Source organism: Myotis yumanensis, unplaced genomic scaffold (genome assembly GCF_028538775.1).
Source record: "Myotis yumanensis isolate MYYU_CA2020_CCGP unplaced genomic scaffold, mMyoYum1.0.hap1 SCAF_8, whole genome shotgun sequence".
Taxonomy (NCBI): Eukaryota; Metazoa; Chordata; class Mammalia; order Chiroptera; family Vespertilionidae; genus Myotis; species Myotis yumanensis.
Genome location: NW_027223759.1, coordinates 75,226,567 through 75,353,116, shown reverse-complemented (window position 1 = coordinate 75,353,116; position 126,550 = coordinate 75,226,567). Strand labels below are relative to the sequence as shown.

The 126,550-nt window shown below is 44.6% G+C and overlaps 2 protein-coding genes and 1 pseudogene across 2 annotated transcripts; all 3 read right to left on the bottom strand.

Moving 5' to 3' along the window:
* Positions 1-6,357: 6,357 nt before the first annotated feature.
* LCT (lactase) lies at positions 6,358-54,698 on the bottom strand. The gene is made up of 17 exons (XM_070423076.1): positions 54,166-54,698; positions 46,645-46,724; positions 43,985-44,068; positions 40,873-40,975; positions 39,114-39,192; positions 34,803-35,529; positions 30,868-31,513; positions 27,582-29,132; positions 25,572-25,840; positions 21,837-22,127; positions 19,241-19,439; positions 17,895-18,097; positions 15,237-15,346; positions 12,931-13,065; positions 9,795-10,018; positions 8,832-9,059; positions 6,358-7,276 (listed from the first exon to the last, which is right to left on the bottom strand). The coding sequence occupies exons 1-17, from the start codon at positions 54,650-54,652 to the stop codon at positions 7,056-7,058; spliced, it is 5,637 nt and encodes a 1,878-aa protein (XP_070279177.1). The 5' UTR covers positions 54,653-54,698; the 3' UTR covers positions 6,358-7,055.
* A 5,851-nt stretch (positions 54,699-60,549) lies between these two features.
* Positions 60,550-96,019, bottom strand: MCM6 (minichromosome maintenance complex component 6). Its single transcript, XM_070423075.1, has 17 exons — positions 95,880-96,019; positions 91,546-91,692; positions 89,704-89,814; positions 88,818-89,067; positions 86,683-86,848; positions 86,252-86,397; positions 85,073-85,223; positions 83,128-83,269; positions 79,213-79,354; positions 78,180-78,287; positions 75,720-75,875; positions 73,917-74,045; positions 70,423-70,584; positions 67,665-67,800; positions 66,437-66,592; positions 64,316-64,455; positions 60,550-61,050 (listed from the first exon to the last, which is right to left on the bottom strand). The coding sequence occupies exons 1-17, from the start codon at positions 95,984-95,986 to the stop codon at positions 60,934-60,936; spliced, it is 2,466 nt and encodes an 821-aa protein (XP_070279176.1). The 5' UTR covers positions 95,987-96,019; the 3' UTR covers positions 60,550-60,933.
* LOC139015718 (NADH dehydrogenase [ubiquinone] 1 beta subcomplex subunit 5, mitochondrial-like) lies at positions 81,117-82,063 on the bottom strand (annotated as a pseudogene).
* Positions 96,020-126,550: the final 30,531 nt, after the last annotated feature.

The following is a 126,550-nucleotide window of genomic DNA, read 5'->3' as shown; positions in this document are numbered from 1 at the left end:
ATATATATATATTTTTTAAAATAATTTTTATTTCTTAAAGTATTACAAAGAGTATTACATATGTCTCCTTTTCTCCCCCTCTTGACTTTCCCCCGGCCTCCCTCTACCCCCCAGTGTTTTGTGTCCATTGGTTATTCTTATATGCATGAATATAAGTCCTTCGGTTGATCTCTTAACCCCCTCTCCCCGCAAACCCTCCCCAGGCTTCCCACTATAGTTTGACAGTCTGTTCAATGCTGCTCTGTCTCTGCATCTATTTTTGTTCATCAGTTTATATTGGTCTTTATTATCTGTTTCAACCTCACCGGGGCCATCCCTACCTCACCGGGGCCGTCCCGACCTAACCGGGGCTGTCCCTACCTCACTGGGGCCATCCAGACCTCACCAGTGCCTTCTCAACCTCACCGGGGCCGTCCCGACCTCACCTTTATTACCTGAGCTAAGAGAGGAGGGAGGAAGATTATTTGCCTTTGGGGGCCTTGATTTTCCTTGGATATAACTCCAGCTCCTTGCCCTCGAGCACATGACCACGTTGGCCTGGTCTCGAGTGCTGCATGCTAGAGCTGCTCCTCTAGAACACTGCTGATTGTGGCATTCTTTTTCCTTTCATCATATTTCTTCTAAATTTTCTTTGATAGTTTTTTGTTTAAAATCTCTTCCTCCTCAGGAGTTAGCTTTTGGTCCCCTTCTTGTGGACCAGGGGCAGTACATAGTGGGACTCATACCACTGTCCTTCAGTGAGCTGTCAGTGAGCACGATGCAGTTCTTTACTAGGGTCGTGGTGCAGACCAGTTTGTGGTTGGATGCGTTGTAGACAACATCAGTAATCCCTGTTTTGTGTGTACAACACTCTGAGCCCAGGAGAAGTTGCCCATGTTCAGCCTGAAGGTACGGTACTTTTTGTTGCCTCCCTGCACGTGAACTGTGTATGTGGGGTGGGCCAGTCTCAGTGTCGGCAGCAAGGCGTCCCAGCTCATATTGTCGCTTCTTGTGGTGTGGCTTTCTCTTGCCCCCCGGTCTTGTGCTTGTGCCAGTTGTCCTGAGAAATGCCTGTGGCTCAACGCTACTGTAAAGAGCCACATTATGTCTTTTGATTGGAGCATTTAATCCATTTACATTTAAAGTAATTGCTGACTATGTAGTTACTAGAGGCCCGGTGCATGAAATTCATGCAGGGGTAGGGTCCCTAGGCCTGGCCAGCGATCAGGGCCAATCAGGGCCTTCCGGCTGCCAGCCAGGGCCTTCCTTAGTTCCATGCCGCCCCCTGGTGGTCAGCACACGTCATAGTGAGCAATCAAACTCTGAGTCTCCTAGTTGAACTCCCGAGGGGACAATTTGCATATTAGCCTTTTATAGATATAGATTGTCATTTTATTTTTACAATTTCTTTTCTCTGTTTCTTTTTTATTCACTTACTCTCCTCTTATATATTAATAACTTTCTACAATTTTGTGTTCAGATTCCTGTTCCTTTATTTTTTTCTCTTGTAGACTTTTGGTTTGTGGCTACCATGTGCTACATATAATTACCAAGCTATGTTTGTAACAGTATTTTTAAAGACGTTTTTAAAATTTGATTTTTAGGCCGAAACCGGTTTGGCTCAGTGGATAGAGTATCGGCCTGCGGACTGAGGGGTCCCAGGTTCGATTATGGTCAAGGGCATGTACCTGGGTTGCAGGCACATCCCCAGTGGGAGGTGTGCAGGAGGCAGCTGATTGGTGTTTCTCTCTCATCGATGTTTCTAACTATCTCTCTCCCTCTGTAAAAAATCAACAAAATCTATTTTTAAAAATTTTTTTGATTTTTTTAGAGAGAAAAAGAGAGGGAGAATTTAAAGAAACATTCATGTGAGAATGAAACATCAATTGACTGCCTTCTGCACACCCCCTACAACTGGGGCAGGGGCATGACCAGGAATTGAACCAGCAACCTTTTGTTGCATGGGATGATGCCCAGTCAACTGAGCCACACTGGCCATGGCTGTAAGAGTCTATTTTAAGTTGATGATCACATAAGTTCCAACATATCCTAAAATCACTCACCCCTTCCCATTTATGTTTTTGTCATTTTTTCATGTGTGTTTGTATGTATCCCTTAATTTATTATTACACATTATCTTTCTACTTTTGTCTTTTAATCTTTGTACTAACTTTATAATTGGTTCACTGCTTTTATAAAGTGTTGGCCTTTGTCAGGGAGAATTTTTTTCTTTCCTATATCTTATTTATATTTTTTATCTTTTTTTTTTTTTTTTTTTTTTTTTTAGAAAACTTTATTTTTATTGATTTCAGAGAGGAAAGGAGAGGGAGAGAGAGAACCATCAATGATGATAGAGAATCATCGATTGGCTGCCTCCTGCACACCCCCTACTGGAGATCAAGTCCGCAACCCCGGCATGTGCCCTTGACTGGAATCGAACCCTGGACCCTTCAGTCTGCAGGCCGACCCTCTATCCACTGAGCCAGACCAGCTAGGGCTATCTTTTCTTCTTAAAGAAACCCCTTTAACTTTTTTCATAATACTGATTTAGTGGTGATGAACTCTAGTTTTTTCTTGTCTTTATCTTTCTTTTTGATTCTAAATGTTAGCTTTTCTGGGTAGAGTAATCTTGGTTGTAGGTCTTTGATTTTTATCACTTGGAAAATTTTATGCCAATTCCTCTGGCCTGCAAAGTTTCTGTTGAGAGAGAAATCAGCTGACAGTCTTATGGGAGCTTCCTTGTACATAACTAACTACTATTCTCTTGCTGTTCTTAAGATTTTCTCTTTGTCTTTAAACTTTGGTATTTTAACACTACGGTGTCGGGTGAATTTCCCGCCAAAATATAAGATAGCGCGGGCAATTATTTAGGTTTCCCGCGCAAAATCAGGGATTTTTATGATACCTATTACCCCAATGGGTATGAAACGGTTCGCATACGCAGGTAGGTATCTTTGTGAACGGCAAACAAACAAATATTTGGTAATACGCAGTTACAATCGGCCCGAGTTTACACGTTTCCCGCACTCCACCGCAAATCTATATGAACCGAGTTAAGACGGCTCCCGCGGAGTACGCGCAATTCACACGAGCCGACTTAACTCGTTTCCCGCACTCCAAGTGTTAATTATGATCCAGCTTGGTGTGGGCCTCTGGTATCATCTTGTTTTGGATTCTGTGCTTCCTGGACTTACATGTCTATTTCCTTTGCCAGGTTAGGGACATTTTCAGCCGTTATTTTATTTTTTAATATATTTTTATTGATTTCAGAGAGGAAGGGAGAGAGTGAGATAAAAACATCAATGATGAGAGAGAATCATTGATCAGTTGCTTCCTGCATGCCCCACACTGAGTAACGTGCCCGCAACCTGGGCATCTTCCCTGATTGGGAATCAACCATGACGTCCTGGTTCATAGGTCGACACTGAACCACGCTGGCCAAGCCAGTCATTATTCCTTCAAATAAGTTTTCAGTCCCTTGCTCTCTGTTCTCCCTATGGTATGCCTATAATGCAAATGTTGGTATGCTGATGTTGTCCTAGAGGTCTCTTAACCTATCATTTCTTTTTTTCTTTTTTTTTTGTTAATTCTCACCTGAGGGTATATTTCCCATTGATTATTTTTTAACATATATATATATTTTTTATTTCAGAGAGGAAAGGAGAGGGGGGAAATAGAAACATCAATGCTGAGAGCCAATCGTTGATTGGCTGCCTCTTGCATGTCCTGCACTGGGGATCAAGCCCACAACCCCAATATGTGCCCTGACTGGGAATCGCACTGTGATCTCCTGGTTCATAGGTCAACGCTCAGCCACTGACCCATGCCAGCCGGGCTCCCATTAATTTTTAGAGAGAGTGGAAAAGAGTGGGAGAGACACAGAGAGAGAAAAACATCGACACGTGCCCCAAACCCCAATCAGGGCCAGGGATCTAGCCTGCAACCAAGGTTCATGACCTTGACCAGAATCAAACCTGAGACCCTTCTGTTCATGGGCCGATGCTCTATCCACTGAGCCAAACCGGCCAGGGCATAACCAATGTTTTGAACTCTCCATCTGGTAGATTACTTGCCCCCATTTAATTATTTTTTTGTAGTTTCGTCTTGTTTTTTCATTTGGAACATGTTTATCTCCTTATTTTGGCAGCCTCCCTGTATTTGTTTCTGTGTATTAGGTAGAGCTGCTGCATCTCCTGGTCTTAGAAGAGTGGCCTTATGTAGTAGGTGTTCTGTGGGGCCCGATGGTGCCATCTCCCTATTTACCTGAGCCAGTTGTTCCGTGGGTGTCCCTTGTGTGGGTCGTGTATGTCCTCATGTTGTAGTTGAGCCTTGATTAATGTTGGCACATCAGTGGGTGGGGTTGACCTTCAGGCTGTGACTGCAACAGACTTGTGTGGGTGCTGACACCACAGAGCAGGAGTCGCTTTAGCAGGGCTTTGGGGCCAGGCCCTTCGGGAGTGCTGTTTGTGGAGCTCGTGGGTGGTGCTCTGGTGTGGTGTGAAGCTGGCCACCACATGTGTTGGTTCTGAAGCCTCTTGGGAGGGACTCCAGGGTAGGCCAAGGTGAGCTGCCACTTGTACCAGGCTTGGGGCTGCTTAGTTGAAGCTATGGTCTAGGCCCGTGGTCGGCAAACTGCGGCTCGCAAGCCACATGCGGCTCTTTGGCCCCTTGAGTGTGGCTCTTCCTAAGCCTTAGGAGTACCCTAATTAAGTCAATAACAGTGTACCTACCTATATATAGTTTAAGTTTAAAAAATTTGGCTCTCAAAAGAAATTTCAATCGTTGTACTGTTGATATTTGGCTCTGTTGACTAATGAGTTTCTCAGCACTGAGAAAGTCCACAGTGCTGACGGAAGCAGGCCACTTGTGTGGAAAAGCCGCTGGTAGAGACTTGGTCAGCGTGCGTGAGTTGGGTGGGGCGACCGTGTGAGCCTGGTTAATGGAGAGCCCAGAGTTGGTGCTTGTCTGAGCCTGCTGACTGCAGGAGAGGAGCATTTGGCAAAGGAACAAAGAAGCCTCTCTCCTGACCACTTGCCCCTTCAGCCCTTTCTCTGAAGTAAGTCACCTTAGTTCCTCTTATATGTACCTGGCACTTTCTGAGCTGCTGCCCCTGTGCTCGGCCCCATATTGAGTAAGTTTGTGTGCGAGTAAGTCTGTGCGTGCCCCCCACCCCTTTAAGAGGCGCCCCTAAGTCTCCAGCCATCCTCTCTCAGTCGGACAAAATCCTCACTGGTTTTTACAGCCAGATGTTATAGGGATTCCCCTTTTGGTACTGGTGCCCGGGGCTGGGATACCTGTGTAGGGCTGGGACCCCTCACTCCTCAGGGGTATATACACAGCCAAGCTATCCCTAACAATTATTTTTTGTTTGGTTGGTTTTTGTTATTGTTAATCCTCACTTGAGGATATTTTTTCCATTGATTTTTAGACAGAGTAGAAGGGAGAAAGGGAGAGGATTGTGATCAAACCTGCAATCCAGTTACATGCCCTTGACTGGGAATTGAACCCCTGACCCTCTAGTGCAAGGGCTGGCACTCTGACCACTGAGCAGCACTTGCCAGTGCTCCCTCCAGATTCTTAATCACCACAGAATGGGTGTGGGACCTGCCCTTACCACCCCTTTCACTAGTCTCAACATGGCTTCTCTACATCCTTAGTTACAGGACTTCTGTTCAACTAGTCTTCAGATGGTTCTCAGTGCTGGTGGGTCTGTAATTAGTTATAATTGTGATGTGGTCATGGGAAGAGGCGAGCACAGAGGAATTAATAAGAGCACATCTTTCTGTGCTCCCACCACTACTCTGGATCTGTTCTGTGAATAAACACACCAAAGGAGCAGGTGTGCTTTCTATGCCCTGTCTCTTGCTAGAGACAGTGAGAAATGGTCCTTCAGCCTCAAGAAGTTACTAGCAGGGAAATTTACAATTCCAGTAAAATGTGGTCATGGGGTATTTACAGCAAAGTAGAAGGAGTGTCTGCCTGGGGAATTGAGGACAGCTATAAAGAGGAAAAAGTACATATTTGAGCTGAGGCTTGAAGGCATTTTCAGAAGAAAGGGCATCCTAGGCAGAAGGAATAGTATTTGCAAGGACACAAAAGAGTATGGGATAGTCAAGGGCATGCAGTTTAGAACTACAGTGGGGCCTTGACTTACGAGTTTAATTCGTTAAGGAGCTCATTAACTCAAATTACTCTATCAACTCAATGCAAAAAATCGGCCAAGAGACAGCTGGTATCTCAAAAAACTCGTTAGTCGGGACACTCATAAGTCAAGGCCCCACTGTACCACAGATCGAGAGAGGAAAAGGGAAACAGGCTAAGTGAACCCACGTGAGAATGCTTACGCCTTGAAGGCCACGCTTGGGTCCTTACACGCCTGCTTCTACATAGGGAAGGAGGACATAGGTAGTGGCAGTGGTGGGAGTAAAGGATCATTCACAGGACATCTCTTTTTGTATATTAGGGTTTTTCTGCCAGGGAGATATAATGTAAGCAGGAAGCCTTGGTCTGGTGGGAAAGTGTAGATTTCCCAAATGGCCTGTGTGACCTCGTAAGTTCTCTGGAACCTATTTTCTCAAGGAAAATCTCTCATAGGGGATAGGACACAGGTCATGGTACCATTTTTATTTTCTGAGAAACACAAGATATGAGGCTGGAAGGGAGCTTTGAGAGAGGGCAGGAGATGACACAGTTCATTTATGCAATGGAGTTGATTTCTTAGAAAAAGGATTGGTTTTCACTCCTGTTTCTAGCTTTAAAATTCCTTCAATTTGGAACTGCCCAGTTAAGTGGCTCACAGAACCACTGGATGAGTTCAGCATCTGCACATTTGCATAAGAGCCAGCTGCAGGGTCTTCTAATGCCCAAATGAATTTCTGATACTGGGGCAAGATGCAGACATTCCCATTTTAATCAGGGACTGCAGTCCTTGCAGGTGTGTCTCTGACAGCACAGGAGGCCTTTGTGAAGAACTCTGGTATGGGCGGAATGGAAGATCCTCAGGAGTGTTGTGGGTGGTAAAGGTGTACAAAGAAACTAGGCTTGTTTTGCAGAACTGGAGGAAGTGGCACGTGTGGTCAGAACGAAGAAACAGGGCTCAGCTCCTGTTGGCCTGGTTGTGTGTTCCTCTGCTTGGAGCGCTTGCAGTACTTGTAGGACAGAAATGCCACAGTGCAGGCTCCAAGAAGCATGAGAGAAAAGAGCGTGTATAATGCGGTCTGGGCTTCTGTCGCACCCAGGGCTAGGCCCAGGAACTGGACCTCCTCTTCTCTCTTGGGACTGATGGTGGGTCCAGCATCTAGGAGAGGACAACAGAGGGCGGTTCACACTAGCACCGATGTGGTTACTGGACTGTGCTAACCTATTTTAAGCCCAAGCTAGATCCCTGGCACGGGTGCCCCGAGTGAGCGCCTTGCTGAGGGCACATCCCTGTCACTGACGGATGAGCCTCTGAATGAAGTTAAGTAAATTTATTTTTAATCATCTCTATCAGCAATTTAAAGCATAATCTAAATTAGGTAATTGTCTCTTATATTTGTACTAGTGGCCCGGTGCATGAATTTCGTGCACGGGGGCAGGGGGTGTCCCTCACCCCAGCCTGCACCCTCTCCAGCCTGGGACCCCTTGGGAGATGTCTGACTGCCAGTTTAGGCCCAATCCCACAGAGATCAAGCCTAAACCGGCTGTTGTACATCCCTCTCACAATCCGGGACTGCTGGCTCCTAACTGCTCACCTGCCTGCCTGCCTGATTGCCCCTAACCACTCTGCCTGCTGACCTGGTTGCCCCCAACTGCTCCCCCTCCCCCCCGCCAGCCTGATTGCCCCCAACTGACCCCCACTGATGGTCTGCTTGCCCCCAACTGGCCCTCCCTTGCCAGCCTGCTCACCCCCAACTGCCCCCCCGCCCCCCGCTGGCCTGATCACCCACAACTGCCCTCCCCTCTTGGCCCCTAACTGCCTCTACCTCGGCCCCACCACCATGGCTTTGTCCAGAACGTCCGGAAGGTCTCCTGGAAGGTCTCCCAGTCTAATTAGCATATTACCCTTTTATTAGTATAGATAGAGGCCTGGTGCATGGGTGGGGGCTGGTTAGTTTGCCCTGAAGGGTGTCCCGGATCAGGGTGGAGGTTCTCTTGGGGGGGCGGGGCAGCCTGGGCAAGTGGCTTGTGGTGGTTTGCAGGCTGGTCACGCCCCCATTGGGGTAGGGGTCCCCACTGGGGGTTGTGGCCAGCCTGGGTGAGGGGCTGAGGGCTGTTTGCAGGTTGGCCACACCCCCTTCAGGGTGGGGGTCCCCGCTGGGGTGCCTGGCCAGCCTGGGTGAGGGGCTGAGGGCTGTCTGCAGTCCCCTCCCTCGGCAGCCCAGGTGACCCAAGCCTCCCGCCCGCTCCGGCTGGCTCCGTGGCCGCTGCCATCTTTATCCTGCTTAAGTTGCATATTCACTCCTGATTGCCTGTGGGCCATTACAGAGGTATGGTCAATTTACATGTTTGTCTATTATTAGTGTACTGTAGATAGTAATCCATATTTTTTCAGTCATTCACAAATCCTGTCATCTTACACTATGTCAGGCACTGTGTTTGTTTCTGTATCAACCCAGACATTTGCCTCATTTCTGCCTAAGGTTGCACAGCAGGTTAATAGCAGGGCTAGGATGAGACTCTAGACCTGCTATTTATTCCCAGAGCAGGGCCTAGTTTCTAGATGTAACAGTGCCTTGTTCCATCCTAAGAACATTCAAAGACAATAAATACTGGCCGATGATGAAGGGAAAGGAAAGGCCGAGAGGAGAGTAATAAACTAGAAGAAAATAGACTGGAAAAGGCCCCTCTCACCCTTCTCAGCTGCATCTCACCTTCTGGCTGGAGACAAGGGTGTGGGCCTGCGGCTGGGTCAGGGAAGCCATTGCACCGGGTTATAGAGGCGTAGAACTTGGCTGACGCTTTGGGAATCCTTGGCAGAGAAGGGTCAGTGTAGTTCACAAAATGCAGACCAAACCTCTCTGCGAAGCCCGTGGCCCACTCAAAGTTGTCCATCACACTCCAAACAGTGTATCCTCGAAGGTCCACCTTATCCCGCACAGCTGTCCAAAGAGAGGCCCGGCATGAGCTTCCTGCATAAGACACCCTGCTGCCCAGAGCTCTCCCACAGTCCCCATGTGCAGTCCAGGCCAGCTTTTCTTTAGCTCTTTGGGACACTCCGTTCTCTGTGACAGATCTGCCCAGCCACTGCATGCAGTGTTTGTTATCTGCAGAGCCATCAGCATTTTTCTAGAAAGGCTCGGCGACGTCGGGAACATGGGTAGACCTGTGCTCCTCTCTATAGAAAATACTAGTGAGTGGCCCTTGGGAAAGATTTTAGCTGGAATCGGATTTCCTGATCTTTTGTTTTCACAGCTGCATTGCTCATTCTCTTTCACCAGTGTTACTGTTTCTTTGTCATAGTCTCCTCCCAAGTTCTGCTGAGCTGGGGATCTCAAAGTTTTGCTTCAGGAACAAAAGACCCTTCAGACAGTCCCCTAAGCCTGAATGGTTCCTCCTAGCCCTGCCCAAACTGTCCTCAGGAGGGCACTGCTGTCCAGGGGCCTCAGGCATCAATGAGGATACGGAGAGCTCAGGTCTAGCTGATTCAGGCAACTGGTCTGCCTGCTGAGCTTAAGTCTAGGAAGGAAAGAAAGCAGTGCAGCTAACCCAACAGGAGTAAGAAGCCTCATCTTTCTCATTATGGGGTTCATGGGTACAAAGCCACCCTGAATGCAGATGTGAGCAGATGTTTCCGCAGTGCGAGGTGCACGTGAGGAAGGGTGGGCCTGCCATACCTTTGAGTGCCTCGTTGATGTAACTGCGGAGGTAGTAGATCCTTGCAGTGTCATTGAGGCTTGTTTCTCCCCGTTGGGACACTCCGTTCTCTGTGACATAGATCGGAGGGTTGTTGTACTCCTCCTTTAACCAGTTCAGAATCCTCCTGAAGCCAAAGGGTGTCATCTTCAGCCAGAAGGAGCCCGAGTCTGGCCAAGAGCGATCTGTGATGGAGGCAACTCCCCTGCCAGTTCAAACACAAGATTAGGTCTGTCTGATAAATTCCCAGAGGCCCTTTGCACAAAAGACAAAGCAGGATTTATACTAGGAAAAACCTTAGGTTTTGTCTAGTCGTGAGAGTCATAAATGAACCCAGAATAGTTAAATGGCCCCAATTCTCTCTCCATAAGTTCTAGGTTCACTGCTTAGTGCTGGTGTAACCAGACAAGCCACGCTAGTGCTCTGTCCCAGCTCTCCACGTGTGCAGGGGGAGGGTCTCACTCCCGGACCAAACCCTCCACACGCTCAACACCGCACACTGGATGTGAAAGGGCTCTGGGTTTCCCACGTCTCCAGTGGGTGCAGCTGTCATGGGCTTGCCCGAGTCACCTGCGTCTGGTCAGTGCCACAGGCACCAACCCCTTTGTGTGAGGACGGGGATTAGGCTGGGACCTGCTTCAAGTGCCCAAGACCCTGCCCCTCTCTCCAGGGACAGATAAGAGAGGGCAGGTTGTGCCAAAGGAGCGCCTGCTGTGGGAGGCACGTAAACTCAACTGTCTTGAGAGTCAAGCATTTCAAATACAGTTATTTAACGTACATCCAAATTTTTGAAAAAAAATAACCCAACCATTTAGTTCTACAAACGACTGGGTTTATCTTGCTCAGCTGAAAGTGAATGGGGGGCATTCCATAGCTGAGCACGGATCCCTGTGGAGGCGTCCGGAGACCAGTGAGGCAGTGAGAGTCCAGTGGGTGCCTGACGGGACCAGCAGGGGTCCTCTCAGTCCCCCTTGCCAAGCCTGAATGGTGGGTTCAGGACACAGTGGGGTGTACGCATTGTTTTCAAAGAAAGAACCTTGACAAGATTCACACTACTGGGATGGAAGGATGCTTTATAGAAAAAGGAACGAAATAGCCCTGCGTGGTTAGTCAGTTGGTTAGAGCATCGTCTGAATACACCAAGGTTGCCGCTTTGATCTCCAGTCGCCACATACAAGCAGCAACCAGTGAATGTATAAATAAGTGGAGCCCAGCCAATGTGGCTCAGTGGTTGAGTGTCGACCTATGAACCAGGAGGTCACAGTTCGGTTCCTGTTCAGGGCACATGCCCAGGTTGCAGCTTGATCCCCAGTGTGGGGCGTGCAGGAGGCAACCAACTGATGATTGTCTCTCATCATTGATGTTTCTTTCTATCTCTCCCTCTCCCTTCCTCTCTGAAATCAATAAAAATATTTTTTTAAAAATAAGTGGAACAAATCGTTCTCTCTCCCTTCCCTCCCCCTTCCTCTCTCTAAGTTTAATTCCTATATAATAAAGAGCTAATATGCTAATTAGACCGAGCAGCCAAACAACCATCCAGATGACATTCTGGACAACCGTCCGGATGACCTGCTGGATGAAGCCGGGGCTGTGAGGGCTGGCCAGGGCTGCGAGGGCCCGAGCCCCTTGCACAAATTTTGTGCATCAGGCCTCTAGTAATAGTAATAGTAGTAGTAGTAGTAGTAATAGTAATAAAAGAACTTAAAAAATAAAAGGAACAGCCCTGCCAGTGTGGTTCATTGTCCCATACACTGAGAGGTTGCTGGTTCAATTCCTGATCAGGGCACATGCCCAGGTTGCAGGCTTGATCCCTAGAAGGGGGCATGCAGGAGGCAGTTGATCGATGTTTCTCTCCCTGTTCCTTCCTCTCTCTAAAATCAATAAAAACATTTTTTAGAAAGTTGAAATGAAACAAAATAGTATATATACATACACTGAGTGGCCAGATTATTATGACCACCCCATCAGTACTTCATTGACACTTCCAAAAATACTGAATATTGAAAACTTCCTAAGGAAGTCCTCTCAAGGTTTTATTATTATTTGCATAACTAATTCACTTCATTGTATTGATGGGGTGGTCATAATAATTTGGCCGGTCATAATAATCTGGCCACTCAGTGTATAATCTGGCTTTTAAATATATATACATATATATATTTTTTTATTTTAGAGAGGAAGGGAAAGGGAGAAATAGAAACATCAGTGTTGAGAGAGAATCATCGATTAGCTGCCTCCTGTACGCCCCCCTTGTGGACTGGGGATTGAGCCCACAAGCTAGGCATGTGCATTGATCAGGAATTGAACTGTGACCTCCTGGTTCATAGGTCAATGCTCAACAACTGAGCACACTGGCTGGGCTAATCCTGTTGTTTTTTTTGTAACAAATACATGTACAAATATATACTATGTAAACTATGTGTAATGTGAATATACATATACGCTTCTGAAATGACACACAAGAATTTCCTATCCGCCCTAGCAGGTTTGGCTCAATGGATAGAGCTTTGGCTTGAGTTGGGTTCGGTTCCCATCAAGGGCACATATTTCGGTTTGCAGGCTTGATCCCCCGCCCTGGGTAGGGTGAGTGCGGAGGCACCTAATCAGTGTTTCTCTGTCTCTCCCTCTCCCTTTTACTCTCTCTAAAAATCAATAGAAATATATCCTTGGGTGAGGATTAAAACTAAAAAATTTCCTACTCTTGCTTTCTAACCACTGTGAACACATATTATTGGTGTAATACAAAAATAATACTTTGACCTTTACTCCGAAAAGGAAAAAAGTCCTTATTGTTACTTTAGCTGAAATACATCATCTAATACGTAAAACAAATATGACAAAAAAAGGAAAAGGGAAGAAAAAGGTTTTTCTCGAAAACGTTATTTAAGAACTCCAGGCATGCCTATCTCAATGGGAGGCGTCTTGGAAATCCGGTGTATTACTGTCAGGCTGATGGGGTTTGCTTAGGGTCTCAGGAGACAGGACTCATCTCAGAAACCCCAGGACCTACGGCATCAGGAGGCAGTTCTGGCCACGCGGGCCTTCAAGCAAGAGGTGGGCAGAGGGGCCACTGTCTTTTCCAAAGACTGTTCTTGGAGGCCCTGCTGGATGCCTTACCTGTCTGCATCAAAGGAAGAGATCCAAGAGGCATAGTCAAGATTGTAGGCCAGGACAGTGGTGTAGTGATTGAACCCAAAATAGTCGTAGGTGCCATTGATCCTCCTCTTCTCACTCTCCGTGAACTCCGGGAGCCTGGGGGGAAGGAGCAGCCATGCTTTGGGAGGAGAATGTTCTGGGGCAGAGTCGGGGTGCTGTAAACCACAGGTGACAGGGTGGTGACAGTGCAGTGGCCAGGGGCGAGGAGAGGCCCTGCCACTGCTGTGGGAGGTCCCGAGGCTCCGCCTACCGCCCTGTAACCTCACTGCCCCCTGTTACAAATGAAACTAAAAGCTACTCTCTTATAAACCTCCCAGTTGGACACAGATACACATATTTTTTTATTTTCTTCAAAAATTAACATGCAACTTCTGATATTTACCATCTGTGGTAGATTTTGAAATCAAGGACAAGTCTGAGGCATATACCTTAAGACTAACCCTTAAGGTTTTACCTTTTATAATTTGTATTTCCATCATCTGCCCTTTCTGAGGCACTGTTTTTGTTGTGGTTTCTTTAGGTTTGCCTCTTTTCTCCAAAGTCTATCCTTATTAGTAGGGGCAATGTTTTTACAGATTAGATTTTTTGAACTTTGGAGATTGGAACTTTTCTGCTCACATGATCTCGCTACACTTTTGTAAAATAAGCATTTGCTGGAGTATTTTTCATGTTCTCTGAGACTTTCCTATAAAATCGGATTAGCATGTGCTTGCGTACAACACATACAGGTTCCTCTCAGCCCCATCTGCCTGCAGATGCCTCTGGCAGGCAGACTCAGTGCTGCTGGTTTAGGGTTGCCTGGGGATTGCCTTTAGGCGTCTGACACCTTCATCTAGACCTTCTGCTGTCATTAACCTGGGGGAGCAAAAACGATTCCTCCCTGAGGTTCTGAGACTGCTGGGAGAACACTGGAGCCCTGCCCAGGAGCCAGCAGTGGCGCCTCAGGGCCCGTGGCATCAAAGCTGAGCCCCTCTACCTGGCCTCCAGGGCCTTCACCTCCAGGCCCTCCCCAGTCGCCAGGCCAGTACCCCTCCCTCCATTAACTGCACATGTCCCACTCATTCCTACCGCTGGGTTGGTGCTCATGCCGTTCCTCTTGGATGGAATGCCCTCTGTTCTCCCAAATGCTATTCACTGCCAAGGCCCAGCTCAGCTGGTGCCCTGCCTTGTCATGATCTCATCTTCTGAGCCTTTGCTGGATGAACAAACTGGGGAACAGAATTCCCTGGAGTGATGAGGGTGACTGACTTCCCAGCTGGTGTGTCGGCCACGTGAGGAGCCTGACGGAGGCTCCTCTTTACACAGACTCTGACCTGGCACTCAGCAAAGCTATGCTGATGGACAGGAGGGCTCACTTGCTTCTCTGAGACCAGATTGGCTGACCAGACCAGTAGGCACAGCCTACTTAGCAGGACTTGCCCTAACCAGGCCAGGATGTGTTGTAAGGGTGGGGACTGGATTACTTAATCCTTCCAGCTGGGCTCTATGGGGTACTTTGTGGGAAAGACTCAAAGGCCTTTTGAATTATGGTAACAACATGCACTACCTTGGAGCTTGTGGATATGCTTCCATAAGGCCAGGCCATTCCGTCCTCATCCACGTCCCGTATCTTTAATCCCAGCTGGGTGACTCAACCCCAGTGTGGGCCCTGGAATCAGACAGCCCGGTTTCATATCCCAGCTCCATCATTTAATAGCTGGATGATCTTGCTTCAATATTTGTGCCTCATCTTTAAATAGGAATAGAAGTACCAATAGAAGATGAATACATGTTAGCTGTTGATGTTGCCATTACTTTTTTGACAGGAAGTAGGACTGCTTTGTGCACACCATCGCCACCTACTAGCCAAACAACAAACACGCTGGCCATCACCCATTGCTATCCATTCACTTACAGGTGATGGAATGGGGTAGGATGAGCTGGGGAATTTGTCTTTAGAGGGAGGTGGTGGGTTGATAAGAAGTGGGTGCCCTTGAAGATAGATTTCCAGGCTGTTCTGAAGGATAACAACAATAATAGCAACTGCCTTTCGTCAAACACATAGCAGTGCCAGGACCTCGGCTGAGAGCTTCACATACACAATCATGTTTAATCTTCTCAGCAAGCAGGAAGCTCAGAGATACAGTAACTTGCCTCAAACACACCTCTCCGACCCAACAGCCATGCTCTCACCACTGTGCTGTCCACCCAGGAGCTTCAGTTCGGTCCCACAGACCAGACTCCCTCCTGACCCTCTCCTGGCTGAGTGTGTGGGCACCAGGACCTACCGAGACTTGTTGAGGCCTGCGGCCAGGCTCCTGTCATGGATCCGAGTCTTCATCACTTCATTGTAATCTCCATTCTTGAAAATCGGATGTGCAAACCAGCCTCCCATGAACTGCAGGTGGGGGTGGGGGACATCAGCCTCAGCATTAGCAGGTCCGCCCCTGGACACTTCTCCCCACTCCCCACATTCTTTCCATATCCCATTATTTAAAAAAAAAATTTTTTTTATTGAATTCAGAGATGAAGGGAGAGAGAGAAAGAAACATCAATGATGAGAGAGAATCATTGACTAGCTGCCTCCTGACACCCCGCACTGGGGATCAGTCCACAATCCAGGCTTGTTTTCTGACTGGGTACTGAACCGTGACCTGGTTTATGGGTTGACACTGAACCACTGAGCAACACCGGCTGGGCCATCCTTTTTCTTTTCTTTTTAGGTATTTAGTAGTTGCTATTTTTTTATTTTTTAAAAACACACACAACATTTTAGCTTGGCTGGTGTGGTTCAGTGGTTGAGTGTCAACCTATGAACTAGGACAGTGGTCGGCAAACTGCAGGCCCTTGAGTGTGGCTCTTCCACAAAATACCACGTGCGGGCGCGCACATACAGTGCAATTGAAACTTCATGGCCACACTCAAGGGGCCAAAGAGCCGCATGTGGTTGCGAGCCACAGTTTGCCGACCACTGAACTAGGAGGTCACATGTCAGGGCACATGCCTGTATTGTGGGCTCAGTCCCCAATAGGAGTCATGCAGGAGGTAGCCCATGAATGATTCTCTCTCATCGATGTTTTTACCCACCCTCTCCCTTACTCTCTCTGAAATCAATTTCAAAAGAAAAAAATTAAAACTTTTTATTTTTCAGTTACAGTTGATGTACAATGTTTCAGGTGTACAACTCTGTGATTAGACATTTATTTAACTTATGAAGTGATCACTTCGATAAATCTAACACCCATCTGACACCATTCTTCGTTATTAGAATATTATTGGCTATATTCCCTCAGCTGTACTTTTACATCCATGACTATTTTGTAATTACCAATTTGTACTTCTAAATCCCTTCACATTTTCCACCCATTCCCCAAGCCCCCTCCCATCTGGCAGCCACCAAAATATTCTCCATATCTATGAGTCCGCTTCAGTTCTGCTTGTTTGTTCCAAATCCCATTCTTAAACTCTCATCTCTGCGGCTGTTTGCATGTTGCAGTTCAAGTGCCCAAAGCCCTCTTCTCCTCCTCTGGTTTGTCAGCTGCCATCCCGCTTAGGGCAGCTAGAGGGGAGATGCACTGAGCTGGGATGCCCTTGGAAGGTCCGTGGGAGATGGGGAGACTACGCCTCCAGGCTGCGGTCCCCACCACCACAGAGCGGCTCCTTCCCCATCATCGCACCTAAGGCTCACACACAACTTCCTGGGGAGGGCTGAGCTGCAAGGCTGTCCCGGTGCCCAGGCAGAGGATGGCGTCTCATGGGCACTGGATCCACAGTCCTCGAGTGGGAGCCGTCCTGTCTGTTTTCCTGAATGAGGCCTCGAGGCTGGGGTCCCGAGAGGCTTCTGGTCTCCCACATCCTCCCCTCACCTGCAGCTGAGGTGACCTGGGGCCCTTCTTAGAAGCTGATTTTACCAGAGGGCGTGTCCCAGTTCTGGGCTGCAGTTCCACAGTCCGCCAGCAGGCGTCTCAATCTGATGAGACTAACATTTCCTGAGGTTTGGGCTTTTGGATTTCAGAAAACGATGACTGCTCTAATTCAATTTATCTGGAATGAGGGATGCACTAATTCCGTTCTAATACTTTCCCCCAGGTTGGCTAGCAAACAGGAAAATTAAACTGCTATTTTCATTTACTAATTTGACTGCCTTTGTCAAATTTTCTTGTGAAGAGTTTGACAAACAAGGCCCGTGGTGTCCCTGCCCAGGGCTGCAGTCGGAGGCTCCTCCTCAGAGCCAAGATGCTTCCTGAGGCGAAACCTGGGAGAGGGTGCCCTCCAACCCCTTCAGAGACATTACCAGGAGCCAGAGAGAAACTTGGCGACGCGGCCACTCTTTTCTATCTCCTCTTGTCAGGGCTCAGGTGAAACAGGGGTGGGTCACGTTGTTGGCACCTGCCCGCTAGTCCCTCTACTTCCTAGGAGCAAAATTCCACGACCAAGAGATGCATGTCCTTCCTTATGTTAAACTCCTGGAATTGGGGGCACTCATGAGTTTCACAGAGTCTGAAGTTCCCAATTTACGGAAGCCTTAGGCTGAGGAAGTAAGGTTATATGGTGACACCTGGAGGTTGTATGTGGCATTGCAGCCTGGTTCTATTAACTGTAGTGAAACCAGACACTGGAAAGAATTTGTTTCTATTTGTTAGCTTCAAGCCAATGTTATACTCAGCAAGGACTATGTGTACAGATCATTTTTAAGACTTAAAAGATAACCCCAAAGAGCTTTCATCACAGCAAACCTCTGAGGTAGGTAGGTCCTCTCCACTGCACAGATGAGAAAACGAAGGTCCAACAAGGTTAGGTGATATTACCAAGTTCACAAAGTCAGATAATAGCAGAACAAGGCCTGCACCTAATGCTTTGTTCTGCAATCTAATTCTATTCCCATGAGATCATGACAGGAGAGGAGACAGGGAAGAGTAAAAACAATGCCCGGAGGGAAAACAGACCTGGACGTATCTCCTGGCGGCCTCCACATCCTCCTGGTTGGAGGGGTCTCTGGGCTCAGCCCAGTCGCTGCTGATGGTGATGGAGATGAGGCCGCCTTGCCTGGCGCGGTACACGTCGTTGTACAGGTGCCAGGCCTCAGCATGGGCCTTGATTAGGTTGTGGCCGGCAATGTAGGGGGCAGTGCCGGGCCTGAAGGAGATGCCTGGAAACACACATGGGTGTCAGCCAAGAGGGAATGTGGCCAAGAGTGGCACTCTCTGCCTAGAGACGTCCACTACATGTTTGGGGGGAGAATGGAACTTAAATCCTGGCTCCACTTGCTACTAGCGACCGTGTAACTCTGGGCGAGGATTTCAGCCTTCCAGCTTCTTCCTCTGGGAGTCGCTGGGAGAAGGAAGTGGAATAGTGCGTGTGGAGCCCCAGCAGCCCGTGTCTGCACGGACAAGGCGCTGGATGGATGTTGGGTTCTGCCCCTTCCCCCACAGCGTGCTCACATGCCTCAGGCAAAGCGCCCAGAGGATCCCCGAGGGCGGGCGCTGACACCCGGGCACTCTGGGGAGCCCACGGTGGGAGCAGAGGTTGGAGAAGACAGCTGACGGAAGCAGCTGACAGAGTCCTTGGGAGCCGATGGTCTGAGGCCACCTCTCGGGCCGAAGGAGTGGAAAACCAAAGCGCCAACCAAGGACCCACGGGAGCTGCATCTGGTAATGACTCCAGGGTCTCCCTGTGACTTCCCAGCTTTCACATGTGACGACGAAGAACACAGAGATGAGCACAGATTTACTCCTAAGCTCAGAACTAGAGGAAAGGAAGACAGGATGGCTCTGAAGGGGCAGGACAGGCCCACAATCCCCATCAGAGCTTTTGGGGTCAAATGTGTTTTGGAACAAAAAGGTTTTTTGTCTTAGAAAAGGAATCGCCTACATGGGATTTACATATGGCCCTGGCAGGGCCCGGAGCAGCAATCCGCAGGGGGACCGGCCTGCCTGCAGCAGAACTCAGGCAGGAAGGCCTCGAGCAGCCTCATGTTGGGTCAGGGCAGGCTGAGCAGGGCAGCCAAATCAGTTACCCCAAACTGGGGGATCTGGGAGTCGCAGGAAACAGACTGTGGGCCTGTACAGCCTCAGGGGTCGCCCCTTCCTACACCAATTAGTCCACGTCCCGACTCCTGGGAGGCGCTGACGTGAAATTCAGGTTGAGCCATAGTGGTGTCAGAGGGGAAACTGGGTGGGGATTCTGAGGCCCTGACCTGGGCTCTCCTGGCCCCTCCTCCAAAGCTCCCCGATTTCAGGCTCACGGGGGCTAAGAATGCCACATCCAGCTGACAGCTGGGCCGGGCCCCTACCTGGAGCTGCTGTCCCGTAACCATAGCCCTGCAGAGCAATGACGAAGGGCTCGTTCAGCGTGATCCAAAACTTCACCTTGTCGCCCAGCCTCTGGAAGAGCACGTCCGCATAGTCTCTGAAGCGCTGCACGATGGTCTCGTTCTCCCAGCCGCCGACATCCTGGAGGGCCTGGGGCAGGTCCCAGTGGTAAAGGGTCACCTGGGAGAGAGCGAGATCAGCCAGACCATCCACCTGCTTTGCACGGCCGCCACTGGTGCCGGCCATGCCCCAGCACACGTGTGCTGCGGACACTGAGAAGCAATGATCAGGCCAAAGAGGCCCCATGGTTCTTTGGCGGCCAGGGGCGGGCACAGTGCTGAAGTGGAGCGGAGAAGCCTGGGTGTGAGTCGCAGCTGTGCACCCACTGTTCTGGGCTCAGGCGCTAAGACCTCCACTTCATGACGCTATTGTGAGGCCCAGGGCATGAGGCCCACATGTCTTCAGTGTGAGCCGTGGTTGTTCTTGGGTCAGAACCTGCCTGGACCAACTGCTGAGGGTCCCAGGGGGACGGAGCATTTTACTGTAAAGGGACATCACCCACTGTGTCTGGAGCGTCTGCCCATGGAGCGGGGAACCCTTGGCTGGGGAAGGAGCAGCTGGCCATGCTTAGGGGGTGGCCTTTCTCTCAGCCTTCCCCTCGATGCCCCTGACACGCCCCATCTTAGCCAAGCTGTGGTCTCCACTGCCCTCAGCCTGCACTGGGCCATGACCCATTGTCAGCCCAGCCCCTTCCCTCTGCCTCAAATGCCTTTCCCTGCACGCCCACCAGGCCACCCAGCCACCCACTCCTCTTTGACACCCGCACCTCCCTGGAGCTCCTGGCCATGCTGCCCGCCCCCCTCCCCACCCCCCCCCCCCCCCCCCCGCAGGCTCTCAGTGCCCTCGAGGGGGACAGAATCCCGTGGCTCTGAGGTGTGTGCTCTCTGATCTTGTTCTGAATTGCTGTATGTGATGAATCTTGTTGTCGACCCAGATCAGTGGGTCCTGTAGGAGAGCCACTCGGCCACCGTCTCCCCCACCCGCCCTGCACGCACCATAACAAACGCTGCACGGCTGGCTTGTCCCTGCAGTGTTATCAGGGAGGGGAGAGTCCAGATAACAGTGGGTGGGGAGAGGGGCTGTCCTGTGGGACTGTGCTCTGACCGCAGCGCATAATCCCCAACCACGCAACAGAGGAGCCACCGGGCTTCCCAAAATGGGCGCTCTCCTGCGCGTTACCATAAGTGGCCAGGAAAGGGAAGTGTTCTGAGGCCTCAAGTTTGAAAATTTTGGTGATGGCAAAGTCAGCCCACAGATGAGCTCCTGCGTTATTCATAATAACTCATGGCTTATGAATACACACACTTTTGCCCCAGTTCTCCCCCTGGGACCAGATCCTACAGATAAACTACCCATATGGGGGCTGTATGTCTAAGGTTACTCCTTGTAGCATTGGTTATAGTGGCAAAGGAGTGGAAATGCCATATAGGAGAGTGCCCATTAGCAGGGAAGTAATTGGAGAGATAAGATGCAAACAATTCCACATAACAAAAATAAAAGAGGAGCCCTAACCGGTTTGGCTCAGTGGATAGAGTGTTGGCCTGCGGACTGAAGGGTCCCAGGTTTGATTCCGGTCAAGGGCATGTACCTTGGTTGCGGGCACATCCCCAGTTGGGGGCATGCAGGAGGCAACTGATCGATGTTTCTAACTCTCTATCCCTGTCCCTTCCTCTCTGTAAAAAATCAATAAAATATATTAAAAAAATAGGAAACTATGTGTGGATATGAAAATATCTGTAAGAAATATCTCTATATATAAAAGGCTAATATGCAAAGTGTCCCCTCAGGAGTTCGACCAGGAGATTGGTCGCTATGACGTGTGTTGATCACCAGGGGGCGGCGCAGAATGAAGGAAGGCCCCAGCAGGCAGCTGGAAGGCAGGCCCCAGCCAGCAGCTGGAAAGCCCCAATTGGCCCTGATTGCCGGCCAGGCCTAGGGACCGCACCCATGTAAGAATTTTGTGCACTGGGCCTCCAGTTGTTAAATAAAAGCAAGTATCTTGCCTGGCTAGTGTGGCTCAGTGGTGGAACATCATCCCATGCACCAGGTTCAATTCCCAGTCAGGGCACATGCCCAGATTGTGGGCTTGATCCCCAGTAGGGGACATGTAGGAGGCAGCTGATTGATGTTTCTCTCTCATTGATGTTTTCATGTTTTTGTCTCTCTCCCTCTCCCTTCCTCTCTCTGAAATCAATAAAAACATTTTTTTTTTCTAAGAAGCAAGTATCTTACCATTATGAGAAAAGAAGGGAAAAGGAATATACACACACAGACACATCTACTGGCTTCTACCCACAAAAGAACATGAGAACCTAGCAAACTTGGGCCCACAGAAAGAGGAACTGAACGGGAGGAAAATCTACACTGCAGACCCCTTTATGCTTTTGACCTCTTCTCACGTGACTTTGTTAATAATTCAAAAAATTAAATTTGAAAACAGCTTTTGTTTACACGATGAACAAGCTCCCTGGCCCAGCTGGCTCCCCCACGTGGACAGGCCTCCGGGCCCAGCCTCACCTGGGGCTTGATGTTGGCAGCCAGCAGCGCGTCGATGAGCTGCACGTAGTAGCTCAGGCCCGCTTCATTGATGTACTTGGTGGTTCCATCCGGGAGGACACGAGGCCAAGAGATGGAGAAGCGGTAGTGGGACACCCCCAGGTTCCGCAGGGCGGCCACGTCCTCGGCGATCTTGTGGTAACTGTCACAGGCCACGTCTCCCGTGTCGTCGTTGCTAACCTTCAGCGGTGTGTGGGAAAATGTGTCCCAAATACTGAGTCCTTTGCCGTCTGCTCTCCACGCACCTTCGATCTCAAGATGACAAGACACAACCTAATTAAGTCCTGCGGTCACGCCCTCACAGGTTCCTTTGTGTCAGCAGGAAAGTCCCGAGACAGCAGGTAAGTCCTCTGAAGCCTTCAGTGGCCTCCCTCTGATTCCTAAACTCCTGCAGCTTCCCGTACATACTTCCTGTCACTGTCACCTGCATCCCCACAGACTGTACGGCCTGGGCATTGATTCTGTCATCCTTGTGTCCCAGTAGCTACCATAACAGCATCTGTTCACTAACAGTTCGAATGAACAATTCCACATGCCCCAGCCCCAACGATGGCCAAACAAATCCTAGCGATGCCGGGCGTGGGGGTAGGGTTTCTGGTCAGGACGTGTGTCTGCTTCGGTGCTTCCTTTTGGTTCTCCCGCCTATCTTAAGGGGAAACTGACCGCAAGCCCCTAGGCAAACACCTACCTGCAGACTCAGGCAGTCTGACAGGTACGATTTCCGTCACTTACTTAGAACACTTCCGCATATACGATGTGATATCATGTGACTGGGAAGGTAGTGTGGTGTTTAACCAAGGGTATGACCTGCACAGCCCCCGCGAGAGTGGCAGGAACACGCCCTGCGTGGGCTATGCGTGGAGGATGTGGCCTTAGTGGCTGGGAGATCAGTGAATGCAGCGGGACTGAGCAAATAAGTGACTACGTTGAGGATATCAGAACTAGATTCCTCACCACTGGAGAAAGGAGTACTCATACAGAAAATGGGAAAGCTAGCAGTAACCCTGTGGAGGTATCAGTGTGAACTCATGGCCCCGAATAGACATGGAGATATAGGTGGATGCAGAAGCATATACAGCTGTGTGTCTGCGTGCATGTGTGTGTGTGTGTGTGTGTGTGCACATGCACACGGACTTTCCAGCTCTGTCCACTGAGGACCTAAAGGTGATGACACCCGGCAGCAGTGAGCACCCCGAGCACCCACATCTTGGTTTCTAAGTGCCCTTGTCCAATACAAGGAACCAGGGCCCATGAGAGAAATAGTTGATGACAGGGCTGGGCAGGAGAGGTACAAGATGAACCTGGAACACCTTGTGCTGGAAAGAATTCCAGGGAAGTGCTCAGAGAAGGATGGGCCATGTTCCGAAGGTACCATGCCTGGCAAAATGTGGGGCGATCGGAGCATCTAAATACACAATGACAGCAAAAGTGCCACCCACTGAATACAACAGGACTCCGTAAGACCAAACTGATGCCATATATCAAAACACATTTAGGTATGAATAAAATATAAGTAGGAGAAAAGGCAAAGCTCAACACATTATTATGTGTTGAGTGCCACACAATAAAAAATGTAAAGGAATGATGAAATTAGAAAATCACCATTTGTCCACTATCATAGCAATAACTGATTCAGGCAAAAATTACCAACAGCTGCTAAAGCTAGTGGGTGAAACTTAATGAGAAACAGGCTATTTGTATAGTCTCCAGTAGCTCCCCCTAAATCACTTGTAACTACAAAATACTTCTTAATTTTATGGTAGAGAAACCTGGTAGACACCTGCTCATTCAGGTGTAAAGTCTGTTTCACATACATATAAAATGTGCATACACACACACACACACGCACACACACACACAATTATGCACATAGGGAAAATGAAGCAAATGGTAAAATGGTAACAGTTGAGGAGCATGGGAAAGGGTACATGGGAGTCCTCTACTGTTTTTGCAACTTTTCTCTATTTAAACAGATTTCCAAAGGGAAGGTTTTAAGAAAGAGTCTAGTCAGATGGCATCTAATCTACATTGTAGGCACGTCTCATCCATTCTCGATTCACACCCCACATTTTGCTCATTAGAATATTCAACGTCACAAATGGGGAGAGCGTGCCTACTGACTGCTCCCTGACACCAATTTAATCATTCAAGACGTGGTTACCAAAATGTTTCCAAGACTGTCCCGCCCATGCACGGACAGGGTTAAGAACCCAGCGGGCTGCCTGTGTCCCTTCCTGTGCCAGCTGCAAACCCAGGAGCGTGGGTCTCACCCAGCTGCTATGTTGTCCCCGCGGAGACACTGATCAGTGCCTGGGGACAGCGCTGCTTGTTACAACTGGGGGAGAAGTCTACTGGCACCTGTGGGCAGAGCCAGGGACGCTGCCGAACACCCCACAGTGCACACAACAAACCTGTCCATCCAAACCGTCGGCCAGGCCACGCTGGGGGTCCTCCCAGAGGAGTCTGTGCCTGAAAGAAGAGCCACAGAAGCCTGTCGCGGAAGCCTCGGCATTTCCTCAAGTGAACCTTTCATGTGAAGTGTTGGCCAGAGCACCTGACAGGGCCAAGAACGGGGCTTCCTCCGGTCCACACAATAGGCTACATCAGTGGTCGGCAAAGTCATTAATCAACAGAGCCAAATATCAACAGTACTTCTTCAAAATATACTCGCCCAGGCCGAAAACCGACCTCTGCTCACGGGCCACGAAGTTTCAATCGCACTGTATGTGCGCCCACACGTGGTATTTTGTGGAAGAGCCACACTCAAGAGGCCAAAGAGCCGCATGTGGCTCGCGAGCCGCAGTTTGCCGACCACAGGGAACGGTTTCTGTGTGTTTGGCTAACACATGTCTGGGTGTGGCAGAACTTGCCCCGAGACTTCATTCATAACCTGGTGGTGTGGTCATCTGGGGGTTGCTAACACGTGTCTACCTCGAACGTATTTTCAGAGCTATATTCGTCCAGAAAAACCCGAGGGCTGGGCACTCCCAGCCAGGCCAGCTCATACCCCTGACCCTGCCCAGGCCTCACCCTGAGCACACAGAGCCCCTCCTGTCGCAGAGAAAATAAAAAAGATGTAAAGCAGGGACCCACAACTAACGGCCTGAGCAAGTCACTCTTTGCTTGTTACCTTTTATTTCTCTGGGGAAAAGGCAAAACCCTCATATTTTCTGTATGAGGAAGCTTCACCTGGCATGTATAAGGTGATGGTAGGATGTTAGGTCATCAGGAAAGAAACCCGTCTCTAATAACCTCGGGCCGATCGCATGCCCCTCCCACCGCCCCTCTGTGGCAGCGATGACCCATTCTTTGGTGACTCTAGAAAAAAAAACCGTGACCGCCATGTTTCCCGCTTGGAGGAGACCAGGTGAGAAAAGCACCCAGCAGAGAATCTTCATGTTCATGCCTTTGCCTAAGTGTGTCTGCCCAGGCTCCACCTGCTTTCTCATCTGCTAACACCCATCTCAGCACAGCCCTTGTAACTGTGCTGGTCTGCCTGTACTGGGGGGGTAAGGGGGGTGAAGAACCCGGGCTATCTGGGAAGAGGTCCTCCAAGATTCCCTGATGGCCTCCCTCACTTCCCTCCCACAGTCTATGAAAATCCCCTGCTCACCCTGCCCTTCCCAGCCCTGAACCCAGAGCCTGGCGCATAGTAGGTGTGCAGCAGATGTTGCTGAACTGCCCTGCACTCCTCACCTGATACGCAGCGGAAGCCGCGCTCCAGATGAAGCCCTCGGGAAACTGACCGTAGAGAAACTCGTCTTCCCGGGGCAGCGGCATGCCGTTGCTGGTGATGACCTCTGTGTAGTACCTGGCGGAGGCTCTTGCTGTGCGAGGCCTGTTCGCATTGTTGAAATCAACATGGTACAGTCCAAACTTGACTGTGTAACCATTCAGCCACTCAAAGTTGTCCATCAGAGACCACGCGGCATACCCTCGAAGGTCTACGCCATCGAGCCTGTAGGCTGGGAACATCGCAAGGGAAAGAGAAGAGCTTTACCCCAGTCGGGCAGGGACCCCAAGAAGCCCAGCAAGTACTGGCCTCTCAACTCAAGACAGTAGTCCTGAACCATCAACTTGTACACACAGGTAATGTGTCCCCGATAGATCACCTTGTGTGTCTTTGTTCTTTTGCCCGCACTCATGTCCCCAAACAAGTATTAATGATTGATCTTTGTAAAATCAAATTCTTTTGTTGGGGTAAAGGGATGTGCTTCAAATTCAAGAGTCTCAGCCCCCTTTAGACATGAAACACAAATGTGAATGTGAGAATAGTTTCTTGCTCTGGGGTTGCATGGAACCCATCTATACTAATAAAAGGGTAATATGCTAATTAGACCAGACGTCTTCCGACGTCCTTCCAGACAAAGCCACGGTGGCGGGGGCTGAGGCAGAGGCAGTTAGGGGTAATCAGGCTGGCAGGGGAGGGCAGTTAGGAGGCGATCAAGCAGGCAGGTAGAGTGGTTAGGGGCGATCAGGCAGGCAGGCAGAGGGGTTAGGGGTGACCAGGCAGGGAGGCAGAGTGGTTAGGGGTGATCAGGCAGGGAGGCAGGTGAGATGTCTGACTGCCAGTTTAGGTCCAATCCCTGCAGGCAGTCGGACATCCCCCGAGTAGTCCCGGATTGGAGAGGGTGCAGGCCGGGCTGATGGACCCCCTCCCCTCTGTGCACAAATTTCGTGCACCAGGCCTCTAGTCTATATATATATATATATATATATATATATATATATATGGCTAAGCGACCATCTGACCAGTAGCTATGACGCACACTGACCACCAGGGGGAGACGCTTCAATGCAGGAGCTGCCAAGCTGCGGTAACTTGGCAGTAGCAGTTCTCAGGTGATGCACCCCGGAACCAGGAGAGGAGGGAGCCTGATTCCGGGGTACGTTGCCCAAGAACCTCCCTCTCGCAATCTGGGACCCCTCAGGGGATGTTGGAGAGCCAGATTTGGCCCAATCCTTGCAGGCAAGGCTGAGGGACCCCACCTGCCGGAGGCACCCCACAGATGCCCTTTGAGCCACAGTGCTGCCCCAGGTGTGGCCTACCTCTCCCAGTTTTGCCCCACTGGCCACCTTCTAATTAATTTCTTTTCAATGTGCATGAATCCATGCACCGGGCCACTAGTCAGAATATAAGCTCCATGTCATCAGAAAGTTATCTGTTTTGTTCACTATTATTTCCCTATGATTTAAAGCAGTGATGGCGAACCTATGACACATGTGTCAGAGGTGACACGTGAACTCATTTTTTGGTTGATTTTTCTTTGTTAAATGGCATTTATATATGTAAAATAAATATCAAAAATATAAATCTTTGCTTTACTATGGTTGCAAATATCAAAAAATTTCTATATGTGACACAGCACCAGAGTTAAGTTAGGGTTTTTCAAAATGCTGACATGCCGAGCTCAAAAGGTTCGCTATCACTGATTTAGAGTAAAACTTATCCAACAGTAGTTGCTCAATAATAGATGAATGGACCCATAAAAATGTTCTTATGGGGATTGTGTGTGTGTACATCTGGGGAGACGACCATAGCTTTTTTTCAGAGGGAAATGTAACTCCAGACAGGGAAAGAATAATGGAGTTAGCACATAAGACAGAGACTTGCTGATGGTTTGTAATCTACTCTGCCAATCATTTCAGGCACATGACATGTGGATGTTGGGATATTTTGTAAGGGGGGCATGAACCCTCACATACCTTTCAAAGCTTCATTGATGTAGGTTTTGTGGTAGAATATCCGATCGGTATCTTCCACCTTCGGATTTGTCAGCCCCACCCCATTTTCTGTGACGTAAATGGGGATGTCACCATACTCTTCTTTGATCCAGTTGAGCAGTCTCCGCATCCCCCAGGGTGCAGCTCTGTTCAGTGCTGTGGACGGCCATGAAGGGTCCTCCTCCTCAATCGTCTCCTGGTCATCTTGGTAGGAGGGTGGGTTTAACCTCGGTGTTGTGTACCGCACAATTCTGGAGGAGTAGGTGTTGAGGCAGAACACATCGGCCGTAGCCCTGATGTACCTCTTCTCTTCCTCCGTGAAACTGGGCAGGCGGGACGTGGCCAAGTGCTGTAGTTCACTCCTGTTCCCCACTTTCCACTTCATGGCCTCGGGATAGTCCCCATTTCGGAAAATGGGGTGGGCGAACCAGCCCAGTGAGAACTGCAGCATTCGGTCAGCTGCCTCCACATCCCTTGGGACCTCGGGCGACTTGGGCTCTGCCCAGTGTGCACTGAGGCTCAAGGAGATGACCCCCTTCTGCTTTTGCCGGTATTTCTCATCGTAAGTGTGGTAGACTCTGGCATGAGCTTTGATGAGTGCATGGCCAATCCTGTAAGGTCCCCAGCCTGGGTCCTTCACATTTGGGGGAAACTCCCCTGAGCCATAACCCAACCACGCCTGGTAGGTGGGCTCATTAAAGGTCATCCAGAACTTGACCCTGTCACCAAAGGTCTGGAAACAAAAGTCTGCATAGCTGTTAAACAACTCAATCAAGGAAGCATCCTCCCAGCCTCCGATATCTTGCAGGGCCTGGGGCAGGTCCCAGTGGAACAGTGTCACCATCGGAAAGATGTTGCTTTCCACCAAGCCATCAATCAGCCTGTTGTAATAATCAACACCACGGCTATTGATAGAACTGTTCCTCCCAGTTGGGAAAATCCGAGACCAGGAGATAGAGAAGCGATAGGCCTTCACCTTCAAAGCTCGAAGCATGTTCAGATCGGCATCCAGTTGGTTGTAGCTGTCACAGGCTATGTCTCCAGTGGCATTGCCTTTCACGTTGCTGCCTGGTGTGTGGGTAAAGTTATCCCAGATGCTGGGGCCTTTGCCGTCAGCATTCCAAGCTCCTTCGATCTGATAGGCTGATGAGGACACGCCCCACAGAAAGTCATCCCGGAACGTGCCATGGTAAAACAGATCTCGTTCAAACTTGGGTTGGTTGGAGAACTTTTCCCAAACGACTTTAGCCTTGGAGGGCACCTCAGATGGAAAAGTGAAGGCTCTGCTTTTAGGGGGGAACGTTGCTGTACTGGGTGGTGGCAGTCTTTTCACTTCTTTGGTGAGGAAACCATTCTTTTCAATGATGCTGGCGAAAAAATAGGCAGATTTCCTGGGAGTCCTTGGCCTGCTGCTGTCGTTGAAGTTGACGTGGTGCAGCCCAAACCTCTGGCTGTAACCAGAGGGCCCTTCGAAGCCATCGATGAGGGAACGGGCAATGTAAGATCGAACATCCACTGAGTCCTCCTTGACAGCTGCGGGGAAAAACAAAAATACAGCGGTGTTATTTTAAAGTCTCTGTTAGTTTGCTTTTCAAAGGTTTTCCTTTTGACATGAAAGTTTTGGAGGTGATTTGGGTTACTCCAAAAACATGAACCTCTTTTCTCCCTCAGAATGGATAAGGAAGACTCACAAGACCCCACGAAACATCAGGTCACATCCATGGCCATCACTCAGTCCAAAGGAGCACCCTTGTCTTGAAATGAATAACGGAGAGCATGTGCCCCATCTGCTAGCATAGAGACCTAGAGAAGCCGTGTGAAGATGGAGGCAGAGATTGGGGCGACACGGCCACATGCCAAGGAAAGTCTCGAGCCACCGGAAGATGGAAGAGCAAGGAGGGGTGCTCCCCTGGAACCTTTGGAGGCAGAGCATTTCTACTGGCATCTTGATTTCAGACTTCTGGACTCCAGGACTGTGAGAAAATAAAGACGGTAGCTGCAGGTCAACCAACAACCAGAGCCAAAGTAAGGCAATGGCTGTGGGCTCCAACGAGGAGTCAGCAAAGTATTAAGCCTTGTTTCTATCAAATCGCACCTATTGCATATGTGGCAGGAAAAGTTGCTCACTCACTCAGTAATTCAGTAAACACCTGCTTTGTCTCCAGGCTGTGCCAGGCTCTGGGAACATAAAGATGAATAAAAGCCTCATAGGTCAGTGGGTAGAGTGAAGAGCTGAGCCAGAAATAGGCCTCTGGTTCCACTCACAGCATGTTTGGGCACCCCATTTAACACCTCAGAGCACCCGGTTCACAGTTGTCGCAGGAGGAAAGTATCTGTCCATTGACTGCATACAGCTGTGTCAACGATCACTTGAGGCAATGTCTTAAATGGGTCCCAAGATTACGCACATTACAGGATGTAACCTTGATGCCGAGAGGAGTACACGTGAAGAACAGAGAGGGGGTCTGACCTCCCTCCGTGGATGTGGGTCTCCATTCCTCACTGCAATGCCCAGGGCAAGTACCACTTCTCTTTGAATCTAGACAAGGCCTCGAAATCTTCTCACCACAGCCCTCTAGGCAGACAGCTGGCCACTCTCAACTTTGTAGGACTGGTCTGTGAGGTGAAACCTATTTGCCATTTTTTTTTACTTGGAATAAAAAGACATGTGAAACAGTATGTTATGTAAGAGTGAAACTGTAGATATGAATTAACTGGATCAAAGTAAATAATGAGCTGTATATTTTTACAGCCAGTTAAAGGAGATGAAGATCAGTGTGGCTGGAGCACTGAAGGAAGAGGTAATGGGTTGGAGTCCCATCTTAAGGGTCCTCATGCCATCCTGTAATGCCATTATCACCCTATGTTGCAATTTTATGTCTGTGTCCCTCTGTAGACCGTGAATATCCTATGTGAAAAGACAATTTTTGTTTAATATTTTACCTCTACTGTATTGCACAATGTCTGGAACATAATAGTCAGCTAATAAATATTTGTTAAATAAATGCATTAAAAAATGATGAGGCTTGATTAATGGACAGGGTTCAGATGGGCAGAATTTAGAAAGGAATAAGAATATGGGAGCAAAAAGTTGAGGCCTTGACGGGGAGAGTTAGGAGGCTGATGTGAAGGACTCATGCTCTTACTACCAATACTACTTTTTGGCTTCATTTACTTGAGAGACGGTCTTGGTCCCATAACACAAAACTGTGACAACTTGAAGAAGGACCACCCACCTTCCGATCACCAGCATATCCACTGTTCTTACCCTTGAGCACCTCATTGATATATTGATTGAAGTAGTCTACTCTCAAGGAATCATCAAGGAGATTTTCACTTTCCCCGATGGGCATGCCATTCCCAGCCAGGTAGATTGGAACTTTTCCTCTTGTGTATTCCAAGGATATAAACCGCAACAGCCTCCTTATACCCCAGGGCACCACACGAATCCAAGGGGATGAGGTCTGGGGCCAGGCAGGGTCCACGTGCTGTGAGAAGCCTCCAATGGCATCATAGCTGGGGATGCAGGTGTCTTGTTGGGCCTTGCTGATGAGGCGGGAAGTGTAGTGGGACAGACCCAAGAAATCAGCTGAGCCTTTCAGGAGCTGCTTCTCTGCTTCAGTGAATTCAGGGAGCAGGGCCATGGGACTGGGACACTGCTTGTTTATCTGTTGAATCTGGGCCCTCAGGGCAGCTGGGTAGTCTCCATCCACAAAGATAGGGTGTGCAAACCAGCCCAGCATGAAGTGCAAGAAGCGCTCAGAGGCTCTCAGGTCCTCGGGCCTCTCTGGGGAGAGGGGTTCTGCCCAGTCTGAGTTCAGCACAATGCCCACACGGCCCTGCTGCTGCGGGCGATAGTGGCTGTTGTAGAGGTGCCAAGCTCTGGCATGAGCCTTGAGGACCAAGTGAGCCACCTTGTGAAGAGGAAAGAAGGTACAGTGTCAACAACAGCACCAACAAGCCAACAGCAAGTCAACAACGTCAACAACTTAACACCAGTGTCAATAATACCAGCAAGTTAATAACAACAGCAACACTGAAAATGTCCAACATCAATAACATCAACACTAATGCCAACACTGTCATTAAAACATCAACAATGTCAACAAGAAGTTAAGACTGGCCCTAACCGGTTTGGCTCAGTGGATAGAGCGTCGGCCTGCGGACTGAAAGGTCCCAGGTTCGATTCCGGTCAAGGGCATGTACCTTGGTTGCGGGCACATCCCCGGTTGGGGGTGTGCAGGAGGCAGCTGATCGATGTTTCTCTCTCATTGATGTTTCTAACTGTCTATCCCTCTCCCTTCCTCTCTGTAAAAAAATCAATAAAATATATTTAAAAAAAAAAAAAAAAAGTTAAGCCGAAACCGGTTTGGCTCAGTGGATAGAGCGTCGGCCTGCGGACTGAAGGGTCCCAGGTTCGATTCCGGTCAAGGGCATGTACCTGGGTTGCGGGCACATCCCCGGTAGGAGATGTGCAGGAGGCAGCTGATCGATGTTTCTCTCTCATCGATGTTTCTAACTCTCTATCTCTCTCCCTTCCTCTCTGTAAAAAATCAATAAAATATATTAAAAAAAAAAAAAAAGTTAAGACTGATGCTAACAATGTCAACAAGTCAACAAGACAGTGCTGATGGCAACAATATCAATGCCAATGCCCCCAATATCAACGATGTGGACGACAATGTCAACAAGTCAGCACCACCCCTGAGAGGTTAATAGCAACAGCATCGACAACCATATTAATAATTACAATTGCTAACGAATTTGCTCATGTAATCCCCACAATAACCTATATGGCAAGTTATTATTACTGCTATACAGGTGAGGAAAACAAGACCCAGAGGGTAAAATGCAGGCATTCCGACTCCAGGCCTGTATGGTCACCCACAATGTTAGTCTGCCTCCATTCTCAATAAGTAGTAATTGACTTATTAGTCAACAACTAATGGGGAGTGGAGATCATTTTAGTTACCACACAAAGGAGGGGACAATTCTTTCTAGATTACTTGTTCTCCTTTCCACTTAATAAAATCTAGGGAGAAACATCACCACCAAGAATCTCTCTGTAGACTTAACTGATAGTCTTACAAAGATCAACAGCTCTCCTTGGTGGAGCGCTATGAAAAGACGGGCAAAAGCAGGCTATCTGGAGTATAACACGCCTAGATTTAAGTCCTGACTCTGTCACTATCTTGCTCATTAAGCCCGACCAATCTTCTAACTTCAGGTCCCTAGTCCGTTAAGAAGCAGGCACTTACGGATCCACAGAGGAGAATTAAGTGAGACTGTACATATAAAGCACAAGCAGAAACTCGGGAGTGCAGAGGAGAGCTTGCTACCACTCAGCTCCCCTTCCTTTTTATCATCTGAAGATGATGACACTTACTTTTGAAGAATTTCACATCAAAACTAAAGGCCCGGTGCATGGATTCGTGCACCAGTAGGGTCCCTTGGCCTGGCCTGCCAATTTGATTCACAGTCAGGAACATGCCTGGGGTGCGGGTTCAGTCCTCGATCGGGGTGTGTGCAGGAGGCAACTGATCAATGTTTCTCTCTCACATCAATATTTCTCTCTCTCTCCTTTCCCTTCCTCTCTCTAAAATCAATAAAAACATATATACTTCTTAAAGTATGCTTAGAAAAAAAAGAGAAGAAGCCTAAGGAGGAAAGGTTTGGGTGACACGCAGGAGACACGCAGAAAGGTCCAAACCTTCCATCTTCAGAAGCGCAGTTTCTCTTCCTGGTGTACTTGCTGAACAAGAGCAGGATGGAAACCTTGACGAAGTGCTATGGTTTTGGCATTTTATTGAAGCATTTATTCATTTACAGCTTATGCTAATTGCAGACATTTTGAATTGTTTTCCAATTTTCTTATGTGTGTTAACATCATTTCCCCCAAAGGTTTTAAGACCTCACGGACATGGGCTGTGCATCCTCCTTAAGACCTAGCATGGGACACAGTATATACCCCCTTCAGAACAAACCCTGAAGTGTGGCAGGGAAGAGCCCGGCTAACATGTCCCTCCTGGAGAATGCTGCCAGGGAAAGCTGGTGGGTTTTCTGGGAGATTTTGAAGAAAAAGGAAAAGATGGAAGGAAGCCATTTTATATTTTGTCTCTATTATATACATCTCCTTCTTGTTGAACTAATACTCTGTCTGCTCTCTGGAAAGCCAACCTGTGCCACTTCCCAGTTCCCCGCCTCTCAACCACTGTGCTGAGGGGTAGAGCTGGGACCTGGACCCAGCCTGTCAGCACGCCATGTGACTCACACAGAGACCAGAAACACAGGGAGACTTGCTGCGAATGACAGACAAAGGCACGCTTGCTTCCAACTGGTCCTGACAGATGAGAGAGGGCTGCTGCCACCTGGCCACCAGGCAGCCCAGGAATAAAGCCAACAAGGGGGCAAGAGCAGGAGCGAAACTGGGTCCTGGCAGCATTGTCTGTGGTCTGATCACCTAAACCAAGACTTTCCAGTTTCCTGAGCTCATACATCTCCCACCTGCATGATTGAAGTTGGGTTTTCTGTTAATTGAGAGTCCTGGGTGACTCAGAAAACTTGCTTTGGAGTCAGGCAGACTTGGGCTCAAATTTTGGCTTCTAACTAACCCACTAGTGATGTCATCATGACCAAATGGTTTCTCCTCCTGAGCCACGACTTTCTCACCCATCAGGTGTCCTGAGGATGTAGTCACACCCATCAGTGCTGCCCTGAGGATGTAGTCACACCCATTAGTGACGCCCTGAGAATACAGTCACACCCATCAGTGCTGCCCTGAGGATGTAGTCACACCCATCAGTGCTGCCCTGAGGGTACAGTCACACCCATCAGTGCTGTTCTGAGGATGTAGTCACACCCATCAGTGCTGCTCTGAGGATGTAGTCACACCCATCAGTGCCATCCTGAGGATGTAGTCACACCCATCAGTGCTGCCCTGAGGATGTAGTCACACCCATCAGTGCTGCCCTGAGGATGTAGTCACACCCATCAGTGCCACTCTGAGGATGTCATGACTATTTGTAAAGAGCCAGCTCTGTTCTTGGACAAAATAAGGTGATTAACACTTTATGGTTCCTTCCCTTTCTCTGATTTCCTTTAAAAAACAAAAAGTAAACACTTGCTGGTAGGAAGGTAAATGACTTTTCCCCACCAAACGTCCTATCTCTTCTAACGAGTAGGAGCTGCAAAGAAGAGAAGTACCTTAAAGGAGGCCACTCCTGGGTCGGAGATGCCCGGCGGGTGTTGGCCGGTGCCGTAGCCCGCATAGCTCATCACCCACGGCTCGTGGAAGGTCACCCACAGCTTCACACGGTCCCCAAAGGTGGAGAAGCAGAAGGCTGCATAGTCCAGGAAAGCGTCCACCACACTCTCGTTCTGCCACCCGCCTCGGTCCTGCAGGGCCTGCGGCAGGTCCCAGTGGAACAGCGTGGCCATGGGCTGGATGTGCGAGTCCAGCAGGCTGTCGATCAGCTTGTTGTAGTAGGCGACACCCCGGAGGTTGGGGCTGCGCCCGTGCCCCGTGGGGAAGATGCGGGACCAGGAGATGGAGAACTTGTAGACCTGAGCCCGGAGGCCGCGAAGCAGGGAGATGTCGGAGTCCACCTTGTGGTAACTGTCGCTGGCCACGCTTGGAGTTGCCTGGCCTGTGGCGGCCTTCTGGGGTCCGAGTCTGTCCCACACGCTTGCTCCTCTTCCGTCCTCAGCCCAGCCTCCTTCCACATTGAAGGCTCCCGTGGAGACGCCCCAGAGGAAGCCTTCAGGGAAAACATCCCGCAGGAAAGCATCCCTTTCCGCCCTGGGCTGGTGAGCGAACGCTTCCCAGACGTTCCGATAGGCAGAGCTGGGCGGCGAGGAGCCCACGGCTGTCTCCAAGTCCCACTGCCGGGCACCCTGCAGGGTCAGGCTGTCAGCCTGGGGACAAGCCCTGCTACAACAAAGTGACATGGAAGGACATGGTAAGTAATGACTCTGAGTACACATGCCCCCGACTGACGAACTGTGACAAGGTCTGTAATCGGTAAAGACACAGAGACCCTGAGCGGAAAGCCATGTCTACAAAGTCACGGGCAGGAAGTGGCTGGTCGGGGGGGAAATGATCATTATTACCCCTCCTTAGTGGAGTTGTCATTGCTCCTGTGCAAACACAAACACCGTACCAATGCGACTGTTCTCTGTATTAGCTCACCCTGAGGACTGTCTTCAGTTTTCATGCCACACCTTTTTTTTTCTTATAATTTATTGTTTATAAAACATAGGTCATACTCATGCTGACTTCAATGTACTGAGCTTTGATTCTGTGCTGGCCACTGTGATAAAACGTATGCATGTTATGCCATTTGACTTTCATAATGCATTTATGAGCTAGCTAGGGACTCTATTTATTTATCTCCACCCTCAGAGGAGGAAGCTGAGACTTAGAGAAATGAGTAACTGGCACCAGCTATTTGGCAGCTGGCACAGAAGTTTCAATGATCGCACTGCTGTGCGCCTCTGTTGATATGTAGCCGGCAGAGACCAGCCCGGCTGCAGCCTCCTCGCCCCTTCCTGCTGCCTGGACCTTAGGTATCCATGCTGCACCAGGAGGAAGGAGCCTTGTGAAGGCTGACAAAGCAACAAGAGAGGAGCCTGGATTCCTGGCGATTATAACCACTCTAGACTGCCCCTCTCCAGACTTTATGTAAATGAACTCATATCTTGTGGGTTTTTTTAAATGGAAACTTCTCCTTGATCACATAGCTTGCGAATGGTAGAATCTGTATTTTTAAACACATATCACTATGTATGTGTGTAGATGTATAGATATTTATGTCCACATATATTTTGTGTTTTATTTCAGAAATAAATATATCTGGCCCGAGCCAGTTTGGCTCAGTGGATAGAGCGTAGGCCTGTGGACCAAAGGGTCCTGGGTTTGATTCTGGTCAAGGGCATGTACCTCGGCTGCAGGCTCCTCCCCAGACCTGGGCCCTGGTTGCGGCTCTTGCAGGAGGCAACCAGTCAATGTGTTTTTCTCACATCGATGTTTCTGTCTTTCCCTCTCTCTTCCACTCTCCCTAAAAATCAACAGGAAAATATCCTCTGGTGAGGATTAAAAGATAATAATAAATATATCTGAAATAAAACATGAAAATACTCTCATTATAAGCACTGAATTCTGATTCTTTCCTCCCTTCCATTTTTGGGGGGGGGGTACGTTTGTTTTTTAATGTTTCAAATCAAACCTCTAAATTAATTTCCCCATCTATGGGTCATGTCTGGCAGGCTAGAAAGCTGCATGCCAGAGCCTGCATAGTTCCACCAGCAGAGGGCGACCCTGAGGAAGGATGGGTATAGATTCTGGTCTGGAGAAGAGAACACACTTGGGGAAAATGGGGTGGAGTACAGAGGGCCATCATGTGGAGAGGGTTGGCCCTTCTACTGAGCTGGCCCAGAATGAAGAACTGGTGGAAGTGACAGGGGTGCTGTAGAGGGGCCTCCCTCCATTCAGGGGAGCCGGGGCCTTGCCACCCTAACTAAGCACCTCCTGTGTTATGAAGCATCAACTCACCCACATTTGCTGTGAGAGTGGGGAGGGGAAATGATGAGCTATAGCTGTGAATTATCTAGAACTTACGCACGACTCTGGAACACACCAGGGACACAGACGACACCCACTCAGTGCACAGCCTCGGCTGCTCTGACCCTGGCTGTCTAGCTTGGGCGGGAAGAGGTCTTGAAGAAATAAATAAACTGCCCCTGGGTACAACAGAACTTCCCACGTAAACCTTGGAGCTGGGAGTCCTGGGTTTGCCTAACGTGGTTAGATATTTAGTCCACGAAGCCCCTATCTCTGCCCAGCCCCTCCAGCTGTCCCTCCGTCAGCCGGCCCGCCCTCTGCTCCAAGCCACCTCAGAACATCCCAGATCAGACTCTCTCCCCGCTCTGGGGAGCAGTGCTGTGCTTCATGCCTCACTCTTGTGTTAGAGTCATTGATGGGCCTCTTTGTCTCACCCCCAAGGTCTAAAACTCTCAAATGATAAAGCAATGTTAGTCCTCTTACAACCCCCTCCACCTGCCCCTGCACCCAGAGGTTCTCCATCAATATCTCCTAGGTGAGGATCCCCACTGTCAGTTTAACATCAGCCAGTGTAACCTTCACTTCAGGCAAAGATCAAGGGAACCCTGGAACTGGTGTCATGTATCTCATGGTTTTATAATCATTAACCTCTCAAGGTACTCCTTTTATTATGACCTCTTGAGTTTTGCTTTGTTTTTTTTAAATTTAATATATTTTTATTGATTTCAGAAAGGAAGGGAGAGGGAGAGAGAGAGAAATATCAGTGATGAGAGAATCATTGATCCGTCACCACCCGCACGCCCCACACTGGGGATTGAGGCTGCAACCCAGGCATGTGGCTCCTGGTTCCTAGGTCGATGCTCAACTGCTGAGCCACACCAGCGGGCTTGAGTTTTGCTTTCTGAGAAGTCATAGCCCAGCTGACTCCAAGTGTGGTCAGGGAGCAGGTCCAACCTATGTGCCCACTGCACTGCGCAGACTCCAGCACAGAGCCTGACATGTGGCAGCTGCTCGGGGTGTTGATGTGAATTGCTGATTGGAAGTGAGTTGACAGGAATAAACAATAGAAGGAGAATCAGCACAGGACAGCCAAGAGCTGGGAGAGGAAAAGTACAAAGAGGTGGTGGTGACTGAAGCCTACGCCGAGCTTGGACTGAGCCACGCTAGAAACATCTGCGGTGAACACAGGAGAGCTCTCGCCGATGGTCGGGCAGCCAAGTGATGGCTCTGTCCTTCCCTAATGCACGGTGCACGGAGCTGCCCTGGTGACACACCCCATGGAGTTGAGGGTCTGGGGAACTCCCAATGCGGGTTTCCACACCGTCCTTTTCTCGCTCCCTCGAGAAGCACATTGGGATGTGAGTGGGTGAAGTCCTATAATCATGGGGAGAACCTCAAATCTGCTCTATTTTTTAAGATGTCTTTTACAAATTTTGGTAATTTGTTAAATTATTTGCAACCCAAGGATAAATTAAAGTCTCTGTCCTGAGAACACCCCCGAGTTAGGCTTCTACTACACGGTCTCCTCACGGGGACGCTGTCTCACATTTTCCACGAGGAAACGGATGCAGAGGACTCACCTCTTACTCAGACCACACGGCGTCAGTGGGGTGCTCAGATCTATCTCCCCCGCCTGCTCTGCCACAAACTCACAGGATTGTAAACCAGAAGGCAGGGGTACAAATCCCAGCTGTGTGCACTTGTGTGTGCGCGGCAAGGTGGCCCAATGACAGAGAATTCCAGAAACATGTGGGGCCCAGAGTAAGACTCGGTGAGAGATGGGTTCTCCCTGCTTGCCCCTCTGAGCCTTCATCTTCCTCCTCTAAAATGTCCACCATTTACCCACTGGCCTGAGAGGCAGATGCCAACAGTCCCATGAGATGACACGTGTGACAGAATAGCAGAGTAGTCCGCAAATACCAGTTATGGATGGTTTGACAGGAAATCGACATTACCTTTGCTCGAGATCTGGTGAACAGTTCAGGAATGTATTAATGTCAGACCCAATGATGAGCCCTTGGTCTTTATCGAGGGCTGTAAGAGAAGAAGTTTAATTAACTCTATCTGAAGCCCAACAATGCACATGATGCAATCAATGGTTTCCCTCACGTATACAACACACCCAGCCTCTAAGCCAGTGGTTCTCAACCTTCCTAATGTTGCGACCCTTTAATACAGTTCCTCATGTTGTGGTGACCCCCAACCATAAAATTATTTTCGTTGCTACTTCGTAACTGTAATTTTGCTATTGTTATGAACCGTAATATAAATATCTGATATGCAGGATGTATGTTCATTGTTCGCGACCCACAGGTTGAGAACCGCTGCTCTAAGCAATGGTTCCAAGCCCCTGCGGAGAATTCCACGGGCCAAGGATTGAAGGAGGTCAGAAGTGGTCTCTACCTACTTAGGACTTAGGACAGTGGCTCTCAAACTCTGTGTGCACCAGCATCACCTGCAGCGCTTATTAAACACACATGGCTGGGCCCCTCCAAAGTTTCTGGTCAGTTCTGGTCTGCGGTGGGCTGGAGCCTGGGAATGTCCATCAGGTTCCCACGTGAGGCTGAAGCCGCCAGTCTGGCGACCACACATGGAGAACAATTAGTTTAGAAATCAAATATCAGAAAGGGGTGGTTTTTAAAAATATATGGTAAACTGTATGTTAAACATAAAACCGACCATTGAAGCCATTTAGAAAGGGATGGCATTTAAGAACTTGCTGTGCTGTGAGAGGCGAGGGTCAGTACGTGGCATCTACGGACAAGTTTCCTGAGGCCTGTGAAGCCAGCCCAGCACTGGTTACAAGTGGTGGGAAGGACACTACTGACGTGTCCCACGTGCTGACCTTATAGGGTGACTGGACTGACTCTCAGGGCACTAGGAACATGCCCCTTGGCCCCTCCTACAGTGTCTAGTGCAGTGTTTCTCAACCTTCTGGCCCTTTAAATACAGTTCCTCATGTTGTGACCCCCAACCATAAAATTATTTTCATTGCTACTTCATAACTGTAATGTTGCTACTGTTATGAATCGTAATGTAAATATCTGATATGCAGGATGGTCTTAGGCGACCCCTGTGAAAGGGTCGTTCGACCGCCAAAGGGGTCGCGACCCACAGGTTGAGAACCGCTGGTCTAGTGGCTCTCAGCCCCCAATGCCTTAATAGACCCCACCTTTCCCTTGACCTGATTGGAGCAGGAGCAATCTCCTGAACTATGCCAACCAATCAGATTCACTGTTAAGAACCAGAGCTATTGAGGAGGTGGTCCTAGACCTACAGCTCAGGTACCCACCAGGACCAAGTGCAAGTTGAGGTCATGGGGAAATGAACAGGGTAAGCAGAGGGGCTGGCTGGGGGCAGAGAGGCAGCCCTGCCACGGGGTGCAGAGGTGAGAAAACTTAAAGAAAGAGGTAATGGAAGTGGACAGACAGACACAGAGCAGTTCCCATGCTTACACCAGACACCTGGTGCCTGATGGTCTTTATTTGCATAAGACCAAGGTATCCTTGGCATCTTTCTCGGGTCAATGGGAGCTAAGGACCAACAACAGGAAGGCAAGGGGCACTAAACCCATCGGGGATGGGCTCTCACACCAACTCTCCTTGGGTCCTCCTCCTATTGGAACCCCAGACTTTCAAGACTGCTACCCCCGCCCCTCCCCTGAATCAGTGCACCAAATGTCACTCAAAGCCCTTCCAGTGATGGTCCACTCACCTTCGAAGAGGCTGAAGAGCAGCTCAACCCAGTTCTTGCTGGTGGAGGGGCAGTCCTGGAGTTTTAGATTGAAGATGAAAACTTTCACTTTTGGCTCAATAGTCTGCAAAGATAAAGGCCAGCCAGTGAACCGAAACTGTACGTCTTTTGATAGCAGGGACCGATATTTCAAGATGAGAAGCTACAAATACTCAATCTGGTTTTGGAAGTTACCTCTAGCCTTCCCAGTTAATACAGGGAGCTGACTCCAGGCTCTGCGGGAGAGAGAGCTAACTTTTCAGTACCATAGGCCACCCTCCCCACTGACCCCCCTCAAGCAGACAGGCCCATCTGTCTTCATCGCAGGCTTCCGAGGCACCACCTGGAACCAGGCTCTGTGTCAGGCCCAGGAACGAGGCAGTGCGTCCTGGTCAGGGGACTGTGTTCCCACAGGAAGCTGAGTCAGGTGCCTCCTTCACGGTGTTTATGGATGTCTGGGCTTTACTTCAAGACAATCTGGTTTGGGGGAAGGTAAGGTACAGAAGAAACCAGATTAACCACAAGGTGCTAGTTTTGAAACGGGGGTGGCTTCATTGTACTTTGGCTATGTCTGACATCTCCCATAATAAAAAGATAAAAGGAGCCCAGGCCGTGTGGCTCAGTAGTTGAGCACTGACCCCATGAACTAAGAGAACACCAGTTCCATTCCCAGTCGGGGTGCAGGCCGGGCTGTGGGCCCGATCCCCAGTGTGTCACGTGCAGGAGGCAGCTGATTCCTGTGGACGCAAGTCAGCCCCTCTCTCGGGGAGAAACGACTGCCTTCCTGTCCTGCTGTGGTGACTGGGAAATGCTACCAGGCAAGTAATGAACGGCACCAGAGGGGCCACCTCTCCAGCTGGGTTCTCTCCCCACCACTGCGTGACCAGAGTGGTCATCCTGCCCCGTTAGGGCAGCTTCTGAGCTGCTGGTCACATCTGGATGTCATTCCCACCCGAGGAGACAAGAGGAAATAGATCCGCTGCAGGTGCAGTGAGTGGCTGCTCTTTGTCCGGGGAGGTTTACTATTTGGCTGGTGGCTACGAAGTGAGGGGTCACAGCTCTGTCCAGCCACTGCAGGAGCAGGGCCCCTTGAGAATGTTTTCATGTAAAAAGGGAAACTGTACCCCACATCCCCCAGCAGCAGTGGAGCCAGGGCTGTGCGGCGTGTCCAAGTGCTGCACCCGCATAACCCAGGGTTTCCAAACGTCCCCCGCGCCTCAGCCCCGGAGCTGAGCAACAGGCCTTGGTTGAATTGCTTGAGGAAGATGAGAGACAGATTCAGTCACCGCAGGCATCTGCAGGCCTCGGAGACCCCCCAGAGCTGCCTGTGGCCCAGAAACCTGGCAGCAAGCCCACAGTGCAGGCTCCGGGCCCCTATGAGGTGCTTACAAAACAACTAAGATCACAGGTGATTTTCAAAAGGGCCACCCCAATGAGCATGCTCCCAACACCTTGGGCTTATTGTGGTTTTTGAGGGGCAGTGCGGTGTCCTGGGAAAGCCCAGGTCCAACCTCAGCCTGGGCTCCCGACCCAGTGTCTGACGTTGGTTCGGTGGCTTGGTCCTGGGGGTGCTGAGAGGGGAGGTCCTGTGAGAAGAAGTGCCCGCCCGGTGCCCGCGGTGGAGCAGGCTCTGAAACCCGAGCAGCTAGCACTCAAAAGTCTGGTGAAGGCGCCTGCTATTCTGAGGAGACCCTCTTGTCTGTAGACAACAAAAGCAGCAGCACCTACACGGGCCAGCTGGAAACACAGCTATGGGGATGGGACAGATGCTGCTTTGTCCATCTCAGGCCTCCTGCCTCGGGAAGAATGGAGGCCCGCCTAGCTGCAGCACTGAGCCTTAACATTAACGAGTGTGGCCTTTAAATGAGTACCTCCTCTGACAATCCATCTCCGTGGTGGTGGAGGTGCTGGGATCAAAACCAGGAGGCACAGGGCAAGGCGTGGCTTTGTGCCCGAACCTGCACAGGCTGGAACAAGGCCTGCAAGAGGGCAGCTGGCTCTTCAGGGGTAAGGGCAGGAACACTGCCAGGACTCGGCAGGTCCAGAGGGAAACTGCTGGGCATGTAGTCAGTTACACTCTGCCAGGAGGGGGCACAGTCGGATTCCAGGAATTAAGCAAGGAAGCACAGCAGTGACCAAGCGCAGGAGAGGAGCTAATAGTTGGGTAGGAGACACCTGCCATATTCTCTCTAAGGCAAGCATGTTTAAATAAACGAGGCATGCGGCCCGCCTGCCATGAGTTTGACATACTCCCTCTAAGGCAGCAGTTCTCAACTTGGGGGTTGCAATCCCTTTGGGGGTCGAACGACCCTTTCACAGGGGTCGCCTAAGACCATCGGAAAACACATATATAATTACATATTGTTTTTGGGATTAATCACTATGCTTTAATTATGTTCAATTTGTAACAATGAAAATACATCCTGCATATCAGGTATTTACCTTATGATTCATAACAGTAGCAAAATTACAGTTATGAAGTAGCAACAAAAATAATTATATGGTTGGGGTCACCACAACATGAGGAACTGTATCAAAGGGTCGCAGCATTAGGAAGGCTGAGAACCACTGCTCTAAGGAGTCAGAATCGTTAGACTTGGGGAAAACAATACCGGGTCAGAGGTTATAAGAAAGTCCCGAAAGCTGGTATCTGATTTTGCAGACCTGGGTGTCAAATGTCATTTGTTAAAAATTGTGTGGTAAATTACACATAACATAAACGTTGCCGTCTTAACCATGTGTAAGAGCACCGTTCAGAGGCATTAAGCACATCCACACTGTTGTGCAACCGGGAGCCAAACCCAGGAAATGTCGTTGTTAATCTGGAATTTGGATCCTCAGTGGATTTCTACACAGGAAAGCAGGACTTGCAGGTAAACGTTTACCTTAACAGCCAACCCTCACCATCCTTCCCGGGGAAGACCTCGCCTCCCCACACCCTCCAGCGATGCTCTGGGGAAGCTCCCGGACACAGCGCAGCAGGTCTGCCGAGTGTAAGCGGCAGTTCAGTGCACACACCAGCCCACGCGGTAAACGTGGACTGTGCTCCCAGGAGCCGCTGCCACCCAGCATCGGACAGGAATGTCCAACTCACCTGCAGCTCCCTCAGCTCCTGCAGCAGACTCGGGCCTCCTTGGCAATCATAAGACCAATCAAGAGACAGGAAATCGACTGCGTCCTAGAAAGAAGGAAACAGGGTCATCAGAGATAAGCGATTTCTGATGAGGAACTGCTCAGAAATGTTTCGTTTCTCCCCCATCACTGAACTGAAGACTCCAACGTGGGATTTTCCGAGGGAAAAGCAGGCGGAGGAGCAGCTGGGGAAGGAGTGAGAATGTGTGTGTGTTTCTGGTGGGAGGAGCTGTGTGCTGCTGGGATACATCATCTATGTACTCAGCAAGTGCTTGGCACCCAGTAAGCGCTCAATAATTGCCTATGAGTAAACGAATGAGTGAGCGGAGTGCTGTATGCCAGACATGGCGGGCTCGCACCAAGCAGGTGAGCCCTAGGAGGGAGTCGGCGGCCAGGGCTGCCCTGGGCCGCACCTCCGTGTGGCCCCACTTTGCCAGGACGGAGGCAGGGGAGCCTCTGCCACCCACACCCCCCCTCCCCCAGGGATCTCTGCAGAGCCCCCTGCAGTACTGAGCTTTCTTTTCATCGGAGGCTACAGCCACTGGCTACTTCCAGCCACAGTTTAAAGTCCGCCCAGGTGGCCCTCGCCTGGCCCAAGCTATTACCCGAGAACACCGCTCTCTCGGCCGTGGTCTTCCCCATCCCATCCCACCCTGGCCCAGGGAAGGACATGCCCTCCGCCCTGCCTCTGGCCTGCATGAACTCTAAGAACTTCAGATTCACAGTCTAAACACATAACAGACACTGTGATTCCCTCCCCTGCCCTGGTCAGCACGCCATTTCCTGATCCTCCCTGCCCTACCCCCCAGTGGATCATCTGTCCCTAAGAACAAAGACTGGGTACTGGGCCCTGGTGACACCGTGTGTGCGGCGGGCTGGGACAGCTGCCTCCACCGGAGCCCTACGGCTTCCCCGTCACGTTCTCATCGGTGTTTACTAACCGTCCCACACGCCTGGTGGGACACCCAACCTCCCACTCCCGCCCGGGCCGCTCAGCTCCTGCTTTTGTCCAGTCCTCACAACTCATCCTCATGGAGCGTCCACTCTTGAAAGTCACTGCGCTGGGTCCAGTGGGTGGGGAGTCACATTCAAAGAGGCAGACAACTGAGTGCAGAGTGTTAGTAAAGGCGGGATCACACCAGCAAAGGCAGACTCGTAGCAGGGTCATAAGGAAAGTCCACACCAGGTCCTCAGACCTCGGGGGCGGTTAGGTTCACCTGGGCCTGGGAGGCCTCTGCAGGCCCAGGACTGGCCTCAGCCGCTGTGACGAGCCCTCCAGGTCAGCGGTCGCCAGCCTTTCGGACCTCCCGGAGGCGATTCGGATCAACACCAGACGCTGGGAGCTGCTGGCTAAACAGCCGGCTAAGGGCTTCAGGTGGGAGAGGCCACAGCCGGCCCAGCTCGGCCTCCTGATGAAGAGCACCCTCCCACGGACGGACAGACAGACGGACGTTCACAATGGGGAGAGTTTGTTGGGAGGGATTTCTGAGGAAGGCTGGAGGATTAGAAGGGGTGCGGGAGACAGGAAGAAAGTGGGGCACAGGCTGGGAAAATGAGGTGAGGTCAGAGGGAGCGCACAGGCAGGCCCTGCGGGGTCTCCCCTGCTGCAGTGCAGGGGAGTGTAACTCCCAGGAGGGGCCCGGGCAACGCCAAGCTTTTGGAAGGTAATTCAGAAGCACGGCCTGGCACGGATGGTAATTCAGAGCACGGTGCAAAGGCTGCTGCTCCACCCGCACTTTCCTGATGAGCACTTTGGTCTCTGAGTTCACGGCTGATAGCCTTATTGCCCTTCGTAAATCAATTCAGACGGTTCCAGCCACACACTCGGCCTTGGAGCACGTATATCTAGCTTATCGCGTCTGGATTGTAAATTTCGGAGCTCATTAACCCGAAGGCCAGACGCTGAGTGTGGGGCCTCCCTGTGTCGCACATACCAGCCGGTGTCTGGCACGGGCGGCGCCCTGTGGGCCAAAGAACTGCCGAATCGGCCTTTTCCTGATGGCTCTCCACGCTGCCCGCAGCCAGCCTTCCGAGGGCCCGCAGCTTCAGTCTCAGGTGTTTAGCTGTTCTGATTAAAACCACCGTTTAAAGCTGTATTTCGCCTGGCCGGGGCTCCGGTGGTTAGAGCGTCATCCCCACACACCAAGGTTTCCGGTTCCATCCCGTCAGGGCACAGACAGGAGACAACCGCAAACTGATGTTTCTCTCCCTCCCTCCCTCCCTCCCTCCCTCTCTCTCTTAAAAAGAAAAAAGCAATAAATAAGATTTTAAAAATAGAAGTTATATTAGAGGAGGCAGAAACCTGGATGGGGGCTCGAGGAAGCACATACTTACAAGAACGAGCCCTCTGCCTGGTACCTGTTTTGCTATGAACTGACTTCCCTTCTAACACGCTATTTTGACTCTTTTAATAAGAAATCAGAGCGAGCAGCGCAGAAGCTGACACCTGACCAGCAGGAGCGGCGGCTCCAACATGGGGATTTCACCTAAAGTCACTGTGAATCCCGAGAGCAGACCCCAGAGGGCACGTATCAAAAGTCGAGCTAACAGACAGCACCAGCTGGTCGTCTGGAATGAAAATGGCACTTTCCTGGGATGTTGCAGAGGCAGGTCTGTCCTCACCTTGGCCAGGGAGGCTGTGGCGGGTTCTCGCAGGAGCTCTGAGGCGGCTTCCGCTGGCAGGACCACCGAGAGCTTCCCACCTGCAACCAACGGGGAGGAGAGCAGGTGAGCGGGCGGGAGCCCGTGGCCACGGAGGCCGCGTGGGGACTCCCTGCCTATCAACTTTCTACTCCATGGCCACCCATTTAAAAAGAGTATCACTCGCACGGCTTAACCGCAGCTGGAAGATTTTAGGAAACAAGGCGGCTTACAAGCACCCTTTAGAGAATGCTCCTGTGCCCTGGGCCTCTGCAAGAGCCTTTCAAAGGAACGCAGGCCTCCGCTGCTTCCTCAGCTTCTCTCCAGGCGGGAGCTCTGGGGAGCTGCTGTCGCCTGGCCCTGTTCTCTGTACAAACACCAGCTCAGCCGCTCCTGTGTCCCGAGGGGGCGACAAGGAGATAGAAACATATGCGGCTTGTACCCACTTGCTTTGACATTTGATCACCTAACAGTGGGGCTTGAATCTGTGTGCATCAGGAGCACCTGCCAGCAGGAACTGGGGCATTCAGCAAGCTGGGGGCCGGGACCCTCAGTGCATCCAGCAAGCTGGGGGCTGGGACCCTTGGGGCATCCAGCAAGCTGGGGGCTGGGACCCTCGGGGCATCCAGCAAGCTGGGGGCTGGGACCCTCGGGGCATCCAGCAAGCTGGGGGCTGGGGTCCTCGCTGTCTCTATTGCTCTCGAACGCTCAGATGAGCACACATCTTTATCTCCCACTGGAGTGTAGGCTCCTTGACCAGCAAAACTTAAACACGTCTTCAGTCCCTGCAGATATCAAGCTGAGGACTGGAGCATGACAGGTGCTCAGGCCCATGAAGGGAAAACGCCAAATAAACAAGGAACAGAACCACAGTTGGAGGCGACATGCCTTGCCTTCTCTCTTTCATCCGAGTGCTGCCCAGGAGAAAGTTCTTCCAGCCATGGCACCACCACTGGCAGCCGCTGCCAGCTCCCAGGGGCTTCTTTCAATAGCACAATGGGACTTTGAAACCCTCTGCGCAGGGACTGTCACCCAGACAGTCAGTCCTCATTCTGATAAGATAACGCTGTTCCAGGAGTTTACTGCCTGTGCCCACGGCTCCACCTTTCATGCTGCAGTCTGTCTGTCGTCATGTCAGCACACACAGAACATACATTCTCCGCCTGTGCTCCACACTTTAAAATGAACAGTTCAGTACCATCTCTTGACCAATGAAACGAAACAAGGGCACAGCTAATCCCTAAGCACAATGAACCCACAAATCATTTCTGTTTGACTTTGCAAACTGTTTTTGGAATTTAGACTGAACAAATGTGCCCGAAGTTCTGGAAATCCTCATACACAAAATGTCAGCCTTCCCCAGCGTAGCTTATGCTTGCTCCTGTCTCCAGTGCTAGCACAAACCAGGCTTCTTAAAAAAACGTAAAATGCGGATTCCTCAAGACTAGATTCTCACTCTAAGCTTGCAGCTCCTGTTCTCTATGGGACTGAAAGGGGAGGAATTACTGGTGTAAGAGGATGTATCCTGTAGTTTGTGCTGAGTGTGGTTACAGATAGGTTTTTACGCCCACGGGACTCTGAATCAGCATTTGCTGTGGGTTGAGAATTAACCGTGTTGAGCCCGGGTAGAACGTCGCTGCATAGACCTGTGTAATTCCATTCCCGCCCCCCCCCCCCCCACCCCGCCCAGGCATCACCAGACCTCACTGAAGGGTCAGCTCATTTCTGTCTCCGCTGTAAAGAGAAGTTGTTCCTCCAAAACCCACTGCAGTTCTCCACATAAAATAGGCCCTTTCCGGTTGGTCCAAATGCTTCAATAACAGGGACCTGGCAGCATTGAGCTGCCAGTGCTGCCAGCCACGACTGCCAGGAGTGGGTGGGGAGCTGGTGTCACCCTGGATTGGGCCCCAGACGGTGCAGGCGGAGGACGCTGTGTGCACTTCTACGCTTCCTGTGAGGGGCCGTCACTCTCCTCTCTCCCTCCAACCCTGCCGAACCCTGTCTTCGGTGCGCCCCTCTGTGTGGGCACCCTGGACACATCGATGCCAGGTTTGTAAGACATAGAGAAAGGTTAGAAAAGAACTTTTCAAATATCGTGGCAAAATACAAACAACACAAAGCTACCATTAACCATTTTTAAGCGTACAGGTCGGTGGCATCAAGCACATTTCCATTGTGCAGCCATCACCACCATCGTCCCCGGAACTTTCCCACCATCCCACACTAGAACGCTGTGTCCACGGAACAGTAACTTCCCATCTCCCCTCCTCCCAGCTCCTGGTCACCACTACCCTCCCCGCTGCCTTAGTGGACTTGCTCATTCTAGGTCCCTCATCTAGGCGGAATCATATAATATTTATGCTTTGTGTCTGGCTTATTTCATGTAGTATCATGTCTTCAGGGTTCATCCATGGTATGGCATGTGCCAGAATGTCATTTCTTTCCAAGGTAGAATCATACTCCATTGTTTGTATGTCCCATATTTTGTGTGTGTTTATTCATCGATCCACGGCATTTGGGTTTTTCGCACCTTCTGGCTGTTGTGAATAATGCTGCTATGAAAATGAGCATAGGAATATCTGTTCAAGCCCCTGCTTTCAGTTTTGGGGGTATATACCCCCAGTGCTAGGTCATACGGTAATTCCATGTTTAATCTCTTGAGGAACTGTCACCCTGTCTTCCACAGTGGCCACATCATTTCACACTCCTGCCAAAGACGCACAAGGATTACAGTTTCCCTGTAACCTCACCAACACTTGTGACTTTCTTTGTTTTTAATGGTATCCAGCTAATGGGTATGAAGTGGAATCTTGTGTGTTTTTAAATCTTGAGGTTTTGATTTGTATTTCCTAATGATTGTTGATATAGAGCATCTTTCATGTACTTATTGGCCATTCTTTGGAAAAAAAATATCAAGTCAAGTCCTTTGCCCATTTTTATTTTAAATATATATTTTTATTGATTTCAGAGAGGGAGAGGGAGAGAAAGAAACATCAATGATGAGAGAGAATCATTGATTGGCTGCCTCCTGCACACTGCCTACTGGGGATTGAATCCGCAACCCTGGCATGTGCCCTTGACCCAAATCGAACCCGGGACTCTTCAGTCCTCAGGCCAACGCTCTATCCACTGAGCCAAACCAGCTAGGGCCTTTGCCCATTTTTAATACAGTTGTTTGTTTTGTTATTGTTGACTTAGAAGTTTTTAAAATATATTCTGGATATTAATCTCTTAGTAAATATATGATTTGCAAATATTTTTTCCCATTCTTTGGGTTGCTTTTTCTTTCTGTTGATAGTATTCTTGGATGCACAAAATTTTTTAATTTTGATGAAGTCTAATTTATCTATTTTATTTTGTGTTACCTGCACTTTTAGTGTCATAGCTAAAAAACAGCACACGATATTGTCCCAATGTTTTCTTCTAAGAGTTTTATAGTTTTAGTTCTTATGTTTGGGTCTTTGATCTATTTTGAGTTAATTTTTAAGATCAAATACACTCCTGGGTATTCACCTAAGATAAAATAAAAATATATGTCCACATAAAAACTTACACAAGAATAAATGCTTATAGCAACTTTATTCATAATAGATGAAAACTCAACATAGCTCAAAAGCACCTCAACTACGATACATTCATAATACAGAGCGACTAAGAAGAAAAACAGGAGCAAATAATGAATGCAGCAACAGAAATTAATAAATCTCACAAACATTATGCTGAATGCAAGAAGAGAGACAGAGGACAGACACAAACACTGTGTGGTTCCATTGCTATCGAAGCTGATAGAAACCAGGTCAGTGGTTGCTCCTGGGGGAAGGATTGACTAGCAAAGGTTACAATTAATCATGAGGGGAATTTTGTATCTAGAGGGCATTTTCTGAGGTGTTAGTTAAGTCTTATCTTTTTAAAAATATATATACATATATATTTTTTTATTGATTTCAAAGAGGAAGGGAAAGAGAGAGATAGAGACATCAATGATGAGAGAGAATCATTGATTGGCTGCCTCCTGCACATGAGCATGTGTCCTGACCATGACCTGCTGGTTCATAGGTTGACACTCAACCACTGAGCCACGTCGGCCGGGCAGTTAAGCCTTATCTTGGTAAGGGTATGGGTTACATGAATGTGTTTGCCAAAACTAATCAAACTGTAAAATTAAGATCACGCATTTCACTATATGTAAATCATGCTCTGATAAAAAGAATTTTTAGAAAAGTATCAGAACTGCATTTAATACTGTATTTTCTAATCAGTAGTAAATGGAAATTTACTTCTTTAACATATTTTTTCAAAACACTGGGAATGTGCTTTATTTGCTAAACTGCTACCTGCTCTGTAACGAAAATTTTTTTTATTTAAAATGTTTGGCCTTGTACTATCAAGTCATTGTGGACACCAAATGGCGAGGAGCGAGGGGGGCGGGCGGCTATCAAGTAATAAAAGGTAAACAGAACAGTTGCGTAGTGGTGACCTGGCTGAGGAGGGGATGAATAAAAGATGGGACAGGGTCCTGGTGAGGTGGCTCAGCCGCTCGGAGCTCTGTCCTGTGCACCAGAAGTTTGCGGGTTTGATTCCGCCAGTCAGAGCACATATCTAGCTTTCAGATTCAAACCCTGGTCAGACCACGTACGGGAGGCAGCCAGTTGATGTTTCTCTCTCTCAAAAATCAATAAAGACATATCCTCGGGTGAAGATTAAAAAAATAAAATAAAAGATGGAAGGGGGGCATATTCAAGTAGATGTAAGTGTGGTTTGTTTTGCCTTGCTTTATAAACCCTCAACCCTCCCATTTATTTATTTTTACATTTTTAAAGTTAAAATATGTATTCATATAGCAAAAAATTCACCCCTCCTGAAAAGAATATAAAATAATATTTAATGTCAACTTTAATTGAAAAAATTCACCCCTTTAAAGTATACAATTCAGTGGTTTTTAATATAGTCACAAAACTGTGCAGCCATCTGCACTATTCCAAAATATTTTAGTCACCTAAAGGGAAATGCCACGTAGCCAGTAGCAGTCACTTACCATTTCCTTTGAGCCCTAGATATTGCTAATGTACTTTAGTGTCTCTGTAGAGCTGCCTGTTCTGGACATACAGTATATAGGGAATCCTATAATATGCGGTGTTTGCGACTGAAGGTTCATCATGTGTAGCATGTATCTGTACTTCACCTCTTTTAAGGATGAATAACATTCCAGTGTATGTTTGTGTCTCATTTTGTTTATCCATCGGTGATGGACATTAGGGTTATTACAAATAATGCTGCTATAAATAATGCTGCTCTAACCTCGTTGGGTTATTGTAAATAACGCTGCTGTAAAGGTTGGTAACGAGTTTTTGCCTGCACGATTGTTTTCATCGCTCTCCGATATATACCCGGGAGAGGCAGTGTCGGGTCACGGTAACGCTAAAGTTAACCTGAGGAACTGCCAGGCTGTTTTTCAGAACGGCTGCACCGTCAGTCATTCCCACCAGCAATGCACAGGGTTCTAATTTCTCCACATCACCGCCAGCCCTGTTACTGCCTGTGTTAGTAGAGCCATCCTCGCTGATGTGAAGTGTACTGTGTTCTATTTTAATTGTTGGATTGAGTGGTCACTCCATGTGTATTGGTTGTTGTATTTTGCTTTTAACCAACATAAGTTATATAACTTTTTGTGTATATTAAATAATATATTTTAAAAAGAACAACAGGCTACGGTTTGGACTTAAGAGGAAATGGAGAATGAGAAGGAGGGAGGGAGGGAAAAAAGGAGAGAGAGAGAGAGAGAGAGAGAGAGAGAGAGAGAGAGAGAGAGAGAGACCTTTTAAAATAGTAAAGAAATTGAAAAGAGAATTAATTTTGTTTCCCATATTATATTGGGGGCAGATAATCTAGTGATAGTGATGAAACAGAGAGTAAATGGGGAAAATGAGCACAAGAGGAGAAGAAGGAAAATGTAAGTTTAAAAAAGAAACCATCTTTGAAACAAAGAAACAGTCTTTAGGAACCTGATGGAAATTAAAAACGAAATTTGCAAACCATTTAAAGAAACATGCGTATATAACTGCATAATGTAAGGAATCCTATAGAACCTGACCTCAGAGTAAGACAGATGTCCTCTTACTGGAGAGGATGCAAGTTCAGTGCTGCCTTCTTCCAAAGTTCGTTTTACTCAGCGTTTCTTCAGCAGAAAGAATGAAGCCAACAAACACTCGCTCACCCTCCCTAAGGTGCGCTTCCCGAAGGGTCAGCTTCACATCCAGCCTCGCCTCACGCCCCACCCGGGGTCCCGGTTCACTAAACGGACCACCGGCCTTCGCTGCGCTGTTCCCAGGGCCAGGGCCTCGCACTCCTCCGCCGGCGTCCTGTTCCCCAGGTCCCCTCGCCCCCCCCCCCTCCGCCCCCCCCCCCCCCCCCCCCCCCGCTCCCCTGCAGGCTGCACCGAGGTGGCCTGAGGTCTGTCTTCCTATAGAAAACAGCCGCTTCCACACTCACACTCCTTTCATTTTTCACATAGAAAAAACAAGTTTAGCTTCTTATAATCAAATACATGCAAACGGAGACTATAAGGAGAAAATAGTTTTTAGCTGTCAAATTATCAATGATAAAAATAATCGCATCATCGAAAACCGGCTGAGCAGGGTCAGAAAAGCAATTTTATAACTGTTGTATATAAACTATTACAACTCTCCTGGAAGATAGTTTAGCCACATGCTTTAAGGTCTTAAAGAAGGTACCTCTCTTGATCTAGTCATTTCAATTCTAAGAACCGATCAGAAAGAATTCGTCAGAAGGTAGGCAAGCATTTATATAGAGGCATGTTTATAATTTGCAACAGTAGAAATTAAACATATACTAAAATGAGCGCAATCTTTTAAACTTTATGATCCATTCATATTGTGGGAACCCATAAGACCACTGGAAATCATGCTTTTTATAAAAATGAGAAGATACTCAGAAAGTAGAATATACAGGCATGCATACACGGAGTGGCCACATTATTATGACCACCCCATCAGTACTTCATTGACACTTCCAAAAATACTGAATATTGAAAACTTCCTAAGCAAATACTCTCAAGATTTTATTATTATTATTATTTGCGTAACTACTTCACTTCATTGTACTGATGGGGTGGTCAAAATCATCTGGCCACTCAGTGTATATTATATGCTACACGTATATAATAAAAACAAGAAAGCAGACAGAACCCAGAATTGGTTCTCACCACTGGTGTCCTCAGATGCGCCCAGAGAACTTATCCCAGTCACGGATGCCCTGGTCCCGCCCAGACCCGCTGAATCAGAACCTCACGGAGTTACGCAGCAAGCACATGGACACTGGAACCGTGCCCTCCTCGCCACCTGCCAGAACATCACGATTTATCTTTGTACTTGTCTGTCTCTCCCGGAATGCAAGCTTCAACCAGACCGTGTGAGCGGCTTTCCGTAAGAAATGGGGGGGCGGGGTGGAGGGCTGGAAGGGGGCGGCCGGGTGGCGTGGACTCACCTGGAGGGGCGTATTTTTCGTGGAAAACCTCATAGGCTTTTCTGTGGGCGTCGGCGAGGGTCTGCAGGCGGGCGGGTCCTGCCTTCTGGGCGGGCGGCCCCGCGATCGCCTCCTCCAAGTCGCTGAAAGTGAACCAGGTGTCCACCAAGTCCCCGAAGGAGCGGAAGGCGAACGCGGCGTAGTCGGCGAAGCGGTCGGCGGGGGTTTCGCCGCGGGGCCCGGGGCCCGGGAGGCGCCCGCCGTGCAGCACCCCCAGCGGCCGCAGCCCCGCCGCGCGCACGGCCCCCAGGAGCCGCCGGTAGCAGCGCAGCGCCCCCGGGTCCGGCGCCTCGGGGCCGCCCGCGGGGAGCAGCCGGGCCCAGGACAGGAGCACCTTGTAGTGGGTGACGCCGCGGGCGCGGAGGCCGCCCAGGTGCCGCGGCAGGAGGGCGGGCAGCGGCTGGGGGCACGCGTCCCCCGCCGCAGGCAGAGGCCCGGCCACTGCCATGAAGCTGTCGGCAGGCTCCCAGGCGAAGCCGCCGCGCGGAAAACTTAGGAAAACGCAAAGGGCTAAATTCCAGGTCAGCTCCATCTCCGAGGACCTGTTGGGAGGCGGTGGAAGCCTTACTTTATAGCCACAGCAGAGGCTGTAAAAGGCTACGTGAGTATTAACACTTAATAGGTAACTGGTCATCGGTGATAATGCAATCAGTGCATCGTTCATCGATGTAATGTCGAAAAATGTAAAGGCCATAAGCGATAGCAGCACAGAATGTCAAATGTCTCGCACGATTTAAGCCGAGGAACCTGGAAAATGTCGGAAGAAAGACACGTTCTCCACATTTTTTTTTTTTTTGTCTTACAAAGCATTTTAAACTTTGTTTCCATAACGCAACAAAAGCGAGTCCCTTGCAAAACTTTTCCCCCCTTTAAAATATGTAAGTAAGTGATGAAACATTTTGTAAAAGATTCAAATAATATAGAAACATATGAAATATCCCTGTAAGTTCTTTCCCTCCCGCCCGCCTCTTCCTGGTGTAAGCAGTTCGACATCGCTTCCTTCCCGTTTTCCTTCTCCGTGTGGCCGAATGGTAATGCGGGAGTTTGCAAGCCGGTTTAAATCGCACCTGGAGAAAAGCCCTTACTATGCCTGCCTCTTCACCTGTAGAATGAAGTAGCTGGTAGTGAGAATGAAATGAGGTCATTCTTTAGCATGCTTAGAACAATGCAACTCAGTGGTAGCTGTTACCGCATATATTCGATGCAAACATATGTAGGTGTGTGACATTTTAAATGTATAATATAATTTAACATATACAGGATTATGGTTGTTCCTCAGCTTGCTTCTGTTCATCAGAATGTATAGACCCACCTCTTTTTAGCATTCATTCCACAGAAAGGAGGTAACATAAGTTAACCTCTTGGATATTAAACACTGGTTTTGTCTTAATTTTAATTGGTTGCAAATGTATACAGATATACATTTCTATCTATACATTACATATCTTTGTCCACATGTGTGACTATTTCTTTAACATGGATTCTTAAGAATTAAGTTGACTCAATGGCATGCCTGTTTAGAATTCTGATTGAAATATAAATAGTCTTCCAAAACAGGCTTCTTCAAATTTAAATTCTACAGACAGAAGTGTGCTTAAATCTCTCTGCTTTGCTAACACTTGTTATAAAACTTGACATTTTTGACACTTGGAAGAATGAAAATATTATCTTTATTGGTTTCGTATGTTTCTGCTTAAAATGTAGCTGTTCATGTTTTTGGGCTGCTTGTTTTTCTTCTGAGATTTATGTTGATATCCTTTGTATGTTTTTATTATTTTAACTTACTACTGAAATAAAAACTCTTTAATAGAGTTTGGATGTCATATATTAAAGCATGATAGAGCCCTGGCCAGGTGGCTCAGTTGGGTGGAGCATCCCCCTGTACACCCACAGGTGGTGGGCTGAGTTCCCGGTCAGGGCATGTGCCCATCCTGCAGCCCATCACGCTTTTCTCTCATGTATCCTCAGGTGAGGATTAAAAACAAACACACAAACAAAAAAACATGATAAGAAAAAATTTTCCCCGGTCTTTTAATATGGATTATGGTGTTTTTTAAAGTACATTCCTGGTACCATAGTTTAAGTCTCATGTCAAACCTGTATTCCTTTATCCTGTTTTAAATCTTTACATCTTTAGCTCATCTTGAATTTTAACTGTATGTATATTGTGTGGCATGGCTTATCAATTTCTAACATGTTATTGAATAGGCCATCTTCTTCCACTATTTGAAATGCTACCTTACCAGAAACAAAATTTCTATAAAGACATAGATATGTCGGGACTTTCTACTGCTTGATTATCCATTCCTGTGACAATACCACACAATTTAAATTTCTATAGTTGTGTAGTACTTTTTACTTTATGATAGGACATAGCCTCTCCTTTCATTCTTTTTCCTGGACTTTCTTGGTGTGCACACACACATTTACTCTTTTCCTATTTTTTTTAGTAGAAACAATTTTATTTCATTTATTGGAATTTTAAAATGGCCTTGACGTCAAGCTTCAAATCTGGTAACCATCATTCTGTTGTCTCTATCAATGAGTTTGTTTTTTGTTTATTGCTTTTTGTGTATTATCCCACATATGAGTGAAATCATGTGGTTCTTATCCTTTTCCATCTGACTTTTTTCACTTGGCATAATACTCTCAAGATCCATTCATGTGGTCACAAATGGCAATATTTCAATTTTTTAATGGCTGAGTAATATTCCATTGAATGTAGCATATCTGTATCCAACTGTCCATCAAAGGACACTGTTTCCATGTCTCAGCCACTGTGAATAAGGCTGAAATGAACATAGGGGTACATATACTAGTATCTTTACAGGTAAGTGTTTTCACATCAAGATCCTGGCCATTACCAACTCCTTCAAAGAACAATCAGAATCTAGGTTTTGCTGAAATGAAGCTGATTTTTTAATATATATATTTTTTATTGATTTCAGAGAGGAAGGGAGAGGGAGAGATAGAAACATCAATGATGAGAATCACTGAACGGCTGCCTCCTGCATGCCCCCCACTGGGGATCAAGGTTGCAATCTGGGCATGTGCCCTTGACCGGAATCAAACCCAGGACGCTTTAGTTCACAGGCTGACGCTCTATCCACTGAGCCAAACCAGCTACCATCAGTTTGACCTCTGTATCTATAAGTCAGTTTCTATTTTATTTGTTTATTAATTTTGCTCTTTAGATTCCACATATAAGTGAAATCATATGGTATTTTTCTTTCTCTGTGTGACTTATTTCACTTAGCATAATACCCTCTAGGTTCATCCATATTGTCGCAAGTGGTAAAATTTCACTTTTTTTATGGCTAACATTCCATTGCATATATGTACCACAGCTTTCTTACCCATTTGTCTATTCATGGGCACTTGAGTTGCTTCCAAATCTTGGCTATTGTAAATAACACTGCAATGAACATATTCTTTCTAATTAGTGTTTTGGGTTTCCTCGGATATATACCCAGAAGTGAAATTTCTGAGTCAAAGGAGAGCCTTCATTTTGTTAATGTGGAGTATCAGTCACATTGATTTGTGGGCATTGCACATCCTTGAATCCCTGGAATAAATCCCACTTGATCATGGTGTATGACCCTTTTAATGTATTGTTGAATTCAGTTTGCTAATAATTGTTGAGGGTTTTTGCATCTAATATCAGGGATATTGGCCTGTAATTTTCTTTTCTTTTGGCGACCTCCTTTAGTTTTGTTGTCAGGGTAATAATGGCCTACTGAACTGAGTTTGGAAAGGTTCCCTCCTTTTCTACTTTTGAGTTTGAGAAAGATTGGTATCAATTCTTCAAATGTTTGGTAGAATTCACCATTTAAGCCATCGGGTCCTGGACTTTCAGAGGTTTTGTTGTTTGTTTTTTAAAAATATGTTTTTATTGATTTTAGAGAGAAGAGATAGGGAGAGATAGAAACATCAATGAGAGAATCATCATTGATTGGCTGCCTCCTGCATGCCCCCTACTGGAGATGGAGCCAGCAACCCAGGCATGTGCCCTAACTAGGAATCAAACTGGTGACCTCTTGGTCCATGGGTCATCAACACTCAACTACTGAGCCACACCAGCAGGACTGCTGAGAGGTTTTTGATTATTGAGTCAATCTCCTTACTAGTCTGCTCAGATTTTCTGTTCCTTCATGATTAAGTCTCAGTAAGTTGTATGTTTCTAGAAATTTATGAACTCCCCTCTTGTTAATGGATATCTGTTGGGATTTGGTTGAAAATACATTAAATTTATAAATTAGTTGACAATTTCAACTTTCAAGTAGTCCCACTCAGTAACATGTTATATCTACCCACTTACTAAAGATCTTGTATGCTGTTATCCATTTTACCTTCCTGACAAGTAACATGCGGAGGGAGGGGGTTATGTGGAAATGAAAGCTCTCATTCAGACGGACTGTAGCCCCAGCTGGTTTTGCTCAGTGGATAGAGCATCAGCCTGTGGACTGAAGGGTTCCAGGTTCGATTCTGGTCAAGGGCACATGCCCAGGTTGCGGGCTCAATCCCCAGTAGGAGGCACACAGGAGGCAGCCGATCAATGATTCTCTCATCATTGATGTTTCTCTCTCTTTTTCTCTCTGAAATCAATACAAATATATTTAAAAAAACCCTCTGACTGCATTTGTAGTAATCACCTCATTTGCTCTGGAGCCTGCACTCCCATTAATGGTAGAATTGGGAAGGGGATGAGATTCATCAAAACAGAACTCGGGTTTCCTATGCTTCAAATTTTCCTTTGGGCAAATAGTTGATCAAATTAAAGTTCAAACTCCTGCCAGGCTGTTTCTCTTCTTTCAGGACCTCTTAACACTATTTTCGAGTGGGAGTCAGTACAGAGAAGGGCTCTTTCTTGCTGTCTCCTAGCTTTTCTCTAGAATGTTCTTCCTAACACCTGTTACTGAATGTCCTGCCTGACATTTGTCCATTTTTTACACCAGTATCTCAGCCTCGCTAGCAAGTCTGAGATCCCAAGATATCTTCATCCCAACAGCCTCTAATACCCTCATTAATTAGGAACATACCTTCGAAGGAGCTTATAACCCTGCATTTGCTAACTGTGCAGCTTCTCTATTCCCAGTGTCCCCACCCTATCTTTTTCAAGCCAATGGATAGAGAAATTACTATTATTGAACTCACATACCACATATGAACACGCCTTAACTGGCCCTACAGGCCAAGAATGACATCTGATAAAAGCTGCAATAGAAACTGCATCATCAGTATACTGATAACTAAGTTTCAGGAAGTTAGTATCATAAACAGCAATAACTTTTACCTGGAAGAAAGCCATAAAATTTGGAAATGGTTTATAATATATAAAATCACACATTTCCCTTAAAATAAAAGTTAGAGCGCTGATTGGTTTGGCTCGGTGGATAGAGAGTTGGCTTGCAGACTGAAAGGTCCCAGGTTCGTTCCGGTCAAGGGCATGTACCTTGGTTGTGGGCACATCCCCAGTAGGAGGTGTGCAGGAGGCAGCTGATCGATGTTTCTCTCTCATCGATGTTTCTAACTCTCTATTCTCTCCCTTCCTCTCTGTTAAAAAATCAATAAAATATATTTAAAAAAAAAAAGTTAGAAAATAACTTTTAGGGCACAGAAGTTAAACTATTACAAAGTAATGATGCCCTAGCTGGTTTTGCTCAGTGGATAGAGCTTTACCCTGCAGACTGATTCCGGTCAAAGGCACATGCCCGGGTTGGGGGCTCGATCCCCAGTAGGGGGCGTGCAGGGGGCAGGTGATCAATGATTCACTCTCATCATCGATGTTTCTCTCTCTCTCTTCCTCTCTGAAATCAATAAAAATATATTTAAAAATAATAGTAAAAGACTCATAGTTACAAGTAGATGAAAACAATCTCTCTCTATATAAAAGCCTAAGCAACTGAACGACTGGTTGACCAGTCGCTATGATGCGCACTGACCACCAGGGGGCAGATGCTCAATGCAGGAGCTGCCCCCTGGTGGTCAATGTGCTCCCACAGCGGGAACACCGCTCAGTTGACCAATGGGAGCCAGACGCAGGGCTCACAGCTGGCGAGCGCTGCTGTGGTGCAAGCCCGTGGCAGGTGCAGCAGGGCTGGGATGAGCGGGAGCGGCAGGCAGGAGTAGCAGGCGGCATTGGATTGCTGGTTTCGGCCCAATCCCCGCAGGCCACGCCAAAGGACCCCACTGGTGTATGACCAACCCACGGCTGGCCAACCTTCTGTGGCCAGCCAACCTCCTGCAGTCCCTCCCTCCCGATTGCCAGCCAGGCAGAGGGACCCCACCCGTGCATGAACTCGTGCACCAGGCCTCTAGTAAGAGTATAAATAAATTCAAGACAAATGCAAAACAAGTTATTTTATTTTGGTGAAAAACTGCAATAGTTAGCAATTGAAAGTTATTTCCCCAATAAAATACTACATACCATAAAAGTAATGGACCATTTTCCTACAAATGAAAGCAAAGGTCTTAGTTACTGAAACCACACATTATTGGGTTCCAACTTCACTTAGATAAGAAGCACACTAAACAAAGGCCCACGTTGGCATAGAAGTGTATGACAGGAATGCACACAGGACCTTCAACTTGGTTCGTTACTCAGCAATGTATCTTCCCGAAGCCTTGCTCCCAGAAACATTATCTCCCTAGCAGAACTCCATTCAGACCCCAGGCTCCAGGTCAGGAAGCAGTGGGCGGCAGTTTCTTTGGTTAGTTGCTTTCAATATCTCAATCTTCAAGCAAGTAATTAGGGTTCACTACCAAGTAGGGATCCTCTTCATAGCTCTCACTCCCTTCCGTGGAACCTTTCAATCCAGCTTGGGTGAGCTCAATGAGAACATGATCCTGTGAAGCACAAACATTCGTCCTCAGGTCTCCACAGTGTTATAGACATGCCAGGTACACAGCACCCGACCCTTCTCCTGAGTGTTTGCTACTAGCATTTTCTTTCATTTCCCCTCCAGACACTCTTAGAAAAAGGACTATACTTTAAAATCATTATTAAGGATCTGCTAAACCTGTCCCCATTTGGATATAGACCTTTTCACACCATAAACCTCCTTTTAAAAATTAAGAAATATGGACCTGGCTGATGTGTCTCGGGTGGTTGAGCGTCATACCAAGAGGTGGCTGGTTCGACCTCCAATCAGGGCACATGCCCAGTTTTGGGCTCTATCCCAATAGGGGGTTGTGCAGGAGGCAGCCAAGTGATGTGTCTCTGTCTGTCTCTCTGTCTCTCCCCTCCCCTCCCTCTGTCCCTTCTTCTCTAAAACCAGTAAAAATACATTTTTTAAAAAAGAAAAATTAAGGATTATGTAAGTAAGCTCAACAGTCACTGTGATTTTTAATAAGGTTTCCTGGCATACGACATCAAGTACTTGTAAATATAATTTCAAAAGGCAAGATGTATGAATTTTAAGATTTGCAACTGTGTAAAATACTATGTTTATCACTCTGATAAAAGTATTTAGTTTCACATAATATCTTGATAATTTTAATTACTGGTCATTGAACTCTTTCTTTACTACCCATTCATAAATCAGAAGTAGAATCTGAAGATAAATTTCACTCTGATCTATGAGCTAATAATAATTTAAAAAAATTTTAAAAAAGAACATGCCAGGTGGCTTAAAAATATTGCTGACAGATTTCAAGCCTATGATGTATCTATACATCAACCTAAAATATCTACAAATGAGAAGGACTCCTAGCCAAGCCTGTATGGAGGAACTCAGGGAACAGTGATTTGATCCTAAGAAGGTGGCAAAGTCCCACAGAATGAGCACTAATGCCATTAAGAGGGACTGGACACTTTCAAGCACTCTATGTACTAACACACGCTCAGAGGGAGAACACTTGATCAGCACCGTACAAGTTCGCTAGTCTTTTGCGTGAATTAGCTTAGGCAGTGAGTCAAATTAATCAGTGTAGATCAGTTAATTCAAAATGTGGCCCAATGTGGATTTCCACATGGATCATGTTATCTTACACTGATCCCAGGGGGCTCTAGGGAGGGAAGGGCGGGCCTGGTGCAAAAACACTGCCCACTATTCGAAAGACAATTCTGAGCACGCACCACCCCGGTTATGGAGTGATTATTAGCTTTGTTTTCATATATATTATTTATTAAGTTCTGATATGGATAGCTGTTCTCATCAGCTCCTGAAATTATACACTTATTTGCATCTGCTCTCACAGGTAAAGTTTTTCAGATAAGACAACCCTCAGATGTGATACCTATAATATGTTTGTAGTGAGCACTGAAACAAAATGCAGGACAATTGAATCTCTGCCATTTGAACAGAAAAATTCAATTATTCAGGAAATATTGGACCCCTCTATGCGCCAGGCAACACTGTAGAACCTGAGGATACTGTGGTTAAAGTCCCTGCCCTCATGGTGCCTGCCTTCTAACGAGAGAGATAAACCTAACACCTAAGGAATATACTGGCAGGCAATAAGCACTATGAAGAAACACACAGCAGGGCAAGGGGGTGACAGCAAGGAGGCTATTTCAACAGACTGGGCAATAAAAGCCTCTTTCAGGACGGAGGAGGGGATCTGGGCAAGGGCAAAGGGCGAGGTGTGTCAAAGGAACCGTGATAAGGCCAGTGTCCCTGAGGAGGATGAGAAGAGAAAGGGGGCAATAAAATGAAGTGAACAAGACAGACAGAGGCTGGTGGTCTGTGTAGGCTTCTGCAGGCCATGGTATTGGCAACTGAATTTTATTCTAAGTGGAAGGGAAGAACTGGAAGGTAGGCCACTAAAATAATTTGACTTGTTAAAAGATGCCTAGCTACTGGGCAGAAAGCCAATACAAAGAGGGACAGACATAAGGTGGTGAGAAAAGAACAGAAAATATACATACTGAAGATAGGGCTCATAGAAATTGCTGCTAAAAGAGAAGTTGTGAGGGAAAAGTGGAATCAAGAATGATTCTAAGGCATCAGTTCTCAACTTGTGGGTCGAGACCCCTTTGGCGATTGAATAACCCTTTCACAGGGGTCGCCTAAGACCATCCTGCATATCCGATATTTACATTACGATTCATAACAGTAGCAACATTACAGTTATGAAGTAGCAACGAAAATAATTTTATGGTTGGGGGTCACATCATGAGGAACTGTATTTAAAGGGCCAGAGGTTGAGAACCACTGACTTAGATAGTGAATGTAAATAGAAAAGAGGTCTGAGGAATGAGCACAGTACTCCATTTAAAAAGTGACAAGAGGGGGGGAGGTTGGGGGTTAATGGGGAGATGAGGACACATTTGTAATACCTTAACCAATAAAGAAATTTAAAAAAAAAAAAGTGACAAGAGAAAAAGATTCAGAAAAAGAGACTAAAGAGAAATAACCAGTGAGACAGGAGAAGACCCAGGGGAATATGGTGACTCAGAAGCCAAGGGAACAAGTATTTCCAGGAGCAAAGACCAACTGTGACAAATGCTGCTGAAAGGTTGAATACTGAGAAGGGCCAATTAATTTGAGCAGAGAGAAAGTACATATATAATGGTCCTTTAACCGAGTGAACTGACTAGGGGAAAGTAACAGTACCGGCAGGGCTACTGTAAAGTCTATAAGATACAGAATTGTCCACTGGAGACTTGTGGTCATGCATTTAAATAAGAATGGGCACATGGTTGCATGCTTTTCTCTAGATATTTTTAAATGCTTGGATATGAGTATAAAGAAAGAATTAGATTTAACCAAGACTGGGGTCTGGCCAAACAAGTAACACAAAGAGAGAATGAAGTTGAAGGTAAAAGACAAGAGTGATTATTAGAATGTAAACTGGATAATGAAGGTAAGGAAGGTGAAATATAAAAATTAGGTAATAGTGGTTGATGCTTGAAAGTTTGTAATGAGAGAGAAAACAAAGGTTAAAAACCCTCAAATAATAAGACCCTAAATCCACCTTCCCAGATCTGACTTACATTCTGCTTGTTATAATAGAGGAAATAAGTCAATCAAATGCTGTCAATTCTGTTACAATTCATAATTGTGACTAGACCCAATGATTCAAAATAAATGAACATCTAACCAACCTACACAAGAGGCATGAGATCCCTCCCTCATCAAAACCCAAGCAAGCAAAGTTCTGTACGTACATAGTGGGTGAGTCGATAAATTACTTTCTCTATGATCCTCTTTTTATTTATAAGTTCCTCTTCAGAATCTATTTCTGATTCAATTTCCTTCAAGTACCAGTTAACAAGCTCACTCCTCTTTAATGCCGACTCATCCTCTTCTGCAACAAAAAATACATTTTTAAAGGGTTAAATTATCTTTCTAGCAAATTGTACTGTCAATCCTGGGGGCTTGCACACATAGATATGTACAGATTAGATAACCACAAACCAGTCAGAAAGTATATCTGCCGAAGTAAGATTTGCAATGTTCCAGTATAAGCCTGAAATAACCTGTCATATTACTTGTATGCTTGACTTTATCCTGAAGAGAAAAATCAAATTAAATAGAGATGATAAGAAACAAGCCTTAAAGCTACTAATATTTCAGAGTATAAGGTGTTTCCTTCACCTTTTTATGCTTCATCATTTAAGAGAATGTCTGCCAACATCAACTGAAGGCATAAATTAGGAATGAAACAACAGCAAGCAAAACTTCTTACATATAACTTTTCTTCTTTGGAAAAAGACAGACTGGAATTGAGGTCAACTGAGAAGCAAAAACCATGGGAATTGACCAACCGGTGTGGCTCAGTGGTTGAGCGTCAACCCATGAACCAGGAGGCCATGGGTTCGAATCTTGATCAGGGCACATGCCCATGTTGAAGACTCAATCCCCAGTAGGGGGTGTGCAGGAGGCAGCCTATTGATGATTTTCTCTCATCACTGATGTTTCTATCTCTCTTTCTCCTCCCTTCCTCTCCGAAATCAATAAAAACATTAAAAAACAAAACCACAAGATTTTATTCAAAACAAAAAATTAACAACTGATTCCAGCAAGGTCTATTCATACTGACTGAACTGTGTGGTTCTAGGAGTCCAAAGCAGAACTCTAAATTCACAAGAAAAGTTGGAACCTGCATAATATTATAACACAGAAATAAAATATAACCTAAAAAAAGTCTACTTAGTCTTGATTCTAGCAATTGCTAATAAAATGCAAAATAAAAATTGGAAAATTCTAGCTTTACTGATAACTTCCTTTGAAAAGTTTATTATGGCTGTAGAGTAAGTACTCGCTTAACATCGTCAATAGGTTCTGCCATTTGAATTAAAACATCTAATTGGCTGGGTGAACAGTGACTTTTTTTCTTTTTTAAAGAAACGAAGACCTAGTAGAATTTATCAATGGAATGCAGACTATCTGGGTGCTAATCATATCTTTGCCCCATCAATGGTCTGCCATGTTTAAAACTTGTTGTGCGAGAGAGAACTAGAATAATAAAGTGTAACATGAACATAAGAACCTGTGAGCTCCCAAATCTTTTTAAATGAAAAGGGAGCACCTGTCTGTTCTAGTGGCTCCTTTACTATCTTCTCTCCTCCCACCCATTGGCCAGATATCAGGGGAAAGAGAGCAGAGGTTACAGGGCTCACACCTTTAGTAAGCCAAGACAGTCTCTGGTCTTCCTTTACTCCATCTCAGACAGGGTGCTGTGATGACAGCATCTGTCCGAAAGCCGGAATATTGGAACTTATAAGAAATGTCGGATGGCCAACCACCAAATTAAAGTTTTAAGCTTGACTCCTTGATTTCATTATTTTTCCTTCTACCTTGTGGGAAAGCAGTTACGGGTAAGAAATGTACTGCTATCCAGATATCACACTTAAACTATGGAGAAATGAGGGTTTTAAGTTTATTCCTAGTCTGGAACGTTTTTGTGCTGATACAGTCTTTTGAGTTCAATTACTTGCCTATGAAATATAAATAACCTAGGAGTTCATACATTTAAAATAAAGCTATAGTAAGGAATAGTGATTTTTACATCTGTAAAAACATTATAAAGGACTTCTCTATGTATTATAGAATCCCAAATCCTGCTTCTAAGCTATTAAAATTGGCCAACATTAATAAGAATAACCCATAAATCTTGTCTGACAATGAACTCGTGGGGAAAAGTCCAGGCTGGAATATGCTGACTCCCTGCCAAAGTAAGATTGTCTAACAATTTATCATTTCTCCTGACAAAACACAACCTTTAGCAATCAGAAGTGGTTTATGTGCACACAGCTTATGTAAAGGACTGAGCCTGGGGGCCTCACCTTCTTCCATCTTTCTGAGGTGAAGCACAATAAGGTTAGAGATTCGGCAGTATTCGGAGAAGCCCAGCCTTAGGGAGGTTTTCGGAACAGAATCTCGGTCTGTGTCTTCACTGTGGCCGTTGATTCCATTCACAGGAGCAGGGCTGTCAGCGTGACCTGAGGGAAACATCAAGCACCTGAGTCTTCCTTCTGTTCCTCCAAAACTTCCGCATCAAATGTTTATACATACACTAATAGTGCAATACTAACTTCAAAACAAAGATATATTGGGTATTTAGTAATTTTACAAATAAAAATTAAAAGCAGCCCTAGCCAGTTTGGCTCGGTGGCTAGAGCTTCAGCATGCGGACTAAAGGGTCTCAGGTTCGATTCCGGTTAAGGGCACGTACCTCAGTTGCAGGCTCCTTCCCTGGCCTGGGTCGGGGTGCATGTGGGAGGTAACCAATCAATGTCTCTCTCTCACTTCAATGTTTCTCTCTCTCCCTCCTTTCCACTCTCTCTAAAAATCAATGGAAAAATATCCTCGGGTGAGGATTAACAAACAAAAAAAGGGGCAAATTTGTAAGTGCTATTAGTAAAGACAACTAAGTTAGAAGAAATGGGAAGGATGAGAGATAAAGATTTCATGATCTAGTCCTAGCTGGTTTGCCTCAGTGGACAGAGTGTCAGCCTGCGGACTGAAGGGTCCTGGGTTCGACTCTGGTTAAGGGCACATGCCCAGGTTGTGGGCTCAATCCCCAGTAAGGGGTGTACAGGGGGAGCGGATCAATGATTCTCTCTCATCATTGATGTTTCTCTCTCTCTCTCTCACCCCCTCCCTCCCTCTTCCCTCCCTCTCTAAATCAATAAAAGAAATATTTCATGATCTAAAATGCATCTAAAATATTATATGCAAATTTTCATCCTTTTATGTAAAACTTTAAATTCTGGTAATTTTCTGTTTTAATGTATTTGAGAAAATGTTTTTAATTCAAAAGCAAAATAACAATAGGTTGGGGAATTAAGTCCACTATCACCATTTTTGGTGTATTTTGTCTTGTAAGAAGACATTTTTATGTTAATTACTTAATTAAATTTTAACTTATAAACAGTTAATTACAATTCAATATCCACTTTTTCCTTTTGCCACAGAGACTTCAAAACCATCAACAAGTGCACTTTTACCAAGGCATCTCAGAGGGCATTCTGGACTCTAATTCCAGAACAGATTTATAAACAAATGTCTCACCATTGATGCCCTCTGGGCTCTCATCGACTTCCATTTGGACTTCTTCGTCTTGATCTAAATTGACATCAGGTGTTTCTACACGGATGATGGATTTGTTCAGTAACCTGAAAGCTTCCTTCACATGTTTAGGTTGGACCTAAACCAATCAAGATGAGGTAAATCAGTCAGTCAGTCTTCTTGGTTTACCAAACAGATTTTCTCCAGACAAAATCACAGCGGTATTTTGGTTTACTCACACTCTCCCTCCCTCACACAGACATGAAATATGACATAGTACCAGACAGTCACCAGCATGGCTAAAAAGACCAACAATATTGAGTGTTGGAAAAAAATGTAGAACAACTTTCATTCATTGCTGGTGGAAATATAAATTGATAGAAGCACTATGGAAAACCGTTTTTGGCAATCTTTACTAAACTGAACACACGTACAACCTAAGACCCAACAATTCCACTCCTAAATATATATATACCCAACAGAAATGTTTACATATATACATTATATGATCAAAAGATATGTATATCCCATAAGAACCCAAATTGGAAACTAAGTGTTCATTAACAGAATAATTGGTGAGTCACTGTGATATATTCATTGACAGATCATATAGCAATGAAAATGGAACTACCTCATGTATGTGGTCAAATAATCTTGACAAAGGTGTCAAGACCACCCATTGGGGAAAGGACAATCTTTTCAATAAATGGTGCTGAGAAAACTGGGTATCACATACAGAAGAATGAAACTCAAAATAATAAATTAACTCAAAATAAATTAAAGACCTAAAACTATAAAAAACAATCTATAAGAAAACAGGTTTGAAAAGCTTCATGACATTGGATTTAGTAATAGTTTCTGGGATATGACATCAAAAGCACAGGCAACAGCCTGGCCAGCAGGGCTCAGTAGTTGAGTGTTGACCTATGAATCAGGAGGCCACAGTTCAATTCCTGATCAGGACATATGCCCTGGTATGGGCTCAACCCCCAGCATAGGGCATGCAGGAGGCAGCCGATCAATGATTCTCTCTCATCATTAATGTTTCTGTCTCCCTCTCCCTTCCTCTGTGAAATCAATAAAAATAAAGCAAAGGCAACAAAAAATAAAATTGACAAATGAGACTACATCCAATTCAAAAACTTCTAAGTTGAGCAAATTATAGAGTAAAAAAGGCGACCTACAGAATGGGAGAAAATATTTGCAAATGATATATATGATGGGGGTTAATATCTAAAACATAAATAAAGTATACCTATGCCCATTGTACCATTATTCAAAATAGCCAAGAGGTGTGGAAGCAACCCAAATATCCACTGATGGATTTACAAAATGTGCTAAATACATACAATGGAATGTTACATGGAAGGAAATCCTGTCCATGCTATAACATTGATGAACCTTGAGGGCATTATACTAAGTGAAATTAGGTTACACAGGCATGCTCACTGAAAGTTAAATGAGTTGTACACTTACAATTTTTGCACTTTTCTATACGTATGTTCTGCTTCAATAAAAAAGCTTATTTAAAAGAAAAATGACATGTCCATGTTTTTTTTTTTTTTTTTTTTTTTTTTGCGGGGGGGGGGGGGTTGCTTCAAGTACTTTTATAAATAACCTACATTCTCTCTAAATCTCCCTCCCTAACCACTGAGCCCTGTAACAAGATAAACCCAACAGAGCAATTTTTAAAAAAAACAAAAAACTATTAACAAAGACACTAAGTCATTTAAGAACAGTCAATATCAAGACATATCCTAATAAACTTACTGGCCTAGGAAAATAAAAAAGAATACTTTTGAAAAAGAGAAAGAACAAGTTATTCATGGGAGCAAAATTAATCAAGGGCTGGCCTCAGATTTCCCCACAGCAAAAGTTAATGTTAGGATACAGTAGAAAAATTCACAAAAAAGGAAAATATGAGCCAAAGGTTGTATATCAAGCCAGGCTATTATTCAGGTAAAGGCTATAAATAACATAACACTAAGAGAATATCACTCTCATGAATGTGGGTGTTTTTTTCACTGAACTCTTCACAGGTAGATTTCAATCAGCCAAGAAATGGATTAGAAAATCATAACAAAATAATCTCCACTGAGCCTTGCATATATTTAGCTACAAAACTAAGATTAAAACAAATGTGGGAATTAAGAGTGACAGAACACAATGCAAATGATATGCGTCTGAAGATAGAGAAATGATATATAGAAACGGGAAGGGAACAGAAGAGAACAGGGAGACCTGAGAGATAAATGTGCTGATTGCTTCTCATCTGTACCAGTCAAACTATAATAAATCAAGTGATAGATAAGCATATCTGACTGCACAAAGGTAAACGCTAAGGCATTATTTTCTAAAATTAGATGGTTGAGAGGTAGGGGAGTAGGAAATATGAAACATGCTGGTTTTATCACTGTTCAAAGTAGGGAACCAATAGATAACCAAGTTACCACTAAAATAAAATACAAACTTTCTGGATATCAGAACTGCATATATAAGAAGTTTCTTGAATGAATAGCATTAACAGTAACACTCTATAAGTATTACCAAATCTATAATATGACTATCTCATTACTTTTTAACTACACTCAATAAATGCTTGACAGTAACCTTCTTCAAGGGAGAAATCCCAAGGTCACATATCTTACGATCACTCAACAGTTATATAATGCTAGTATGTCCCAAACCAAAGATAAAAACATGCTTAAAGCCAACAAATCAATTTCTCTTCCCATCCATTGTGTTAAAGTGACTCTGATACCTCATCACAGCAGTGCATCCGAGCCATTGCTTCCGAGAGACGGATCATGCTCTCAAGCTGCCGCACTGTAATCCTCCAGGACGACTTGCTGACTCCAGAACCATCCCTCTGGCGGAGACGTTTATACTGTTCCACAATGAAGTCCTCCGACTCTCTGGAAATCTGTTTCAGAATATCACTGACGTCAGAGCGTTTCTACTTGACGGGAGCTGTGTTAACCAGAGGTTTAAGAGCCTTCCAGGTGGAGACATTAGGGGAACTGAGAAAGTCAAAACTTTGAAGCCAATGACAAGGAATTAACACTAAAATGCCTTTCAACAGAAACTAAGAAGGCCAGTGTATTCCATGTACTATTTTATAAACAGGAAGGCAGCAGGGTTAGTATTTAAGGAAAATGACAATTTCTAAAAAAGACTAGTGTCCAGGTGCATGGATTCACACACATTGAAATTAATTAGAAGAAATATTTTAATATTGCTATTCACATCTTGCTAATGAAAAGACAGGATTCTACTGAGTCTCCTATCTACCTACCCCAGGACTTCTGTGAGGATCAAATGAGATGAAGCATGAGAAAAAGCTTCACAAACATTTGGTTAAACTGTAAAATGTTAGCACCTGGCTATAAAACAAGTTGGGTTCCTGGGCTGAAGAAACTCCAAGGATGCTAGTCGCTAGGGAGAGGAAGCTGGATGTTGCCACGTGACGTCATTACCCAGCGTCCACAGCCACCATTTCTGGACTGGGCTGGGCTGTGGGCTGCATTTTGGGCCGTGGGGGGTGGTGGCGGGGCCTGTGTCCCATGTGGGGGAAGCCGAGTGTTGGTGTGTCGGTGCCAGGTCCATGGTGCTGTTTATTTTTAAATGGTCAGTGTGCAACACGGCAGCTCCTGCGTTGAGCATCTGCCCCTGGTGGTCAGTGCGCATGATAGCTACTGGTCAGATGGACGGACACTTAGCCTTTTATATATATAAAAGATATGTAACAAGCTGAAGCAATGGGATAGGATGTAATCTTTTCACCCGAGATGCCAGAGCCCATTAAACAATGCGCAGGCTATTCTTGAGATTCAATTCATTTATGTTGTCTTTAGGAAAAAAAAAAAGGACAATACACATATATATTATGACTTATTGATTTCAAAGAGGAAGGAAGAGGGAGAGAGAGATTGAAACATCAATGATGAGAGTGAATCATTGATCAGCTGCCACCTACATGGCCCCTACTGGGGCTCAAGCCCACAACCTGGGCATGTGCCCTTGACCAGAATCAAACCCAGGACCCTTTAATCCGCAGGCCGACACTCTATCCACTGAGCCAAGCCAGCTAGAGTGAACCCTCAGTTTTTCAGAGCAAGGAACTCAGCATGTTAACAAAGAATGCATGCCAAGATCAGAGAAGGGCCAGTACACAGTCATGGAGTACAAATGCCTCTTCACACAAAAGTGACCCATAATCCTTAGTTTTAAAAGACTCACTAAACTTCTACTGGGACAGTGAGAGTCAATCTCAATATTATAAACTAGAGGCCCAGTGCACGAAATTCATGCATGGGTAGGGTCCCTAGGCATGGCTGGCGATCAGGGCTGATCTGTGGGGCGACTGGCGGGGCAATTGGGGGGCCCCCCCCTGGCACCCTCATTGGCTGGCCTGGCGGTGCCTGCTCGCCCCGCCGCGCTGCTGGTCACCTCCCTCTGTGGGGTGACTGGTAGGGTGATCGGGGCCCCCGCTGTCACCTGCCTTGGCTGCTCCTGCATTGAGCGTCTGCCCCCTGGTGGTCAGTGCACATCATAGTGACCAGTTGTTCCACTGGCCATTCGGTCTATTTGCACACTAGGCTTTTTTTTTATATAGGATAACTAAGTGAAAGTGAAAAATAATGAAAGACTAAGAATAACTTCCAAGCCCTGGCCAGATGGCTCAGTTGGTTGGAGCGGCATCCCGTTAACCAAAAGGTTGCTGGTTCAATTCCCAGTTAGGGTACATTAAAAAAAAAGAATAACTTCTAAACGTCAAGCCAGACAATAATGTGTAAAAACCTAGAATCAACCAGAATCAAGTAAACATTTTTTTCTTTCCATATTCTATTTTAGGAAATGCCAACTGGAGGTTTATTTATTTATTATTATTAATTTAAAAAAATATATATATTTTATTGATATTTTACAGAAAGGAAGGGAGAGAGATAGAGAGTCAGAAACATCGATGAGAGAGAAACATCCATCAGCCGCCTCCTGCACATCTCCTACTGGGGATGTGCCCGCAACCCAGGTACATGCCCTTGACCGGAATCGAACCCGGGACCCTTTAGTCCGCAGGCCGACGCTCTATCCACTGAGCCAAACCGGTTTCGGCTATTATTATTAATTTTTAAATTAATTTTCAGAGAGAAGAAGGGAGAAGGAAAGAGATAAAAACATCAATAAGTGCTCTAACCAGTTTGGCTCAGTGGCTAGAGCGTCAGCCTGCGGACTCAAGGGTCCCAGGTTCGATTCTGGTCAAGGGCATGTACCTTGGTTGCGGGCACACCCCCAGTAGGGAGTGTGCAGGAAGCAGCTGAATTGATGTTTCTCTCTCATCAATGTTTCTAACTCTCTATCCCTCTCCCTTCTTCTCTGTAAAAAATCAGTAAAATATATTTAAAAAACACAACCATCAATAAGCAAGAATTATTGTCTGCCTCCTATATGCTCCCTACCAGGGATCGAGCCCGAAACCTGGGCATGTACCCTGACCAGGAATTGAACTGTGACCTCCTCGTTCAACCACTGAGCCACTCCAGCTGGGCTATTAAATGGAGGTTTATTTTAAAAATAAATGTCTAAATAACTATCCTGGATCCAGTGCAGATTCAATCTAATGAACTACATAACTACTGTAAAATAACAATCATGTTCATTCACAATTATCCAGAGGAATCCAAGTTTTTCCTCAGAGAAAGATATGAGAGCATTCAGTAGATTACTAAACACATACACAGTCTTATGATTCTTAGGAATGGTTAAAATAAAAGAATGTCTGCCCCAGCCAGGTGGCTCAGTTGGGAGTATTGTCCTATGCACCAACAAGGTTGCAGGTTCAATTCCCGGTCAGGGCACATGCCCAGGTTGAGGGTTTGATCCCCAGTAGGGGGTGGGTAGGAGGCAGCCAATCAATGATTCACGCTCATCATTGAAGTTCCTATCTCTCTCTTGCTCTCCCTTCCTCTCTGAAATCAGTAAAAATATATTTTAAAAAACCCAAAACTCTCATCCATAAAAAATTGTTATTAGCACATAACAAGGAAAAGAAATGGAATTATTCAGATGTTTTTAAAATGCCCTTTTCTCAACTCTCTGAAGAAACAAACTTCTAAACAAACAAAACCCCCAAAAATAAAGAAACAAAAAACCCAAAGAAGTGAAGGTTCAGATTTCTCCATGTAATCCTTTTTTCTAAATGCCATTTAAAATATACCCATGATGCTCTATTCTAGTATAAAAAATGCAGGTTACCTTTGGCTTAAACTGCCTTGCAAAGAGAAGATACCTCCTGATATCATCAAGGGAATAAACACGATCAATCGAATCTTCAATCCTTGAATGCAAGTCTACTATACGCCTTGCAATAGCATAATCTGTAACCTAATTAAAAAAAAAAATCACTTTGATCAGTCACATCAATATCCACTCCAGACTATCCTAGGCATTAAGAAATTAGTCATAGCTAAAAATAAGCTCTAATATGCTACTGAAAGATGTATTCATAGGTACAAGATTTCTGAGGCAAGTTTGGTACCAGTTTCATTTAAAACCAAATTAAAATGTTTACCTTTGCCCCACTCCAAGAATATTCCTGAAGGAATTAACTGACTTTAATAACAATAGCAGATTTCTAGGGCCCTTAGTATATGCCAGCCACTATTGCCTAAGTGTGTATAGAAGCATTAACTCATACAAGCTTCACCAAAAGCTTATTATTAGGTAGTTATTACCCCTATTTTACAGATGAATAAATTGAGGCTCAGAGAGGTTAAATCACTAGTCCAATATCACAGCAAGCAATGGAGCCAAGATTCGAACAGTCCAGCTTCAGAGTCCATGGTCTTAGCCACAACTTTATATTACCATTTGTAAATATATAAAGATAATCATCACAGTATTAATATTGAGAAAAAAATCATACAAAAAATAAGCAATTTACTCTTAAATGATACAGAAAAACCATGTAGATGTAAAGAGAACAAATGATACAGCAAACAGGGCAAAATGTTAATACGTGAATAGAATAAAAGGATGTGGGTACCATGTGCACTATTATATTTCTTGGAACATTTCTGTAAGTCTGAAATTATTTCCAACAGTTAAAAAACTAATTTAATGGATTATGTACAAATAGAAATATATGAAATCAGGTAACTCCCAACTATGGGTAGGTGGGTTAAATATTTATATGGATTTGTGAAGGGATAAAAACAAACCAAAACATAAAAAACTAATGGAAGGCAGCTATTATTTAGATAATATTTGAAGTTTTGCAGTAAGCAAGAGTATGGATTGTGCCTAATGCAATACAGGACCCCCATGCTCAGTAATTAACAGTACAGCCTATAATATTAGCTTCTACAGAATGTCACTTTGTAGTCCTGTGCCCATCTGAGCTGTGCAGTATTGTTAAATATTTAAGATTAAGTATAAATAACTCTAATAGTTAACATGTCCAAATCCAAGTTACATTTAATCTTCAAATTATTCTATAATTAAGGGGAAAAAGTGATACACACTCAACTTTATGAGAAAATATAGGAAGACTTATGACTCTTGATTTGGAGGAGAAAAAAAGAAATTTCTTTGGTATTCCAATTTTTTCAAGCTTACTAAAAAGATCCTCAACAAAACAAAAAATTCTTATAAAAATCTTAAAGAGAATGATTGGAAATTAATTATAATGTTTCCTTTTTCTTTTTTTTTGTTAAATTTATTGGGGTGACATTGGTAAACATGAACATACAGGTTTCAGGTGTGGGTTTCTATGTTACAAGATCTGTATATTGCACCATGTCCTTTTTCCTTTGAAAATTAAAAAAACATTAGCAAAAACAAACAACATTATATTCCTCAACACAATTAAGTGGAACCAGCAATTCAAGTGACTTTATTTTGAACTGCTTAATACACCTTTGCCCAATTGGAGAGAAATAAAAGATCAGTGCAAACACCTGTGCCAGCTGTTCAGGAGTATATATTCAAGCCTGACTCATTCAATTACTCATATTGGAAATAACAAAAGAAGTAAGAGTGATAGATAATGTTGGTTACCTCATTACATTCATCCACAAGTATAAAGAAGAGATCAAATCGGGACATGATGGGAGCTGACAAATTTATATTCTGTTTCAAAGACTTTGACCTGTCATAGTGTCCACCGATTGGGTTTGCTGCTGCCAAAATAGATGTTCTTGCATTCAGAGTAGCCTGACCACAAAAGAAAGAATTGTGATAGGTTTAAAAAGACATCTGGAACGGCCAATAAACATATGACAAAATGCTTGATCTCTTTCATTATGAAGTAAATGTTAACCAAAATACTAAGACATCATTTCTCACCTACTACATTATTAAAATTAAAGTCTAATAACACACAGTGCACAGTTACTCCCATATGATGATGGCGAAATGCTGTGCATACCCGTTAAGCCTGAGATTTCTTGTTAGAAATTTATCTTGCAGCTAGGTACAGGAAGATGTGTGTTCAAGGATACCTACAATATTGTTTGTAATCAAAAGGCTGAAAAGGACCCAAATATCACTCGGTAGGTGTCTAATTGGGGTACATACAACTGAAAACCATGCAGTAATAAAAAAACCCAAAGTGGATGTAATATGTGCCAATATAAAGGGTGTCCCAAAATTATCGCAAGAAGTAATTTTGATAGAAAACACAGGTTTTTAATTAAAAATTGTAAATTTTTTATTGATTCATAAAGTATACAGTATAGGGTTATGTATGGAATAGCATATCGGGTAAATGGCCTCCACGGCTTTGCTGGCACATACGCACTCTTTTGTTGAAATTTTCCATGACCGTTTTGCATAAATGTGGCTGAATTTCGATGAGGCTCATTTTCATCTTGATGGCTTGGTTAATCGACAAAATTGTCGCATTTGGAGTTCAGAAAATCCAAGAGTGATTGTTGAGAAACAAATGCATCCACAACGTGTCACTGTTTGGTGCAGATTTTGGGCTGGAGGCATCATCGGACCATTCTTCGAAAATGCAGGCTGCTCAGGCAATAACGAAAGAGTGCGCATGTGCCAGCAAAGCCGTGGAGGCCATTTACCTGATATGCTATTCCATACATAACCCTATACTGTATACTTTATGAATCAATAAAAAATTTACAATTTTTAATTAAAAACCTGTGTTTTCTATCAAAATTACTTCTTGTGATAATTTTGGGACACCCTTTAGAAAGATTGCCAAAATAAAATTATGATGTTGAATGAGTAAGGAACAAAACTATATGTATTATGCTTGTTTCTATATAAAATATTCCTAAAAGGGGCATAAACTCAGCAGGTATTTCTGAGTACTTATTAGTGCTGGGAGTTGCAGGGGAAGATTTCTCTTCCTTGTATTTTAGAGTACTGCTTAAATTTTCCTCACTACTTGAATGTATTACTCAATTTGAAAAGTTTGATTCTCTCGAATGTTAGTCACAATATTGTACAGTCTTGTATCACTTAACGAGGGGGTAGGTTCTGAGAAATGAGTTGTAAGGCAATTCCATGGCTGTTCAAAGATCACAGAGTGCACTTACACAAACCTAGATGGTACAGCCTACTGCATAAAACAACGAGACTCAATCAGGCATGAGAAGATGATGCAATCAAGAGATGTAAACACATCATGTATGAGGTTGCTGCCTTAGTATGGCTTACCGTTTTATAGCTAACTTTTTTTTTATAAGTAGGAAGAGAACACTCTAAAACAATAATACCCAGTATTATGTACTGTACATAATTGTGTGTGCTCTACTTTATACAACTGGCAGGACAGTAAGTCTGTTTGCACCCGCATCACCACAAACATGTGAGTAATGTGATGTGCTAAGATATTACTACGACTAAGATGTCACTAGGTGATAGGAATTTTTCAGCTCATTATAATCTCATGGGACCAACATCACATATGTGGCCCATTCTTGACCAAAATGTTATGTGGCACATGACTGTACCTATTATTTTCATTTAAATAGATTATTTTTGTTATAATTGAAAACCTGCTTTATCAAAAAATATTGAAGCCGAAACCGGTTTGGCTCAGTGGATAGAGCGTCGGCCTGCGGACTGAAAGGTCCCGGGTTCGATTCCGGTCAAGGGCGTGTACCTGGGTTGCGGGCACATCCCCAGTGGGAGATGTGCAGGAGGCAGCTGATCGATGTTTCTCTCTCATCGATGTTTCTAGCTCTCTATCTCTCTCCTTTCCTCTCTGTAAAAAAATCAATAAAATATATATTTAAAAAAAAAAAAAATTGAAGCTTTGTGAAAATTTTGAACTGTGAAATGCTACAATTTTCACCAGTACCCTCTATTTTCTGTCATAGTGACACATTTTCACAGTACCTATAATTTGGATTAATAATCCTCAGGGCTGTGTTTTCCATTTCAACAAATAACATTTTATGTTGAAATAATGCATTTTATCCAGGTGAATGTCTCTAGAGCTACATCAATCTACAAGGCACGATGCAGTGGAACAGAAGTGGACACATGTACCTTCACGCCTGCTTTAGTGATGGAGATAGTCTGCTGTTCCATAGCCTCGTGAATAGCAACTTGATCCCGCACTTCCATCTTATCAAATTCATCAATACAACATACACCCTGTAACCAAACAAATCTAGCATAAGAAACTGCCTTTTAAGTGTCAAATAGCAAGTAAACTCAAAGTTTGCACCTATACTGTAAGATAGGTAAATAATCAATCCTAATTCCCTCTACTAGAGCACAGTAGATCCCAGAGCTAGAAGGAACCATATGCTTTTGACTCATTTTAGACTAAGACTAAGGAGTGTGCAGGAGGCAGCCGATCAATGATTCTCTCATCATTTATGTTTCTCTCTCTCTCCCTCTCCTTTCCTCTGTGAAATCAGTACAGGTATATTAAAAAAAACACACCAAACTGTGTAAATCTCAGGGTCAAAATATTTTGGGTCACTTCAACATTGATTTTCAGCTGCAGAAGTGAGGAGTGAAATTGAAACAATGTTTATAAGCATACTAGTGGCCCAGTGCATGGATTTGTGCACATTGAAAAGAAATTAGAAGGCGGACATGCCCTGGAGCCAACCTCCCATGGTCCCTCCCTGGCCGGCTGCACCTGGGGCAGCACTGCAGCTTGAAGAGTGCCTCTGGCAGGTGGGCCAAAACCTGCTCTCTGACATCCCCTGAAGGGTCCTGGAGTGCAGGAGGGCACTCTGAAAAGTTGCTGTCACTCAGCAGCTCCTGTGTTGAGCGTATGCCCCCTGGTGGTCAGTGTGCATCATACCTACCAGTCGGTTGGATGGTCAGAAGGTCACTTAGCCTTTTATATATATAGATATAGCTACAACTTACATGCCTTTACAGATCTAATTAATCAATGTCAAATAAAGATTATTTACTAAAAATGCTCTTTTTAAAGGACATCTTTTAATTTTTTTATTATTATTTTTTAAGGACATCTTTTTAATAGAAACTTATAGGTCTTTACTGACATGGTAAGGAATATTCTGATTTCTTTATATACAAGAGTATAAAATGTTCTTACATTATCAGCCAGCATCAAAGCTCCAGCTTCAATAACAAATTCATGAGATTCTTCATCTCTCACAACAGCTGCTGTTAAGCCAGCAGCACTGGATGCTTTGCCACTGGTGTAGACAGCTCTGGGGGTGAACTCCTCCACATGCCTGTTCAAGGTTATCATATTCATTAATACATGACTACAAAACATTCTGTGCAGGAATATCACCTAACAGCATTTGTCAATTAAGAATTTAAATTTATTTTTAAAAAACTGAGAAAGGCATTAATCATAAGCAATCCAGAGATACCTATATTAGACTGAATATGAAACCACAGACTGAACATAAAGCCTTTCTCTTTTGGCCTTTTAGATAGATTTAAATCCATTCCTGTCAAATGTAAGATGAAGTTCATACATGACAAAAACATCAACTTCAAAAGTCTTTAGTAATAAAAGTTCAGCAATAATGATTTATTAGAACGCCTTGCACTTAAAAAATAAAATTAGCTGTGAGATTTACTGTAAAAATGCAAGGTTGGTTTAATAGCAAAAAATAATATATCACATTAATAAAGATAAAAACCATCTCAATAGTTTCAGAAAAAAAAACGTGACAAAATCCAACACCCCTTTATGATAAGAACTCAACAAATGAGAAATAGATTTCCCTTCAACCTGATATAGCATCTATAAAAACCCACAGCTAACATCATTCTTGAAGGTTAAAGGCTGAATGCTTTCCCCCCAAGATTAGGAAAATGAGACACAGATGTCAACTCTACCACTTCTATTCAATAATATACTCAAAGGTGTAGCAGGTGCAGTTAGGCAAGGAAAAGCAAAAGGCAGCCAGTTTGAAAGAACTATCACTATTTGCAGATAACATCATTTTACAGAAAATCCTATGGAATCTACAAAAACGTTACAACTAATAAAAGAGTTCTTATAAGGTTGTGAGACAAAAGATCAATTTCATTCATATACACATACAATGAACAACCCCAAAATGAAAAGAAAATAGCATCAAAAAGATTAAAATACTTAGGAATAGGTTTAACAAAAGAAGTGCAAGCTTATACCCTGAAAACTATAAAACATTGTTCAAAGAAATTAAAGAAGGCCTAAATAAATGGAAAGATGTCCCATGTTTATGGATCAGAAGACTTAATATTGTTAAAAAGCCAATATACACCCTGGCAGGGTAGCTCAGTTGGCTGAAGCGTCCTGATACAGCAAGAATGCAGGTTTGATTCCTGGTCACAGCCAATACAAGAAATAACCAATGAATGCATAAATAAGTGGAACAATAAATCTCTCTCTCTCTCTCTCTCTTTGTTCATTGAAAATGTTTATTGTTTTATCCAGTTGGTTCAATATTTGTATAATTTAAAACTCTGAGCTTGCCCCTGAATAATCCAGATGTCTACAACATAGACAAACTACTATATTTCCTGATACTTAACATACTCAGATTTCTCTAACTTCCATTTATCAGATAAGTAAAACAGTAATCTTTCAAAGTTACACCTTTAAGAAGTTCACAAATTCCTATTTCTCCAACTTTAAAATTTTTTTTAAACCCCTTAAAAGAGGAAGCTGAAACTCCCAAATCAAGTCTTAATCTGCCACTCACAATGTACCCACATATCAAATAATCACAATGTACACTTTATGAGACTGACGCGCTGCCTGCTGCGCTAAGAGGGTGCCTCAATGTACACTTTAAATGTTACAATTTTTGTCAGTTATGCCTCACAAAGCTGAAAAAAATTAAAATCATCCACAGAAAAAAACCTTAGTCTGAACCAACAATGGGAAACAGAGCAATGGAAGTATTTTATTCATTATTCTGAGCAAAAGTACAGAATATATTTATTTCATTTTCCCATAAAGAAAATGTACTTTGTATTTAGAGAAATAAAAAATCAGTTGTCGGGACTTGTTTTTAGAGCATGATCAGTAAGTCCCTTATCAATGGTTGGTGCCTGATACCAGGGACCATTGTCTCTTGTACGCATTTATCTTCATATAGGGTGCCCCAAAATTCACGCAAGATTTAAATTTTGCGTGAGCATTAACAACAACAACAACAACAACAAATAAAAGCCTAATTTTACTTGGTTTATTGAATCAGATTCTAATATCTGTTGCCCTTTGATTTCAATCCCTTCAATTTGATAAGCATTATCAAGTACCAATTATGGCCCAGGAGCAGGGACAATGAAGACCAATGAAGACCACGGCTTTGCGTATGTGCCAGCAAAGCCATGGAGGCCATTTACCCGATGTGCTATTCCATACATAACCCTATACTGTATACTTTATGAATCAATAAAAAATTTACAATTTTTAATTATAAACCTGTGTTTTCTATCAAAATTACTTACTGCGTGAATTTTGGGACACCCTATACTTCCCACTCCTTTAGCCATAATTCAGCGTTTTCAATTTCAATGGGAAGGATAGCTGTTGTTCATTCATAATTCTTTTCAGGACTATCATAGAAAGTTCGGGCAACCCATCTTGATATAGGATGCTTGTAATATTCCCAGTGTTCTGGGATATAGCCTTCTGGAATTTCTGCTAATTCAGTTTCATCAATGAATACATTCACCAGAGTTAGGCCAGTTATTACTGGAATCCCAGTCAGCATAATGTAGAATTTCAGTAAATTCAAAGAACGCCTATCATAGAATCCAGAAGGTTTGATAAGAGTCTTTTCTCATGGTCTCCACTGTGTCTTACAGGAGCAATAGCCTTCGGAAAGCCACACGTGAGAAAGGCCCCGGATCCAAGCTACGTGCCCAAGTGGTGGCCAGAGAGCATGGTCAGCGGTGACCGAAGTCCGCTGCGGCAAGCTCAAGGCTGCCATGGCTACTCCCTTTCCCCCTCAAAAAAAAAAAATGCCAATATACCTCAAATTGATCTACAGATTCAACACAATCCCTATTAATATCACAACTGGCTCCTTTGCAGAAACTGACAAGATGATCCTAAAATTCATGCAGAAACTCAAAGGACCCAGAATAGCTAAAACAATCTGGAAAAAGAGTTGGGCAACTCACATTTTCTGATTTTAAAACTTATTACAAAGCTTTGATATTCAAGACAGTGTTGGTTCTGGTCTAAGAATAGACATAATATGAGGGTTTTGTTTGCCTTCCTGAAAAAAGAGACTAATACATGTCGGTCTGGGTGATGTTGGATAAGACATAATATACACATATATACAGCACCAAGAACACAGAAAGTGCTCAAAATGGGTTACTATTATTTTGACCTCTAAGTTTCTTAAAAAGTTAAAAGTAAGCAAATTCTTGCAATACTTATGCTAATAAGGCTGGCAAAAAAAAAAAAAGCCTCATGCTTATAGCACTGCTTTGGCAAAGTGTGTCCTATTTAAGAACCTTAAAGATATTTGTATTCTTAAATCTCAGTAATCCTATAGTTGGAATTTACCCATAGGAAACAAAAAAATTTTAAATAAAAATTTCTACATATCATGGTATTCACTGTATCAATATCTATATAATCATTAAAATAAACTACGACAGGCTAGGGAAATGATTTTATAAGTTACAGTACACCAACCAAAAAAAATTGTGAAAGTACAGAAGGAAAAATTTTTAGGGTATATTAAAATGAAAATACATATTTATGTATTCAAAGATTACACAAAGACATTATACAAAGATTAAAAGAGTTCTACATGGGAATGGGATTGCAGGCAATTTTTTCCCTATTCCAAAATGATAACATATTGTTACATTTTGTTAAAAAAAATTAAGGTGTTTTGAATCCAAGTGAGTTACATGTTCAACACAGTCCTAATTTACACTCCTGCTCTAGTACAGGCACACTGACTGCACTCTTGGTAGCACAGAGCCTGAAACATGCACAGTTTTTCCTGCTGCACTACTATGAGCAAACACTTACTTGAGAAACTGGCTCTTAGCTGTACTTGGGTCACCAACAATGCAAACATTTATGTCCCCTCGAAGAGAGGTTCCTTCCCCTGTTGTCTTTGGAACACCACCAAAGAGCATCAGCAGGACGCCCCGTTTTACTTCATCATTGCCTGAAACAAAAACCCAAGGTATTTTTCAACATGAAGCTAAACATATCACAGGAAATTCCAAAGGCATGTTTATCAACCAAAAGAGCAGATAAACGTGAAGCAAAGCACAAGACTGAAGTAAAAATACCTGGCTCCTAATCTTGGTTCATGCTCTGGAATTTGAAGTCCCCTAACCAATGTCTTCACCTACACTGCAGGTGTCACCGGTGCCAATGTTCACCCTTCTAAGAGGCTTTCCTTGCTCACAAGTCCCACTACCTTATACAAAGCTTTTCTCTATCAGGTAGTCCTCAAATATCTCTCCCCATAAATAAACTATGCCCCACCCCCCAGTTTATCTATCGTATTTTCTAGTCTTTCTAATGGCATGCAATTCAATCAACAGTTTGAGAAATGGTCCATGACCTACTTCTTTTGTATTACCAATAGTAACCAGTGCTGAATATAAATTCATGCTAAGTGAACTCATAGGGATTAGATAAAATGCTTCAAAGAACTATATAAATCCAATATAAGAAGGAAATGCACAATTAGAAAACAATGGATCTTTAGAAATATTTCCCTGTGCTAATTATTATGACTTTCTGTGAATTCCATCAACAAAGTGCTAGGGAGATTTACAAAAACCACCTCTTAAAAACAGAAAATAAAAAACCCATTCCACAACCAAAGCTACTCTGACCTATAAGCCATGTAAGTAAGCTCCCTCATAAATGGATCCTCTGGCCCCAGCAAAGCCTTCAAATGACTGTAGCCCCAGCTGATGTCTTGGCTGCAACCTCTTAAAAGACTGAGCAGAACCACCCAGCTAAGCCTCTGTCAACTCCTGACCCACCACAGACTGTATGAGATAATGTTTGTTGTTTTAAGCCATTAAATTTTGGGGTAATTTGTTATGAAGCAATAATTTATGGGAAAAGTGAAGCAGCATAAATTTTTTTACCCTATTCATTATTAAAGGACGACACTCCAAAATCCATAAACAATTATTAACATAAAGAATTCAGTTCAATTTCATTTATCAAATATTTAGGTAGAAAAACAGGTTAATTGTAATGATTAAAAAATATATACCTAAGAGAAAAACCCGTTATAGTATGAGGCCTGAAAATTTAGTTATACCCTTCAACACACAAGAGGATTTTAATAACAGTGAGCAGCTAGCAACCAAGAGCCAAAAAAAAAACAAAACCATGAAAGAAACCACCAAAAGTATAGACATGTACATGTAACCAAGAAACATCAAGAAATCTCCAGCTCTAAAAATTAAAAAAGCCCCACAGATATTAAACTAGCATATTGGAGTATACTGAAGTGAAGTTCTGTCCTAAAGTCAGAAAAAGAAGACTACATGATCCCTTTTTCTTTTAAAAAAAATTGTGGTAAAGTATACACAACATAAAATTTACCATTTCAACCATTTCCCCCATTTCAACTATTTTTAAGTGTACATTTCAGTGGAATTAAGTACATTCACTATGTTTTATAACCATCATCCCTATAAATTTCTAGAGCTTTTCATCATATTAAACAGGAATCTATCCATTAAACAGTAACTCCCCATTCCTCTCCCCCAGTAACCTCTTTACTTTCAATCTCTATGAACTTGCCTATTCTAGGTACCTCGTTTTAAGTGGAGTCATATATTTTCCTTTCATAAATGACTTAAAAAGACCCTTTCTAAACCTACAAAAAAACTTTCATGATCTCATTTGTGTGCTTTAAGAAATCATATGTTGCTGTTTTATCTTGAATCATTATCTTGAATTTCAAGTTTATGGCACAAATGGATAGAACTCTTACCATGTATAGTAGGGAACAGGCTGGTACAAAGGTTGTGGTACAGATTTTTATCTTGACTCATTTCAAACACTTTCTCCCATTCCTTCACAGTCATTTGGTTCTTTATGCTCTCAGCTGTTTGTTCCTCATCTCGGAGCTCTTTCCCTCCAAACTGAGGGACAGAGAAGAAAGGAAAAATATTAGTACAGAAACAGTCAAAATAATGTGAAAGAGAAGACACTTCACTACAAACAAATTATAGTCTGGGAGATAAACTTCAGAATCTGTTGACTATAAAGGTTTTTAAAAAATCCTCAACTAGTAAGTTCTAAGTTAATTAAGAGAGTATGTCATTTGTCCTGTGAATTAAAAAAACAAAAAGCCACCACCACTATTTTATATTGCTATCTAAATTTATGTGGTTAAGAGATGAGCCATACTAAAATGCTAGTCCAATGATGCGAAGATCAAAAAGAAGTGACAGCCCTAGATAGTTTTGCTTAGTGGATAGAGCGCCAGCCTGTGGACCACAGGGTCATGGGTTCGATTCCGGTCAAGGGCACGTACCTTGGTTGCAGGCTCCTAGCCGGCCTGGACCCTGGTCGGGGGCATGCAGGAGGCAACCAATTGATGTGTTTCTCTCACATCGATGTTTCTGTCTTTCCCTCTCCCTAAAAATCAATGGAAAAATATCCTCGGGTGAGGATTAACAACAACAAAAAAAAGAAGTGACAGAATAATATTATGTTCATTTCTTTTTCCAAAACTGGATGATTTTCCAAACTCTTTCTACCTGCTTTTCCATTCAGGACACAGAATCAAGTTCTGAACAACTATTAACACCAGGAGCCCATCACTCTCAGAAAGCAATTTACTTTACTTTCCAGATTACTAAATCTTTCTATTTGCACTTTCTCCAAGAGCATGAGAGGAACCGTGATAATTAAAAAACATAAACCCCCACCATAGATTATTTGTACCAGTGCTATTAAAGCAATGAGCTCTTACACGAAAACAAGATTTTTTCCTTGTCAGAGATATACAAAAAAATTTGATTTTAAAACTAAAAAAAAAAATCAGATCGTAACAACCTGTATCTTTAACATTGACTAGATAACTGAGAGGTTTCAGAAACCTGTAACTTTGCGGCAGCCTTGGGGGGAGATCTTTTTCAAGCTTTGCTATTCTACTAAGACTCACCCTTGGGTTGGTTGGTGCAACACAACAGGCAAGAAAGACCAGCCTGTATGAAAGGTCCCTAACACCAAGGGCCCGGAGTCCTCGAATGCCTTCTGTCTCATATCCATCAACACCACTGACACGAGAGTTAGTTTCTGCACGTGCTCCTGAAAGATTGAATGAGAAGTAGTTTCACAGCTCAAATATTGAAGGTGCTGAGTAAAAATTGCTCAAATACACAAAACCTATAAATCCAAAGATTTCATTTAGGCTGATTTTTTTTTTCAGATCACTACCTTTTGTAGCAAAATCCATTAGTCTTTATTCTCATCATACTTCCCCGATTTACCCTCTGATTGGTAGCCCAAAATAAGATAAGGAAGATACAAGAAGCTAGATACTCTGCAGTTCAGGTAACAGAATTTGTTAGATTTGAGCCTCAAATTACCAACCTGGTGTGCTAAGCTTAGAGACATCAGGCACAACAATCAGTGTCCCTGTAAAGTCACACTTGTCACCAGCTTGAGCTGACTCCACAGCTTCAGCCCTCAAGATCACTTCTAAACTGCGTGGGATACTTCCTCGAGGAAGCTCAGCTTGAGTCTCCTGAATACGAACCTATAACAAAGAAAAATGGCCAAGAATAAGAGATCTTGTTCAATGTCATATAATCTAAATTAAATTCCATAAATATTGACATATTTTAAACTATCTTACCTTTTGCACTTTTGACATGTGCCATCATTTATCGCAAAAATTATCTACCCTAAAACTTTCAATTTGGTAAAAGATTATATCTATTTATTTATTTTAATATATTTTATTGATTTCAGAGAGGGAGAATGAGAGAGAGAGAGAGAGAGAGAGGGAGAGAAAGAGAGAGAGAGAGACGTCAATGATGAGTGAGAATCATTGATCAGCTGCCTCCTGCATTCCACCCAGTGGGGATTGAGCCTGCAACCCAGGCATGTGCCCCTGACCAGAATCGAACCTGGGACCCTTCAGTCCGCAGGCCGAAGCTCCATCCACTGAGCCAAACCGGCTAGGGCAAGATTATATCTATTTAAAATCTTCGCCCTAACTGGTTTGGCTCAGTGGATAGAGCGTTGGCTTACAGACTCAAGGATCCCAGGTTCGATTCCGGTCAAGGGCATGTACCTTGGCTGCGGGCACATCCCCAGTAGGGGGTGTGTAGGAGGCAGCTGATCGATGTTTCTCACTCATCGATGTTTCTAACTCTCTATCCCTCTTCCCTTCCTCTCTGTAAAAAAATCAATAAAATACATTTAAAAAAATAAATAAAATCTTCATTTTTCTCTCATTAAAAAGCATTGTTTCTCGTTTTCTCTTTGTTCAAATTGACTATGTAGTTATATATCTGTTCTGTGTTTCATAATTTATGCTCTCCATCTCAATGCATCTGTTAACATTACTTAGACACACATACTTTTACTATATTATTATATTTTAAATGTAAGTATCAAGATACTTCACCCCTAAATATTTAAGCACAAATAAAGACACTCTCCTATGTAACCACAATACCATTATAACACCAAGAAGATTAAATAATATTTAATACCATTTAATACCATTTAATACCAAATATTCAGTCCAACTTTAAATTTCCCCTTTATTACAGATGTTTTGTTTTCTTTTCAAACCAAGACCCAATGGGGTTGTTAGCACGTTCTTTTTCAAATATAGAATATCTCCTATCAAAAGTTGTTGATAGAGTATGTACTTCTTAAAAACTAAGTATAAGAATATTAGAAATCTAAGTGAGGATTGAAAGCCGAATTAAATATTAATTATTTTAGACTGGTACTCATTCCTCCACGCTCTAATGCTTGAACTGCTATAATTTTTTTTCCCCTTTGCATGTCCCAGAGTTACTAAGTCATACAGAGGTAAGAGCCCCTACACCTACTGCTACCATCCAACTATTGCCCAAATCACTACAACTACCTAATTACTAGTCTCTTGTTAAATACTACAAACCAGTGTCCCATTAATCTTCCTTAAAAAAAATCTTATCCCCTGATAATTCCCTTATTTATCAAGATAGGTCCAAATCTGAGAGTTAAGGCTCCAAGTACCTCTATGTCTCAGACCAAATCCTCTCTCAGATAATCTCCAATTTGGCTCCTCTCCTTCAATCATGGTAATCCTCACTGCTGTTGACAAACATGTCCATTTGCACCTACCCTATTATTCATGCTGTCTCTCTCCTAACCACCTACTCAAAGTCTTACACCAACAAGTCTGTACTTCTCCAAAGTTCTCATAACTCTAGTTAATATTGATAATAATTACTATTTATTCTTTAACAAATACATTTTGTCACAGCCTGAAGAGGCTTCCAATTCAGGTTATTAAAGGTTAAAACACATTTATAAACTGATAACCAAAATTTGTATTAAGAGTTTTTTGGCTTAAATCTGTGGTCACATTTGATGATCCTTGACTTAAAATAAAAACCGAGTTTAACACTGTCTAAATAAGCTCTTAAATAATAATTGCAGGTGCCTAGAAGGGAATTATTAGCATAGGCTAAATCCGAACTTAACAAAAATTTAATAGTTACCTTCTGAAAATCAACAAATCTTGATTTATTTGTATCTAGCAGGAATCTCTTTCTGTTGGCACAAACTGGATTTCGGCAGATGTTTGGCTGTGTGTATTTGAACTGCTGTTCTACATCCTTGATCACTGTCTGACAGTCCAAGCACAGGAAAGTTCCACTCACAAGCTCGGGGTGAACTGGGTGAGTCCGTACCACCTGCCCACTGATTCGAGTGAGCAAACCAATTCTGGATGAAGTGAGTTCTCGAATTCTGTTTAAGGATAAATGTCCCATTGGTGAATAAAGCACAACAAAGAAATAAGTAATTATAAAACGGGATAATCACATTTTTGTTTATATGCAATTTTTTTTGCTTATTTACAACTTCTAAATAAGTATGTATTAAAGTATTTTCAAAATAAAGTTATCATGGGGGGAAAATTTAGACTCAGAAGTTCAGAAACACTTTACTGCACAAACCCATTCTATATTAAATAACTTGGTAACTTTATAAGTAATTTCAGTAGTTGTTTTCAAAATATCACTTCAACTTCTTAAGCAATTATTTAAGTTCTTTAAAAGGTATGCCATTTAAGCGCTGACAAAATTTTCCAGATTCATGAATTTCTGTGACTGTTCCAGTTTTCAAATGTTCTCACTTGACTAATTTCCCTCCCAAATATCTCCTCAAAAGTATCCTAAAATAAGACAATACTCAGAAATTGCTTCACTTAATTTACTTCTCATCCTATCTCCCTAGAAAAATACATTTCTCCAAAATTAAATTTTTTTGATAACTGGGCAAAACTTTACAGATGTAAGACTACAACCTCCTAAGTTTTCTGACAATTAAGTGATGCCTATACTATTTGGTACATTTCTTTTCTTCCAAAGAAGGGTTTCTTACTTGTGTCTGGTAGGTAGGTCTTGGAATGCAACATAAAAATCCTTGGCAAGAGGAATCTCTTTCCGGTCTTTGACGAAAGTTTTTAAGGCCCGACATAGGTAAGGATAAACTCTAAAAAGCAAACAAAAAAAGAACAACTGACATCTTCAAGAGGCTTATTATTACCAAGGCCTCCTTCCCCCCTCATGCTTGCCAACAGCTGAGACTAAGTAATTTCATCTGGTTACACCCAAGCCTTAGAATTTAACTACACAGGATACTAATATTATCTAGTTCAGGTTTGAGAGCCTCTTTCAATCCTCTCTTATCCCTCCACAAATAGATCTAAGACAGTAGAAACACCAAATATAAAATGCTGTGCCCAAATACTCATTATCTTTAATTATCTAGAACCACACTGTAGGCCACTTCTCTGTCCAAGAAGACTCAACCTGAAAAATCTGAAGGGGGAGAGGGAGTTACAATCTACCAAGGCAGCTTTTCATTTGGTGTCGAGGCCACAATTTATTTTTCTAGGTTTAATTCTTTGATTGATAAAAAATGGATGAGGTCAGGGGAGGAATGTGTGTACATCAGGTATTGGCAGAAATGGCCCATCTGACTGGTTAGACTGAAGTGGCCCATGTCTTCTTGAAAGAAGTCCCCAGTAGTTGCTACAGCCTGGTTGAAGGAGTGGGGACTGGAGTCCTCTGAAAAATTAGCTGCTTTCAATGAGACAGAATTACTGCATGACCCGTGCATGAGGTATGGGTGTGGGTATTTCTACCACCAGCCCTGACTTTCTACCTCCCTCTTACTTGTCCGTACAACTTCACTGCTGCATACTTTCACAATAAACTGCTGCTTATCTCTCCAACCATTCTTGATGGTCAGATACGACAAAACATGAAGACAAGTCCTCCACCTCATAGTTCACCAGGTAAAGGAACTGGGCTGTGTCTCCTTACTCCTGGGCCTCCGTTTCTTTCACAACGGTCCACAATGTTTAGTCTAACCTAATTTTATTTATACAGACTGTAACATTTATTAATCCAAATAAAAAGATATGTGTTAGAAAATACTTCTCGTTTTACATAGCAATCAAAAACAAATTTAAAGCCTAAATTATTAAATATAACTAATTTCTACCAAAAAATACCAATCTACTATTAAAATATTTTCAAGGGATTTTATATGACATGGAAAAATATTATACTGTTAAGTGAAAAGAGCAGGTTGCTCTATCAATAGTATGATCCAAATAATTATAGATATGCAGAAATACATCAAAATTTTTCAAGAGATCCTTAGGAAGCTCTGCACTTGCAGACCTAGAAGGCTCTTGGAACTTTGTTGGCACAGACCTGCTAATGACAGTTAACTATGGGGCAGCGGGATTACAAATGTACAGATGACTTTACTCTCCCTACTTTTCTCTATTTTCTAAATTTTCTACAATATATGTTACTTTTATAAATCAGAAGAAAAATTAAATTTTAAGAGAAGAACGACGTTACTGCTATAAAGACATCTCTCTCTGATCAAGAACAGGATCCACACAAACACTTTCTCAAAACTCCTATGGGGTGGGTGGGGGTCGAGAATTGAATGTCAGCAATAGCACCAAATACCTGACACAAAGTAAATGGTCCTCTTAAAACTTAGGAAACTATATAGAAAGCAAAGGTTTTCAACATTTGCATGTGAAAAATATTCAGCTTTGGGCCTAAGTTAGTTCAGAGCAATACTAACATGACCACTGGCTGTATCAAAGGGCGTCTATCACAGCTGCCCTTCTGCCTCACAAATGAACACTTCCAGTCCAAACAGAACTGGCCTCCCAGAAAGATTAATATACCATACCTATAGAACTCCTCTTGAATGGTGGTGGAAAGTTGCTGGTTAAATTGCTCCAGGTCCACAAAACTCACAACCAATGTGTTTCTCTCAGGACGAATTAGCTCTTCTGCTAACTGCAAGTACTTAGTTTCTCCATCACTGTTCTGGAACCTGCAGATACATGCAAGTCAGATTAAATTGAAGAACTAGGCAGTAAAAAGAAGAATCCAAATGCCTGATAATTCAGTGTATTGATTAAAGATCATCAGCTTTAGGGTCAGACAGGCCCATTTCCACAGTTGTGTAACTTGGGGCAAGTTACTTATCCTCTCTAAACCTGCCCCTCTCATTTTTGCAAAAAATTAGAACAAAATGAAATAAAGCAGATTAGGATATCACTTTATCTCATAAGATTACTGTGAAGATTAAATGTGAGAACGCCTGTAAAATGTTTTATGCAGAGCCCAGAACATAGAAAAACTGGGTTTTCAGATTTTAACACGAATTTCTTGATATAATATTTTCTAATCAACAAATGCTAACTATTCTTTTATTATTGGTATGTATAACTAAAATGAGGACATGTTCAATCAAGAAATTCAGGTCAAAATCTAAAGACTCAATTTCTATAGGGAAAACTGATAGGTTAGTTTTTGGTTTAAGAACCAGAATAAAAATAAATACATACACACAAAATAAATCTGGTGTTGTTTTTTTTTTCTAAAAGGAGTATCATACAAACAAATTTACTTTTTGTTCTTTTTTTAAAAAAAAATATGTTTTTATCACCTGGCTGGCATGGCTCAGTGGTTGACTGTTGACCAGGTCACAGTTCGATTCCTGGGTGTGGACTAGATCCCCAGTGTGGAGCGTGCAGGAGGCAGCCAATCAATGATTCTCTCTCATCATTGATAATTCTATCTCTCTCTCCTTCTTCCTTCCTCTCTGAAATCAATAAAAATATATATTTTAAGTATTAAGGGATAGAGATAGCAACATCAATGAGAGAGAAGTATCATCAATCAGCTGCCTCCTGCACACCCCATACTGCGGTGAGCGAGCCTGAAACCCAGGCATGTGCCCTGACTGGGATTCCAACCGGTGATCTCTTGGTTTCTGGGTTGATGCTGAACCACTCAACCACACCAGCCGGGCCTGCTTTTTGTTCTTTTAACATGACATGATTAGTTTTTTTTTAAGCATCACCCGCGGATATTTTTCCATTGATTTTTGGAGAGAATGGAAGAGAGAGAGAAAAACAGAGAAAAATATTGATGTGAAAGAAACACATCAATTGGTTGCCTCCTGCACGCGCCCCGACCAGGGTCCCAGCCCGGGAGGAGCCTGCAACCGAGGTACATGCCTTTTACCAGAATCAAACTGGGACCCTTCAGTCCACAGGCCGACACTCTATTCACTGAGCCAAACTGGCTAGGGTGAAGATTAGTTTTTGAAGCAAAAATCAATTCCTCCTTCAAATACAGCATGTTCTGTTAAATATTTACTGAACTATCTGCAAAGCATTATACCAGAAGTAACTACAGATGAAAATGACAATGTTGTTCCTATCCTAGGGTTGACAGTTTCATAAGAGACATACTAAAAAGAGGTACTAGACAACCTAAATATCCATCATAAATGATTAAAGAAAATGTGGTATACACATACATTTTATATTACTCAGCCTTAAAAAAGGAAATTCTGCAATGTGTCAATATGCACGAACCTTGAAGACATTATGCTAAGTGAAATAAGGCAATCACCAAAAAAGACAAATACTGCATAATTCTACTTATGAGATATCTAACATAGTCAAATTTATAATAAAAAAAGTGGAATGGTGGTTGCCAGGGGATGAAGGAAGAGGAAAATGCTAATCAACAGGTATAAAGTTTCAGTCAAGAAAGATGAATATGATCTAACATTGTACCTATATTTAACAATAAGATGCTCTATAGCTAAAAACTTGTTAAGAAGGTAAATCTCGTGTAAGTGTTCTTTCCACAATAAAATAAGAGGAAAAAAAAAAGTACAAGAAATGTGATAGGGGATTATTAACTAATTCTACCTAACATCTAGAAAGGCACTGGAAATTCAGCCTTGATAGACTTAAAATCTGAAAGGAAAAGAAGTGGCAGGTAGACTAGCTGCAGATGTCTGCAAGTATGTGGTGGTCAGAAAAGGTATGGGAGGAGTGTGGGCAGCAGCCTGGATGGGGAAGATGAAACGGAAAAAGAGCTGTGAAGAATTTGAGCTTTTTCCACAAGCGATGGCAAATCAAAGTTGATATTTTGAAAGGAAGTAGCATTTTATTCTCCAACGAAGTACAAGGACTGTCTTGTTCATCATTATCCCCAGCATCTAGGTGTATGTTAACTGCAAGGTTGTAAAGGCAACTATATTATTTGTTAAAACAAAACCCTAATCTTTGTAATATGGTATGGTGGCTAGGTGGGGGTAAGGATGGGATTTACAATGAAGATGAAGTGGTCGACAGGTAAAGATATATATAAGAGGTTTTATTATCAGATATAATGGAAAATGATTGGGAACATGAAGGAAGCAAGGACTGGTGCTGCCTGAAAGGTTTGTACAGTTTCACAGGAGATGTGAGTCTAGCTGGGCTTTGAAGGATGAATACCTGCCAGGCAGAAAGTAACACTGCCACAGGTAGGGAAATATAAATACAATAATGGTTTTAAGCATATCAGAATTTCATAGGACAGTAGACTTATTCACGAATGTGAAAGTGTGAAAACCCAAGTGTCCATGGACAGATGAATAGACACACACAACGTGTATATACATGTAATGGAATACTATTCAGTTTTAAAAAGGAAATTCTGGCCCAGCCGGCGTGGTTCAGTGGTTCGGTATTGGGTCAGGGCACATGCCCGGGTTGTGGGCTCCATCCCCAGTGGAGAGCTTGCAGGAGGCAGCCGATCGGCAATTCTCTCTCATCATTGATGTTTCGATCTCTCTCCCTCTCCCTTCCTCTATGAAATCAATATGAATATATTTAAAGCCCTAGCCAGTTTGGCTCAGTGGATGGGGCCTCTGCCTGCGGACTGAAGTGTCCCAGGTTTGATTCCCGCCTAGGGCATGCACCTTGGTTGCGGGGACATCCCCAGTAGGAGGTGTGCAGGAGGCAGCTGATCGATGTTTCTCTCTCATCGATGTTTCTAACTCTCTATCCCTCTCCCTTCCTCTCTGTAAAAAATAAAATATATTTAAATATATATATTTTAAAAATAAGAAAATAAAGAAAAATAATAAATAAAAAGGAGATTCTGGCACATGCTACAAAACATGGATGCCCCTTGAAGGCATCACGCTAAGTGAAATAAGCTGGTCACAAAAGGACGAATACTGCATGACGGCAAGCGTAGGAGGCGCTGTCAACTTCACAGGCAGAGAGAATGGGGGCGGCCAAGTACTGGGGGCGGGGGGAGGGGGGAGTTGCTGTTTAATGGGGCAGTCTGACGGTGGGAAGAGGAAAAGAGTTCTGGGGAAGAATGGCGATGATGGCTGCACGGGTAAGGGGAAAGCCACCCACCGAACGCTACGCTTACAAAAGGTTACCGTGGTCAACTTTATGCTATGCACTATTTCACATAACAGTAACAGAAAGGATTTCATAGGACATCCCCAAGTGTTTACACGTCTCCCGGAGGCGGCCGAGGCCGTGCTCGGAAAGGGAGTATCCGAATTACCTGTAAGGCAGTGACTGGCGGCGGCGGGAAGCCCGGGAGGGGTGACGGGAGGCCAGCAGCCCCGAGGGGAAAAGACGAGGTGGGGATGGAGGCAGGAAGGAAGGAGGGATGGGAGCCGGGCTCACCCGAGCACCTGTCAAACCACAGGGTCCCCTCTAGGACTTTCATCTCCCGGCGCCCGGCTGCTGAGGTCCTCGGACCCCTAACTCCGGGGTCCCGGCTGTCTGGGCCCTCAGGCTTCCGCTGCCAGCTCGGCCTCCCGCTCGAACCTGCCGGCGGGCGGCCTCGCTGGACAGTGACTGGTGCCCGCCGCGCCTCGGTTTCTGCACAGGCCACTGGGGCCGCACGGGCGCCACGGTGGGGATGAGCGACGGGAGAAAGCGCTCACACGGGCACCGGGCACAGTGAGAGCTGGAGGAAGGGCTCGCCGTGGTTTCGCCCCAGGACACCGGCCCGGCCTGCCCCGGGCGCTTCGCAGAGGGCCCGTGAAGCCCCATGTGGGCGGTGGGCCGCTCTCCGAGGCGCGCGACCCCTCGGTTCCGAACTCGCGCGGGCCCCACGCGCCGGGCACTGGGCTCCCCGGGCTCCGGAAGTGGGGAGGGGCGGCGCGGGAAGTTCAGCCAAGAAGGGCAGCCCACGACTTACTCTTCTAGGAAGTCCAGGAAGAGCTTCTGGCACTTCTCGGCCACCTCGTCGCGCACCACTACGTGCTGGCTGCCGGCGCCCGGCTCCGCGGCCGCTGCGAGGTCCATCGCTGCTTAGCGCTGAGGGGCCACCGCAGTCACACTCCGCCGCCTCTAGTCGCGTCGCGCGCGCCGCCGCCGCCGTCTCAGCCCCGCCTCCTCGTCGGCCGGAGCCAATTGTGGCGCAGGAACTCGGCGATTTCGCGCCAAGCCTGCCCAATGAGCGCGGCTTCTCTCCGAGCCCCGCCCACGTCGCGGGGATTTCGCGCCAAATGCAAAGACCCGAAGGAAGCCGGAGTTCAGCTTTTGCGCCTGCGCAGTGTGTTCGGGTCCCTGGGGAATTTGGTTTGTAGAGCACCATTCTCATCAGGGATATTTCTATCTCTCCCCCTCCCTTCCTCTCATAAAAATATATTTAAAAAAAAAAAAGAGCCTACATTGGGTATAAACAGTACCTGGGATGGGGGAGGGGAGAATTGGAATAGTTATTCTGGTAATGCTGACCTGGGAAAATCAAGGTACGGGGACTGGGCCTTTGACTCCCGTATCAACCAGTTATGGCAGCGGTTCTCAACCTGGGGGTCGAACGACCCTTTCACAGGGGTCGCCTAAGACCATCGGAAAACACATATATAATTACATATTGTTTTTGTGATTAATCACTATGCTTTAATTATGTTCAATTTGTAACAATGAAAATACATCCTGCATATCAGATATTTACATTTCGATTCATAACAGTAGCAAAATTACAGTTACGAAAATAATTTTATGGTTGAGGGTCACCACAACATGAGGAACTGTATTAAAGGGTCATGGCATTAGGAATGTTGAGAACCACTGAGTTATGGAATGTGGGATGCCCTTGGGGAAGAAGTGTAACTAAGTGAAGCAGCTTATTTTGGTCAAAGGCAATTCCCAGAGGCTATGGCTGTTAGCCTTCAACAGCTAACACTCCCAGCGGCTGGTGGGCAGTGAACTCCTGAAGAGGGTATCTGGATGGCACCTCACAGTGTTATAGAATAGTAAGAAGCTAGAAAAATTCCAGGACAAGCAGAATGGGGAAACTAAGACAGATAGTTAAACAGCATTTTGCAGACACCTAGTAAATCCTGTCTTCCCTAAACCAAGGGCACTTGAGAGTAAATGGTTTGCACTCCTCCCCAGAGGGTAGATAGCTTAAATCACCCTACTCAGGGAGACAAATAACAGAAATACAATTAGTGCTATTTGCCAACAATACCCAAGACAGACTCACCCCCCCACGTATCCCCTATCCTCTAAGGGACCCCATACGACTTGCAACCAGAGGAGCAATGGACAGCAGCCACTCAGTCTCAGGGTGCTGTCCCTCCAGGGAATATTCCCTTTCCCTTCTCCTTCCCCCACAGGAACGTATCCCCTAACTTGTAAGGGACCTCATGAGACTTGAAACCAGGGGAGCAATGGGCAGCAGCAGCTTGTCCCAGGCTAACTCCCTGTCTCCAAGGCCCCCTATTCTCTGACTCCCAGTGAGCGAAGGCAGCCCAGCCTAGGTTCACCTGTTGCTTCTTCTATGCCCTTCCTTGTTTCACTCTCCTATATTTTTGCTGCAATAAAAAATTCTTGCTTCCTTTTCTACACTTTGTCTCTTGATTGAAATCTCCCTCAAGAAGACAAAAACCAACGTCTCCTCATCTCCTCTTCTTGTCATCTCCCAGCTGGTAACCCCAATCAGTAACAACAGCATCAACCACAGCTCATCCTTGCACCTCTCAGGTCCACTTGCTTTGTATATTAACTCCACTATGTTTGGGAATAGCGTCACCAGGATGCTAGTTGGCTCTTTTCTTGGGGAAACTTACAAGAGAAAGGTTAGTAGGATGAATTACAGCCTTTGCAATGGAAGCTGATCTTGATTCTACAAGGGATACTCATCATGACTCCCTCCTCTCCCACCCATTCTAGATTCTTCTCTCAGCCAGCACCTTTACTGTTTTAGGTGGCTTACCTGGTGGGGTAAGGCAGACCGTCATTCCTGAGGGGCCTGAGCCTTTAGTCATCATGTCTTCCTCAGGCCATGGCTAAAATTGGTTAGTGGTTGTATGTGAAGAAGCCCTACCTGATGATCTGGTGTCAAACATTTTCCTCCTAACCCCCACTGTATAACAGCTGCCCTCCCTTCCCCTGCTGATCGGATCAATTAAACCTGTCCGTATCATGACTCTTCCTTGTCTCTGGGGTTCTGGCATGAGGACCATAAAATGGCAGATCAGCAGTTGTAGTTTCAAGTTTATAGGGTTATACTGTGTCTCCTGATAGAAGTGTTAACTTTTTGAGAATCAGGATCTTTAGATCCAGTCTCAAGCTGTGGAAAAGGTAGCCCAAATTTCCCAAGTCAGTCACCGGAATAGATGGCAAACAGGGCCACTCCTTCCACCTCTTGAATCTCAGACCCTTGTACTCTACCTAGCCAGCACGATGCATGTTACAATGGTTGTTGATTTAGGGTTATACACCACGTCCTGGAGGTGATATCCCCTCCTTGCACAATAGCTCCACTCGGTTGTTTTGGCTGAATCTTCAAAGGCCCCTCTATATAAAGCTTGAATCTTCTGGGTGATCCAAGTAATAGGATCAGTGTCAGGAGCTCAGCTGAGTTTGGAAAGAGCTGAGTTGTCAAGTGGCCAAGTAGCTGATTAAAACAACAAGCCAAAAATGAAAGAGTTAAGCCTTTAATCATTTAGTGCAATGGATAAGCAAGAGGCTAAAACCAGGGTGACCGACTCTGTTTCATTTCCCCCATGGAATGATGAGTGTGGCTATGGGGGTCATCTCATTGTTGAGGTGACAAAAGGGCAACAGCAACATTATAGATCCCAAGGTGAAGGGGAATGGCTAGGAGTGGGAAAGTACTGGATACTGAGTTCAAGTGGGAAAAAGAATCTTCAAGGTTCCTCTCTCCTCTCTTCTATAAGGAGGCCTCACAGGAGGTACCTGAAGAAGACTTCTGCCCAGGGCCTCAGAAAAAGAGACCTAGGAAAGAATGAATATAAATATGTGAGGAGTATGACCACTGGAGATATCACCTCCAGGACGTGGTATATAACCCTAAATCAACAACCATTGTAACATGCATGGTGCCCGTTAGGTAGAATACAAGGGTCCAAGATTCAAGAGGTGGAAGGAGTGGCCCTGTTCGCCATCAATTGCAGTGATCCACTGAGTGTGGAGAAGGCAGCTTACCCCTGTGAGTTCTGCCAGGTAAAGCCTATGGCCAGGCCTGAAAAGTCATGTTTTATTTATTTATTTATTTTTATATCTTTATTGTTGAGAGTATTACAGATGTCCACTCCCTTTTTATCTCCCCATTGCCCTCTTCCACCCAGATCCCACCCCACCCCAGACCTTCACCACCCTATTGTCTGTGTCCTTGGATAATGCATATATGCATAAAGTTCTTTTTCTTTTCTTCCTTTATTTCATTTTTATTTTATTTTATTGTTTTATTGCTTAAACTATTACAAAGAGTATTACATATGTCTCCTTTTTCCCCTGCCCTTGACAATCCTCTGGCCTCCCCTACCCCCCAGTATCTTATGTCCATTGGTTATGCTTATATGCATGCATACAAGTCCTTCGGTTGATCTCTTACCCTGCTCCCTCCTGCCCCCCAACCCTCCCCGGCCTACCCGCTACAGTTTGACAATCTGTTTGAGGCAGCTCTGCCTCTGTAACTATTATTGTTCATAAGTTTATAATGGTCTTTATTATCCATGAATGAGTGAGATCATGTGGTATTTTTCCTTCATTGACTGGCTTATTTCACTTAGCATGATGCTCTCCAGCTCCATCCATGCTGTTGCAAATGGTAAGAGTTTCTTCTTTTTTTACAGCAGCATAGTATTCCATCGTGTAGATATACCACATTTTTCTAACCATTCATCTACTGATGGGCACTTAGGCTGTTTCCAGATCTTAGCTATGGTGAATTGTGCTGCTATGAACATATGGGTGCATATATCCTTTCTGATTGGTGTTTCTGGCTTCTTGGGATATATTCCTAGAAGTGGGATCACAGGGTCAAATGGGAGTTCCATTTTTAGTTTTTTGAGGAAACTCCATACTGTCTTCCACAGTGGCTGTACCAGTCTGCATTCCCACCAGCAGTGCACAAGTGTTCCTTTTTCTCCACATCCTCTCCAGCACTTGTCGTTCGTTGATTTGTTGAGGATAGCCAGCCTGACAGGTGTGAGATAGTACCTCATTGTTGTTTTGATTTGCATCTCTCGGATGACTAGTGACTTTGAGCATGTTTTCATATGTCTCTTGGCTTTCTGAATGTCCTCTTTTGAAAGGTGTCTATGTAGGTCCTTTGCCCACTTTTTGATTGGATTGTTTATCTTCCTTTTGTTGAGTTGTATGAGTTCCGTATAAATTTTGGAGATTAGGCCCTTATCAGATATGACATTGGCAAATATGTTTTCCCACGCATTGGGCTTTCTTGTTGTTTTGTTGATGGTTTCTTTTGCTGTGCAGAAGCTTTTTATTTTGATGTAGTCCCATTTGTTCATTTTCTCTTTAGTTTCAAGTGCCCTAGGAGCTGCATCAGTGAAGAAATTGCTTCGGCATATGTCTGAGATTTTGTTGCCTTTGGATTCTTCTAGAATTTTTATGGTTTCCCGTCGTACATTTAAGTCCTTTATCCATTTTGAGTTTATTTTTGTGTATGGTGTAAGTTGGTGGTCTAGTTTCATTTTCTCACATGTATCTGTCCAATTTTCCCAACACCATTTATTGAAGAGGCTATCTTGGTTCCATTGTATATTCTTGCCTCCTTTGTCAAATATTAATTGAGCATATTGGTTCGGGGCAATTTCTGGGCTCTCTATTCTATTCCATTGATCTATATGTCTGTTCTTGTGCCAGTCCCAGGCAGTTTTGACAATCAGTGGCTTTGTAATACAGCTTGATATTTGGTATTGAGATCCCACCTACTTTGTTCTTTCTCAGGATTGCTGCAGCTATTCGGGGTCTTTTTTTATTCCAGATGAATTTTTGGAACGTTCGTTCTAGATCTGTGAAGTATGCTCTTGGTATTTTAATGGGAAATGGTTGAATTTATAGATTGCTTTGGGTAGTATGGACATTTTAATGATGTTGATTCTACCAATCCATGAACACGGTATGTTCTTCCATTTGTTTATGTCTTCCTCTATATCTTTTTCAACGTCCTGCAGTTTTCTGAGTAGAGGTCTTTTACCTCTTTCGTTAAGTTTATTCCTAGGTAGTTTAATTTTTTTGGTGAGATGGTAAATGGGATTTTTTTTAGACTCTCTTTCTGCAAGTTCACTATTGGTGTATAGAAATGCCTCAGATTTCTTGGGGTTAATTTTGTATCCTGCTACATTGCCAAATTCATGTATTAGGTCTAGTAGTTTTTTGATGGAGTCTCTAGGGTTTTGTATGTATAATATCATGTTGTCTGCAAATAAGGACAGTTTTACTTCCTCTTTTCCAAGTTGGATGCCTTTTATTTCTTCTTGTCTAATTGCAATGGCTAATACTTCCAGGACTATGTGGAATGGGAGTGGTGAGAGTGGGCATCCCTGTCTTGTTCCTGTTCTTAGGGGAAATGGTGTTAGTTTTTGTCCATTGAGTATGATGTTGGCTGTGGGTTTGTCATATATGGCTTTTATTATGTTGAGGTATGATCCTTCTACTCCCACCATGTTGAGAGTTTTTATCAAAAATGGGTGTTGGATATTGTCGAATGCTTTTTCTGCATCAATTGATATGACCATGTGGTTTTTTTCTTTCAATTTGTTTATGTGATGTATCACATTTATTGATTTACGGATGTTGTACCATCCTTGCATCCCTGGGATAAATCCTACTTGGTCATGGTGTATGAGCTTTCTGATGTACTGCTGGATCTGATTTGCTAAGATTTTGTTGAGGATTTTGGCATCTATGTTCATGAGGGATATTGGCCTGTAATTCTCTTTCATTGTGTTGTCTTACCTGGTTTTGGTACTAGGGTGATGCTGGCTTCATAGAATGAGCTTGGAATTGTTCCTTCCTCTTGAATTTTTTGTAGTAGCCTGAGGAGGATAGGTTTTAGTTCTTCCTTGAATGTTTGGTAAAACTCCCCTGTGAAGCCGTCTGGTCCTGGGCTTTTGTTTGCTGGAAGCTCTTTGATGACTGGTTCAATTTCTTCCGTAGTTATTGGCCTATTGAGATTTTTAGATTCTTACTGATTGAGTTTTGGAATGTTGTATTTTTCTAGAAATATGTCCATTTCCTCCAGGTTGTCTAGTTTGTTGGAGTAGAGTTGTCCATAGTATTTTTTAACAATCATTTGTATTTCTGTGGGGTCTGTTGTTATTTTGCCTCTATCGTTTCTGATTTTGTTTATTTGGGTCCTCTCTCTTTGCTTCTTGGTGAGCCTGGCTAGAGGTTTGTCAATCTTGTTTATCCTTTCAAAGAACCAGCTCTTGGTTTCATTGATTTTCTGTATTGTTTTTTATTGGTCTCTATGTCATTTATTTCTACTCTAATCTTTATTATCTCCTTCCTTCTGCTCACTCTGGGGTTTTCTTGTTGCTCTCTTTCTAATTCTTTGAGTTGTAGAGTTAGATGATTTACTACCATTTTTTCTTGTTTTTTTGAGATAGGCCTGTAGAGCTATAAACTTCCCTCTCAGGACTGCTTTCATTGCATCCCATAGGTTTTGGATTGTTGTGTTTTCATTGTCATTAGTTTCCAGGATGTATTTAATTTCTTCTTTGATCTCATTGGTAACCCAATCAATATTTAATAACATGCTATTCATCTTCCAAGTGTTTGAGTATTTTGGGTTGTTTTTATTGTAGTTTATTTCTAATATTATGCCATCGTGGTCTGAGATGATGTTTGGTATGAGTTCAATCTTCTTGAATTTGGGGAGACTTTGTTTGTGACCCAATATGTGGTCTATTTTTGAATGTGTCATATGAGCACTTGAGTAGAATGTATATTCCGTTGCTTTGGGGTGAAGTGTTCTGAAGATGTCAATTAAGTCCATCTGATCTAGTGAGTCATTTAGGATTGCTGTTTCTTTGCTGATTGTTTGTCTAGAGGATTTATCCAGTGATGTCAGTGGTGTATTAAAGTCCCCTACTATGATTGTATTGTTGTCAATCTCTCCTTTGATATCTTCCAGGATTTTTTTATGTATTTGGGTGCTCCTGCATTGGGTGCATATATGTTTTCCAGGGTTATATCTTCTTGTTATATTGATCCCTTTAGTATTATGAAGTGGCCTTCCTTATCTCTTGTTATGGCCTTCACTTTGAGGTCTATTTTGTCCGAATAAGTATTGCTACCCCAGCTTTCTTTTCATTTTCATTTGCCTGAAAGGTATTTTTCCATCCCTTCACTTTCAGTCTGTGTGAGTCCCTTCTAATGAGGTGGGTCTCTTGTAGACAGCAAATGTATGGGTCATGTTTCTTTATCCATTCAGCCACTCGTTGTCTTTTGGTTGGAGCATTTAGTCCATTTACATTTAAAGTTATTATTGAAAGGTACTTGTTTGTAGCCATTTCTTTTTTTGTGTGGCTGCTTTTTTTCTGAGCTTTTTATTTCTTCTTTTTACACCAGTACCTTTAGCATTTCTTGCATTGCTGGCTTGGTGGTGATAAACTCCCTTAGCCTTTTTTTGTCTGTGAAGCTTCTTATTTCCCCTTCAATTTTGAATGACAGCCTTGCTGGATATAGCATTCTTGGATTCAGTCCTTTGGTTTGCATCACTCTGTAAATTTCTGTCCATTCTTTTCTGGCCTGATGTGTTTCTGTTGAGAAATCATTTGATAATCTAATGGTAGATCCCTTGTATGTTACTTTCTGTCTCTTTATTGCAGCCTGTAAGATTCTTTCTTTGTCCTGAACATTTGCCATGGTAATTATGATGTGTCTTGGTGTGGGTCTTTTCGGGTTCACCTTGTTTGGGACTCTCTGTGCTTGTGTGACTTTTTTCTTCCCCACCTCAGGGAAGTTTTCTGATATTATTTCTTCAAATAGGTTTTCTAAGTCTTGTTCCTCTTTCTGGTGTTCTGGCACTGCTATTATTCATATGTTGTTTCATTTCATGTTGTCCCATAGCTCCCTTAGGCTCTCCTCCTGTCTTTTAATTTTTTTCTCCAATTGCTGTTCAGTTTGGGTGTGTTTTGTTTCCCTGTCTTCTAATTCGCTAATTCAGTCCTCCACTTCTCCTAGTCTACTATTGAAACTTTCAATGGTGTTTTTTTTATTACAGCTATATCACTCTTCATTTCTTCTTGGTTCTTACATAATTTATTGATTTTTTTCATCTGTTTCTTCTTGCTTCTTGGATAAGTTGTTGATTTTTTCCTTCATCCAGTTTATGCATTCTAGGACCCTTAATCTGAATTCTTTTTCTGTCATGCTGCATGCCTCAGTTTCACTTAGCTGCTTTTCTGGCAAGTCCTCCTTTTCCTTCCTTGGGGGTTTCTTTGTCTACCCATGTTAGATCTCACCGACATATCTAGATGTTGAGTCCTTCAGTGACTGCTCCCTGGGTGGCAGTGGCTCCTCGGGCTGCGGTTGCTCCTCGGGCGGTTGTGGTAGCAGCTGCTCCTCAGTTGGCAGCAGCTCCTGTGGTGGGCGCTGTTCACCACTGTCGTGGCTCCTCTGGCTGGTTGGGGGAGGCTTCACACACAGCTGCTATTCCTCAGACTGTCTCTCGTTTTTTAATGCAGTTGGAATTTTCAGTATATTTAGCAGTATAGACTTCTATAGATGATTAGTTCTTGTTTTGTGAGCTCTTCCAGTGTAAATCAATTTACTAAGTGGTAATGACAGCCAGCATTTTATTGAGAGGTTCCTCTGAGCCTGGAATGATGTTAAAGTGCTTCATGTAAATTTTTCCTGCAATTCTATAAGTATTGTTATGTGATATTTTATAGTTGAAGAAATTGGGGCTCAGTGAAGTTCAATAAGACTTGAAGTCCTTGACCAATAAATTTTGGAGCTGAGATTCAAATCCAGGTCTGTCTCATTCCTGAGCTCTTGACCACTGCTCATCCTGCCTCTCAAATAATTATTAATCTCCCAATATATGCCAGACACATTATGAGAGAAATGGAAAATTCCACTCCAGGATTCTGGAACCAATGGTGGCAGTCCCTTCTTCTCTTGAACTATCCGTTGCCACTCATAAAATACATATTCATTGTACTTAAAAACAAAGGAATATAAAGGTAATCTGTGATCTTAGTACCCAGAGATATCACTGTAATATTTTGGAGAATATCCTTACAGATATCTCCCTCTTATAGGTGCAGACATGTATGTATGGTATCATACTACTTTGCTTTTTTGTAAAAAAAATTTTTTTTTAAACTTTGTAAGAGTTATTTTGAGCCAAACTGACAACATATGCTAGAAAGCAAGATCTCAAATACTGACTTGTAAACTTTTTAAAACTTGCAATGGGCTGTGGATATGACTGAATAAATATTGATATTATAATTTTTATGGCTAACTGGTATTTCACTGTATGATCAGTTCCCAGGTGATGGATATTTATACTTTTATTGATTTTTTTCATTGTAAATAAACATAAAATTTACCATCTTAACCATGTAATATTGTTACAGATGTCCCCCTCTTCCGCCTAACCTCCACCTCCACTTGGCCCCCACAACTCCTCTCTCCCCAGTGTATATAATACAGTTGTGTTAAGTGTATGCACCTGGCAGGCAACAGATTTCTGGAACTTTTTTGTCTTACAAAACTGAAACTCTGCTCATTGAACAACAACTCCCCTTTTACCCTCCTACAGCTCCTGGCACCTACTATCCCACTTTGTTTCTAAGAGTTTGAGTACTTTAGATACCTCATATGGAATCATGCAGCATTTGTCCTGTAACTGTCTTATTTTATTTATATCATGTACTCAAGGTTCATCCATGTTGTAACATATGACAGAATTTTTTTTTAAGACTGCATAATAGTCCATTGTATTTTATTTATCCATTCATCTGCCAATGGACATTTAGATTTTTTCCACCACTTATTATTATGAATAACTAGAGGCCTGGTGCATAAAAATTTGTGCACTTCGGGGGTGGGGTGGGGCGTCCCTCAGCACAGCCTGCTCCCTCTAGTAGTCTGGGAGCCCTTGGGGGATGTCCACCTGCTGGCTTAGGCCCACTTCCCGGAGATTGGGCTTAAGCTGGCAGTCAGACATCCCTCTGGCAGCCCAGGAGCCCTCAGGGGATGTCTGACTAATGGCTTAGGGCTGGCCACGGAGGTGGGAGAGGCTCCTGTCACCGCCACTGTGCTGGCCATCCATGAGCCTGCTTCTGGCTGAGCAGCGCTCCCCCTGTGGAAGTACAGTGACAACCAGGGGGCAGCCTCTGCGTTAAGCGTCTGTTCCCTGGTGGTCAGTGCATGTCATAGCAACTGGTCATTCCCAGTCGTTCTGCTGGTAGGGTCAATTTGCATATTATCCTTTTATTATATAGGAGACTTCAGTGAGCATGGATGTGCAAATATCTCTTTAAGATTATTAATTCTGGCCAAACCGGTTTGGCTCAGTGGATAGAGCTTCGGCCTGTGGACTGAAAGGTCCCAGGTTCGATTCCGGTCAAGGGCATGTACCTTGGTTGCGGGCACATCCCCAGTAGGAGGTGTGCAGGATGCAGCTGATTGATGTTTCTCTCTCATTGATGTTTCTAACTCTCTCCCTTTCTCTCTGTAAAAAATCAATAAAATATATATATATTTTAAAAAGATTATTAATTCTTTTGGATATATAATACCCAAAAGTTGGATTGTTGGGTCACTTAGTAACTTTTAAAAGTAATACTGTTGTCATCTCCATGTTAGTATGCTTATCCAATTATCCCTTAAATCTAACTTTTTAGAAATACTATTACTTAGTCATAAATACTCTAATTCCTCAATTACTCTTTTCAAAAGGTTGTGCCCATTTTCTTTCCTACTTATAGTGTTTGAGAGCACCCATTTCCCATCTTTTATTCTATCCAATCAGATTGTAAAAAGTGATCTCTCATTAATTAAATTTATATTTAATGGAAGTCTGTTGATGCTAAGCATCTTTTATGTCTATGTTGTCCATTATTGTTTAATCAAATTTTCATTTGTTTTTACATTTAATTTTGCAATTTACATATACTTGGGTTTTTTTTGGACTCTGTTCTCTTTCATTGTTCTTTTTTTTTTTTTTGTACCTCCTATTAATTTCGGTAACTTGTTTTGATAGCTAGTAGGAAAAGTGTGCTTCCACTCTTCTTTTTTAGATATTTTCTTCTATTCTCATGGTTTATTAGATGGATTTTTGGTATCATTTTTCAAATTAAAAATAAATCTCTGTACTTTTGTATTTTAACAAAATACAAGCTTGACATTTATATAGATATTGAATACTACATAAAGGAAGGAAAGTATTTCAATTAGTGTTAGCAATCAGAATTTTTCATAGGTACCATCAAGGCTCAATGGGGCATTCTGTGCTTTGTTAAAACATGTTTTTATTACAGAGTTGGACCAAAATGGTTGCAGTTTCAGAGCACATCTAACTTTTTAAATTATATAATTGCTTTTTATACAGCAGCTTGCATGTGATAGGTGGCTTCTGGTAGAAGCTGATAATTTCTTTGAATGATTATCTCAATTTATAACTATTTATCACACTGTACTTTACAGCCTTCTCTAAGTACTTCAAATTCAACATGTTCCCTAAATCTGTTCCTCTTTTACCTCATTTGTTTATTTGGTCAAGAAATATTTATTGAGCTTCTACCAAAAGAGGTACTAAGGGTCAAGAGGAGGGTCTCCAGGTTGCCTAGGTTTGATTCTTGGTTCTGCCAGTTACTTTTTGGTGACCTTGGGCAGATTAGATAACTATGTGTACCTTAGTTTTTTCCTGTAAAATTGAGATAATAGAGTACCTATGTCACAGGCTGTGTGAGGATTAAATGACTTAATGTATGTAAAACACATAAAGTAGTGCCTGGTACATAGTAAATGTGTGCTAAGCTTTGTTAATATAATTTTTGTTGACGTGGCTGATGCTAGAGTACCGAAGTAAAACAACAATAAACAAGACAGTTGATGGTTCTTGACTTTATGAAAGCATTCTAATAGGAGAATGAGATAATTTTCTAGCAAACAGATTTTTAAAAATTGCCAGTTATAATCAGTGCTTTGAGGAAATCCTACATAATAAAAGGCTAATATGCAAATTGGCAGAATGGTGGAATGACCGGTCTCTATGACACGCACTGACCACGAGGGGGCAGATGCTCAATGCAGGAGCTGCCACCTGGTGGTCAGTGTGCTCCCACAGGGGGAGCGTCGTTGAGCCAGAAGCTGCAGTGGTGGTGGTGGGAGCCTCTCCTGCCTCTGCAGCAGTGCTAAGGATGTCTGACATCCCCTGAGGGCTCCCAGACTGTGAGCGGGCGCAGGCTGGGCTGAGGGACAACCCCCCCCCCCGCCACCCCCCCCCCTCGCAGAGTGCACAATTTTTGTGCACTGGGCCTCTAGTCAACTGATATTAAAGAAAATATCAGGGTGTCCAGTTGGGAGATATTGCAGTATTCCAGTTGAGCAGTGATGCCTTGGCATAAGTGATGGCAATGGAGCTGGAAATAAATGAATTTATTTGAGATATATTTGGGGAATAATCAATAATAATTGGATTTAATATGGTGGTTAAGGGAGAGGGAGAAATCAAGAATGAACCAAGGTTGCTGGTCTGAGTAGCTTGCTTGATTGTATTATTACTGAGAGATTGGGCAGGAAGCACACAAATTTGGTGGAGAAATCAAGATATTGTTTTTGGACATTTAGGCTAGAAATATTTATAAGATACCAAAAATGTCAAGTAGGTAATTAAATATAGGAGTCTGAAGCTAAGAGATTATGAATTATATTAACTGGACTATTTGTGGTAGCCTTCTAAAGGTTGTCCCTGTCTCCAGATCCATTCTTCCAGATTTGACAAGATAATGTTTGTAAAATAGTGGCCTGATTAAACTCCAAGAATAGCTGTCAATTTCTTGCAGAATAAAGCTCAGTTTTAGCATTGCATATGAGAGCCTCCCTGATCTGGCCTGTTTTTGCTTCTTTACCACTTATCACAAGCATCTTATTTCTTAGCTATGTTACACTGCTAAGGATTTTCTGAAACTTTATGCTTTTGCAAATATGGCTTCTTTCTCTCTAGAACATTTAAAAAAAATTAAATATTGATTTCAGAGAGGAAGGGAAAGAGAGAGACATAGAAACATCAATGATGAGAGAGAATCATTGGTCAGCTGCCTCCTGCACGACCTTGACTGGGGGTTGAGCCTGCAACCCAGGCATGTGCCCTGACCAGGAATTGAACTGTGGACCTCCTGGTTCATAGGTCGATGCTCAACCACTGAGCCACACCAGCCGGGCAATATTTTATCTTGATTCTCCATCTGCAAATTCTACTCTTCCTGTAGCTTCAATTTAAGAGTACATCAAATATTTAAACAAGCTGTACTATGTGCTAGCATTTTTTTTCTGTTAAATGAAGCCTCTTTGATTGTTTGCTATGTTACACAGAGTCAACATTGCTACTTATGTATGCTATTTTTAGTATACTCCTTTCATAGCGCTTATTACATTATGTTGCAGTTATTTGTTAATAATTCTTATTTCTGTCCTAGAGTGGGCTGGGAGGTGAGGATACAATGACATAAATTTATCTTTGTATATCTGATGCCTGCTGCAATGTGGTACATAATAGGCACTCAATAATTATTTGTTGAATGAGTGATTTTAAGAGGCAGTATTGCATAATGGGGAGAAAAATCAGACTTTTAAATTAGGCCAATCTAAGTTCCAGGCTAAATATCACCAATATTTTTTTTGTCCCTAACATGAGAATAATAATATTTATTTTTTTGTGAGTGTTTTTGAGAATTATAGATTTTCTAAAATTTCCTAGTGTAGTACTAGGCGGTATATCCCCTACCAGAGAATGAAGCCTACAAGCTGGTCATATGTCCTAACCAGGAATTGAACCAGCTACCTTTTAGTGCATAGGACAATGCCACCCCCGCTCCCCCCATAACCACTGCCGGTTGCCTCCCTCTTGAAGGTGAGGGGAGCGGGGGGCGGAGGGGGGGGGGCAGACTCTCAATGCAGACACTCCTGCGTTGAGTGTCTGCCCCCTGGTGGTCAGTGAACATCATAGTGACCGGTTGTTCCGCCAGTCGTTCCACCATTCGGTCTATTTACATATTAGGATTTTATTATATAGGACTAGAGACCCAGAGCACAAAAATTTGTGCATTCGAGGGGGGAGTCCCTCAGCCTGGCCTGTGCCCTCTTGCAGTCTGGGACCCCTCGGGGGATGACCACCTGCTGGCTTAGGCCCACTCCCCGGGGGGATTTGGCCTAAGCTGGCAGTCAGACATCCCTCTGGCAGCCCAAGAGGCCTTGGGGGATGTCCACTTGTCAGCTGGGAGCAGGCCTAAGTTGCAGTCTGACATCTTAGCGCTGCTGAGGAGGCGGGAGAGGCTCCCACCACCACCACCAATGTACTGGCGGCCATCAGCCTGGCTTGTGGCTGAGCAGAGCTCCACCTGTGGGAGTGCACTGACCACCAGGGGGAAGCTCCTGCATTGAGCGTCAGCCCCCTGGTGGTCAGTGTGTATCATAGTGACCAGTCATTCCAGTCGTTCTGCTGTTAGGGTCTGTTTGCATATTACCCTTTTATTATATAGGATAGAGGCCTGTTGCACAGGTGGGGCTGGCTGGTTTGCCCTGAAGGGTACCCTGGATCAGGGTGGGGGTCCCCACTGGGGTGCCTGACCAGCCTGGGTGAGAGGCTGTTGGCTGTTTTCAGCCTGGCAACACCCCCTTCAGGGTGTGGGTCCCCACTGGGGTGCCTGGCCAGTCTGGGTGAGGGGATGAGGGCAGTTTTCAGGCTGCCAAGCCAAGCCCCCTCCCCCTCGCGACAGAAGCTCCCAGCCTCTCCTTTATTTCTTTTCTTTTTTTAAATCATGGGATTTATTTACCTTCAATAATTGAAACTTTGTAGCCTTGAGAGGAGCTCAGAGCTGGCCTGCCAGGGCAGGCTGGGAGGGAAAGCCTCCTGCTTGCTCCAGCTCTGTGGCCACAGCCAGCTGAAAGCAGGTATCTGGGGTTTATTTACCTTCTATAATTGAAACTTTGTTGCTTTGAGTGGAGCTCAGAGCCAGCCCTGGCAGGTGGGAAGTTGGCTTCCTCCATCATTAGGGCAACCAAGCCTACTGCTTGCTCCAGCTCTGTAGCTGCCGGCCACCATCTTGGTTGGGTTAATTTGCATATAGTCGCTCTGATTGGCTGGTGGGTGTGGCTTAAGGCATAGCGAAGGTATGGTCAATTTGCATGTTTGTCTTTTATTAGTGTAGATTAGTTTTCTATAGGTTGTTTTTATTCTATATAAATGATTCTGTTATGTCATCTGTCAATTATATACACCTTTTCTTTCTCCTTTTCTATTTGCCTTATTCAACAGATCTGATTCCACTTTTAAATAAAATATGAGGTAGTAGATATTTTTTGTATTGTCTGACCTTGCATGGAAAGCTTTCAACAGTTTACTTTAAGTATGACGATGGGTGCGGCAGGGGGTTGGTAAAAATCTTTCATCATATGAAGGAAATTTTCTATTTTTTCTGCATCTGAGAGCTTTTGCTGTGAATGGATTTTGAACTTTATCCAATGTCCCTCACCCCAGTCCAATGACCATGCACATTACTTTGTTATTGTTGAGAATTACATTGATTGAGTTTTTCCACCATATATTCCTTAACAGTGTAATTGAGATGTAATTCATATACCATAGAATTTAATCATTTTACAATTTTGTGGGTTTTGATATTCTCAGAGTTGTGGGATCATCATCATGATCTAATTTTAGAAATTTTTCATCACTCTAAAAAGAAACCCAGTATTCATTAGCAGTTGCTTTCTATTCTCCACTGCCCTACTCTCCTCCATCCCCCATTCTATTAAAGCAATTTTTTAAAACAGAAGTGGCTTTAGCCCTAGCCGGTTTGGCTCACTGGATAGAGCGTCGACCTGGGGACTGAAGGGTCCCGGGTTCGATTCCAGTCAAGGGCATGTACCTTGGTTGCAGGCACATCTGCAGTGGGGGGCGTGCAGGAGGCAGCTGGTCAATGCTTCTCTCTCATCGATGTATCTAGCTCTCTATCCCTCTCCCTTCCTCTCTGTAAAAAATCAAAAAATATATATATTAAAAAAAAAACTGTTTCCCTTGAATATATAAAAAGAATTAAGTCCTAAAGCTTACTTTCATTATCTACACTAATAAAAGAGAAACATGCAGATTGGTGTCACTCCGCTACCCTTCCCATTGGCTAATCAGCATATCCTTATGCAAATTAACTGTCAGCCAAGATGGCGGCCAGCAGCCATGAACTGAAGCGAATAGGGAGGCTTGCTTGCTCCAGTGATGGTGAACTCCAACGTTCCCTGCCTGCTGCTGCCGGCCTCTCAGCTGCAACTATAAGAAACTATGTTGCAAATATAGAAGCTAAACAAAACCCCAGAAACCAGCTTTCAGTCAGCCGGGCTTCAGCCAGCCTGACCGCAACATTATATCAAATACAGAAGGTAAAGGACAGAAACCTGCTTTCAGCAGCAAGGCCTCAGAGCTAAAGCTGGCCCAGAATGGAAAAAAAAAAAGAAAAAAAAGAGCAGTTGGGAGCTTCAGTCACCCGCCAGCCTAAAAACAGCCCTCAGCCCCTCACCCAGCCTGGCCAGGCACCCCAGTGGGGACCCCCACCCTGATCCAGGACAACCTTCAGGGCAAACCAGCCGGCCCCCACCCGTGCACCAGGCTTCTATTCTATATAGTAAAAGGGTAATATGCCTCCCTGCACCGGGATCAGAGTGACAGGGGGCAGTGCCCAAACCCCCTGATCGCCCTGCGGCTCTGTGAGTGACAGGGGGCGGGGCCACAACCTCCCTATCCACCCTGCTCTGTTCCTGACTGGGGAAGGTGCCCCAACCCCCTGATCAGCCCTGCTCTGTGCCTGACAGGGGGGAGCTCCTCAACCCCCTGATCAGCCCTGCTCTGTGCATGACAGGGGGGAGCTCCCCAACCCCTGGTTGGCCTTGCTCTGTGTGTGACAGGGGATGGCGCCTCAACCTCCCCATCGACCCTGCCTTGAGTGTGACAGGGGGTGGTGCCCCAACCCCTCAATCGGCCCTACCCTGAGCGTGACTGAGGGTGGCATCGCAACCTCCCGATCCGCCCTGCTCTGTGCATGACAGGGGCCGGCGCCACAACTCCCCAATCGGCCCTGCTCTGATCCCGACCAGGGGCTGCACCTAGAGACTGGGCCTTCCCTCTGCCACCCGGGAGCAGGCCTAAGCCAGCAGGTCGTTATCTCCCGAGGGGTCCCAGACTGCGTGCGGGCACAGGCCAGGCTGGGGAACCGCCCCCCCCCCCCCTCCCGCCCCAGTGCACAAATTTTTGTGCACCGGGCTTCTAGTTTATCTTTATAAATATAGTGACTAATTCACTTCTTATAGAATAAATCATATAAGTTGTAATGTGACCTCAATGTAGCAGATTTTTTTTCTTGGAGTTTTTGTTAGAACTTTTTGCATTGTAGAAAAAAGCAAAGATAATAGACTATATAATGTGGTTATTTTTTAATATATTTTATTGATTTTTTACAGAGAGGAAGGAAGAGAGATAGAGAGTTAGAAACATCGATGAGAGAGAAACATCGATCAGCTGCCTCCTGCACATCCCCTGCTGGGGATGTGCCCGCAACCCAGGTACATGCCCTTGACCGGAATCGAACCTGGGACCTTTCAGTACGCAGGCTGACGCTCTATCCACTGAGCCAAACCGATTTCAGCTATAATGTGTTTTTTAAAAAAAATTTTTTTTAGATTTTTTTCCAGTTTTTCCACACTAAAGCCAGCACCCCTCATACCCTTGACCCTGAGAAGTGCTTCTTAGCTGCTATTACTTATAGAAATTGGGCATGGCTCTTTCGGCTGTTGCTACTCTTGCCAGAATGTGTTTCACTTAATCCCTGCTCTTCTGAGTTTTGACATTCTGGATTAAAGTCTAGAATGGGTCTATCTGTATATGCAATGTAAATACAGTGTTCTCACAAATATTTGAGGATGTGATATGCTACTATTTGTGAAGAGTAGCTTTGAGAATCATTTCTTCCTTCAGATTCTTTAGTAGAGCTCTCCTTAATTAACCTGGTTATTGTTCCCATTCCATTTCAGAAGTGCATTCTCTGTCTCTCAAACACAGGAGCTATCACAATGCCCTGAATAGTTCCCAGCTTGGCCACTCTGCTTTGGCAACACTGTCTCCTATAAGAAGTGAGGATTTAGGTAGAGATAATTCAGCCCGACAGCACAAGAGTGGACGTGCCCTTGACCTTAATCAAACCCAGGACCCTTCAGTTTGCAGGCCTACACTCTATCCACTGAGCCAAACAAGCTAGGGAATGGCTTAAAATTTTAATAGATAATTTTTTAACTTTACTATGGCATGGAAACCATACTCCAAATTTTGAATTTTAACCTTTTCCTGGGCTGGCAGTCTGTGGTATGATACTATGTGGTGACGCATGCGATTAGAAGGGTAAACAATTGGTATTATAGCTTGTAGTATTCAATGCATTTTTACTATAACTTTTTGAAACTTGATTTGTAATCCTTTTGTAAGTCAGGAAGTGTGTGTGTGTCTGTGTGTGTGTGTGTGTGTGTGTGTGTGTCTACATTTATATTCTTAAGAGAGGTTCTTGTACAAATGTTTTCTTTTCAAACAGTTTTGTCTGATTTTTCTGGATGCTAAATATATAGCCCACTTATATAAATGAATAACAAGGAACAATTATTGAGTTCTGGGTAAAGCATTGGGCACAGCCTGTGGGCAAGTGGGACTCTTTCTTAGAGAGAAGCCAAGTTCATCAGGCTGGTGTTGCTCAGTGGTAGAGCATCTACCCATGAACTAGGATGTTATGGTTTGATTCCTGATCAGGGCACATGCCTGGGTGAGGGCTTGATCCCTAGTGTGGGTTGTGGAGGAAGCAGGGGGAGCTCTGCTCAGCCATAAGCCAGGCTGACGGCTGCCAGTACAGTGGTGGTGGTGGGAGCCTTTCCCGCCTCCTCAGCAGCACTAAGGATGTCCTACTGCAGCTTAAGCCTGCTCCCCGCTAGCAAGTGGACATCCCCCGAGGGCTGCTGGGCTGCCGGGCTGCCAGAGGGATGTCTGACTGCCAGCTTGGGCCTGATCCCCCAGGGATCGGACCTAAGGCAGCAGGTGGACATCCTCCGAGGGGTCCCAGACTGCAAGAGGACATAGGCCAGGCTGAGGGACACCCCCAGGTGCACAAATTTTTGTGTACCGGGCCTCTAGTGTTTTATAATAGACTAGAGGCCCGGTGCACAAAAATTTGTGCAATGGCGGTGAGGGGGTGTTCCTCAGCCCCACTTGTGCCCTCTCACAGTCTGGGACCCCTCAGGAGATAACGCCCTGCTTGCTTAGGCCCGCTACCGGGTGGCAGAGGGCAGGCCCTATCCCCAGGTGCAGCCCCTGGTCAGGCTCAGAGCAGGGCCGATTGGGGAGTTGGGGCGCCATCCCCTGTCATGCACAGAGCAGGGCGGATCGGGAGGTTGTGATGCCACCCTTAGTCACGCTCAGGGTAGGGCTGATTGGTGTTTGGGGCACTGTCCCCTGTCACACTCAAGGCAGGGTCGACGGGGAGGTTGTGGTGCCACCCCCTGTCACACACAGAGCAGGGTCGATCAGGGGGTTGGGGCTCTGTACCCTGTCACCCACAGAGCAGGGCCGATCAGGGGGTTAGGGCACTCCCCCCTGTCACACTCAGGGCAGGGCCGATGGGGAGGTTGTGACTCCACCCTGTCACACACAGAGCAGGGCCCATGTGGGGGTTGGGGTGCCACACCCTGTCACACACAGAGCAGGGCCAATCAGGGGGTTGGGGAACTCCCCCCTATCAGGCACAGAGCAGGGCCAATCATGGGGTTGGGACACCTTCCCCTGTCATGAACAGACTAGGGAGGATAGGGAGATTGTGACCCCGCCCCCTGTCACACACACAGCCCCAGGGCGATCAGGGGGTTTGGGCACTGCCCCCTGTCATGCTGCTCCAGGGGCCAGGATGACTCGCAGCTCCGCTGATCCCAGGGCTAGGAGGCCTAGTGGCTCCTCTTGACACTGGGGAAGTGAGGCCTCACTGCTCTGTTGACCCCAGTGCTGGGAGGCCTCATTGCTCTGCTGATCCCAGTGCCAGGAGGCCTCGCGGCTCCGCTTGACACAGAGGCAGTGAGGCCTCGCTGCTCTGCTGATCCCGGTGCTGGGAGGCCTTGTGGCTCTGCTTGACACAGGGGCAGTGAGGCCTCGCTGCTCTGCTGATCCCGGTGCTGGGAGGCCTTGTGGCTCCGCTTGACACTGGGGCAGTGAGGCCTCGCTGCTCTGTTGACCCCAGTGCTGGGAGGCCTCACTGCTCTGCTGATCCCGGTGCCAGGAGGCCTCGCAGCTCCGCTGATCCCAGTGCTGGTAGGCATATTACACTTTTACTATATAGCATAGAGGCCTGGTGCATGGGTAGGGGTTGGCTGGTTTGCCCTGAAGGGTGTCCTGAATCAGGGTGGGGGTCTCGCTTGGGTGCCTGGCCAACCTGGATGAGGAGATGATGGCTGTTTGCAGCTGGTCATACCCCCTTCAGGGTGAGGGTCCCCACTGGGGTGCCTGGCCAGTCTGGGTGAGGGGCTGAGGGCCGTTTTCAGCCTGGCAGGTGACTGAAGCTCCCAACCTCTCCTTTTTTTTCTTTTTTCTTTTTTTATTCTGGGATGTATTTACCTTCTTCTTTTTTTTTTTTTTTTTTTTTTTTTTTTTTTTTTTAATATATTTTATTGACTTTTTACAGAGAGGAAGGAAGAGGGATAGAGAGTTAGAAACATCGATGAGAGAGAAACATTGACCAGCTGCCTCCTGCACATCTCCTACTGGGGATGTGCCCGCAATCAACATACATGCCCTTGACCGGAATCGAACCCGGGACCTTTCAGTCCGCAGGCCGACACTCTATCCACTGAGCCAAACCGGTTTCAGCTTATTTACCTTCTATGGCTGTCACTGGAGCTGAGAGCCGGCTTTAGCACTGAGGCTCGGCTCCAGCTCTGAGGCCTTGGCTGCTGAAAGCAGGTATCTGGGTTTGTTTGGGTTCTATAATTGAAACACTGTTGCAACTACAGCTCAGGCTGGCTGGCTGAAAGCATGGGGATTGTTTAGCTTCTATAATTGCAACATTGTTTCTTAGACTGCAGCTCAGAGGCTGGCAGCGGCAGGCGGGGAACCTTGGCTTCCTCCATCACTGGAGCAAGCAAGCCTCCTGTTCACTTCAGCTGCCTGGCTGCTGGCCACCATTTTGGTTGGCAGTTAATTTGCATATAGCCTTGATTAGCCAATGGGAAGTGTGTCGGAGGTATGGTTAATTACCATGTTTGTCTATTATTAGATTGGATGATACATTTACATCTATAGTGAAAAATTTGAATGATATATAGGAACAATCTGTGTGATGTGTAGTTCTTAAGAAGTCACTTTCAGTTACTATTCATTTAGAAAGTTAAGAGTCTTTGCAATCAGAAGACTAATAATGTGGTTTTGAAAATCTTGGATCTTTACTATTTATTTGTCAGGTCATAACAGATCAAAATGTATTATTCACTTTTCTCCCTACTCATTGCACAAGCATTTCATAGAGATTGCTGGATGAAGAGGTGCTCTCAAGGAGCACAGAACAACAAGCAGGCAAACCACCAGAATAATGCAGCAAGTGCAGATCTATGTACTAATGTACTTAAAGCACAGATGGAGTATGCAAGAAGAAAAATCCCAGAAATCTCCACTGAGGAGGTCTTATTTGAGTTGTCTTTTAGGATGAAAATAAGTTTGTCTGGCTGGCCAGAGGAGGCGGGGAGTAGTATCTGCTTTAATCACACTTGACTCAGTTTGCTCTGCTGCTAAGAAATATCTACACTAATAAAAGAGAAACATGGTAATTAGCGTACGACTGCTACCCTTCCCATTGGCTAATCAGCATATCCTTATGCAAATTAACTGTCAGCCGGCAGCCATGGCAGCCATGCACTGAAGCAAGCAGGGAGGCTTGCTTGCTTCAGTGACGGCAAACTCCAACGTTCCCCGCCTAACTGCCAGCCTCTCAGCTGCAACTCTAAGCAACTATGTACTATGATGCAAATAAGAAGCTAAACAAAACCCTAGAAACCAGCCTGACTGAAAGCCAGCCTGACCACAACATTGTATCGATGTTTTCAGCAGTGAGACCTCAGAGCTAAAGCTGGCCCAGAATAAAAAGAAAAAAAAAGAAAACAAGGAGCGGTTGGAAGCTTCAGTCACTCGCCAGCCGGAAAACAGCCCTCAGCCCCTCACCCAGACTGGCCAGGCACCCCAGTGGGGACCCCCACCCTGATCCAGGACACCCTTCAGGGCAAACCAGCCGGCCCCTACCCATGCACCAGACCTCTATTCTATATAGTAAAAGGGTAATATGCCTCCCGGCACCGGGATCAGCGTGACAGGGGGCAGCGCCCAAACCCCCTGATCGCCCTGCGGCTCTGTGTGTGACAGGGGGGGGGGGGGCCACAACCTCCCTATCTGCCCTTCTCTGTTCCTGACAGGGGAAGGCGCCCCGACCCCCTGATCAGCCCTGCTCTGTGCCTGATAGGGGGGAGCTCCCCAATCCCCTGATCGCCCTGCGGCTCTGTGTTTGACAGGGTGTGGTGCACCAACCCCTGATCCGCCCTGCTCTGTGTGTGACAGGAGGCAGTGCCCCAAATGCCCTATCGGCCCTACTCTGTGAGTGACAGGGGGGAGCTCCTCAACCCCCTGATCGGCCCTGCTCTGTGTGTGACAGGGTACGGAGCCCCAACCCCCCTGATGGGCCCTGCTCTGTGCATGACAGGGGGCAATGCCCCAACCCCCTGATGGGCCCTGCTCTGTGCATGACAGGGGGAAGCTCCCCAATCCCCTGATTGACCCTGCTCTGTGTGTGACAGGGTACAGAGCCCCAACCCCCTTGATGAGCCCTGCTCTGTGAATGACAGGGGGCAGCACACCAACCCCATGATCGGCCCTGCTCTATGAGTGACAGGGGGCAGCGCCCAAACCTCCTGATCGGCCCTGCTCTGTGCATGACAGGGGGTGGCGCTGCAACCTCCCCATCGACCCTGCCTTGAGTGTGACAGGGGGTGGTTCCCCAACCCCCTAATCGGCCCTACCCTGAGTGTGACTGAGGATGGCATCACAACCTCCTGATCCGCCCTGCTCTGTGCATGACAGGGGGCAGCGCCCCAAATCCCCAATCGGCCTTGCTCTGAGCCCGACCAGGGGCTGCACCTAGGGATTGGGCGTGCCCTCTGCCACCAGGGAGCAGGCCTAAGCCAGCAGGTCGTTATCTCCCGAGGGGTCCCAGACTGTGAGAGGGCACAGGCCGGGCTGGGGGACCTCCTCCCCACCCCCGAGTGCACAAATTTTTGTGCACCGGGCCTCTAGTATCATATATAGCAATAATGAGACAAATGAAAGGGATCAATTCATAATTTGTGTTAAACCCTTCCAACAAGTTACAGAATGTAGTTCATAAGCCAAGTTATGAGTCAAATTGTAACTTCTCAGTATGTCAATATATTCTCAATTTGTGAAATTCACTTGTTCACTTCTCATTGTTCATATAGATGTAAGCTCTTTATAATATTCATTGAAAAAACATTGAGTTATAGATCTATATGTTTTAAACAAGAAAATAAGTTTTAAGTTGTAGACTTCTCTGCATGAGTAATATGAAATATTCCACGACATTCTGAAATGGTTTATTCATTGGGAAAATGTTGCAGTTTGATTTTTTTTATTTCCATAAGAGTTTTTAATAAAAAGAATTGCATTGTGAAATGCAAGTGGACATTTTAATAATTCTTTTAAATTAATTGCCAGCATTGTTCTTTTTTTAATTTTTAATCTTTTATTTCTTTATTGGTTAAGGTATTTCATACGTGCCCTCATCCCCCCTTTACCCCCACTCCCCCCCTCCCCCCCACTCATGCTTTCATCCCCCTGCTGTCTGTGTCCATTGGTTGGGCTTATATGCATGCATACAAGTCCTTTGGTTGATCTCTCTCCCTTACCCCCACCCTCCCCTAGCTTCCCTCTGAGGTTTGACAGTCTGATTGCTGCTTCTCTGTCTCTGGATCTGTCCCTCTTCATCAGTCTATGTTGTTCACTATATTCCACAAAGGACTGAGATCATGTGTATCTTCAAGAGAAAACTTTCAAAACATTACTATACTATGAATAAATAAAAATTATACAATATAAAATTACTATGAATTTAAAACAAAGGCACAACTCAATAATAAGGGGAAATGTTTTTAGAGTGCACTCAATTTTTAACCTGTAGAAAAGTGAAAGCTATCCTTATTATACAAAACATAATTTTAGATACTTTAATCATTCTTGGGTAGACAGTGTAGAAAGTGCTAGACTTTTTAAAAAGTATTTTATAGTGTACTTAGTATTAGGTATACTGGAACGAGGCAGAAAATGATGGCAAGCATAGAGAGGATTTTGAATCTCAACAGGATATATATATATATATATACATCATTTTTTTTTAGAAAATGGGGGAAATAACTTAGTATAATCTATACAAATAATACTTATTAGACCTCATATAAAAAATAAGAACAAATAGTAAACGCCAACAATGGAATTGGTAGCATGTAAGAAATTTTATTTGCTTTGTCCATTTAACAAAATTCCTGTTGTTACAAATCAATATATATTAGTTTGCAATTACATTCTAGGCTCCAGTACATGCTATCTTAACAAAGAACACTTTCATAGAAATGTTAGGGCTGAGTAGAAGGGAGGAGTATTGCAGTTTCTATTCTAAAATTTCTAAAATGTTTATAAAGTCTTTTGCATCATGCAGATATTCATGAATGGCATATGTAGGGGGTATAGTAAGTTGGATAGAGGGTAAGGCAGTATCTGGGATGTGTGGTCTGCCTTGTGCTATGTGGTATTAAAAGGGGCCGTCTGCTCATATTGCTGGGGTGGTTGTAGAGATGGTGGTGGTAGAGGTGCATAAAAATGTTGGCTCTAGATCTGCAAATGCACTTTCCTAATTAATCAAGGACATAGTATACGTACTGACTACCAGTATATCCCTTACTGTTTCAATATAAAGTCAGAGGAATATAATGTGTTTCTCCTTTCTAGGTTATGCCATTTCAGCTATTAAAATGGAAGAACTTATTCTGTTGAAGCTTTGCATTAAAGAACTTTATGTTACAAACTATAGGAAATGGCTTAGGCTAATTGAGGGAAAAAATCAAGAACTTAACTGAACTTAGTAAAGGAAGGCTAATGACTTAGTCACTGTTTAAACAGCCCAGTATTTCAAAGGAGAGGAACTGAAGCAAGCCTAGCAGTGGAAAAAGCTTCAAGTGAGTTGCAAACAGAGGATAACTCACTACTACCACCATCCCCAATCTCTCACTCTCCTGTTTTACTCTTCCAAGTTATTAGTACAGATTGGTCATGGATAGATGTTTACTCGGGGTAACTAGGTCGGATGATGACAGGAAGATAGAGAAGTAATGACTTTACTTAACTAGTCTGGCTTGCCTACATATTTGGCAGAAAACAGAGCCTTTTTTCAAAGGAAGAAGTAAAAAAAATACTCAGATAAGAACAACAGTAACTGTAATCCATCTCTTAGCTTCTGTGTACTTGTGGACACACAGGTGCACATATAGTTCTTTTACATGTGTTTTTATGGGGAAGAATGCGGCACAAAATGAAAAGTTACAAGATAATCTAATATGTATACATAAAGGTGTCCAAAATATCATAGTACAGGTTTAAGCTTTAATAATTTCAAAAGGGTAAAAGCTACAAATTATAAAGATCATTTAAAAGTGGATTTATTTTATTTTCCATTTTCCCGTATAGTTTCGGGAATTATAAATAATACTTTTTGAGTTTTAATTTTTTCTTTCATATCCTCTGAGGATGGCACAGAGAAAAAAATTAACATTGGTAGTTAAAAATATACAGAGTCAAATAAGTATAAATGACATGGATGTAAATAAAAATGTAAATTGTGTTTTTCAACAGTTGGTAGCTGTCACCCTTCTAAAGTTATTAAACTTAAATATGCACTATGACATTTTAGAAACCTGTATATATACACGTTAATCTAAATATTAGAGTATCCTGTAATTGTTCATTGTGTGCTCTTACTTCCCCATGTATACATATGTATAAGGAGTGTATGTGCACCTGTGTTTCCACAAGTTTATAGAATTTTAGAGGTGGATTATAATTGCTTTTGCTTTCATCCATGCAGTACCTTTTTATACTTCCACAATGTCTGTCTTCCAGCCAAATAATGGTGCAGCTGAATACATTAGAGGAAGGTATTGAAAAAACGTATATCTTTATTTAAAGAAAGGGATATAGAAAAATATGTAAATTTGTTAACAAAGACCAATTGCATAGAGATGTGGGGGTGACTACAGGGGAGAAGAATTACAATCTGTACTATCAAGATTTTGTAGTGTTTGCAGTCTTTTGCATTAAGAATGTCTTCATGGATGGTATATGATAAAGTTGGAGAGAGGGAAGGCAGTATCTGGAATGACTTCTTGTCCCTTAGGAAAATGGTGGATGGTATTAAAAGGGGCCGTCTGCTGGGATAGGTGGTACGGTGTAGAGATGGTGGTGGTAGGTAGGAGTATAAAGGTTGGATAGTATGTCTGCTTGAAGGGAATGAGCCTCCTCAGTGGAGTTTAACCTTCACATCCTCTCTTTTAGGGGCTGAAAAACAGTCTCTTTAGTTGTACAAGGTTGTCTTCATGGCAAAATGCTTGTCATTTAGCGTCTAAATAATGCCTTCTCTTCTTTCTCCTTCTTCCTCCTAATACGTGCTTTTGAACTTTAGATGAGCCATGGCATTATGGAAAACATGGCAGCTGAAGCCCTCCCTGACCCCATACTCCACATGGTCCTGAAGGATTTTTAAAGTAGGGAAGACCCTGCAGCAGGCCATGCACCTGAATCCACTGTCCAGGGCCACCAGCCACTCAGGTGTCTTAACGCTGGGATACCCGCCCAGAGCTGGAGGCTGTGCTGGACTGTCAGCCTCCTCCCTTTTCTCCTGGGCTCCGCTGTCTAACATGGGCTCATGGGTAATCAGGTGTTTCTTCTCAGACATGTGATAGACGGGGACATTTTTATGGACCTTTCCAATGTAGGTCATTTCTTCCATTTTGATTTTTTTTGAGGGTGGCTCCCACCCTTCCTTTGTATGGTATAAGACGGCCACACCCCTTTTCAGTTGTACATGCATATAGTAAATTTTCATGGGCCTTACATCTGTCCCATGCACTGGGGACATAAAGGGCTCGTTATTATTAGGTGGGTGGGAAGGAATGTAGGGATGTGAATAGTCAGAGGAGTTCTCCGTTTGCTCCGAGTCCAGGGATATAGTTATCTCCTTGATTTCTAGGAAAGAAAATTTGAAACATAAAAAGATTAGAAAATATATGTAAGGACTGTAGGAGTTAAGGTACACATGCAATATGTGACCATGTGAAGTAAAAATAGACATATATGTGATATTTCAGAATTCTGTATGTGGTGTGCTATATCTGAGGTGTTTACATGGTATAACTATATCAGAATGAGGATATAGGTTGAGTAGCATGTTCTTCTAGAGTTGTATATATATTCTTGACCATATTTTGGAAGTGTTTCTGTGTTGCTAAAAGAGAATGGCAAATCGGTGAATGCATGCTTGTTATGTAGTGTGACAGCGCATGTGAACAGTGCAGGAGTGGTACCTGTTTTAATGTGAGACAGTGAGACTGAGTGTGTTATGGGCTTTCAGAATGTTCACCTCTATGAAGGTCTTATGGCCTGGTGGATGAAGTGGCATATGATTAGTAGGGACACAACAGATGAAAGTTCATTTCCTTCAGGGCATGTGAGTTTCTACAGTTTGACCTAAAGAGGTTATCTGTGTGAGGGGAAGTAGATTACTTATGGAACTAGTGTGTAAATGGGTGAGTCTGGAAATGATTGTGTGAAGGAATGAGGGTAACAGTGCATCTGGGTAATGCTGCTAGAGAATGGGAAATACAGATGAAGAAGTAAGGCCTGTGTATATGAGAGAACAAGGGAAAAGTAGGAGAAATGAGCCTTACCTGGTATGGAGGAGGACAGATGTGTGTGTGAGTGTGTGAGGATCTGATGTTGTGCTCATCTGAGGGGAAGGTTCTGAGTAAACTCTCATATCCATGTCAGCACTGTGCTCTACCTCAGGCACAGCTGTCCCAGTGCTGTATGTTGGGGATTTGTGCTGCAGGACTTTGCCCAGTTCTGGAAGGCTCACTTTCTATCTGTCCCTCCACAGAAGCCTCAGTCCTAGTCCTTCTGCCCTAAAGCCCTTTCCTGTTTTTGAGGGGAAAGTGAACTAATAGGGAGCAGGCTGAGGAATTGAGCTATAGCTCATGACCAAGCTCAGATCCCACCTTTGAATATTCCTTACCAGCATCATCAAGACGGGTACGCTTGGATGGGGTGGAGACACCGATAGGATGTTCTGAGAAGGAAGACTTTTCTCCTGCAGCCAGACCACAGGCTGGGGCTTCCACTGGTGACTCGGGCTGAGGGACATTGTCTTGGCTGATGCGGCGTCCTGGGCAATGGAATAAAATAGAACATTGAGATGAGGCATTTCCTGAGGTCTGTGTCAATTCAAAAAGTACATGTTGAGTGGACATGACATGTGAGACATTATTGCTACCCATGACACTTCTTCTCATAGAAATTAATATGAGTTTTCCATTTAAAATTCCATTAACTCCAAACTATAAGTAAACGTACTAAATGGTGTGTTTTGTGAATATCAGTGGGATTGGGTATCAAAGTGTTATTTGAATGTAATGTGCTTGGTGTTTAAATGCATAATGTGTTGGTTAAAACTGGGTCAAGGTTTAATGTGAGGTTGATTTGGTATTTACTAATGTGAATATGGGATGAACTTTATGTGACTGAAAAGGTTAAGGTTATGTGTGCTTTCTGTCTCTTGTTAGTTCAGCACACACTTATGTATGTAGAATGCATCATCAATAACGATGTATTTAAGTGCTTTATATATTATACTAGAGGCCTGGTGCACAAAAATTTGTGAACTCGGGGGTAGGGGGTGTCCCTCAGCCCGGCCTGTGCCCTCTCGCAGTCTGTGACCCCTCGGGGATGACCACTTGCTGGCTTAGGCCCGCTCCCTGGGGGATTGGGCCTAAGATGGCGATCAGACATTCCTCTGGCAGCCTGGCAGCCCCCGGGGGATGTCCATTTGCCAGCGGGGAGCAGACCTAAGCTGCAGTCAGACATCCTCAGCACTGCTGAGGAGGCAGGAGAGGCCCCCACCACCACCGCTGTACTGGCAGCCATCAGCCTGGCTTGTGGCTGAGCAGAGGTCCCCCCTGTGAGAGCGTACTGACCACCAGAGGGCAGCTCCTGCATTAAACGTCTGCCCCCTGGTGGTGAGTGTGTGTCATAGTGACCAGTCATTCCCAGTCTTTCTGCTGTTAGGGTCAGTTTGCATATTATCATTTTATTATATAGGATAGAGGCCTGGTGAATGGGTGGGGGCTGACTGGTTTGCCCTGAACGGTGATCTGGATCAGGGTGGGGGTCCCGCTTGGGTGCCTGGCCAGCCTGGATGAGGGGCTGATGGCTGTTTGCAGCTGGTCACAACCTCTTCAGGGTGGGGGTCCCCACTGGGCTGCCAGGCTAGCCTGGATGAGGGGCTGAGGGCCGTTTTCAGGCTGGCAGGTGACTGAAGCTCCCAACCTCTCCTTTTTTTCTTTTTTTAAAAAATTTTATTCTGAGATTTATTTACCTTCTATGGCTATCACTGGAGCTGAGAGCTGGCTCCAGCTGTGAGGCCCTGGCTGGCTGAAAGCAGGTATCTGGGTTTGTTTACCTTCTATAATTGAAACTCTGTTGCCATCACTGGCGCTCTAAGCTCTGAGGCCCCAGCTTGCTGAAAGCAGGTATCTGGGGTTTGTTTAGCTTCTATAATTGAAACATTGTTGCTTCCAGAGCTCAGAGCTGGGCCGTGGCAGGCGGGGAACCTTGGCTTCCTCCATCACTGGAGCAAGCACACCTCCAGCTTGCTTCAGCTGCCTGGCTGCCGGCTGCCATCTTGGTTGGCAGTTAATGTGCATATCCTGCTGATTAGCCAATAGGAAGTGTAGTGGAGGAATGGTCAATTACCATGTTTGTCTATTATTAGATAGGATTGTTAAGATAAGGCATGTTATTACTGAGAATATACTGTGAGACTAGAGCAGTTAGTGTATTTGCAAAATGTGAGGGAATAATTAAAGGGGATGTGGAAATGAAGTTATATAAAATAAAAAATACCTGTGATTTGAAAAAAAATGGCAGAGAGTTCAGAGGAGGATGTATAACATTAG

Excerpts from the sequence above, each read along its gene's own strand:
- LCT (XM_070423076.1), bottom strand. The coding sequence starts at position 54,652 with ATGGCAGTGGCCGGGCCTCTGCCTGCGGCGGGGGACGCGTGCCCCCAG. Across the intron at positions 39,193-40,872 it reads GCTCTTCAGCCTCTTCGAAG|CCCTCGATAAAGACCAAGGG; the intron begins GTGAGTGGACCA and ends CTTCTCTTACAG. Across the intron at positions 29,133-30,867 it reads TATCAATGAGGTGCTCAAGG|CTGTCAAGGAGGACTCAGTG; the intron begins GTAAGAACAGTG and ends TTTTCCCCGCAG.
- MCM6 (XM_070423075.1), bottom strand. The coding sequence starts at position 95,986 with ATGGACCTCGCAGCGGCCGCGGAGCCGGGCGCCGGCAGCCAGCACGTA. Across the intron at positions 91,693-95,879 it reads TTCCTGGACTTCCTAGAAGA|GTTCCAGAACAGTGATGGAG; the intron begins GTAAGTCGTGGG and ends ATGTATCTGCAG. Across the intron at positions 66,593-67,664 it reads GAGCCCAGAGGGCATCAATG|GTCACGCTGACAGCCCTGCT; the intron begins GTGAGACATTTG and ends TGTTTCCCTCAG.